General features: G+C 42.6%; 2 protein-coding genes and 3 pseudogenes across 3 annotated transcripts; 4 read left to right on the forward strand and 1 right to left on the reverse strand.

Moving 5' to 3' along the window:
* The first annotated feature begins 1,250 nt into the window (after window positions 1-1,250).
* Window positions 1,251-4,734, forward strand: LOC144687993 (immunoglobulin lambda-1 light chain pseudogene; annotated as a pseudogene).
* A 9,050-nt stretch (window positions 4,735-13,784) lies between these two features.
* Window positions 13,785-15,894, reverse strand: LOC144687994 (ubiquitin carboxyl-terminal hydrolase 32-like; annotated as a pseudogene).
* A 20,192-nt stretch (window positions 15,895-36,086) lies between these two features.
* LOC144687095 (immunoglobulin lambda-1 light chain-like) lies at window positions 36,087-39,570 on the forward strand. The gene is made up of 3 exons (XM_078552853.1): window positions 36,087-36,179; window positions 36,324-36,671; window positions 38,916-39,570. The coding sequence occupies exons 1-3, from the start codon at window positions 36,131-36,133 to the stop codon at window positions 39,236-39,238; spliced, it is 720 nt and encodes a 239-aa protein (XP_078408979.1). The 5' UTR covers window positions 36,087-36,130; the 3' UTR covers window positions 39,239-39,570.
* Window positions 39,571-52,961: 13,391 nt separating this feature from the next.
* Window positions 52,962-99,959, forward strand: LOC144687995 (Ig heavy chain C region-like; annotated as a pseudogene). The gene is made up of 6 exons (XR_013578253.1): window positions 52,962-53,010; window positions 53,155-53,468; window positions 55,821-56,089; window positions 75,892-76,015; window positions 95,863-96,297; window positions 99,312-99,959. The product of XR_013578253.1 is annotated as an Ig heavy chain C region-like (transcript).
* A 40,132-nt stretch (window positions 99,960-140,091) lies between these two features.
* Window positions 140,092-142,837, forward strand: LOC144687096 (immunoglobulin lambda-1 light chain-like). Its single transcript, XM_078552854.1, has 3 exons — window positions 140,092-140,185; window positions 140,299-140,655; window positions 142,491-142,837. Exons 1-3 carry the CDS (start codon window positions 140,137-140,139, stop codon window positions 142,817-142,819), a joined length of 735 nt encoding a protein of 244 aa, XP_078408980.1. The 5' UTR covers window positions 140,092-140,136; the 3' UTR covers window positions 142,820-142,837.
* Window positions 142,838-144,179: the final 1,342 nt, after the last annotated feature.

A 144,179-nucleotide genomic window follows, 5' to 3' on the forward strand; every position in this document is an offset into this window, starting at 1 on the left:
TAGGTTCAACTAATTGAAATTTTAAACGTTTCAAGTCGATCACCTTTCACCAGAAACTTTAGAAATGCTTTACAGTTTTAGTCAATTTTAAAAACTGAAATTAAATAAACGTTTAACTCTGACACAAGAAGTTTCGCTTGTCAGGAATAACAGATTCTAAACCAACAAACGAGAAATAACAGTAATCGTCGCATGTTTTGGGAAGGAAGTTAAAGAGGAGTTAGGAGTGACTGGAATTCAATTCCCTGTTCCTTCAAGGGGTCCACCTTAGGCCCAAAGCCTTGGCGAGCCCAACAGTCTGCTCTTCGCTGACCCACCGCCCATGAATTCACCATTCCAAGGCCTCCTTCTTGCTGGTCTCACAACCTCCACTTTCCCAGGGAGTGTTCCCAACATTCTGACTGGAAGAACTCATTCACTCCGGTGGAATTTGTCTACCGGCTTGACGTGATCTGGGTGGCTCTACCTCTGATTTGAGGTGGACTGAAGGTGCACGGAGGGCGCAGGGTGGTGGGTGATGGTGTCGGGGTTAGTGTGCGCCAGGTGGCTACATTCCCAGCCAAGAGCGGACGTGAATGTCCCTGGATTCCATCGATCTTTCATCTAGTAGAAGAGGCAAAGCCAGTGTCTGATCCTTCCAACACTCTCGGGAATTGCTGTCCCTCCATCTCCCACATTTTACTCCATTTCCGTCTCCTAATTTCCCGATTGCACCTTAAAGACCGCCTTCTGGTGTCATGGCTGACCTGTGGTGGAAATAGTAGTTTAGAATAACACTCAAGGTCTGAAATGCCCCTTTGTTGGTGTCGGGGGCGAGTGTGGGGAAGCCTGGTCCCCTAGCCCTCAACCCGGAACATTGAGAAATGTGGGTGCAGGGCGAATTGGGTAGTTCATCCAACGATCAGGCAAAGAACGAGGAGCTAAATTGCATCATTTTGTGCTGTATGTTTCTATGATTCAAATCGCATTTACCAGGAAAATAAAGTCTAAACATTTACAGACTATGTCCGGGTACAGTATTAACGTTTGAGGCAAATGCTTGTATCGAAAGGTCATGATCTGAAGCGTTAACTCTGTTTATCTCTCGAGAGATAATGCCTGAACTGCTGAATGTTTCCAGCATTTTCTGGTTTTCTTTCAGTATTCTAACATCCGCAGTATTTTGATTATGTATGAGCTTCCTTGTATTTTCTGCTAGCCGAAGAGAATTTGTGATGGTCTTTGTATTTCAGAGAATCTGATTGGTTGAGATGAGAAGGCTCATTTGCATCCCAACACAAGGCAACACCTTCTTGAAGACAGGTGTTATTAAAAGACAGAGAGAGATTCAGACCGTTAACCCATCTTGTCATAGAACTGTCAGTACTTCGGTGGCTGACTGGGTCCATGCTTTCACTGTGTTCATTTTTTGCCTGGCAGGTGAGTATTTTAAAAAGTAGATTTACTGTAAAGACGCCTTTAGGAAGTCTTTTTGGATGATATTTCACGGGAGTTAAAACTCAATAGTTTGAACAATTAATTGGAGTGCATTTACACTCATTTAATGCCATTTTCTTTCAGTTTCAAACGCGGACATTACAGTAAATCAACCGCCTTCGAAATCGACTTCTCTCGGAGGAACCGTCCAAATAAGTTGCACCTTGTCCGGTGCCACCTTAGGAAGCAGCAACATATATTGGTACCAGCAGAAATCTGGAAATGCTCCTCGGTATCTGCTTTATCATTATGCTGGAAGCAGCACGAACAGAGCCTCCGGTGTTCCCGACCGGTTTTCTGGCTCGGTATTCGGCAACACAGGAACGTTAACTATCAGTAACGTTAAATCGGAGGACGGCGCGGACTATTACTGTGCTATATGGAAAAACAACATATTCAACTTCGGTGAAGGAACCAAACTGGGTGTTGGCAGTGAGTAAAATCATTTCCGTTATATTGTTCAAAGCGTGCTTCAGGTAAAGAAGTAAATAAAATAGGTGACTAGTTATTTTATTTCGCAGCAATTTTAATGCCCTTTTAACAATAGCACCATTAATTAAATTTAAATAATGCAAGACTACCCTGCTAAGTAGTTAAGATCTGAGCTTTCCAGTCCTATAATATTTTCTATGACTTCAGAATGGAGTTTTGGTCTATATTGAGCTGTTTTGCCCCAGTCACAATAACCAACCGCCTCAGAATCTCTCCGCCATAGAACGGGGTAATCAGTCAGAATCTTTAATCCTAATCCAAGATCGAGTGACCTTGCAGGGAAATAGAAAATGTCCAGTAACCACACGATTGATATCAATGGTTATGTATCGCGTCCCTTAAATACCTTTCCAAAACGCCGTGCCTGTTGGCACAAATAGATAATGATCACTTGCGCCAGGTACTTGAAATAATGGACATAGCCAAACATCAGCCCATATCAATTCTCCCTTCAGAACCGGAAGAGCAAAGAAAGGTCAAAAATGGATGTTAAATTTAACCTTCAATGTTCTGCGTTCTCAGCTCCTTATTAGTTTTTTTAGTTGAAACTGTTCTTGCACTGAATATAGCGGCTTTGAGTAACAACTGAAATTCAGTCCGAATATTGAGTTAAACTGGGCACACATGATGAATGGTCGCGCAGTGGGGAAACACTTCATTTATTGTGCGTTGGTTAATTGTGGTGCACCCTATGTAAGGCTTCGAATTCACAAAGCTGCCCATGAATATGACATATATAGTTCTCTGATGAAGCGCTTGCGGATTTTCAATTAAACAGTGAGTTGCGACCTGGTCCCTTCTGTAATGAAGGAAACATTGCCAAGTTTCACGTCAGTGCAGAGTCTTTTGAAAACTAACATATGTGCGAACATGAGATCAGTGGAATTACTAAATTCTTTCATTGTACTCGTACTGTTCACATTGTCAGATTGCCCTGTGTACTGGGCATGCGCCTTCGGGCAGAAACTTCGTGTTATTTCTGCTGTTGAAATCGGACCTGAGTTGTTGGTAATTTCGATGCACAGACCAGTAATCAGAGAAATCAGAATGTGACTCAAAGTAACAATTCCGTTGCATTAATAGTGTTGAACCTATTCAATTGTTACGCTTTCGACTTTAATGATGGAAGCAAATTCGCCCAAATTCTTTTAGCGCTATCCTTTGCTCTAGACCTATATAAATATATATCTTTCATACAAGTAATGTGCGTGCGCAGTTTAACTTGGCCGATCATGTGAAACGGCTGATGTAGCGTTGGTAACCGATTTTACATTTCTCCCGATTTTTATTTCTCTTTACTTCCGATGTAAAACGCTCTGTCCATTTATAACCAGTTTTACACTGTTGCACAAAGTTAAGATTTCCCCCATCATCTCCTCTTACAGACGAAGCAACACTGAAGCACAAAGCTCATACAAATAATTGAGTTGCCTTTATTTCACGGATTCTATCCGAAACATGCCAGAGCGTTAGCGGAAAGATTTTGTGTTAATGAGATCCTCATTATTTCCCACATGCAGCAGTGCGAGGAATCACTGGTTAATCTGCTTTCACACAATGAGGACAGCCTGTCGCGACTTCCTCCAATACTGCAATAGAGTAATTTAGGTCAATCAGGCGAGGATCTCGGTTTAATTCTTATACAAAGGCTGTCAGAACGGCCCGAGCCACATTCCCGTGGCTGGAATTTCAGTCTAGATTGCGGGGTCAGTTTCCGGTGTGGAGCTGAAAGCGTCTGACCCATCGGAGAAGAATATCACAGGGTGCAGTTACCTGAGCAAGTTCACCTACACTGTTCAGGGTCCTAGCATAAAAGTTCATCAGTGAAAACTTTGCAAAACTGATCAGCATTTCATCAAATTTATTGTGCTTCTAAATCTATTTATATTTGTTCCTGGCAGCAACGTCTCAATGTGGAGACACAGCAGCTACATAATGACCCTCTTATTGTCAGCAAAATATTAACAGCAAAGATATGTGTTATATCGTTCAGGAGTGACAATGCCAAATAAAATGTACATGTATTGTTTTGCTTCCTGTAAAGTTGAACAGACCCAGCTCCAGTCAGCCATTAAAACTTAAGTTCGCTTTTTCAGTTCCAAAAGTCCCACCGATCTCCCTCCTTCAGCCTTCTTCGGAAGACCGCGCAAAGCAAAGCAAAGCAAAAAACATCATCTATTTAATGAATGACAGAATTCGAATTGTAGTGTTTTGAAAAAATCTTATGCGTTCAGTCAAAGCAATTCCCCCCAAACCACTAAACTTAGTTTTGTTTAAACAGATCCGCAGGAACCATCTGTCTCTCTCCTTCCGCCTTCATCGGATCAAATCACAGCGAAAATCACGGCGACCCTGGTGTGTTTGGTGAGCGGTTTAAGCCAGGAGCTGTGGAGATTGAATGGACTGTCGATGGCAGTGTCAGAGGCAATGGGGTTGAGACTAGTCGGGTCCGGCAGGAGACGGACAACACGTTCAGTGTGAGCAGTTATCTGACTCTGTCAGCCTCAGACTGGAACTCACACGAGCTTTACTCCTGTCAGGTTAAACACGAGACTCAGGCAAACCCATTCCGATCAAGCATCTCAAGATCCAGCTGTATGTGATTTCGGTCACTGTACTTGACCCAGCTGAGAATATTTGTTCATTCCTATTAATTTCTTTCATGTAACGAAAAGGGTAGTAATTGATTGTATTTCTGAGATTTAAGCAATTAACCATTGCGGTTGGAGCTTCGCATTGTAAGAATTTCTATTTTTAAAGACTCTTCCATCGAGAGATTGCCAGTGTTAATTGAATCGTCGATGTTTATTAATTTACCTTTATGCACCCGATAACGATTATTAAAATGCAACAATATGGTTCTTGCACCTTTATCATTTAATCTCTATTAGACTTTTCCAGTACAGGCGTTGAATAAAATAACGTTCCGAACATCAAATGCAAAGCAGTTTTCGTTCCCGTTATTTCTGATGCAATATAAATCAGATCTCTTTTTTCCGATATTATTAAGACTAAAGTTACGAAGAGTGCGCGTAGATTTCTCGAGACAAATTGCGCCACTGCTTTGGTGTTCGACGAAGCAATTCTGTTCATCGTGTTCACACTGCAAATGTTTGTGTATGTGGCTGGATATATATCTCTAAACGAGTAGTATGCCCGAGGATTGGGACGATTTTAGAATTCAGCAAAGGAGGCCCAAGAGATTGATCTGTAAAGGGGAAAGAGGATTAGAGAGTAGAATAGCAAGAGTCACAACAAGATTATTAATGTTTCTAAACGTATATAAATAGGACTAGATTAATGAATATAAATGTCGTAAGATTAGCAGCATAAACAGGTGAAGTCATAATGCTGATTAAGGGAATGGAAGATGAACTAAATACAGACTGGATATCTGTTTTCAAGATAGAAGACGCAAAAACAACCCGGAAATAGCTAGGAACGAATGGTTTAGCGAGAATGAAGAAAATAAATTAACCAATACAAATTACTACGTGGCACAGGTGAAACTCATGTGAATAGCTTGTCGAAAATCCCCTGGATCTGGCGAACTGCATTTAGGCTTTTACACGAGGTAGCTGCAGAGATGCATTGATACCGTGCCTCCAGAATCCCTTAGATTCTAGAAACGTTCCCTAGGATTGGAAGGTTGCAAACATAACCCAGATAGTTAAGAAAGGAGGAATAAAGAAATGGGGAAATTTAAGCAGTTGGCCTAACATTAGTGATAGATGCTAGCATCTTCTTATTTGGGGCATGATGACAGGATAGTTAGAAAATCAGTGTTGGAGTATGTCACTAGTAAGGAGACTAAGGTGGAATCCATGGATGTGCATTTGTAGCATTTTCACAAATAAAACATTAAATCATGTGCCACACAAGCATTTATTACGCAAAATTAAGGCCCATGGGATTGGATGCAATATATATTAACATGAATTGAGATTGGTGAATGGACACAAACAGAAAATAGGAATAAATGGGTCATTTTTAGATTGGCAGGCTGGAGCTAGCGGTTTGATGCAAGGATCAGAGCTTGTGCCTCCGCAATCTACAAGGGAGAACCATCAAACCACAGAAAAGTTACTGCACAGAAAGAGGCCATTCAGCCCATTGTGTCTGCGCCGGCTGAAACAAGAACTAGCCGCCCATTCTAACCCCAGCTCCAGCACCCGGTCCGTAGTCTTACAGGTTACAGAACTTCAGGCGCAGACCCAGGTGCCTTTTGAAGGAATTCAGGGTTTCTGTCTGAACTAGTGAATTCCGGACACCTACCACTCTCTGGGGGAAAATAGTTTTACTAACATTCTTCTAATCTTTCTACCAATCACCTTCAATATATGCCCCCAGTAATTGACCTCGCTGCTAAGGGAAACAGTCTACTCTATCTAGGCCTTTCATAATTTTGTACACCTCAATCACCTTTAGCCCCGTCTGCTCTAAGGAAAACAACCCTAGCCCACCCAAGTTTCCTCATAGCTGCAATTTCTCAGCCCTGGCTCTGGTATTTTTGGAATCTTTGAAATTCTCTACAGCAGAGAGCTGTGGAAGCGTAATCGCTGTATATGTTCAAGACAGAGATTCACAGATTTTTAAAGTAAATTAACAAATTTTGGGATAGCTTCGGAAGGTGGAGTTGAGGTAGAATGTTGTTGAATGTCGCAGCAGACTCAAAGATCCAAATGGCATCTTCCTGTTCCTAATTTTTATGTTCTTATGTCCAGGTATTAAGTATTGATTATTGACGAAGGAAATAGGAAGGAATTTATTTTTTAATTGGCTTCATCATATAAATCATTCACGCTGAAGAAGTTGAAAATCTATTTGCTCAAGGTTTTAACAGAAAGGATGAAATCTGTCCTCTGCTTTGAGACGGATTGTCCGCGTGTTTAATGATGAGGGTTTCATCATAGACTAAACAATATCCATTTTAAATTGCACAGCGTATTAGCCGATGAGCAGATTGACCATGCTCTGTCCTGTAGCTGCACATGTGCGATATCTCACGTGCGAGCTGAGGAACGCCCTATGGTGCTGCCCACGATAGCAAAGCGGCGGCTACAGACATTTAGCAATTAAATTGATGAATAGCATAGGGTTTGGACAAAGAGAAGAAAAACAGATAAATAACCTATGGTTTTGTGGGTACAAACGAATTAACAGCGCTTCCACAGCATTGCTTTAATTTAATCGCAGCTGACACTGCAGATGATGCTATCTTTTGGATGAGATATCAAAACGAGTTCTTGCACGTGGGTGTAAAACAAAATCGATGACACTTTTGGACGATAAACAAGGCAAATTATTCTTGTGCCCTGGGCCAACACTTAAAGCTCCAGAAGCATCACTAGGAATGATGATGTTGTCCTGATGAAGTTTCTGCTTGCGGAAGTTTGCTGTGCATAAATTTGTTGCCTTGATGCCTACGTCACAACAGAGAGTACACTTCAAAAAGTATTTCATTGACTATGAAGGGCTCTAGGACAAGCCGCCATATAATTGCAAGGTGGAAAATTTACAGGAAAATGCGATAAGATGAGTAGAGTGGGATTCACTGGGCTGCTCTCCCAAAGAGCCAGTGCAGACTAGATGGCTACGTAATCTGTTTCTGTTCGGTACTGTAAATGATAGCCCCAAGGGGTAATATGCAAAGGTGAAAGACGAAAGGCTTCTAATGGGTTATTCGTGACTCGAGATATAACGCTGGCGTGGGAATCAATTGCTGCAGATGTTCCGTCTCTGATTCCACAGATGAAGACAGGAATTGACAGATTTCTAGATATTGGAAACTTTCAAGGGATATGGGAATAGAGCGGAAAAAGATGTTAAGGTAGAATGTCAGCCATGATCTACTTTAATAATGGACCGAGGGGCTGAACGGCCTACTCCTATTTCCTTTGTTCATTTAATACAAGAAATAAGGGAAGACAGCCTCACCTGCGTGGACAGAAGAGAGCCTTTGGTGGAAGCAGAGGTGGGTAACCATGTCAAGGGTAGCAGAGAGGTCGAGAAGAGAAAGGAAGAATTCTGAACCACAGTCACAATCATAGAGAGTGAAATTTGTTACTTCGCCATGGCGGGGCGGAAACTGGATTGTAAAGATTCAAACCTGGAATCGCGCGAACGATGAGCGTGGGTTTCAGCATCAACATCATGTTCAAGGAATTTGGAGATGGCTGGTAAATTACAAAGGCAGACGAGTTGAAGGCATTATTTTGAGGCCAGTAGTGATGACAGCAGCTTTGAATGGTAGGAGCCAGGTAGTGCTTGAGGACTGATGATCATTTATGATATTAGCTAGCCAAGGGCAAAGAAGGGATCTGGGCTGGTCAGTCGGATCTTACGGATGTACTTGATGGGAGTCAGGGAAAATAAATCCATAAGATCTTCCTACTTATCAAAGGCAAATAAATAAAGGAATGTGTTTTTTCAACTAAACTTCAGAAACAATTACGTCAAAATTGTTAGAGAATAGAGTCCACGCCGAACAGTGCACTGAACTCTACCCATCTTTATTCCACTGTATGGATTTACACAACATGTGATCGTTCCTTCGCCTGGGTCAGGATTTTCATTAAAGGAAGAGTCTCTCAAATGAGAACAAATTATGGTCAAAAACCCATGAAAACATAATAGGAACGTACACAGTGGCTTGCGAAATTGCATCCAAAAACTCTTCAGCGAATAAAGGACGGAATTGCAGGACCACCGGCATAAATCTTCCAGAAATTGTTGCATACCGGGGAGGTCTGAGGGACCGGGGAAGAAACAGATATTTTTTAAAGCTAGCAAAAGTGATCCATGGAAATACAGGCCGTGAATTTGTCATCTATCGTGTGGAAAATTATGGAAACTGTTATTCATGATAATATCATCGAACATCTGGAGAGAAATAAGGTCATAAAAGATAGGGAATTAAGGTCATGAATGTAAGGTCATCAGCCTAACTTATTAGGTTTTTTTGGCAAAGGACCTTGATAGCTTCAATGTCTTGACTTGGATTTCAGTGAGGCGTTTGAAAAGGGTCGGCACTGGAAATGAAGAATTCAGTAATGATTAAAAATGCTTTATAATGGATAGTGTTACACCCACGTGAGGTGAGGAAAACATGACTCCCCTGTGCTACCACTCCAAGCCTGATGGTAACAGGATTTTTTGTGAATTCAGAGAGGATGAAGGTCACTGACTGTGCTTACAAATTTATATACTGATTTGAAATAAACTAGTCTAGCAAGGTTTCATGAGGTTGGAACAAGAAAAGGGGATAGTTTTCTGAGTTAAAAACCCACCCAGGTAACGATATAAATATATTTAAAAATAGAAATCCCTGTCTGAACTTCGCAAGGCACTCACCCACATACAGAAGGACACAGAATTGCAAGTTATACAGTAACTAGTTGCTTCCTTAACCAAATTAATATTCAATGCTAAACGGTAAAATATAATGAGAGTTGACTGTTATGAGTCCTTTGCTGGTGTCTGTGGCAGCAGAAGAATTTTCCCCACAGTGGTCTTGAGATTCCAGGAGGTGAAGCCCATGCAAAACTGCAATTGCCAGAAAAAATTTCATTTCAAAATGTAATTGGGCTTTTCCAATAGTTGATGAATTTTGATGTCCTTTTAAATGGATATTCACTATCTCTGTGCTGGGTTTTTAAACTGTAGCAGAGATAGGGTCGTAACTTGGGAGAGAAGGGGAGATGGACAGTGTTACTGTCCAACAACCAGATTCTTCCCAGGCTACTGTTTCAGCAACATGTGCTGATTAAAATAAATTTGAATATTGATTATTCCAGTCACATTACCTCATTCACCTTAATAGTTTTGGAAGGTATTTGCTTAGCTCATATCCGAACAGACTGTGGCTATTATACCATGGCCTATAATGTCCCCGCCATTAGCTTCTGAATGATTCATTATCAATCTTGATGAGGCAAGAAAAACATCTTCCTATATCGCTATTGCCCTGATAAACATTCTGTGAGAGGTAGCCTTATAAAATGCAAGTGTGAGTTCCAGTGAATCTTTTGAAGTAAAAAGCAGACCTGGCGACTGTTTTCAGCATTTTCTGTTTTTATTTCAGATTTCCAGTATCCACAGTATTTTGCTTTTACCTTAGTGTTTAATTCACTACCACCTCTCTTCCAAGAATGCCTACCTTGAAGAAGTGCTGCTCTTCTCTCTGACAGGATTTCCATTTGTCTCCTTCGGTCTGTTGCAGTAAAATTTCATCACATTTCTACTTCTCTTTAGCTCTGAAGAAGAGTCATACGCACATGAAACGTTAACTCTATTTCTCTCTCCACAGATGCTGTCTGACCTGCCATGTTTTTCCAGCATTTTCTGTTTTCATAATCTTTTCTAGTAGTTCTCGACAACAGCAGGCGTGAAATTTCATGAGGGTGACTGGGCATGTCTTAATTGTATTCCATATTGGAACCTTGCGGGAAACTAGTCAACTGGTAATACCAGACATCAGGTAACCTTTGGCAGTCATCTTAAGTCAGAGTTTTTGCTTGGTTTTTAAAAGTCCTTCTTAAACAATTCAATATGTGTTTGATCAGCCAATGAAATGAAAGATCAATACCACCCATGGACAAATCACATCATTGTGACAATATGTAATTGGTAAGTCGATAGAAACTAGAGGTTTGTGTCCCAGAGATTATCATAGTTCTCAGAGAATGTTAGCAAGATGCCCAATAGTGATTGGTTGAGGGCATATTTTGTTTAACATCATTATATATGACCTGGAGCGAGGAGTCGAGCGTACCATGGCAAAATCTATAATTGACAGAAAACTGAGGAAGGTGGGAGACTCCAAAGCTGAACAGAGTAACCAAAGGAAGAACTTCAATGTACCTTAGAATTGTGCAGAAACCTAATAGATGAGATAGAATATTGAGAAATTAAAAGTGGGGAAAACAATCCTGGAAGGGACTATTATTTAAAAAAAGCAAGAAAATAATGCACATAGAAAATGAAAGAAAGCTGGGCCTCTGATTGATACATTGAAACTATCTCAATAACGTTTGGTGACAGTGACTAATGCAAATGAGTATTTGGGAGCTTTTTAAAGACCAACATTCAGGTGAAATAGTGCGATAATCTTGCCACTTTACAAGTCATCGGTAATACTGCACTTAAAATGCTGTGTACAATTGTTCTTGCCATGGGAAAAATGTTACAGCTATTGAGAAAATACACAATGGAGTCAACAGAATTATTGAGGTGATAGAGAGATTGGATAATGAGCAGCAACTTTGTACATTGTATCTATTCTGGCTGGAAATCAGAAAACCGAGACGTGACGGGATTTCTGTTGTTTGGGACTCTAACTGGAACTAGATAATGGCTCGGAGATTTGCGGCTCTAATGGCGGCGAAACAGTCCGCGTTTGCTGTCATTACTCCCCTGAAATTGACAGCAGCTCCCGAAGCCCGCACATCCGGATTTGAATGCGGGAAGTCAGATGTTGCTGTGAATTTTTTAACCAGTCAGGACCTTGTGCTATTGAGGTTCCCACAGGGTGCAATCAGTTCGAAGTTGTCAAACTGAAAATAACTTACACCGTTCATTGGCTTTTCCTTGTCAATTTACCGTCTGTGGGGATACTGCAATGTAATTGGCTCCTTACGTTATTGGAAGCCGTCACCGCCGTGCGAACCTGAAGATTATTAAAATTTGGCCCAGAGCGTCCGGTCAGCGGCGAGGCTGCTGCTGCCTCACCTTTATCTGCCGGAGGTTTAGGGTGTTCCTCTTCCCGCTGCTGGATTAGCCGTCCACCAAGGTGTCACCAGGGGTAATGGCGAGGCGCAGAAGCAGAGCGAGGCTACGCTCCGTTAAATTTATAATTATACTGAACTGCAGACTGAGTTCAATTCAGCTCCCTTGTTCCCGTTCTGGAGTAGCTGTAGTCATTGTTATCTGTTCAAAATGATATTATTAACATGAGATTAATGAATAAAGTTGCAAATGGTTCAATATCTTAAAATATCGCGAATTAACAGAATTTTGTTGTATAAGTTTTTCACTAACAGCCTTAATTCTTTCACTGAGCCTTTGGTGATACAATACATTCAGAAGTACAAACACTTTAATGCTTGATTTGTGCTGGAGGAAGGGGGACATCGCCCTTTCAATGTCAACCATGTCAAGCCCCTTTCGAATCTTCTCCGTTTCAATGAGATCAGCTTTCATTTTTTAAATTCCTGAGAGCAGAAACCCAATTCACTCAGCTGCTCATCGTGGGAGAACCCTGTGATCACAGCAACTAGGGTAAGTACATCCATCCTTACGCATGCAGGCAACCAGTGTACTGTAATTCAGGCATGGTCTTGCCCCAACGCACCCAAGCCTTGTACAATTGAAACAAGAATTTCGTATCCTTGTATTGCAATCTCCTTGCAAGAAAAGTCCAACAAGCCATTTTCTTTCCTAACTGCTTGCTGTATCTGCATGATAACATTGTGTTCCTTGTACTAGTACACTCAGGTCCCTCTGAACGTCAATATTTAGATGTTTCATGCCTTTTAAGAATATTCTGCGTTCCTATTCTTAACACCGAAGTGAATAAGCGCACGTTTGCCCACATTCATCTACCATTTGCTGTCCACTCACTTTACAACTCTTTGAGCCTCGGTGTACCCTCCTTCTCATAGCTTACATTCCCATCTGGCTTTGTATCATCAGCAAACTTGAGCACGGTACTCTCTGTCTCTTCGTTTAAGCCATTAATATAGGATATTAATCGCCGAGGCCCAGCACTGAACTTTGCCGCCCATCATTAGTTACAATATGTGCATGCTTAGGGATGGGCAGCCAGTGGAAGTGTGGGGGGGTTTGTGTGAAGCTTCCTTTTTACAAGCCACAGACGGAAGGAGAAGGACGGTTGTAGTGAGTCTATGAATCCCTCAGGCGGTTGTTGCGAAGGCCAGTAGCATGCGGAAAAGCCGCTTCAGATGTTTGGACAGATTTGAGTGTCCTCCAATACGCCCTGGAGCCTGTAGCCAAGGCAGTTTAGTGTGCTGCAGGATCCACAACTCTGCGATGGTTGAGCCTGAATTTTGGTAAGCAAAGGAGGGGCCATTAGAGGGAGAAATTTCGTCTGCTGCGAGCGCTGATGCGAAGGTTAAGTGGCAGCTCTGCAGAATGCAAGATCAGAGCTCAACCTGTGGCGGACCACTTTACCCAATGAACATCCCATAGCAATCATACCCAGAAGAGACAGGCGCCGTTTTATCACACAAAGGTTTCATAACTTTAAGTGAAAATTCAAACAAATAAATGCAAACGTCTGCAAATATTAAATTAGACCAGAAATTTCAGGCAAATTTGAGGAACGAGGCCACAAGAAATATATTTTAATTATAACATTGTTTTATTGAAATAGGAAACCTCGTTAGAAATTTGAACAGCCATTTACAGGAATATATTTCGAAACACTAATAATAAAGGCAAATGTTGCAAAATATTGGAATATTACGTTCAACTAATTAAAATTTTAGAATAGAAACGAAAATGTCAGAATAGCAACAGACAGCAGCTCTGGAGAAAAAACAGAATTAACGTTTCAGGTCGATCACCTTTCACCAGAAACTTTAGAAACGCTTTACAATTTTAGCCAACTTTAAAAACTGAAATTAAATGAAGGTGTTACTCTGACACAAGGAGCCTTTAATTTTCAGCAATAACACATTTTAACCGACAACAGGGGGATAACAGTAATTGTTACACGTTTTACGGAGGAAGCGAAATAGAAGTTAGCAGTGACCGGAATTCAATTCCCTGCTCATTGAACGGGCACATCTTGGAGATCAGAGATCAAGCTTCTTTGTTGCCAGGCGATGGGTCTTACATTTTGAACAATAATAGAGCTCGTCTTTCCCCAACTCCTCCTCACTAGTGAATGCCCGGAGACAGCTGTCCAAATTAATGGACTCTGCTTGAGCTCGTCGGCTCTGTTCGACACTTTCGTGCTCCTCACAGATCCTCTCTTGTGATGTTTCATAACGAAGATGTAGAGCAGTTGGATCCCAGTCAATGGCTATGTAAGCATTCCCAACAGAAGCTCGTTCATCAGAACAGTCAATCTTGCATCCTCTACAAAATCTATACATGAACACCATGAACATGTATTTGCATCTTTGTGAACAACTCAAAGAGTGAATGGATACTGATAGCCCATACTGTCATCACAGTCTTGAGCATGGTTGCTTGCTTCCTGGGGTGGCAGAGGGCTGGCAAGTCGTGAAACCTGTATCCATACAGAATCGTAGAGGTCCTGCTTGTGAGTATGTACAGTGCAGGGCACAATGAGTGGCATGCCAAATAAGCTGGGGCGAATTTTCTGCGAGGACAGAAAATACAATTCTGTCCGCATAATTTTTCTGTGAACTTCAATAATATATCCTGTGAAAGGGCTGTCAGTAACTGCTGGCAAATGTCCATTAGGCAGTCCATTAGAGAGATTCTTATCAATCCCAGCCAGCACCACAGTAGTCGAAATTCCATTGGGAATGAGGCTTGGTTTCATTGATTTGCATTTGAGGACTGCTTATGCCTTCCGTTACATAATGGTACCTGGGACGAATCTGTTTGTACAGGAAAACTGGCAGAGGTTGGTGACCCTGGAACAGGGATTTCAAAAGCACACAGAAAACCACTCACTGACAGTCGCACTTTCTGGTTATCTTGAGGGAATTTTTTAATATTAGAACCATGAACCTCTCCCAGCAAGATCTGTTCTGACTTCAGTCCACACAATTCACTTAAATGTTTTTTCAGACCTGTATATTTCTCATCCATGTTCAATCGTAAACCATATCGCACTGGTGTGGAACCATCTAATTTGATAACTGTGATTTACAAGTGCACATAGCTATCCATTGGCAGAGGCAAAGACAAGAAGTTGAATGGATCAAATCGAACACTGATGTGTCCTCAGGTTTTACATTTGACTTGCGATTTTAGCTGTCTGTGAAACAGGTCAACCACAATTGATTTATTTCTCCTTAAGTGATTTTCCCATGCCTCTGCTGCAACCTCAAAATCTGGACGACCATCGCTATCCTTCGGTTCTACATATGGCTTGTCATGAACTCTGTTGAGGTCTTCGTGAAGACCATCCAACAAGAATGCTAGGAGCTCTTGGGAGTCCTGCTGCTGAAAGCCATTAAATCTTGTAGCGTATTTTTCTATTGTCTACCTGAGTTTAAGCGCTGCTATGTTCTTTTGAGTTCCACTCTACAATTCTTGGATAAGATCCCCATAGCACTTGGCCATACGACCTTTCATTCCTAATGGATTAGCCCCGTTGAGTTCATAAAGGTTTCTCCCTGAGATGAAGTAGCGCGTGAGTGGCTGTGTGTTACTGACACACTGGATACTAGAATTCATAAAACATGTGTTTCCCAGGTTACTTAATCCTGTAGCACCCTTTTCAGTTGAAACCTTGTGCCTGTCCATTTTGCTACTGTTTGCAATGGATGACATCTCCTCCGGCCAACACATATCTTTGTTGCGAACTTCAATCACCAAATGCTGCTCATCTAGAATTTTCAAATCTTCTAATGTGTGGTCCTCATCATCTAGTAGTGCAAGGTAGTTCTCACTGTTGTACAGCCAAAGCCGCATGTCTTCCTCCTTTATTCGAAGCCGCTGAGATAAGTGTTCGTGCATATCCTTTATTGTTTGCATACGGCTGAAGCAGCCAGTGTAAGCTAACACTCGTTTCATTGGAGAAGATGGTGAAGGTACATTTCCCATATTCACCCAGATGTTGGATTGTTGCGTGCGTGTGGCTGGTTGCTGACGTAAGAAAAGTAGGTAGCGAGGAAACAATTCGAGCTCTGCTTCATTATTTGTTGTGTTTTTAATGGACCCAAAGTTTATGCGAACCCTTCGGAGTGCTCTGCACTGACTCATCGCCCATTAACTCACCATTCCAATGCCTCCTGCTTGCTGGTCTCAGCAGTAAGGTGTCTGCAACCTCCACATCCTCAGTGTCTCAGTGTTCCCCAACATTCTGACTGGAGGAACTCACAAATTCCGGTGGAATGTTTCTACCGGCTTGCCGTGATCAGGGTGATTCTACCTCTGATTTGAGGCAGGCTGAAGGCGCACGGAGGGTGCAGTGTGGTGGGTGATGGTGTCGGGGTTAGTGTGCACCAGGTGGCTGCATTTCGAGCCAAGAGCGGACGCGCATGTCCCTGGATTTCATCGATCTTCCATCGAGCAGGAGCAGAAAAGCCAGTGTCTCATTTTTCCAACTCTCTCGGCAGTTGGTGCCCGTGCATCACCCACATTTTACTGCTTTTCCGTCTCCTAATTTCCCGATTGCCCCTTAAATACTGCCTTCTGGTGTCAAGGACGACCTGTGGGGGAAGTAGCAGTTTAAGGATAACACCCTTCCAAGTTCTGTAATGTCCCTTTGATGGTGTCGGGGGCAAGTGTGGGGAAGGCTGGTTCCTTAGCTCTGTCTCAGTTTAACTTGTTGGATTGTTTAAAACGGCGGATGTGGGGTCGGCAGCCGATTTTTATTGCTTCCGACTTCTCTTTCCGTTGACTTCAATGTAAAAATGTCTGTCGTCTATCACCCGTTTTACACAGAGATAAAAACAAAAAGCTAAAAGCTACTGCGGATGCTGGAAATCCAAAACAAAAACAGAATTACCTGGAAAAACTCAGCAGGTCTGGCAGCATCGGTGGAGAAGAAAACAGTTGACGTTTCGAGTCCTCACGACCCTTCGGCAGAACTGAAGTATAGTTAGGAGAGAGGTGAAAGATAAGCTGGTCTAAGGTGGGGGGCGGGGGGAGAGAGAAGTTGAGGGTGGGGTCGTTGTAGGGATAAGCAAGCAGTGATAGGAGCAGATAATCAAAAGATGTCACAGACAAAAGGATCAAAGAGGTGTTGAAGGTGGTGATATTATCTAAGAAAAGTGCTAATTAAGAATGGATGGCAGGACACTCAAGGTACAGCTCTACTGGGGGTGGGGTGGACAGACTAACAAAGTATTAGTTGTAGATTTAAAAATAATGGAAAAAGGTGGGAAAAGAAAAATCTATATAAATTATTGAAAAAAAAGGGGGAGGGGGAAGAAACGGGGTGGGGATGGGGGGAGGGGGAGTTTAAGATCTAAAGTTGTTGAATTCAATATTCAGCCCGGAAGGCTGTAAAGTGCCTAGTCGGAAGATGAGGTGCTGTTCCTCCAGTTTGCATTGGGTTTCACTGGAACAATGCAGCAAGCCAAGGACAGACATGTGGGCAAGAGAACAGGGTGGAGTGTTAAAATGGCAAGCGACAGGGAGGTTTGGGTCTTTCTTGTGGACAGACCGCAGGTGTTCTGCAAAGCGGTCGCCCAGTTTGCATTTGGTCTCTCCAATGTAGAGGAGACCGCATTGGGAGCAACGAATGCAGTAGACTAAGTTAGGGGAAATGCAAGTGAAATGCTGCTTCACTTGAAAGGAGTGTTTGGGCCTTTGGATGGTGAGGAGAGAGGAAGTGAAGGGGCAGGTGTTGCATCTTCTGCGTGGGCATGGGGAGGTGTCATAGGTGGGAGTTGAGGAGTAGGGGGTGATGGAGGAGTGGACCAGGGTGTCCCGGAGGGAACGATCCCTACGGAATGCCACAAGGGGGGGTGAAGGGAAGATATGTTTGGTGGTGGCATCATGCTGGAGTTGGCGGAAATGGCGGAGGATGATCCTTTGAATGCGGAGGCTGGTGGGGTGATAAGTGAGGACAAGGGGGACCCTATCATGTTTCTGGGAAGGAGGAGAAGGCGTGAGGGCGGATGCGTGGGATATGGGCCGGACACGGTTGAGGGCCCTGTCAACGACCGTGGATGGAAAACCTCGGTTAAGGAAGAAGGAGGACATGTCAGAGGAGCTGTTTTTGAAGGTAGCGTCATCAGAACAGATGCGATGGAGGCGAAGGAACTGAGAGAATGGGATGGAGTCCTTACAGGAAGCGGGGTGTGAGGAGCTGCAGTCGAGGTAGCTGTGGGAGTCGGTAGGCTTGTAATGGATATTGGTGGACAGTCTATCATCAGAAATTGAGACAGAGAGGTCAAGGAAGGGAAGAGAAGTGTCAGAGATAGACCATGTGAAAATGATGGAGGGGTGGAGATTGGAAGCAAAATTAATAAATTTTTCCAGGTCCCGACAAGAGCATGAAGCAGCACCAAAGTAATTATCGATGTACCGGAGAAAGAGTTGTGGGAGGGGGCCGGAGTAGGACTGGAACAAGGAATGTTCCACATACTCCATAAAGAGACAGGCATAGCTGGGGCCCATGCGGGTACCCATAGCCACACCTTTTATTTGAAGGAAGTGAGAGGAGTTAAAGGAGAAATTGTTCAGTGTGAGAACAAGTTCAGCCAGACGGAGGAGAGTAGTGGTGGATGGGGATTGTTCGGGCCTCTGTTCAAGGAAGAAGCTAAGGGTCCTCAGACCATCCTGGTGGGGGATGGAGGTGTAGAGGGATTGGACATCCATGGTGAAGAGGAAGCAGTTGGGTCCGGTACATTGATGATTACTTTGGTGCTGCTTCATGCTCTCGTCGGGACCTGGAAAAATTTATTAATTTTGCTTCCAATCTCCACCCCTCCATCATTTTCACATGGTCCATCTCTGACACTTCTCTTCCCTTCCTTGACCTCTCTGTCTCAATTTCTGATGATAGACTGTCCACCAATATCCATTACAAGCCTACCGACTCCCACAGCTACCTCGACTACAGCTCCTCACACCCCGCTTCCTGTAAGGACTCCATCCCATTCTCTCAGTTCCTTCGCCTCCATCGCATCTGTTCTGATGATGCTACCTTCAAAAACAGCTCCTCTGACATGTCCTCCTTCTTCCTTAACCGAGGTTTTCCACTCACGGTCGTTGACAGGGCCCTCAACCGTGTCCGGCCCATATCCCACGCATCCGCCCTCACGCCTTCTCCTCCTTCCCAGAAACATGATAGGGTCCCCCTTGTCCTCACTTATCACCCCACCAGCCTCCGCATTCAAAGGATCATCCTCCGCCATTTCCGCCAACTCCAGCATGATGCCACCACCAAACATATCTTCCCTTCACCCCCCCTAGTGGCATTCCGTAGGGATTGTTCCCTCCGGGACACCCTGGTCCACTCCTCCATCACCCCCTACTCCTCAACTCCCACCTATGGCACCTCCCCATGCCCACGCAGAAGATGCAACACCTGCCCCTTCACTTCCTCTCTCCTCACCGTCCAAGGGCCCAAACACTCCTTTCAAGTGAAGCAGCATTTCACTTGCATTTCCCCTAACTTAGTCTACTGCATTCATTGCTCCCAATGCGGTCTCCTCTACATTGGAGAGACCAAATGCAAACTGGGCGACCGCTTTGCAGAACACCTGCGGTCTGTCCACAAGAAAGACCCAAACCTCCCTGTCGCTTGCCATTTTAACACTCCACCCTGTTCTCTTGCCCACATGTCTGTCCTTGGCTTGCTGCATTGTTCCAGTGAAACCCAATGCAAACTGGAGGAACAGCACCTCATCTTCCGACTAGGCACTTTACAGCCTTCCGGGCTGAATATTGAATTCAACAACTTTAGATCTTAAACTCCCCCTCCCCCCATCCCCACCCCGTTTCTTCCCCCTCCCCCTTTTTTTTCAATAATTTATATAGATTTTTCTTTTCCCACCTATTTCCATTATTTTTAAATCTACAACTAATACTTTGTTAGTCTGTCCACCCCACCCCCAGTAGAGCTGTACCTTGAGTGTCCTGCCATCCATTCTTAATTAGCACTTTTCTTAGATAATATCACCACCTTCAACACCTCTTTGCTCCTTTTGTCTGTGACATCTTTTGATTAACTGCTCCTATCACTGCTTGCTTATCCCTACAACGACCCCACCCTCAACTTCTCTCTCCCCCCGCCCCCCCACCTTAGACCAGCTTATCTTTCACCTCTCTCCTAACTATACTTCAGTTCTGCCGAAGGGTCGTGAGGACTCGAAACGTCAACTGTTTTCTTCTCCACCGATGCTGCCAGACCTGCTGAGTTTTTCCAGGTAATTCTGTTTTTGTTACCCGTTTTACACTGTTGCACAAAGTCAAGATTTCCTCCATCACCTCCTCCTACAGGCCATGCAATATTTAAAGACAACAATCATACGAAGAATTGGTTGTTTTTATTTCGCAGATTCTATCCGAAACATGCCAGAGCGTTTGCGGAAATATTTTTTGGTAATGAGACCCCTATAATGATCCCCGCAGCCATCGCGCCACCAATTTCCCACAGACAGTATTGTGATCAATCACTGGTTGATCAGCTTTCACACAATGAGTACAGTCTGTGGCGACTTCCTCCAATGCTGAAATGGAATATTTTTTTCCCATCTGAAGAGGATCTCGGTTTAATTCTTATCCAAAGGCTGTCACAACGGCCCGAGCCGCATTCCCTTCGCTGGAATTTCAGCCTAGGTTGCGAGGTCAATTTCCGGTGTGGGGTTGAAACTGCCTGGCCCAAGAGGGGGGAATCTCACAGGGTGAAACTACCTGAGCAAGTGCACCTACACTGTTCAGAATTATAACATAAAAGTTCATCAGTAAAACCTGCTCACACGACTTGTATTAAAACTGATGAGCTTTCCATCACATGGTAATCCATTTGAACAGATTGAATGTATGTTCAGTGTTTCTAATTCGTTTTCTAATTGTTACTGGTAGAGCAGCAACTCAATGTGGAGACGAGACAGCCTGTTATTCACCCTGTTATTGTCAACAATATATCAACAACAAATATATAGTTTGCATTATACAGAGGTGACGTAGCGAAATATAATGTACATTTATTGTTTTGCTTTGTGCAAACCTGCTCAGACCCAAAGTTTCATCTCCAGTCAGCCATTAAAACTGAATTTCTCTTCTACTTCAGCGTTCCTGGGAGGAACGCGCAGAGCGAAGGGATCTATTTATTATTCTCGCTGAATGACAGAATTCGAATTATGTTGTTTGGAAAAACTGTTATGCAAAACCAAAGGAATTCCCTAACACTGCTAAACCTAGTTTTCCTTTCAAACAGATCCGCAGGAAGAATCGGTCTCCGTCCTTCCGCCTTCATCGGATCAAATCACAGCGAAGAACACGGCGGCCCTGGTGTGTTTGGTGAGCGGTTTTATCCCGGGAGCTGTGGAGATTGAATGGACTGTAGTTGGCAGTGTCCGAGGGAATGGGGTTGAGACCAGTCGGATCCAGCAGGAGACTGACAACATGTTCAGTGTGAGCAGTTACCTGGCCCTCTCAGCTTCAAGAGTGGAACTCACACGAGCTTTACTCCTGTCTGGTTAAACACGAAACTCAGGCAAACCCATTCCGAGCAAACATCTCAAGATCCAGCTGTATGTGATTTCGGAAACTGTACTTGACCCAGCTAAGAATGTTTGTTCATTCCTATTCATTTCTTTCATGTAACGAAAAGGGTAGAAACTGATTGTGTTTCGGATATGTAAGCAAATGGCCATTGCGGCTGGATCTTCGCTTTGTAAGACTTGTTATTTTTACAGGTTCTTCCACCGAAAAATTGCCGGTGAAGTGAAACGTCAAAGGGCAGAATTTTCAGTTGGACGCGCGGTGATGTCGAGCGGGATAAGATGGGTCAGTGGGGTCGTTAAATATGCTTTGTGGAGTATTTATTGGAGAAAGTGTTTTAAACTTGCCTCTCTGATCAGCAGCAGCTCAGAACGAATTCCAGCAGCTTTCTGTGTAATTTGAAGCTTCAGGTCAGCACTCTGCAGTCAGTAATCTTGAGCGGGCCTGCAGTTTTCCGGAGGGCTCCCCTTAGCCTGAGTATGGGTTCTGACATGTCCACTGGAGGCAGCTCCTCTGAGGTGGAAGGGAGGGCTAGAAGGAAAGGAGGCCAGGAGTGCACAGTCAGCCTCCAGGGGAGCTACCTTTGGGAGTACAGGCGCAGGTAGGAGGGGCGATGGACCAAGAAGTAGTCGAAGGTGGAAGGGGCCACTGAAGACGCCGCTATCTTGCTGCCAGAGTATACAGGCGGCGAAGCAGCTACTTCAATATGTCTGAGGTGCAGTGCTGAAAGAGGCTTCGGCTGTTAAAGGAGACAGCAAACTACATCTGTCAGATAATTGGAGCTGAGCTCTCCCCTAACTGTATGGGTGGACACCCCATGCCAGTGGCTCTGAAGGTCACAGCTGCCCTCAACATCTATGCCTCTGGCTCCTTCCAGGGCTCGGTGGTTGATCTTTGTGTTGTCCCCCAATCAGCTGTCCACACTTATGGCAAGCAGGTCACAGGCGCTCTGATCAGGCATGCATTAACCTTCATCCACTTCCACTGGAACCAGACAAACCAGAGGCTTTGCGGCCATTGCTGGCTCCCCCCGCGTCCAGGGTGCAATAGGCTGCACGCATGTGACAATCAAGGCACCAGCAGGTGAGCCCAGTGTCTTCATCAACAGGAAGGGATTCCACTCCATGAACGTGCAGATAGTGTGTGATCAGAGGATGCTGATGCTACAAGTCAGTGCAAGGTACCCAGGCAGCTCCCACAACGCCTACATCCTCAGACACTCCCAGGTGCCGGGGCTCTTCAGTGCTCCAGCTCGGTTTGATGGATGGCTGCTGGGTAACAAGGGCTATCCCCTCAGAAGGTGGTTCATGATGCCTTTCCGCCATCCAATATCAGAAGTTGAGCAGCAGTAAAATAGGAGCCATGCCTCCACAAGTGCTGTAGCGGAGAGAACCATCAGTCTTTCAAGATGCGCTTCTGATGCCTGCACCGCTCAGGCAGTGCACTCCATACCCTCCAGATCGTGTGTCGGTGATAGTGGTTGCATGCTGCACTCTCCACAATCTTGCGCTGGAAAGGGGGCACGCAGTGGATGATGAAGACTTTGCCGCAGTTTCTGCGGCTACACACGATGAGTCCAGCACTGGTCCTGGGGATGAGCAAGCACAGGGGAATGCTGAGGGGCTAGATGCTGATCCGGGACTACACTAAGGAGGCAGGGACACCCGGGAGGCTTTAATCCAACGAATCTTCAGTTAGCTCAACACAAATGGATCAGCAGGACCAGCCTTGCCTGGCGCTTCCATACTCGGCACTTAAGTGCTAAATCTGGCAGGTCATCAGCAGGAATTAGGGGCTTTAGATATAAACTTGAATGTCCAAACAAACACTCATGACTTTTCTCTTAAACAAACACATGCAGAATAAAGGAGCCAGCCTCAGCCATGGTAACACATCTGAATTTTATTTTAAACATCAGATGTCTTCACAATTCCAAAACAAAACGTTAAGCAAGCAAAAATAAATTATGAGGACCTAATCTCGGGCCAACAAAAAAGCACCAGTGAGCAACCCGTGGTGTGCCTAAGGTGCCTTATGCTTTTGTTTACGGGTGCTACGTCTTGGTGCTGCCCCATCGCTCGGAGTGGCATCTGAGACAGCCTACAGTCCTGTTGGCCTCGATTACCTTGACGGTCGTCCTTTGACCTGTGGAGCCTGTGCTGGGCCTGCCTGGGAGGGATCTGCCAGGTGCACAGCTGGTATTTCGCCAGTTGTCGCAGCCTCACCTGATGAACCAGTCACTGGGAGAGGGGAAGAGGAGCTGGTGCCCTCATCTGGAGCGCTGTGAGAGGAGCCTGCAGACATGTGGTCGCCTCGGACCTCCCTGCTCACCGTGGATGGATGGGTAACGAGCTGGGAAGCTTCAAGCCAACACCATCTCCCACATTGGCACTGACCAGCTGTGGCCACTGGCGCTGGAAAGGCTTGCAGGTTCGAGCGTAACCCCAGGAGGACCTAATTGTTCTCCTGGAGGCGCCTCTCCAAGAGATTCACCACTCTCTCCATGGAGGAAGCATGGCGCTCTGCCATGAGGCTCATTGCATCAGTGATGCTCTGCGTGGACTCCTCCACCACAGACTTAAAGTGAAGCATAGCCTGATGTATCACTCCCAGATGCTCGCGCACACCCGGCCACATTTCCTGCAGCTGCTGCATCGCAGACAACTCCAGAGGCACATCAGCACACCGCGACGCAGCATGTGCCTGGTTCCCTGCAGTCCTCCGACTGCTGGTGCCATCAGCACTCTCCATCTCTGCCAGCTCCTCCAACGAAGGTGAAGTGCCCTCTCCACTGTGCCTGGGACACTAGCCGATGATCCATGCCCACCGAGGTGTCAGCATCTGCGCAGGTGCCTACCTCACAGAAATGGTGTGGCGCAGGTGACACATGAGGGTCCTCAGGTGCGAGAGGGGGCATCTGCAGCTCCTCCTGCGGGACATGCTGTGATGATGCTGAAATGAACAACATGGACAGTGGGTCAGTTAGCGTGCACACAGTGACACACTTCATCCCTTTCCCCCTGGCTCATTATGCGCTCAACATTCCAGAAACAATGGACACTAGCATTGGTGGCAGATAGTAAGGAGGATAGACTCGCATTACACGCTGATATAGGCGGGCTGGTCAGATGGGCTGATGAATGCCGAATGGAATGCAATGTGGGTAAGTGTGAGGTGATGCCCTTGGGCAGACAAACAATGCACAGAAATACATGATGAATCGTAGGACCAGAGCGTGTGTCACTGATAGTGGCTGCATGCTGCGTTCACCACATTTTGGGATTGGCAAGGGGTGATGCAGTGGAGGAAGAAGATCTTGACGTAGCTGCACAGACAACAGCTGACGAGCCCAGTAGTGAGTCCGAGGACGAGCACACTCAGGAGAATGCTGAGAGCATAGACGCTGAACTGCGTAACCTCCAGGGAGGCAGACACTTTGATCCAATGCTCCTTCAGTTAGCTGACCAAATAAGAGCCACCACCACATGCCAGGACTGCAGGCTCCATACTTGTTCCCTGACAGGAACATTTCCTTGGTCAACAACATGCACTAGTGCTATTTCAATAAATCTTAATGAGAAACAAAGCAATCATAATGTCATGGCTTACCCTGCACCTACAGAGCAAATGAAGCACCCAGAGGCTTGTTGTACAAAAACACATTTAATGAAATGGTGTCTGGCATACATTCTACCAATTAACATTGACAGATGTTATCCATCACACCAATAAACAATGAACATATAAGTGGGGGAAGCAAATATCTTCCATGATCAGGCCATGTTGTGATTAAGGTGCTTTAAGTTGGTGCTTTAAGTTTGTGCTTGCAGGTGCTATGACTAGGTGCTCACCTCCCACCTCCCACCCTTACTGGCACTGGCATTGAGGCAGCCTGCTCACTCTGCTGTCTTGTTGGCCTTGATGACTTTGGTGGGCATCTTCTGGCCCTTGGAGCCTGTGCTGGCCCAGGCTGGGAGGGAGCGGCCAGTGGCTGGCATCTCCGACAGATGCCGCAGCCTCATTGGATGCCATGGTCACTGGCAGAGGGCCGGAGGTGCTGTTGCCCTCATCTGGACTGCCCTGAGAGGAGCCCGCAGAGACGACAGGCAGCTGATGTGCCAAGATGAGGTCGCTCTGGACCTCCCTGCTCACCATTGATGGACGGGCGCCTAGCTGGCAATTCGGTGCCCAATCCATCTCCCAGACTGAGTGACCACTTAAGGTCATTGCCAGTGTGAGAGCTTGCAGGTCTGAGCTCATCCGCAGGAACGCCTGATTCAGCTCCAGGTGGAGCCTCCCTATGAGAGTAGCCACGCTCTCCATGGGGGAGACATTGTGCTCAGCCATGTTGGTCAATGCCTTACTCATGCTCCACAAGGAGTCCTCCTCAATGGAGACCATGGCACACATTCTCTCATGTATCTCCACCAGATCCTCCCACATACCCTACTGGATCTCCAGCATCTGCTGCTGCATGGATGACTCCAGAGGCACATCATTAGCCACCGGCTGAGCATTGCCCTGTCCCCAGCAACCCTCCAACTGCCGGTGCCCTGGGCAATCCCTGCTCCCCCCTGTACCTCAAGTGAGTGTGAAGTGCCCTCACCAATGTGCACCGAGATAGTAGCTGGCGATCTAATGCCCACTGAGGTGCTGGGATCTGTACTAGTACCTGCTTAGTTGAGAGGGTGTGATGCATGTGTGTTGTGATGGGTGTTGTTCTCAGGGGTCAGGGGTGGGCCTTCCAGCCCCTCATCCTGATGGGCTGCTGGTGAGCCTGAAATTAAGGATTAGGACATGACGTTAGTTGAAGTCATTACACTGTTACTGTGCATGCCTGGCACCTGGATGAGACAGGGATATGCATCAGAGTGCTCTTGTCTTTACATTATCAATGGGGTTCCAGGTTCAAGTCTCACATCAATATAGAGACGACATTCGAATGGTTGCAATTACAGACATTTTGACCTCAGTGCATTGCACTCTTACCTCCCTTTGGCACCCCAACCTCACTGCGGCCGGCTGACCTAGGCGCATGTTAGCTCTGCAGCTCCAGCTCGGGACCTCCTGCTCATACAGGGTGAGGATGAATAGGTGGGGCAGACCCCCCCCCCGCAGTCCACGACCTCTCTGCATTGTTATGGGATGTTTTCTCCTGAAAGGATAGAGCAGCATTGATCAGTCTACCTGCATTAATATTGCAGGCTGGCCAACCCCACCTGAGGAGTGTCTTGAAGGGTTCAGCTGATTCATGACCCTGGAGCCCCAAGACACTCAGTCCAAGCAGTCAGGGCTCAGCCCCTTGCCCACATGCTGCCTCATTGACATTTGCCACTCACACTCGAAGACCTCTGAGGTCTAAGGGGGTGCCACGGGTTGGGGTTGGGCAGCTCTTATCTGCTCTGGAATGTGGCCCATGCCAACATGGTACTTGTCCTTCCCGATCACAGGAAATTATTGAAGTGCTTCTGGCACTGCACCCATGTGTGCCTCACCACATTGTGGCTGCTGACACTGGATGCCACCTCCTCCCAGACCTTATTGATGAGGTGAGGGGGCCTCCTCCTCCCGTCCCTGGGGCAAGGGTATCTCACCTCACTGCCATGTCCTCCAGGTGGGCAGCGAGGCACTCATCAAGAAAAGCGGGGCCGAATGCCCCGCCGAACTGCCCTCTTGCCTGCCGTGTCTACCCGCTATGCTGTTCATCCCGAGATCAACATCTTCCACTGGCAGCCTTCCAAGGGCTACTGCGGCCCCTTCTGAATTGGCTGCCGGGTCTCCGTTAGACCCGGTGGACATTGAGCGCCCACCCTGGTCTGCCCATCGCGCATGTTCTGCACTCATGTCATACACTAGGCAGGCCTTAATTGGCCTGACCGCATAAAATCACAGTGCGGAGCCAATCGCGGGCAGAGACGAGGTTTCCAACCATCCCCACCGAGCACCCCACCAAGGGCAAAATCCTGCCCCAGTTTGACACAACTGTGGATAGCTTAATGGGACGCTCCACAAAGATTCCTCAATGACCTCTGGAACAAGCCAGAGGCATAGCAGTTGAGGATCACTGTGACCTTCAGAGCCACTGGCACGGGGTATCCACCCACACAGTTGGAGCTGATCTCATGCCCAATCACTTGACAAATGGAGGTCACAGTCTCCCTGGAGAGGTGGAGCCTTTTTCGCCATTGCATCTCCGACATATTGAGGTAGTTGCATCACTGTCTGTAAACCCTGGCAGTAGGATAGTGGCAATTCTGTGGCCCTTTCCACCTTGTACTGGCAGCTGGCAATGCAGACCTTGTGTCTGCGCCTCTCCTCCAACAGGAAGTTCACCTGGAAGCTGCGCTGGGACACCTGACCTCCTCTCCCTTCTGCCACTCTCTTCCTCCTCATAGGAGATGCCACCAGAGGAGACCACAATCCCCATTACCAGAGTTACAGTAGTCTATCTGGTGCCTGGAAGGGTCGACATGGCCAAAATCCTCTGGGGGGCTGTGGAGACGCTAATGAGTCCTGAAATTAAGCCTAGAAGTGCTAAGAATGAAACTCAGAACAGAGATGGAGCTGTCAAGTCCAAATAAGCAATGAATGGCAAGCCATTGCCTAGGGGGAGAGATTTTAGCCAGGCGGGTGGGTGCGTGCCCGACCAGGCAAAGCGTAAATGATGCGCGATGAAGTTGGGCGAGCGACACGATGTCATTGTGCACTCGCACAATATTTCAGTTGGCGAGCGCTCTGCTGACTTTGGCGCACGCCTGCTGACAATTAAAAGGCCAATTAAGGCCATGAAGATGGTAATTTAAAGATATTGTTTGCTGCCCGTCCATCCTTCCGGTGGACGGGGAGGCGAACAGGCCAAACTTCTTTTAGGAAACCACATCCACGGATGGGATGAGGTTTCCAACAGCAAATAAGAATAAAATAAAAATTTTAAAATTTCATTAGTAACATATCCGTGCTCATGTGACAGACTCACACAAGGGGACACGTTTTATAACATTTCATAACTCTTTATTTTTTATTTTTAAAAATGTTTATCTCCCTGAGGCAGCTCTGTGCCTCAGGGAGCTTTTCCAGCGCGCACCGGTGCGCTCGCCCTCCTCCACTCCCCGACACAGACAGTGCTGAGTACTGCCAAGTGCGTTTCGTGATGGGCGATCCTTAATTGGCCCGCCAGCGTGAAATTGCGCTTGGGTCCAGGCTGCCCGACTACTCCCGCAAAATCCTGCCAAGCCCGTCCGACAAAGGAAAAATCCTCCCGCTTAACTCCTCACTACTCCCAATGGCAATATTGCTGATCCTTTTTATCCTGCCCTTGGATGAGATTTCATTAAAAGTGGGCAGCCCGCCTGCCCGTTTTACCCATGCGATGAGCATGAAATCACCTAGCACTGGATAATCAGAATGAAATCCCATTTTAATGGCCTTAAGTGGCCCTTTAACTGTTGGGGTGTGGCCCACCGACCTGAAGATTGCTTGCGTGAGAGATGACGTCAGGACGCTCGCCCGATGTCATCTCGCTCTGTTTCATGTCCATTTGGGTCGGGCGCGCGCCTGCCTCGAGACATCAAATTCTGGCCAAGTGTTCATTTCAACTCAATTGCAGAAAAAAAACTACTTGGAAATTACCATTTCAATGTTAGGCAATAGACACCACTCCGAGAAGATTCCTAAACTGTATCCAGATTTATTCCACTGTAATGGATATGCACATCATTTCTTCTCTTAAGCCTAGATACCAAAGCGCATTTGGTATTCCATTTTCTTTAAAGGAAAAACCCCACAAACAAGTGCAAATGGTGACCGAACAGCTGTGAAACCAAAGTAGGAATGCCAGCCCACGTACAGATAATTCAATGTAATGGGTGAATAGAATAGTTAAGTTAATGAGTGATGTGGTCCATGATGTAACAGTGACAACAGCAGTCATGTGTTTGACATTCGGGAGAGAGGATGGAATAGTTTGTACTCATAAGGGACACACTGACTCTGTAACCTATCTCACATATGGTGTTAATAAACCAGTTTGATTTTACTGCCAGTGTAAGACTGCAATCTCTCTAGATAAGGTAGGCCACGCAAACCAGAACCCTGCAACACGCCACCAGAAGGTGAAAAATGGTAGCAATGGTTGCGATACCAATCTAAAGAAGGATTGATGCCTTCGGCAGGACCACAACGAGAAAGTTCAAGAAAACCTATGGAAGGCAGAATCAATGAACGGAAGGAGGCAAACTGCAAAAAGGCAATGATGTCAATACCCAGCAAATTATCACTATCTCTACGCCACCCGATCGAACATCTCGATGTCCGAACAAAGGCCAAAAGTGTGAGTTGTTGAAGAAACCCTTCCTCTGATATCGAGCAGCATTTAGCCTTCACGATAAAGAGCAGAAGCACCAGGTTAGTTCATTCCATTACACCATAGGACCAGTCACCAATGATGCCCTCGAGACAGGGGGTGGAAGAGATCTCGGCAGATTCAAGACCGCCCTTAAAACCTTCGACATGTATTTTAACCTGAAACAAAACCTTGTGATTGAGCAAGAGCACTTGAATCAAAAATCCCAAGGATCCGGGGAATCCACTGAATTATTTCACACTGACCTACATCACCTACACTCATCTGCACTCTTGCAGATATGGTGCATTGAAAGATTAATTTATCCGTGACCACGTTGACGTTGGAGTCCATGATGAAAGGGATTTGGATTTCTTACAGAGCAATGACGACCCCCATTCTGGATTAAACAGTTCAATACGATGAAGTCTGAGAGATAAATGCATGGCAACACAGCGGCTCTAGATGACTCTGCTAACTGCGTAAGCCCAAGGGTGGCGGGCATACCAATCAGAAGTTCGCCGAAACGGGCGTCAGGGCAGGAAACCCGACAGCAGTCATTTGGAGATGTTTGCGCTGCGGTTCCAACAAAAAGCACAGGCACCAAGGTTGTCCAGCAGGGGGCGCAGAGTGTTTCCAGTGCAGGAAGATTAGGCGTTTCAAGTGCTTCTGTAAGTCCAACAATTTTCATAGAGGAAGAAGACAGGAGAATACTTACGAGATGCACACAACCCAAGGAAGCGAAAGATTCGGCTTCGATGTTATTACTCTGAAATTGATAGTAACTGCTGGAGTGCACACATCCATGTGGCAAGTCAGAAATTGCTACTGTTATTTTAGCTTGTCTGCAGCCTGTGCTGATGAGATCCCCACAGAGCGCAATCAATTCGAAATTATTGAACTGACAAGAACTTCCACTGTTGCACCATAGGTCTCACTGCAAAAACCCTTGGTTACTGCTTCTTGAATGCTGCGTTACTGTATTTTTAACGGCGGACAAATCCATCATTACTATTAAAAGCGTTCACTGCCCTGAAGTAGTAATATTTTTGAATGTGAACTTTCCCCATGAAAACATCCACGTCATTTCGAAAAATTTTTTATGTTTGTTTGATATTTTATCTTTTACCGTAACCCCATGTATATAACGTAATCATTTATTTCGCTAACTGTAAAATGTGACTTTAAAAGTGAAGTTCATTGGTTTGTGCTTCTTAATTTACTGTCTGTGAGAATACTGTAATGTAGCTGGCTCTTTACGCTGCTTGATGATGTAACTGCACTGTACATCTGGAGATTATTTTATATTGTCCCAGAGCGTCCGGTCAGCGGCGAAGCTCTCAAGCCGCTGACCATGATTAAAGTCGCTGCCTTAGCTTTCTCCACTACAGCTTTAGATTCTTCCTCTCCCTGCAGCAGCATTCAGTTTTCCATGGAAGCAGGCGAGGCGCAGAATCGCCAGGGCCACGCTCCGTTTTAAGTTATCAGTGAAGGAACGCTTCTTGAGATCCAGGAACATTTCAGTCTTCTGCTGAGTATTTTCTAAAATTCTTAATAATTTTTCAAAACAATTGTCAATTTTTAAAGAAACCTTTGATTTACTTTCACGAGTTTGTTTAATTTAATGTTAGATGACGCCGGGAAATGTTGAATTGAATGAGAGAAGTATTTACATTGTAATAAATGGGAAGGTGCAATTTACAGTATTGTTATCGTAACCTAGTAGAACGGAGCCACTTATTTGATTGTAGAATGTGACAGTGCAGGATGTGACTAAGGCGAAAAGGTGTCATAATTTCATGGATGCAGACCTCAAAATTCTTCCCAGTGAAATTGAAACGAGACATTCCCGCATCATCGGTAATGCATATTTGAAATCAGCCAAGGAAAATCAGAACCTTAGCCTGGAAGTAAGTAGCACAGGCAGTGACTGCAAATAGTGTCATGCACAGGAGAACATTGCCGTAAAAAAACTCCATGACATGGCATTCTGCCAGGAAATGTATATGAATGCATGCTATTCATTTTTAAATTTATATCTTGATTTAAAAGTTGAGAGTTTAAAAGATTATGAGATGAGGATGGTTCCTCATTTAATAAAATGTCATAAAATTCAATTGCTTGGAGATAGTGCTGGCCTTGCCATCAACGATTATGCTTAGTCTTCACCCTCACAGAGTGCACTCTTCAGTTTGTTGTTAGTATTATTAAAACTGTCTCCAGTAATTGTAAAGTGTGCCACAGGACGAAATAGCGAGAAACCAAGATCTTCATTTTGCATTTCTCACCCGAGAGAAGCGCTGCTTCTCCTGGGGGTGATGGCACCTTCCTAAATGATCTCACTGAACACTGAGGATTTGAGCAGGTAACTGCTGGGGATCACTAATCCTAGAGTAATTAGGGCTCATTCTAATGTTGGAATGCACAAACGAGATGTCATTACCTGAATGTTTAAACCATGTATGAGCAGGGAAGTTTATTTCATGCGACAAATAATAGCAAATATTTTCCTCTGACAGATTCATAGGTGTCCTTGGACACATTAGTTAGTGTTGGCTGTGAGTCAATGGCAGCAGCTGAATGTACTGAAAGCGGTGCTGCTGAAGGAACAGAACTCAGGGTTTCTGAGGAAGGCGATATTGAAACTATGCTGGAGGAGGAAGGTCCGTATCATCCAATGGAGGAGCAGGGTGCGCAATCGGCGTCTGTGGCAGATGTGACGATGACGTGACTCCTTTGTTCACCTTCAGGCTGTTGAAGAAAGGGAAATCTGTATGCTCAGCTCACGACCTCTGAGAGAGACTGCGTGAAGCTGATGCTGTGGGTACAGTGGAAGAAAGTGTGACACAGGAGTCCAAAGCGACAAGTGATGAGGGATCTGCCAAAATGGAAGCACAAGTTCCAGGGAATCCTCTAACACATGAGACACGTCAGGTCCAATTTAGTAATTTAGACAGTTTAGGGAGCAGGAAAGAATGTTTTTTGAACGAGCGAATGACCCCATATGTGCAGAAAATGACAAACATTTGCGCATTTTTAATTTGATCCAACAGTAGTTGAATATTTTGAGATTATATTTGAGGAATCCAATCCCGGGTCTTTTCCAGCAGCTGATCCTATCCACTGAAATCCTTCATTCAGAATTTGCATGCTTTCATAAATATTCTGCTTTCCTATTTTTACTACCAAGGTGAATAACCTGTATTTGCCCACATTATATTCCATCTGCCATTTTGTTGTCCACTCTCTAAACCTCTCTTTATGTCTTTGCAGCATCTTTGTGTTCTCCTCCTCATTGCTTACATTCCAATCTAGCGTTGCATCATCGGCAAACTTACTTTACCCTCGGTCTATTCGTTTAAGCCACAAATATAGAATATATATAGCCTAGGCCCAGTTCTGAGCATTGCAGCACTCTAGTAGTTACAAGATGTACATGCTTAGGATTAGGGGAATAATATGCATATTAGTTTAAGGTTTGTCGCTTGCTGCTTTATTTTTGCAACACACACACACAGACGGAAACGGAAGGATTGCAATATCAGGTCAAGGTATCTAATAGGCAGGTTTTGACACCTTTGACCGCAAGTCCATCAGGCAGTGGTTGGCATGTAACGCCCTAGAGGTTTTGGCGGAAAGGAGATGGTGGATCCTGTCGGATGGTTCCCTGAGCAGGCAGCCTAAGTCACTTGGCAGAATACCTCGTCGCCACAACTTTCCATCAAGCACCAACTTGGAGCTTGGCTGGTGGTGAGGCAGGCCCTCCCCGTCAGACCCTTTCTACACGCCTGGAGTCTCACCCCCTCTGCACGTTGCCCTCGAGGTGGCTGTGGTGGGGAAGAGACCGTTGTTCCCCTCCTTGTGGTATGTGCCTTTGCACAAAAGGTTTGGAGAGAGATGCAGTGGTTTCTGTCGAGGTTGATCCCCAGCAGCGCAGTGACACAGGACTATGTGCTCTACGGGCTGTTCCCGGGGGGACACACCGAGACAAACATCAACTGCAGCTGGAAGATCATCAACTCGGTGACGCTCTTTGGCTTGCCCGAAACTTGTTGCTCTTCCAGTGCAAAGAATGGTCTCTGACCGAGTGTTGCAGACTGGCACATTCCAAGATCCAGGGCTACCTGCTGAGGGACGCACTAAAGCTTGAGGCAGCTGCCGCAAAGTTGCAATGGGGAAAGGTCGCTGTTTAAGACTTTTCAGCTATAGCGCACCTAGGGGTTGGGAATTGTATACGGACCTTTGGCTGTCCGACTCACAATGAGTGTAGGCAGTGAATACTAAATGTATTATAATTGTACCTCAGAGTGCAACAGGATGTATGTCGATAACTCCAAAAGCATTGCACTGTCTGACTGCCTGGAATACCATATTGAAATTACTGTAAAATTCATTGATTGTATTGAAGCACCTCGTGATCCATGTGTAAAAGATGAGCCTGATTGCAACTTTGTGACGACCATTTAAAAATGTTTTGCAACGTTCTTTCAGATATTTGATGAATAACGTATATTTTTCCAAAAAAAATCAGGCAGGTTGTTGCGAGAACCAGTAGCGTGCTGAGAAGTCACTTCTCGTGCATGAACAAGTTTGACGGTGTCCTCCAATACGGCCGAGAGCCTGTAGTGTGCTGCAGCCCACACAGCTCTGTCACTGTTGAAAGCGTGGATTTTGATAAGCAGAGGACTAGCCATTAGAGGCAAAAAATCCTTCTGCTGCAAGCGCTGGATCAAAGGTTAAGTGGCGGCATTGCGGAATGCACGGTCAGAGGTCAGCCTGTGGCTCAGCATTTTACCCAAAAACATCCCATAGTAATCACACCGGGAAGAGAAAGGCACTGTTTTATCACAAAAATATTTCATTACTTTAAGTGAAAAATTTTATAAATAACTACACACGCCTGAAAAAACTAAACTATGTCCAGAAATTTCAGACAAATTTGACAAAAGAGACCTTAAGAAGCACATTCTAATTACAATATTGTTTTATTACAATAGGAAGCCTCCTTAGAAATTTCAACAGCTATTTACACGAATATATTTCAAAACGATAATAATAAAGATGAGCTTTGCAGTATATTAGAATATTAGGTTAAACTAATTTAAAATTTAAACGTTTCAGGTCGATAACCTTTCACCAGAAACTTTAGAAATGCTTTACAGTTTTAGTCAACTTTACAAACTGAAGTTAAATAAAAGTTTAACTCTGACACAAGAAGTTTCACTTGTCAGGAATAACAGATTTTAAACCAACAAACGAGAAATAACAGTAATTGTCACATGTTTTGGGAAGGAAGTTAAAGAGGAGTTAGGAGTGACTGGAATTCAATTCCCTGCTGCTTCGAGGTGCCCATCGTAGGCCCATAGTCTAGACGAACCCTCCAGTCTGCTCTTCGCTGATCCACCACCCATGAATTCACCATTCCAAGGCCTCCTTCTTGCTGGTCTCACATCCTCCACCTTCCCAGGGAGTGTTCCCAACATTCTGACTGGAAGAACTCATTCACTCCGGTGGAATGTGTCTACCGGCTTGACGTGATCTGGGTGACTCTACCTCTGATTTGAGGTGGACTGGAGGTGCACGGAGGGCGCAGGGTGGTGGGTGACGGTGTCGGGGGTTAGTGTGCGCCAGGTGGCTGCATTCCCAGCCAAGGGCGGACGTGAATGTCCCTGGATTCCATCGATCTTTCATCTAGTAGAAGAAGAAAAGCCAGTGCCTGATTTTTCCAACTCTCTCGGCAGTTGGTGCCCTTCTTCACCCACATTTTACTCTTTTTCCGTCTCCTAATTTCCCGATTGCTCCTTAAAGGCTGCCTTCTGGTGTCATGGCCGAGCTGTGGTGGAAATAGTTTAGAATAACACCCAAGTTCTGAAATGCCTCTTTGATGGGGTCGGGGCGAGTGTAGGGAGGCCTGGTCCCCTAGCCCTCAACTCGAAACATTGAGAAATGTAGGTGCAGGGCGAATTGGGTCGTTCATTCAAAGATCAGGCAAAGAACGGGGATCTAAATTGCATCATTTTGTGCTGTATGTTTCTATGATTCAAATCGCATTTACCAGGAAAATGAAGTCAAAACATTTACACAATGTGCCCTGGTGCAGTACTAACATTTGTGCCAAATGCTTTTATTGAAAGGTCACGATCTGAAGCGTTAACTCTGTTTATCTCTCGAGCGATACTGCCTGACCTGCTAAACTTTTCCAGCATTATCTGGTTTTCTTTCAGTATTCTAACATCCGCAGTATTTTGCTTTTGTATGACTTTCCTTGTATTTCGTCGAGCCGAAGAGAATTTGAGATGGCATTTGAATTTCAGAGAATCTGATTGGTTGAGATGAGAAGGCTCATTTGCATCCCAGCACAAGGCAACACCTTCTTGAAGACAGGTGTTATTAAAAGACAGAGAGAGATTCAGACCGTTAGCTCATCTTGTCATAGAACTGTCAGTACTTCGGTGGCTCGTTAAACTTTCCACAATGACTGACTGGGTCCATGCTATCACTGTGTTCATTTTTTGCCTGGCAGGTGAGTATTTTAAAAAGTAGATTTACTGTAAAGGCGCCTTTAGGAAGTCTTTTTGGATGATATTTCACGGGAGTTAAAATTCAATAGTTTGAACAATTAATTGGAGTGCATTTACACTCACATTTTTATGCCATTTTCTTTCAGTTTCAAACGCGGACATTACAGTAAATCAACCGCCTTCGAAATCGACTTCTCTCGGAGGAACCGTCCAAATAAGTTGCACCTTGTCCGGTGCCACCTTAGGAAGCAGCAACATATATTGGTACCAGCAGAAATCTGGAAATGCTCCTCGGTATCTGCTTTATCATTATGCTGGAAGCAGCACGAACAGAGCCTCCGGTGTTCCCGACCGGTTTTCTGGCTCGGTATCCGGCAACACAGGAACGTTAACTATCAGTAACGTTAAATCGGAGGACGGCGCGGACTATTACTGTGCTATATGGAAAAACAACATATTCAACTTCGGTGAAGGAACCAAACTGGGTGTTGGCAGTGAGTAAAATCATTTCCGTTATATTGTTCAAAGCGTGCTTCAGGTTAAGAAGTAAATAAAATAGATGACTAGTTATTTTATTTCGCAGCAATTTTAATGCCCTTTTAACAATAGCACCATTAATTAAATTTAAATAATGCAAGACTACCCTGCTAAGTAGTTAAGATCTGAGCTTTCCAGTCCTATAATATTTTCTATGAGTTCAGAATGGAGTTTTGGTCTGTATTGAGCTGTTTTGCCCCAGTCACAATAACCAACCGCCTCAGAATCTCTCCGCCATAGAACGGGGTAATCAGTCAGAATCTTTAATCCTAATCCAAGATCGAGTGACCTTGCAGGGAAATAGAAAATGTCCAGTAACCACACGATTGATATCAATGGTTATGTATCGCGTCCCTTAAATACCTTTCCAAAACGCCGTGCCTGTTGGCACAAATAGATAATGATCACTTGCACCAGGTGCTAGAAATAATGGACATAGCCAAACATCAGCCCATATTAATTCGCCCTTCAGAACCAGAAGAGCAAAGAAAGGTCAAAAATGGATGTTAAATTGAACCTTCAATGTTCTGCGCTCTGAGCTCCTTATTAGGTTTTTAGCTGAAACTATTCTTGCACTGAATATAGCGGCTTTGAGTAACAACTGAAATTCAGTCCGAATATTGAGTTAAACTGAGCACACATGATGAATGGCCGCGCAGTGGGGAAACACTTCATTTATTGTGCGTTGGTTAATTGTGGTGCACCCTATGTAAGGGGTCGAATTCACAAAGCTGCCCATAAATAAGGCATTTGTACATCTCTGATGAAGCGCTTGCGGGTTTGCAATTATACAGCGAGTCAACTCCTGGTCCCTTTTGTAATGCCAAGTTTCACGTCAGCGCAGAGTCTTTTTAAAACTAACATGAACATGTGTGAACATGAGATCAGTGGCATTACTAAATTCTTTCATTGTGCTCGAACTATTCACATTGTCAGTTTCCCTGTGTATTGAGCATGCGCCCTTGGACAGAAACTTCGTGTTATTTCTGCTGTTGAAATCGGACCTGAGTTGTTGGTAATTTCGATGCACAGACCAGTAATCAGAGAAATCAGAATGTGCCTCAAAGTAACAATTCCGTTGTATTAATAGTGTTGATCATATTCAATTGTTACGCTTTCGACTTTAATGATGGAAGCAAATTCGCCCAAATTCTTTTGGCGCTAACCCTTGCTCTAGATCTAAACAAATATACATCTTTCATACAAGTAATGTGCGTGCGCAGGTTAACTTGGTCGATCAGTTTTACACTGTTGCACAAAGTCAAGATTTCCCCCATCGTCTCCTTTTACAGACCACGCAACACTGAAGGACAAAACTCATACAGATAATTAAGTTGCCTTTATTTCACGGACTCTATCCGAAACATGCCAGAGCGTTGGCGGAAAGATTTTGTGTTAATGAGATCCTCATAATGACCTCCGCAATCTATTTCCCACATGCAGCACTGCGAGGAATCACTGGTTAATCTGCTTTCACACAATGAGGACAGCCTGGCGCAACTTCCTCCAATACTGCAATAGAGTAATTTAGGTCAATCAGACGAGGATCTCGGTTTAATTCTTATCTAAAAGCTGTCAGAACGGCCCGAGCCACATTCACGTGGCTGGAATTTCAGCCTAGGTTGCGGGGTCAGTTTCCGGCGTGGTGTTAAAACCGTCTGATTCAAGAGGGGAGAATACCACAGGGTGAAGCTACCGGAGCAAGTGCACCTACACTGTTCAGGGTTATAACAAAAAGGTTAATCAGTAAACGCTTTGCAAAGCTAAACAACATTTCATCAAATTTATTGTGCTTCTAAATCTATTTATAATTGTTCGTGGCAGCAGCGTCTCAATGTGGAGACACAGCAGCTATATAATGACCCTCTTATTGTCAGCAATATATTAACAGCAAAGATATATGTTATATCGTTCAGGAGTGACAATGCCAAATAAAATGTACGCGTATTTTTTTGCTGACTGTAAAATTGAACGGACCCAACTCCGGTCAGTCATTGAAACCTAAGTTTGCTTTTTCAGTTCCAAACGTCCCACCGATGTCTCTCCTTCAGCCTTCCTCGGAAGACCGCGCAAAGCAAAGGGATCTATTTAATCTATTTAATGAATGACAGAATTCGAATTGTAGTGTTTTGAAAAAAATGTCATGCGTTCAATCAAAGCAATTCCCCAAACACCTCTAAACTTAGTTTTGTTTTAAACAGACCCACAGGAACCATCTGTCTCTCTCCTTCCGCCTTCATCGGATCAAATCACAGTGAAAAACACGGCGACCCTGGTGTGTTTGGTGAGCGGTTTTAAGCCGGGATCTGTGGAGATTGAATGGACTGTCGATGGCAGTGTCAGAGGCAATGGGGTTGAGACCAGTCGGATCCAGCAGGAGACAGACAACACGTTCAGTGTGAGCAGTTATCTGAACCTGTCATCCTCAGACTGGAACTCACACGAGCTTTACTCCTGTCTGGTTAAACACGAGACTCAGGCAAAACCATTCCGATCAAGCATCTCAAGATCCAGCTGTATGTGATTTCGGAAACCATAGTTGACCCAGCTGAGAATGTTTGTTCATTCCTATTAATTTCTTTCATGTAACGAAAAGGGCAGTAATTGATTGTATTTCGAAGATTTAAGCAATTAGCCATTACGGTTGGAGCTTCGCTTTGTAAGAATTTCTGTTTTTAAAGGCTCTTCCATCGAGAGATTGCCAGTGTTAATTGAAACGTCGATGTTTATTAATTTACCTTTATGTACCCGATAACGATAATTAAAATGCAACAATATGGTTATTGCACCTTAATCATTTAATCTCTATTAGACTTTTCCAGTACAGGCGTTGAATAAAGTAACGTTCCGAACATCAAATGCAAAATAGTTTTTGTGTATTTTATTTCTGGTGCAATATAAATCAAATCTCTTGATTTGCAAATGATTAAGGCTAAAGTTATAAAGAGTGCACACAGGTTTCTCGAAACATATTCCACCACTGCTATTAGTGTTCGATGAAGCAATTCTGTTCATTGTGTCCACACTACCAACGTTTGTGTATGTGGCTGGATATATATTTCCAAACGAGTAGTATGCCCGAGGATTGGGAGGATGTTAGAATTCAGCAAAAGAGGCCCAAGAGATTGATCTGTAAAGGGGAAAGAGGATTAGAGATTAGAATAGCGAGAGTCACAACAACAGGTTATTAATGTTTCTAAACGTATAGAAATAGTACTAGATTAATTAATATAAACGTGGCAAGATTCGCAGCATGAACAGGCGAAGTCATAATGCAGATTAAGGAAATGGAAGAGGAACTAAACATATACTGGATATCTGTTTTCAAGATAGAAGACGTAAAAATAATCCGGAAATAATTAAGAACGAATGGTTTAGCGAGAATGAGGAATATGCATAAACCAATATAAATTACCAAGTGGTACAGGGGAAACTCATGAGAATAACTTGTCGAAATTCCCCTGGACCTGGCGAACTACATCTTAGGGTTTTGCACGAGGTCGCTGCAGAGATGCATTGATATCGATCTTCCAGAATCCCTTAGAGGGGTTTCCAAGGGTTGGAAGGTAGCAAACGTAACCCAGCTATTTCAGAAAGGAGGAATAAAGAAATGGGGAAATTTAAGCCAATTGGCCTAACATCAGTAGTGGTCAAAATGCTAGAATTTTCTTATCTGGGGCATGATAACAGGACAGTTAGAACATCAGTGTTGGAGTATGTCACTAGTAAGGAGGATAAGGTGGAATCCGTGGATGTAGTTCTACAGCATTTTCAAAAAATAAAACATTAAATCGTGTGCCACACAACCTTTCATTACGCAAAATTAGGGACCATAGGAATGGACGTAATGTATATTAACATGAATTGAGATTGGTGAATAGACACAAGCAGGAAATAGGAATAAATGGGTCATTTTTAGATTGGCAGGCTGTAACTACCAGTGTGACGCAAGGATCAGTGCTTGTGCCTCCGCAATCGACAAGGTAGAACCATCAAACCACAGAAAAGTTACGGCACAGAAAGAGGCCATTCAGCCCATTGTGTCTGCGCCAGTTGAAACAAGAACTAGCCGCTCATTCTAAACCCACCTCCAGCACCCGGTTCGTAGCTTTGCAGGTTGAAGCACTTCAGGCGCAGACCCAGGTACCTTTTAAAGGAGTTGAGGGTTTCTGTCTGAACCACCAATCCGGGCAGAGAATTCCAGACACCTACCATTGACCTCTCTGCTAAGGGAAACAGTCTACTCTATCTAGGCCCTTCATAATTTTGTACACCTCAATCAAGTCAACCTTTAGCCCCGTCTGCTCTAAGGAAACAACCCTAGCTCATTCAATTTTCCTCATTGCTGCAATTTCCCAGCCCTGGCACTGGTATATGTGGAATCTTTGAAATTCTCTACAGAACGAAGCTGTGGAAGCGTAGCTGTTGTGTATGTTCAAGGCAGAAATTCACAGATTTTGGGTTTTTAAGTGAATTAACGAATTTGGGGATAGCGTAGGAAGGTGAAGTTGAGGTAGAATGTTGAATGGCGTAGCAGACTCAAAGGTCCAAATGGCCTCTTCCTGCTCCTAATACTTTTGTTCTTATGTCCAGTCATTAAGTGCTTTGTGGTATTGATTATTGACGAAGGAAATAGGAATGAATTTATTTTTAATTGGCTTCATCATGTAAATCACTCATGCTGAAGAAGTTTGCGAAAGCAGGATGAAAAACTATTTGCGCCAGATTTTAACAGAAAGGATGAAATCTGTCCTCTGCTTTGTGACGGATTGTGCATGTGTTTAATGATGAGGGTTTCATCACAGACTAAACAATATCCATTTTAAATTGCACAGCGTATTAGCCGATGAGCAGATTGACCATGCTCTGTCCTGTAGCTGCACATGTGCGATATCTCACGTGCGAGCTGAGGAACGCTCTATGGTACTGCCCACGATAGCAAAGCGGCGGCTACAGACATTTAGCAATTAAATTGATGAATAGCATAGGGTTTGGACAAAGAGAAGAAAAACTGATACATAATCCATCGTTTTGTGGACACAAACGAATTAATATCATTTCCACGGCATTGCTTTTATTTAATCGCAGCTGACACTGCAGATGGTGCTATCTTTTGGATGAGACAACAAAACAAGTCGCCATCTGCTCTCGCAGGTGGATGTAAAGAAAGTCGATGACACTATTGGACGATAAACAAGGGAAGTTATTCTTGTGTCCTGGGCTAACACTTAAAGCTCAAGAAGCATCAGCGGGAATGATGATGTTGTCCTGATGAAGTTTCTGCTTGCGAAAGTTTGCTGTGCACAAATTTGTTGCCTTGATGCCTGCGTCGCAACAGAGACTACGCTTCAAAAAGTATTTCATTGACTGTGAAGGGCTCCAGGACAAGCCGCTGTATAATTGCAAGGTGGGAAATTTACAGGAAAATGCGATAAGATGAGTAGAATGGGATTCACGGGGCTGCTCTCCCAAAGAGCCAGTGCAGACTAGATGGCTAAGTAGGCTGTTTCTGCTCGGTACTGTAAATGATAGCCCCAAGGGGCAATATGGAAAGGTGAAAGGGGAATGGTTTGTAACAGGTTATTCATAACATAGACATAACACTATCGTGAGAATCAATTTCTGGAGATGTTCTGTCTCTGATTCCATAGATTAAGACAGGGGTTGACAGGTTTCTAAATATTATAAACTATCAAGGGATATGGGGATAGAGCAGAAATGGTGTTAAGGTAGAATGTCAGCTATGATCTACTTGAATAATGGACCAGGATCGAGGGGCTGAACGGCCTACTCCTGCTCCTATTTCTTTTGTTCGCTTAATACAAGAAATAAGAGAAGACAGCCTCACCTGTATGGACAGAAGATAGTCTTTGGAGGAAGCAGGGGTGGCTAACCATGTCAACGGCAGCAGAGAGGTCGAGAAGGGAAAGAAGAATTCTGAACCACAGTCACAATCACAGAGAATGTAATTTGTTACTTCGCCAAGGCGGGGTGGAAACTGAGTTATAAAGATTCAAACCTGGAATCGCGCAAACGATGAGCGTGGGTTTCAGCATCAACATCATGTTCAAGGATTTTGGAGATGGCTGGTAAGTTACAAAGGCAGAAGGGTTGAAGGCATTATTTTGAGGCCAGTAGTGATGACAGCAGCTTTGAATGGTAGGAGCCAGGTAGTGCTTGAGGACTGATAACCATTTATGATATTAGCCAGCCAAGGGCCAAGAAGGGATCTGGGGTGGTCAGTCGAGGTTTACGAAGGGGCTTGATGGGGAGTCAGGGGAAATAGACCCATAAGATCTTCTTACTTGTCAAAGGCAGGTAAATAAAAGAATGTGTTTATTTCAACTAAATTATAGAAATAATTACGTCAAAATTGTCAGTGCACTGTTAGGGAATAGACTCCACGCCGAACAGTGCCATGAACTCTACCCATCTTTATTCCACTGTGTGGATATACACAACATGTGACCGTTCCTTCACCTGGGTCAGGATCCTCATTAAAGGAAGAGCCTCTCAAATGAGAACAAATTATGGCCAAATGCCCATGAAAATATAATCGAAACGCACGCAGCGAAATTGCATCCAAAAATTCTTCAGGGAATAAAGGACGAAATCGCAGGGCCAACGGCATAAATCTTCCAGGAATTGCTGCATGCCGGGGAGGTGCCAGTGGTCGGGAAATAAACAGATACTTTTTAAAGCAAGCAAAAGTGATCCATCGAAGGAAAGACAGGTTGCAAAATTGTCATCTACTGTGTGGAAAATTATGGAAACCTTTATTCATGATAATATCATTAAACATCTGTAGAGAATTAAGGTCATAAAAGATAGAGAATTAAGATCATGAATGTAAGGTCATCAACCTAACTTATTAGGTTTCTTTGGCAAAGGACCTTGATCGCTTCAATATCTTGCACTTGGATTTCAGTGAGGCGTTTGAAAACGGTCAGCACTGGAAATGAAGAATGCAATAATGATTGAAAATATTTTATAATGGATAGTGTTACGCCCACGTGAGGTGAGTAAAACATGACTTCCCTGTCCTACCACTCCAAGCTTGATGGTAACAGGGTTTTTTGTGAAGTCAGAGAGGAGGAATGTCACTGTCTGTACTTACAAATTCTATGCTGATTTGAAAGAAACTAGCCTGGCAAGGTTTCATGAGGTTGGAACAAGAAAAGGGGCTCGTTTTCTGAGTTAAAAATCCACCCAAGTAACGATATAAATATATGTAAAAATGGAAATCCCTGTCCGAACTTCGCAATGCACTCACCCACACACATGAGCACACAGAATTGCAAGTTTATGCATTAAGTAGTTACTTTCTTAACCAAATTAAAATTCAATGCTAAACAGTAAAATATAAAGAGAGTTGACTGTTATGAGTCCTTTGCTGGTGTCTGTGGCAGCAACAGATTTTCCCCATAGTGGTCTTGAGATTCCAGGAGGTGAAGCCCATGCAAAACTACAATTGCCAGAGACAATTTCATTTCAAAATGTAATTCGACTTTTCCAAAAGTTAATGAATTTTGCACCTGAGGTCCTTTTAAATGGAAATTCACTATCTCTGTGCTGGGTTTTTAAACTGCAACAGAGGTAGCGTCTTAACTTGGGAGAGAGGGGGAGAGGGAGAGTGTTACTTTCCGATAACCAGGTTCTTCCCAGACCATTGTTTCAGCAGCATGTGTTGATTAAAATAAGTTTGAATATTCATTATTCCAGTCACATTACCTCATTCACCATAACAGTTTCGGAAGGTATTTGCTTAGCTCATATCCGAAAAGACTGGCTATTTTCCCATGGCCTATAATGTCTCCGCCATTAGCTTCTGAATGATTCATTATTTAAACTTGACGAGGCAAGAAAACATCTTTCTATATCGCTATTGCCCTGATAGGCATTCTGTGAGCGGTAGCCTTATAAAATGCAAATGTGAGTTCCAGTGAATCTTTTGAAGTAAAAAGCAGACCTGCCGACTGTTTCCAGGATTTTCTGTTTTTATTTCAGATTTCCAGTATCCACAGTATTTTGCTTTTACTTTGGTGTTTAATTCACTGCCACTCCTCTTCCAAGAATGCCTACCTTGAAGAAGTGCTGCTCTTCTCTCTGACAGGATTTCCATTCTCCTTCGGTCTGTTGCAGTAAAATTTCATCACAGTTCTACTTCTCTTTAGCTTTGAAGAAGAGTCATACGCACACGAAACATTAACTCTGCTTCTCTCTCCACAGATGCTGTCTGACCTGCCGAGTTTTTCCAGCATTTTCTGTTTTCATAATCTTTTCTAGTAGTTCTCGACAACAGCGGCGTGAAATTTCATGAGGGTGACTGGGCATGTCTTAATTGTATTCTGTATTGGAACCTTGCAGAAAACTAGTCAACTGTTAATAATAGACATCAGGTGACGTTTAGCAGTCATCTTCAGTCAGTGTTTTTCCTTGGTTTTTAAAAGTCCTTCTTAAACAATTCAAGATGTGTTTGATCAGCCAATGAAATGAGAGATCAATACCACCCATGGACAAATTACATCATTGCGACAATAAGTAATTGGTAAGTCGATAGAACCCAGAGGTCTGTGCCCCAGAGATTGCCATAATTCTCGGAGAATGTTAGCAAGGTGCCCAACTGGTTGACGACATATTTTGTTTAACATCATTATATATGACCTGGAGCGAGGAGTCAAGAGTACCATGGCAAAATCTATAATTGACAGAAAACTGAGGAAGGTGGGAGACTCCAAAGCTGAACAGAGTAACCAAGGGAAGAACTTCAATATACCTTGGAATTGTGCACAAATCTAATAGATAAGATTTAATATCGAGAAATTAAAAGTGGGGAAAATAATCCAAGAAGGGACTATTATTTTAAAAAGCAAGAAAATAGTATGCGTAGTAAATGAAAGGGAGCTGGGCCTCTGATTGATACATTGAAACTATCTCAATAACGTTTGGTGACAGTGACTAATGCAAATGAGTATTTGGGAGCTTTTTAAAGACCAACATTCAGGTGAAATAGTGCGATAATCTTGCCACTTTACAAGTCATCGGTAATACCGCACTTAAAATGCTGTGTACAATTGTTCTTGCCATGGGAAAAATGTTACAGCTATTGAGAAAATACACAATGGAGTCAACAGAATTATTGAGGTGATAGAGAGATTGGATAATGAGCAGCAATTTTGTAAATTGTATCTATTCTGGCTGGAAATGAGAAAACCGAGACGTGACGGGATTTCTGTTTTTTGGGACTCTAAATAGAACTAGATAATGGCTCGGAGATTTGCGGCTCTAATGGCGGCGAAACAGTCCGCGTTTGCTGTCATTACTCCCCTGAAATTGACAGCAGCTCCCGAAGCCCGCACATCCGGATTTGAATGCGGGAAGTCAGATGTTGCTGTGAATTTTTTAGTCTGTCAGGACCTTGTGCTTTTGAGGTCCCCACAGGGTGCAATCACTTCGAAGTTGTCAAACTGGCAATACCTTCCACTGTTCATTGGCTTTTACTTCTCAATTTACTGTCTGTGGGAATGCTATAATGTAATTGGCTCCTTACGTTGCTGGAAGACGTTTTAAAGATTCACCACCTTCTGTCTGGAGAAATTCTTCCTCATCTCGATCTTAAATTGCCTACCTCTTATTCTGGCACTCTGTCCCCGGGTTCTAGACTCCCCCAATCAGGGGAAACATCTGTCCTGCATCTACCCTGTCGAGCCCTGGAAGAGTTTTGTACACTTCAACGAGATCACCTCTCATTCTTTTAAACTCTGGAGAATGCAAGTCCAGACTTCGCAATCTTTCCTCATAATGCAATGAAGAGTGTTGGAGGGCATGCCAGGGTTAGGGTTAGCACCAGGCATGCCTAAAAATGAGGTTTCAACCTAATCAACAGAGGACTACTTTCCTGCCAAACAGCATAAACAACAAGTGATAGACAGAGCTAAGCGATTCCACAACCAACGAATCAGATCTAAGCTCTGCAGTCCTGCCACATCCAGTCATGAATGGTGTTGGGCAATGAAACAACTCACTGGAGGAAGAGGCTCCACAAATACCGCCATCCTCAATGATGGAGGAGCCCAGCACATCAGTGCAAAAGATAAGGCTGAAGCATTCGCATCAATCTTCAGCCAGAAGTGCCTAGTGGAAATAGATAATGGCTTGGATATTTGCGGCACTGTTGACTGTCAAACAGACGGCTTTGATGTCTTTACTCCTCTGAAATTGACAGAAAAACCTGGAGCCCACACATCCGGAGTTGAATGCGGCAAGTCAGAAGTTGTTGTCAGTTATTTTAGCTTGTCCGGAGCGTGTGCTGTTGATGTTCCCACAAAGTGCAATCAGTTCGAAATTATTGTACTGACAAGAATTTCCACTTTTACGACATTCGCCTCACTGCAAAAGCCCTTGATTACTCTTTGTTGAAAACGGTGTAACTGGGCTTTAAACGGCGGACGAATTCATAATTATTATTATAACTATCACTAACCCTGAAATAGTAATATATGTTAAATGTCAAATTTCCCCATCAGGAAAAAAAATCCATGTCATTTTAATATGCTATTTTATGCAAACCTTGTTAATGATATTTTAGCGTCTTCCTTAATCTCTTGTATGTGATTCAATAACGTATTTCGCTATCTATAAACTGCACGTTAAAAGTGAATTCGTTCATTGGCTTTGACTTCTTAATTTACTGTCTGTGAGAATACTGTAATGTAATTGGCTTCTAGCGCTACTTGATGTCATCACTGCACTACACATCTGGGTTTTTTTTTAAAATATTGGTCTAGAGCGTCCGGTCAGTGGCGAGACCCTCTTGCCACTGACCATGACTAAAGCCGTTGCCTTAGCTTTTCCCCCTGGTGGTTTAGGGTCTTCCTCTGCCTGCTGCAAGATTCAGCCACGGAGGCAGCCACCTGGAGTATTGGCGAGGTGCAGAAGCACCAGGGGCACGTTTTAAATCATCAATTGAAAAAACGGCCCTCGAGATCCAGCAGCTTTTCAGTCTTCTGCTGAGTGTTATATCTATGGTTCTGAAACATTTTTAAGCCAAGTTTTTAATGCGTTAAAACTTTTGATTTGCTTTTATGAGTTTGTATAACCTTTAAGTTAATTTAAGAAAACGTGAAAATCCTTGCATTGACTGAGGAAACAATTTACAGTAAAATGAATGGGAAAGTGCAATTTCCAGCATTGTTATCGTAGCCTAGTAAGAAGCGAGTCAATGAATTGATTATAGAAGCTGGCAGCGCAGAATCTGAATAAGAAGAAAAGGTGTCATAATTTCATGGAAACAGCCCTCAAAATTCTCCTTAGTGAACTAGAAACGAAACATCACCGCAACGTCGGTAACGCAAGGTTGAAATCGCCCAAGGAAAATCAGCACCGTAGCCTGGAAGGAAGTAGCACAGGCATGCCTGCAAATAGCAGCGTGTCATGTACGGTAAAACAGTAGCGTGAAAATATTCAAAGACTAGAGCGTTCTCTCATGGCATGTAAATGGCTCTATGGTACTATCTTCAAATTTAGACCTTGGCTTGAGAGTTGAGCGTTAAAAAGGTTACGAGCTGTGGATTGTTCGTCATTTAAAAACATGTCGTAAAATTCAGTTGCTTGTAGAGAGTGCAGACCTTGGGCAGGTTGGGGATCACTAACCCTGGAGTAACTAGTGCTCATTCTAATGTTGGAATGCACAAACGAGATGTCACTAACTGAATATTTAAACCATGTATGAGCAGGGAGGTTTCTTTCATGTGATAACTAATTGCAAATATTTTCCTGACAGATTCGTAGGTGCCCTTGGGCACATTAGTTAGCGATGGTTGTGAGCCAGTGGCAGCTGAATGTACTGAAAGCGGTGCTGCTGAAGGAACAGAACTGAGTGTTTCTGAGGAAGGCGATATTGAAACTGTGCTGGAGGAGGAAGGTCAGTATCATCCAATGGAGAAGCAGGGTGTGCAATCTGTGTCTGAGGCAGATGTAGCGGTACCTTGACTCCTGTGTTCACCTTAAACCTTCAGGCTGTTGAAGAAGAGGAAATCTGTGATGGTCAGATCACGACCTCTGAGAGAGGCTGTGTGAAGCTGATGCTGTGGGTACAATGGAAGAAAGCGCGACACAGGAGTCCAAAGCGACAGGTGGTGAGGGACCTGCGAATTTGGAAGTACAAGTTCCAGGGAATCCTCTAACACATGAGACATGTAAGGCCCAGATTAATAATTTAGATAGTTATGAGGAACAGGAAAAGGGTATTTTTCGATTGAGTGGATGATGCCATGTGTACAGAAAATGATAAACATTTGGGCATTTTTAATTTGATCCAACAATAGTTGAATATTTTGAGATAAGATGTGAGGAATCCAATCCCGGGTCTTTTCCAGCAGCTGGCCCTATCCATTGAAACCCTTCACTGGGATTTCACTGTTACGATGCAGAGCCTCTTGAATCAGTATGTTTAATTTACTCTGGACAGACATCAGTGCCTGTGCCTGTGTGGCAGCAATGAATACAATAGAACAAACCATGCAGGTACATGTACCAGTAAATTAACCTGTAGCGGCTGCATCTTCAGCCCAGCGCCGATTTATCTGCTGCTGGATAAGCCTCTGGCAAAGACAGGTCAGGCCATAGATGGCAGGAAGATGCAGAAGGAATTCGGGCCTTACCTCCCTTGGATCCACAGCTCGTGCCCTCTTTGTGACAACCGTCCACAGGCACACGCGACAGAATGATGTTTTTGTTCGCTCTAGTTTTGTGTTGTATCATTTATTTCTAGTTAATCTTTTGTTACATTTAACCGTTTAGTGTCTGAATTCAATTCAGCTGTGTTTATTCTTATTACTTACTGATAGTTTGATTTATAATTATATTGAACTGTTTACTGTTTGAGTTCAATTCAATTCTATTGCTCTGTTCTACAGTAGCTGTAGTCATTGTAAACTGCTAATTTTATTAACATTACGTTAATGAATAAATTTGAAAAATGTTTATTATTTTTAAGTATCGCGAATTAACACATTTTTGTTGTAAAGGTTTTGCACGAACAGCTTCAATTTTTTAAAACGCGTTTTGATGTTAAAATAAAGCCCGAAAAAATAACACTTTCTTTCCTGATTTGTGGCAGGAGGGAGAGAGGCATCACCGTTTCAGTGTCGACCTAGTGAAACCCCTTCAAGATCTTCTATTTTTTTCAATGAGATCGCCTTTCATTCTTGAAACCCCCAGAAATTTACTCAGCTTCTCATCATGGGAGAACCCTATGATCCCAGCTTTGCTTGCTGCACCGACATGCTAATATTGTGTTCCTTGTGCTACTACACTCAAGTCTCTCTCACCGTCAATATGTCGAATTTTCATGCCTTTTAAAAGATATTCTGCTTTCCTATTCTTACCACCAAAGTGAATAACGTCAGATTGGCCCTGTCATATTGCATCTGACATTTCCTTGTCCACTTATCTAACCTCTCCATATGTCTTTGCAGCCTAATTTTGTCACCCTCCTCGTAGTTTGCGTTCCCATCTAGGCTTGTATCATCAGCAAACTTGAATACGTTGCTCTCCGTTTTCTCGTTCAAACCCTTAATATAGAATGTAAATCGCCGAGGCCCCAGCACTGAGCCTTGCGGCACTCCAATAGTTACAATATGTGCATGCTTATGGATGGTCGCCCAGTAGAAGGATGGTTAATTGGTGTCAAAGTTTATTGCCGTTTGACAACCCGCAGAAAGAAGCAGAAGAACGCTAATATAAAGCCATTGTATCCATGAAGCAGATTTCTGCTCGAACCAGTGGGGTGCTGAACAGTTGGTTCAGGGTGCTTGGAAAGGTTTGAGGATGTCCTCCAGTGCTCCCTAGAGCCTGTAGCCAAGATCTTTACAGTGTGCTGCAGCCTACACAGTTCTGCAATGGTTGAAAGTCTGGATTTTGACAAGCAGAGGAGGGCCCATTAGAGGTAGAAAACCCTTCAGCTGCGAGCGCTGCGGCAAAGGTTGTGGCGGCTCTGCAGAATGCAAGGAGATCAGAGCTCAGCCTGTGGCGGACCACTTTACCCAATGAACATCCCATAGTAATCACACCGGGAAGAGGCAGGCACTGTTTTACAGAGAAATATTTCTTAACTTTAATGAAAACACTTGCAAATAAATTACTGAAAAAATTAAACCATGTCCCGAAATTTCAGACAAATTTGACAAAAGAGAACACAAGAAACACATTCTAATTACAAAACAAAAATAGAATTACCTGGAAAAACTCAGCAGGTCTGGCAGCATCGGCGGAGAAGAAATCAGTTAAAATTGTTTTATTGCAATAGGCAGCCTCCTTAGGAATTTGAACAGCTTTTTACAAGGATATATCTCTGAGCAATAATAGTAAAGATTAGCGATGCAAAATATTAGACTATTAGGTTCAACTAATTTAAACTTTAGAAATACTCGCCAGACAGCAGCCGTGGAGAAAGAAACAGAATTAACGTTTCAGGTCGATGACCTTTCACCAGAAACTTTGGAACTGCTTTACAAATTTTAGTCAAATTTAAAAACTGAAATTATATAAATGTTTAACTCTGACAGGAGAAACTTAGTTGTCAGCAATAACAAATTTTAACTCACAACCGGAAGATTATAGCAATCGTCGCACGTTTTAGGAAGGAAGGGAAAAGGAGTTAGCAGTCAGCGGAATTCAATTCCCTGCTCCTTCAAGGGACCCATCCTGGACCCAAAGTTTAGGCGAAACCTTCAGTTTGCTCTCCACTGAACCAGTGCCCATTAACTCACCATTCGGTCGCGTCGGGGCTCGGCGGATCTCCTCTGCTTGGGACCGCCTCCCGCGCGGGCACGGCAGGCGCGGGGCGCATTCCCTCCGCCGGTGGTGCGCCGCAACCGTCTCTGGGTCGGCTGGGAAAGCCGGTGGAGAAGGCGGCTCGTCGCTCCGGTGGCGAATGTTACAGCCCCCCACCGCACCCCCCCCCCCCACCCCCCAAACCCCCCGCAGCAGCCTTCGCCGTTTCCTGGGGTCGAGGGAAGTGCCTGAGGGCGGTGTGAGGCCGGTAGTGGCCCCTGGCTCGTAGTGGTCGGCTCTTCTCGGAGTCGGGTTGCTTGTGAATGCAGCCCAAAGCCGGTGGTAAACTCCATCTAAGGCTAAATACTGGCACGTGACCGATAGTCAACAAGTACCGTAAGGGAAAGTTGAAAAGAACTTTGAGTTCGAAGGTCTCCCTCTTGGTGATCTCAGCAGTGAGGTGTCTGCACCCTCTACCTTCCCAGGGTCTGAGTGCTCACCAACATTCCGACTGGAGAAACTCACTCACTCCAGTGGAATGTGTCTACCGGGTTGACGTGATCTGGGTGACTCTACCTCTGTTTTCAGGTGAGCCGAAATTGCACGGAGGGTGCAGAGTGGTAGATGATGGTGCTGGGGATAGTGTGCGCCAGGTGGCTACATCCCCAGCCAGGATCATGTCCCTGGATTCCATTGATCTCACATCTAGCAGAAGAAGAAAAGCCAGTGTATTGTTCCTCCAGTTCCCTCGGAGGTTGGTGCCCTCCATCACCCCCACGTTACTCGTTTTCCGTCTCCTAATTTGCCGATTGCTCCTTAAAGACTGCCATCTGGTGTCATGGTTTAGAATAATACCCTTCCAAGTTCTGAAATGTCCCATTGATGGGGTCGGTGCGAGTGTGGGGAAGCCTGGTTCCCTAGCACTCTGCCCGGAACAGCGAGAAGTGTGGGCACAGGATTAATTGGGTATTTCGTTGAAAGGGCAAACAGGGGCACGAGGAGCGAAATTGTATCAACTTGTGTTGTATGATTCCATGATTCAAATCGCATTCACCAAGAAAATGACTACTGTCATTTGTGGAATATGACCTGGCGGAGCACTAACACTTGTGCCAACAGCTTCAATTGAAAGGTCACAAACTGAAAGGTTAACTCTGTTGATCTCTCCAGAGATACTGCCCGACTTGCTAAATATTTGCAGCATTTTCTATTGTCTTTTTTTCAGTATTCTAACATCTGCAATATTTAGCTTTTGAATAACTTTCCTTGTATTTTCTGTTAGCCGAAGAAAATTTGAGGCATTCTTTGAATTTCAGGGAATCTGAGATGAAACCACTAATTTGCATCCCAACACAAGGCAACACCTTCTTGGTGACAGGTGTTATTAAAAGACAGAGAGAGAGGGATTCAGACAGTTAACCCATCTCGTCATATAACTGTCAGTACTTCGGTGCCTCGTTAAACTTTTCACAATGACTGACTGGGTCCATGCTATCATTGTGTTCATTTTTTGCCTGGCAGGTGAGTATTTTAAAATGTAGATTTACTATAAAGGCGCCGTTATGAAGGATTTTTGGGTGATATTTCACGGTATTTAAAATTCAATACTTTCAATATTTGATTAAAGTACCTTTACAGTAATATTTTAATACCATTATCTTTCAGTTTCAAACGCGGACATCACAGTAAATCAACCATCTTTGAAATCGACTTCTCTCAGAGGCACCTTCAATCTTCGGAAGGGCAACATATACTGGTACCAGCCTGGAAATGCTCCTCAATCTGCTTTATCAATGGGCTAAAAGCAGCACGAACAGAGCCTCTGGTGTTCCCGACCGGTTTTCTGATTCGGTATCCGGCAACCCGGGAACTTTAACTATCAGTAAAGTTAAATCGGAGGGCACCGCGGGCTATTATTGTGCTATATGGAGAAAACAGCATGTGGAACTTCGGTAAAGGAACCAAGTTGTGTTATGGCAGTGAGTAAAACCATTTCCGTTACATTGTTCAAAACGTGCTTCAGATTAAAGACAAAATACTATAACTGTGTAGTTATTTTGTTTTAAACAATGTTAACGTCCTTTTAACAAAGAACCATAAATTAGACTGAAATGTTACAAGGCTGCCTTACTAAATGGTTAAGATCTGAGCCTTCCAGTTCTATAATATTTTCTAGCCTATGAGTTGAGAATGGAGTTTTGGCCTGCATTGAGCTGCCTTACCTCAGTCACAATAGCAACTCGCCTCAGAATCTCTGCGCCATAGAACGGGGAAATCAGTGAGAACCTTTAATCCGAATCCGAGATCGAGTGACCTTGCAGGAAATGCAAAGTGTGACCTCCAGTAACGACAAGGACGAGCTCAATGGTTACTTACCGCGTCCCTTAACTACCTTTCCAAAACGCCGTGCCTATTGGCACAAATAAATAATGATCATTTGCGCCAGACACTTGAAATAATGGACATGGGGAAAAAATAGCCCCATATAAATAGCCCTTCAGAATAGCAAGAGCAATAAAAGATCATAAATGGATGGTGAAACTAACCTTCAACGTTCTGCGTTTTCAACTCCCGATTAAGTTTTTAGCTGGAGCTATTGTTGCATTGAATATCGCGGCTTTTAATTACAACTGAAATTCAATCCAAGTACTGATTTAAACTGAGTGCACATGATGAACGGACGCTCAGTGAGGAAACACTTCATTTATTGCGCGTTGGTTAATTGTGGCGCACCGAATGCAAAGCTTTGAATTCATAAAGCTACCCATAAAGAAGACATGTATACTTGCCTAATGAAATGCACGCGAATTTGAAATTAGAATAGCGAATCACTCCCTGGCCTTTTCTGTAATGAACATTGCCATGTTTCACGTCTTATTAAAACTAACACACGTGTGAACATGAGATCAGTGACATTATTAAATTATTTTAATTCATTGGTCTATTCGCATTGCCAGAATATCCTGTGCATTGAGCATGCGTCATACAGTCAGAAAGCTCGTGTCATTTCTGCTGTTGAAATCGGACCTGAGTTGTTGGTAATTTCGATGCACAGACCAGTAATCAGAGAAATCAGAATGCGACTCAAAGTAACAATTCCGTTGTATCAATAGTGTTGATCATATTTAATCGTTACGTCTTCAACTTTAATAATGGAACCAAACTCACCCATATATCTTCTGGCGCTAACACCCGCTCGAGAAGATCCAGAAATATAAATCTTCATTACAATGTGCATTGGGTAGATTTGGTGTTGGTTGATAGTGTAAAACCACTGAAATGTGTCGACCTACGTTTGCACATTTCTCCTAATTTGTATTTCCGTTGACTTCAATGATAAATGCTCTAGCTCTTTATCCCTTGTTTTACATTATTGTAGAAAGTTGAGATTTCTTCTATTACCTCCAGGTAGAAGCGGCAGAGCATTAAAGTTCAAAAGTCATATATAATTAATTCGCAGTAATAATCCCCGCAGCCACCCGCGTCACCTATTTCCCACAGACTGCAATGCGACCGTTAATCTGGTTAATCTGCTTTCAGACAATGCGGACAGTCAGTCGCGATTTCCTCCAATACTGTAATGGGGTATTTTAGCTCCATTTGACGAGGATCTCTGTTTAAATCTAATCCAAAAATTGCCACATTAGCCAGAGCGACATTGCTTCGCTGGAATGTCAGCCTAGATTGCGTGGTCTGCTTCCACAATGGGGTTGAAACCATCTGGCCCAAGGGCGGAGAATCTCACTTGGTTAACCTACCTGAGCAAGTGTGTCTTAGCTGTTCTCGATTATAAAATAGAAGTTCATTAGCAAAACCTGAAGACACGGCTTGTAATAAAGCTGATGAGCATTTCATCATACCATAAGACAACTAGGACAAATTTGACATATGTTTAGTATTTTAATCCTATTTCTAATAGTTCCCAGCGCCCCGGCGTCTCAAAGTGGAGATACGGCAGCTATATAATGACCGTGTTATAGTTGGCAATATATTTACAGCAAAGATAAATTCTATATCATTCAGCGATGACATCACGAAATGTAATGTACATGAATTGTTTTGTTTTCTGTAAACTTGAACAGAACGAAAATATCAACTCCAGTCAGCCATTAAAACTGAACTTCGCTTCTTCAGATGTGAAAGATTCATCGGGTCTCCCACCTTTAAACTTCCTCAGATGAAGTAACATTTTGAAATACTTGTAAATGAAATAGACCTATTCGTTGTATTAAACTGAATAAGCAAATTCGAATTATATTGCTTAGAAAAAAAATCTCTTGTTTCAAACAAAACATTCCCCAACACTGCTAAACCTAGTTTTTTAAAAATAGATCCGCAGGAACCATCGGTCTCTCTCCTTCCGCCTTCATCGGATCAAATCACAGCGAAGAACACGGTGACCCTGGTGTGTTTGGTGAGCGGTTTTAAGCCAGGAGCTGTGGAGATTGAATGGACTGATGGCAGTGTCAGAGGCAATGGGGCTGAGACCAGTCGGATCCAGCAGGATGCGGACAACACGTTCAGTGTGAACAGTTATCTGACTCTGTCAGCCTCAGGCTGGGACTCACACGAGCTTTACTCCTGCCTGATTAAACATCAAGCAACTCAAGGCCCAGCTGAATGTGATTTCAGAAAGTGTATTGACCCAGTTGAGAATGTTTGTTCATTCCTATTCATGTGACAGAACGGTAAAAATTGATTGTATTTTGGAGATTTAAGCAAATGACCATTGCGGTTGGAGCTTCGCTTTGTAAGACTTGCTATTTTTAAAGGCTCTTCCATCTTCTATTGCCGGTATTCACGATGAAAAGTCAATGTTCATTAATTCATGGTTATGCATCCGAGAACATTAATTAAAGGCAAAAATATGGTGATTGCATCTTAATTATTTAATCACTATTAGACCTTCCCTATAAAGCTGTTCAATAAAATAATTGGCCAAATATCAAATGCAGCACCGTTTTCTTGTCTTTCATTTCTGATGTAATGTAAGTCAAACCTATTATTTTTTTCGGTATCGTTAAGGCTCATGTAATAAAGAGTGCGCGAAGTTTCCTCTAAACAAATCTCGCCACTACTATGGGATTAGCTGAAGCACTTCTGCTCACCTTGGCTCCACTCCAAGTTTGTGTGTGTCTATACGTTTGTGTGTGTGTGTGTGTCTGTGTGCCTATACGTGTGTGTATAGATACGTATAGATACAAATACCCGGGCAGCTGGAAGGCGTATCAGTAGGGGAGCATTTTGGAGACAGTGACCATGCTCAATTATATTTTCGGATAGTTAAGGAAAAGGATAAGATTGGGGCGGGAATTAAAGTTCTAAACTGAGGAAAGGCTAATTTTACTAAAATGAGATACGATCTGGGCCAAGGGGACTGGGGGCAGCTACTTGCAGATAAAAATGTGTCAGAGCAGTGGAAGGCATTCAAGGAGGGAATAGCGAGAGTACAGGGCAAATATGTTCCCGAAAAGATATATGGGGGTGGGTGGGAATCAAGTCCGGAGAACCCTGGGTGTCAAGGGACACAAGGGTTAGGATTAAGAAAAAAAGGGAAGCGTATGTCGGATGCCGAGGGTTCAATTCGGCAAAGTCCCTAGAGGAGTATAAAAAGTGCAGGGGAGAATTTAAAAAGGAAATTAGGAAAGCTAAGAGAGTGCACGAGAAAGCAATGGTGGGGAGAGTAAAGGAAAATTCAAAGGGTTTTAAAAAATATATACAAAGAGCAAGGCAATATCTAGGGAAAGAGTAGGACCAATTAGGGGTCATAGAGGTAATCTGCGTGTAGACTCGGAAGACGTGGGTGCAGTCCTCAATTAATACTTTGCTCTGGTCTTCACAATGGAAAAGGACGACGCAGGTATAGACATCAGGGCGGAGGACTGTGAAATATTAGAAGAAATTAACATAAAGGGAGAGGAGGCATTAGCGGGTTTAGCGGCCTTAAAAGTGGATAAATCTGCAGGCCTGGATGAGATGTATCCCAGGCTGTTGAGAGAGGCAAGGGAAGAGATATCAAGGAGTAATTTTCAAATCCTCTCTGGCCACAGCTGAGGTGCCAAAGGACTGGAGGACTGCTAATGTTGTCCCATTATTAGAAAAGGGAGGAAGAGATAGACCAGGAATTACAGGCCAGTCAGTCTAACCTCGGTGGTGGGGAAGTTGCTAGAAAGAATTCTGAGGGACAGAATATATCTGCACTTGGAGAGACACAGATTAATCAGGCATAGTCAGCATGGATTTGTTAAGGGAAGTTCGTGTTTGACAAATTTGATCAATTTTTTTGAGGTAACCAGGAGTGTTGATGAGAGTAATACATTTAATGTAGTCTACGTGGACTTTAGGAAGGCTTCTGATAAGGTCCCTCATGGCAGACTGGTCAATAAAGTAAGAGCCCATGGGATCCAAGGCAAAATGGCACGTTGGATCCAAAATTAGCTGAGAGGCAGGAAGCAGAGGGTGATGGTAGAGGAATGTTCCTGTGACTGGAGGTCTGTTTCCAGTGAGGTTCCGAGCCAAGGCCTCGGTGCTGGGGCCCTTGCTGTTTGTGGTGTACCGAAATGATTTGGACTTAAATGTATGGGGTATGATCAAGAAGTTCGTGAGTGACATGGAAATTGGTAGGGTGGTAAATAGTGAGGAGGATAGCCACAAACTGCAGGAGGATATCAATTGACTGGTCAGGTGGGCAGAGTAGTCGCAAATGGAATTCAACCTGGAAAAGTATGAGGTGCACTTGGGGTGTGCTAACAAGGCAAGAGATTACACTATGAATGGTAGCTCCCCAAGAAGTACTGAAGATCAGAGGGACCTTGTTGTGCATATTTACAGATCCCTGAAGGTAGCAGAGCAGATAGATAAGGTGGTTAAGAAGGCACATGGGGTATTTGCCTTTATTAGGCGAGACATAAAATACAAGAACAGGGAGGAACTGTATAAAAAGCTGGTTAGCCCACAACTGGATTTCTGCTGCAGTTCTGGTCACCACATTTTAGGAAGAATGTGATTGCACTGGAGAGGGTGCATAGGTGATTTACAAGGATGCTGCCTGGGCTGGAGGGTCTGAGCTATGAGGAAAGATTAGATGGGCTCAGGTTGCTTTCCTTGGAGCAGGGAAGGTTGAGGGGGATCTCATAGAGGTACATAAGTTTATGAGGGACATCGATAGGGTGGATAGGAAGGCACTTTTTCCAGTAGTAGAGGGGTCAATAACCAGGGGGAATAGATTCAAGAGGGAGGTTTTAACAGGAAGAGGAGAGCCAAGGAGAATTATTTTCACCCAGAGGGTGGTGGGGGTCTGGAACTTACTGCCTGAAAGGGTGGTTGAGTCAGAAACCCTCGTAACATTTAAGATGTATTTAGATATTCTCTTGCGCTGCCATGGTCCCCAGGGCCATGGGCCAAGCGCTGGAAAATGGGATTAGTAGATTCAGATCTTAGTTGACCGGCGCGGTCACGATGGGCCGAGTGGCCTCCTTCTGTGCTGCAATTGTCTATGAGTCTATCAAAAGAAGAGGCTTATGTTTCCAAAAGAATAGCATACCTGAAGACCAAGCAATTGATGAGGAAAGATAATTACAGAGTAGACTAGCAAGAAACATTAAAACAGGTTGTAAACGTTTCTAAATGTATATCAATGGGAAGAGATTAATGAATATAACCGTGGGCAGGTTAACAACAAAAACAGGTGAAAACACGGAGATTAGGGAAATATCAGACATTAAAGAAATATTAGGAACCAGTTTTCAAGCTGGAAGGCACAAAAAATCCGACTATTGTGAGGGTAACCATATTTAGAAGAATATGGGCGGTCTCGAAATGTAACTTTTTGTAGTGGAGCATGCCAGTAGGAACAACAAGAGTCCATTCGTGGGCCGGGGGCTTAAACTGGGACATCCTATTTTTACCCGCCGGTTGGCATTAAACTTTGGCTGAGAGGATAGGGGCCGAAGAACTAGCTTTATAACCCTTATTCCCACAGTTTAACCACATATTGGACACTTCCAGCGTGTGCAGCTGCCCAGAGTGTTGCTGAGTGAACAGCGCTGATATTCAACGCCACCATCCACAACCCACCAACCCCTGCCACCCCCCTCCCCCCCCCCACCCCCACCGGAGTCTCTTCTGTATACATAACAAGGAGATGACTCATTGTACATCCCGTATATGACTCATATGTCCCCCAAAGGGCAGGATATTTCCTTGGGATTCCCATGGTTTAGACTCAGGTGTAATATGCCTCCTTATACCTCGAAGGGTGCGGCCAGTATATCGCCCTTGTTCCTCCCAATACTGACAGCTCTTTGTTTGGGTAAATGACTGTTTAACACACATCATTAGCAGTTTGCCTGTCCCTATTCTGTTCTCCAAAGAAACATTGCCCTCTGAGGCGCCCCAGTATCTCTTTTTCACATGGACACACAGCCCGGTAACCTCCCAGATCTGGTTAAGTTGTTGCTACTGCCTGGCTAACATTGCGTAGTGCGATGAAGAAACTCCCCCACTCCTCACTGGTACTAAATACGTGATCAGTCGGAAGTTGTTTCATTGAATCTAGTAATTCCATCTCCCACCACCTGGGGTTTCCAACCCCACCCCTCTCCCCAACACACCGCCCACCGCTCCCCCCCACTCCCCGGGCCACCCTATTTTCATTGCTCACTGTAACTGAGAGTCCCAGGATTCACACTGAAAACACCACAACATTTCCACGATGAGTTCGTACTGGTTTCTCTCACACTCTAACTCACAAGATACCATTTTTAAAGCTACCATTACGTTTTTAATCTAAAATTCTGAGTCGCACATTAACTGACTATCTTATTCAGGGCACTGGACACTTCCAGTGTATTAATTTTTCACTATCTTTAACTGATTGATGCGATGCAATTTTCCCAGTTTCTTTCCTTTTTTATCAGTTATTTGGATCAGATGCACAGTCAAGCTGGCCCCGGTCTATAAGCAGCAAAGGATCCGCCTTTAGGCTCAAAACGAATTTTCTTCTGTCGTATCCCATGACCTCTGCACCAATCTGATATTCTGATATCGTACCTTTTTGTCTAAGCAACTTTTCACTGCCGTTTTGTTTTGCCCAGGTTCTTTGCTACAAACTCGTTAGTTGCGGAAATGTAATCCACCAATTATTGGAACCAGCCGTTAGCTGCTATCCCTGTTAGCACTGGCACTGAATTAGGTATTAACGGATGCCTAGGGTTCGCAATATTCTACAGGTCATGGCCTGGTAAGAGGATATTTCCTTGCTGAAGAGAGATGTTGATCAGATCGCCAGCAGGCACGTGGCATAATTTTAACCCACTATGTAGGGTGTTCTGCACAAAACGCTTTCAACAGTTCCACTGCCCCACGAGAATTGTGAGTCGTAACTCACATATAGCTTTTTAGTGATTCCCACCAATTTCAATAGTTCAGTAAAAATTTATCCAGCAGACGGAAACTGTGGCATAATGGAAATGCGCCTAGACCAGTAAACCAAGATAATGCCCTAAGGACATGGGTCCAAATCCCAAGACGGCAGCTGGTAGCTGGCCCTAGTCATAGTGCCATGAAGCTATCATCGATTGTCACAAAAACCTATCTGCTTCACTAATGCCCTTTAGGGAAGGAAATCGGCCATCCTTACCTGGTCTGGCCTACATGTGACTCCAGATCGACAGCAATGTGATTGACTCTTAACTGTCCACTGAAATGGCCAATCAAGGGGAGCTAAGGATTATCACAAATGCTGGCCTTGCTAATGACACCTACATCCAATGCAAAAGTAAAATGCGATTCCTGGTTGCTATCCATTTGAACAGGTATTGCCAACCTACAGAACAATTCACACAATAAGACTCGGGCTGCTGCCATAGCTGCGTTGGTAATGTTTGGTTAAGTTGGTTTTACAGGGGAACACCCCATATCCATTTGGTAAACATGCCTATAATAACCAGACAATACTGGTATCCTAGGTAGAGGCCCGATGAAATCGATTTGCAGTGGCCCATCAAAGGCACTCTGAAGGTAGCAGTTGCTAGGTTATGCTGACTCAAAGCAGATAACTAGCTTCTCGACTGGAACTACTGTCCCTCAGCCCAGGCCATCATGCTACCTTAAGGATTTTATCAACAATTGTCTCATTGGAATAGTGGCCATCTACAGGTTGACAGTGAAAAGTCTAAAAAAATTGCTCCTCTGACATGGTGCATGGGAGGTGGTGGTACAGAGACAGCAGGAAGATGACTAAAACGTTTATTTAATGTTCCTTCTCTTCTTGCAGCTTTTCCTGTCTCAGATGTCTGTACAAATGGGCTGGATACTCCAATAGACGCTTCAATTGTATTAAATTTAAAATTGCTCAGATTAGTATGTTCCTAGGCCCAATCAATTCTCTCTTGTTCATTTCCGCCTCCGGACTCGCAATAAGTGAGATCAAATCACTGGCAGGAAGATTCTCGAATTCCCTGCCCTTCGCACATAAACCACAGTTACCCACATGCCCCAAGCTGACGGGCCACACACTCTAGGATGCCACTTAGAGTGATTAACATTTTAAAATCGGAAAAGTAGAGCAATGTCTCATCACTCCTGGCTGGCTTGCTAGTTGTTACAATTTGGGGCATCTGCGTCAATTAGCCCTTTGTCCGCTTTCCCCAAATTCTGAAATGATTCGAAGTGATAACCCATATTGGTGACAGTGATTACATTTTATTCAGTATAAGTAACACTTTGACACATGCTAACATCTGAGCGGTAATGTCAAAATGCAGCAGCAATACTATTATGCCTTGATCTCCACGTAATCGCTCCCCAGCCACGCCAGACAATACCTGTGTGGTCCCTCTGCAAGCCCTGCTCATCTGCAAGGGTCCATCAGTGGGATGGTCTGAATGTCATCTGGCTGAATACCACTTTCTACCTGCTCAAGGGATCCTTACTTTCGCAGAGAAGCCTATGAAGATTGGTTTAACCCAACCATTACCTTTGTACTATTTGAAAGCCTCATTACAACAAATGCTATTGAACCATCTGTCTACTAAAGCCAAACCAAACTCTCAAGAACTATGGCTTCCCACCCTCCAAAAGTCATCAGTTCATGAACATTTCAATTCAAATGCCTGTCCAAAACAAGGAAAGCTTAGTGCCCTGGGGACCCAGCTAGTTTGCCCTGTCTTTATGCACATCTGGGCCTCTGAGAACATGCTAAGTTGTTTATCTTCTAATTCACACACAGCAAGCTGGCTGTTTTCACACTTGCTAGATTTCTGCTGCAGTTTACTTTTAGATCATTTTGTTCCTTTTCCATCTATCCGAATGGTTCCTGAAAGTTCAAAACACAGTTATCCATTGTTTCACATTTCAACCGCTGTTACCCAGAGTGCATCATAAGCAAGATTAAACATTTAGTTCAGTGCAAGCATTATCATATAACAACTGATAAAATCTCTAATTTACAACCAATTAGTTATAGCACTTAAGTTAGTTTTTGTTAATTAACCAGAAATCCGATGTAGAGACTTCCCAGGGTTCTTGCACTCTGGGGAGTCAGGGAGTGAGTTATCCGCCACAGAATTCCCAGCCTCTGACCTGATCTTGTTGCCACAGTATTTACCTGGCTGTCCCAGTTAAATTTCTTGTCAATGGTACCCCCAGGATGTTGGTGGTGTGGGATTTAAAAATGGTGATGCCATTGAATGTAAAGAGAACATGGTTAAATTCTCTCTTAATGGGGATGACTATGATTTGGCACTTGTGTGGCATGAATGTTTCTTGCTACTTATCAGCCAGAGCCCCAATGATATCCAGGTCTTGCTGTCATTATTACTTCATTTACTGCTGACCCCCCCCATGGAACTCAACATTGTCCAATCATCAGTGAACATCCCCAATTCTGATCTTGAGGAACTCCTATGGCAATGTCCTTGAGGCTCAGATTGGCCTGCAGCAACCACAAACATCTTCCTTTGTGCTAGCCTTTGGAAAGTTTCCCCTGAATCTCATTAACTTGAATTTTAGTATGTTTCTTTGGTGTGAGTCAGTCAAATTTTGTCTTTATGTAATGGACATTCACTCTCATCTCCGTTTTAGTAACAGTACGCAAGGTGATATATCACTATAACAGCACGCTAATGATAGGTACTACCAGCTGAATTTCAGCTCTGGTCAGCTAAATCTGTAAAACTAAGAAATCTTGGGGGAATGGAGCAAGAAATTAAGTAAGTGGTGACTGGGTGCAAAGCTGCCTGGTGGGCACATGATAAGCGTCAGGAATGAGTAAAGGTTTGTACATAAAAAATGTCTTAAGATATAAGATAGTACTTATATTAGAGGCTAGCCTCAATGTTCAAGTCTGCAAAATATATAGAGGACAGCAACCAGATGAAACCTAGGCATCGGAAATGTCAATGGCATACCCAACCCTGTGGACCATACAAAGTCCTCCTTACTAACATCTGGGGCCTTGTGCCAAAATTGAGAGAGCAATCCCACAGACGAGTCAAGCAAAAGCCTAATGTAGTCATACTCACCGAATCACACTTTACAAAGTCTTAGACACCACTATCATCATCCCTGGGTATGTCCTAGCCCCCCAGAGTCGGAAGCACAATGGTATATAGTCAGGAGGGAGTTGTACTGGCAGTCCTCAACATTGACTCTGGACCTCGTGAAGCCTCATAGCATCAGATCAAATATGGGCAAGGAAACCGCCTGCTGATTGGCACCTACAGAATCACAGAACCAGAGGAGGCAATTCAGCCTGTTGTTCTGGCTCTCCCAATGAACAATGCATCGAGTGCCATTCCCCCCGCCTTCTTCCCATAACTCTGCACATTCCTTCTTTTCATATAACAATCCAATTCCCTCTTGATTGCCTCGGTTGAACCTGCCTCCACCACACTCTCAGGCAGTGCATTCCAGATCTTAATCACTCACTGGGTGAAAATGTTTTTCATTATGTCTCCATTTCTTCTTTTGCCAATAATTTAAATCTGTACTGCCTCGTTCTCGATCTTCCCACGAGTGGGAACAGTTTCTCTCTATCTACACTGCCCCGGCCCCTCATGATTTTGGATACCTCCATTAAATCTTCTCACAACCTTCTCTTCTCTATGGAAAAGAGTCTCAACCCCTCCAACCTATGTACCTGAAGTTCTTCATCCCTGGAACCATTCTCGTGAATCATTCTGCACTCTCTTTAATGCCTTCACATCTTTCCTAAAACCTAACATCCCGAACGGGAGACAATAATCGAGCTGAGGCCGAACCAGTGTTTTATGCAAGTTTAACATAATCTCCTTACTCTTGCAGTATATGTCCATATTAATAAAGCATATGATACTGTATACTTAACCTTTAATGATGGCTACCCAGGTCCCTCTGCTCCTGCACCCCCTTTAGAATTGTATCCTTCATTTTATATTATCGCTCTGTGTTCTTCCTTCGCCATCATCACCACACCCCAGCCCCACTGATAAATCAGTGCTCCTCCATGTTGAACACCAATTGGAAGAAGCACTGAGGGTGGCAAGGGCACAGGATGCACTCTGTATGGGGGACTTCAATGTCTATCACCGAGAGGCGCTCCCTAGTACCACTACTGACCCAACAGACCAGGTTCTGAAGGATGTAGCTTCTAGGCTGGGTATGTGACAGGGGGTGAAGGAACCAACAAGAGGGAAAATCCTACTTGACCTTGCCCTCACCAATCTACCTGCCGTAGATGCATCTGTCCATAATAGTATTGGTAGGACTGATTGTCGCACAGTCTTTGTAGAAACGAAATATTATCTTCACGTTGATGATGCCCGCCATTGTGTTGTGCAGCTACCGTACTAAATGGGATGGATTTAGAACATATCTAGTAGATGGAACCTGGGCTTCCATGAGGCACTCTGGGCCATCGGCAGCAGCAGAATTTTATTCATCCACAGTCTGTAACATTATAGCCCAGCATATCACTCACTGTACCATTACCATCAAGCCAAAGGTTCAACCCATGAAGAGTGGCAGGGGGTAATACAGCAGCAGCACCAAGCATACCTGGTGAAGCTACATCACATGCCTATTTGCCGACAGCAGCATGTGATAGTGTTAGGAAATAGAGACAGTTTAAGTATGTTTTATTTGTATTTGTGAGTGTTCGGAATGAGTTTTAGCTTCAAAATTTAAGTTTGATTTCTATTTCTGTATCTCTGTGTTACGAAAAGGTCAAGTTCAGGTTTAGTTTCACTTTATAAGGTGCCTGCATTTCTAATGAGTTTTACGACCATTGAAGCTAAGTTAAACTAACAAGAGTAGAAAAATTGGGCTGTTACTTAGCAACAGGAGTCCAGAGAGGCAGGCCCCTTCCTCCCATAGACAAAAGCACAGAAGAAACGAGAAACAATAGTTTGATTTGGAAACTGTTCAATTTCAGTTGGTTTTGAAGGCAGTTGCCAGGCAGAAGCAACCTAGGAGAGGCAGATAGCCAGTTTCAAGATAAAGTTGGTTGAAAGCAGCTACGAGGAAGAGACTGGAGCAAAAGGGACAGATATCAAGTCCCAAACTAAAGAAGAAAGTTCCCAAAATCCAGGGGAGTGGAACAGGAGAAAGTCCCAAGAAGATCTTCTAGTCAAAGGAAGGGCAGAACCTGGAAAAGACCCTGTTCTGTAGAAGTGAGAGTGAGGAGCAGGGAAAGACTCCAAGCTTCAAGCTTAGAAAGACAAAGGCCAGAACGTATAAAGGGGCAACTGAAGTTTGTAACTCTTTCCTATGGGAATGTGAAGCAGCGGTGTGCTGTTGCAGATCAGTGGTGAGAGAGAAAGTTCGTGGAAGACAGCTTGAATGCCTTGGGAAGAGAACATCAGGAGGAGAGTTCGAAACCCTGTAGATAAACCATTGCACAAGGTGTTTGAGAGGAAGCGTCAGTTTGGGAGAAGATTCAAAGGAGAGTTGAGGAGAGATCCATAGCATCTGCCCAGGTCTATCACTTGTTTCAGAGTGTGCTGTGTCTGACCACAGGTGGCCAATTAGTTTACATGGGCTGTACTTACTGTGAACAGTAGAGTATAAGGTAAATGCAAAATACTGTGGATGCTGGAAATCTGAAACAAAAACAAAAATTGCTGGAAAAACTCAGCAGGTGACAACATTTGTGGAGAGAAAGACAGAGTTAACGTTTCGAGTCCATATGACTCTTCTTCAGAACTGAAAAGAAATAGAAATGTGGTGAAATATATACTGTTTAAGGGAGCTGGGAAAGGCGAGACTGGATAGAAGGCCAGTGATAGGTGGAGGCAAAGGAGAGATTGCAAAAGATGTCATAAACAAAAGGTCGAAGTGGTGTTCCTTGTGGTGATACTGGCTAAAAGAGGTGCTAATGGTGACGTTAAGAGTAGAAAGCAGGATGAGCAAGTGACAGATGGCCCTAGTGGGGGTGGAGTGGGGGGAAGGGATAGTGTGCAAGAAAAGGTCGAATTGGCTAAAAGGTAGGGATAAAACAATGAATGGAAATAAAATTTAAAAATAATAATATAAATATTTGGGAAAAAATATATATATAAAATTTTTTAAAAAATACTTGAAAAAAGGGGATCAAAAAGGGGTGAGGATGGAGGAGACAGTTCATGATTTGAAGTTGTTGAACTCAATGTTAAGTCTGGAAGGCTGTAAAGTGCCTAACCGGAAGATGAGGTGCTATTCCTCTAGTTTGCATTGAGCTTCACTGGAGCTTTACAGCAGTGAATGCAGTAGACCAAATTAGGGGAAGAGTAAGTGAAGTGCAGCTTCACTTGAAAGGAGTGTTTGGGCGCTTGGGCGGTGAGGGGTGGGGTGGGGGGTGCAGTAAAGGGGCAGGTGTTGCACCTTCTGCGATTGCGTGGGAAGGTGCCGTGGGAAGGGGTTGAGGTGTAGAGGATTATGGAGGAGTGGACCAGGGTGTCCGGGAGGGAATGGTCCCTATGGAGTGTGGACAGGGGGATGAAGGAAAGATATGTTTTGTGGTGGCATCATGCTGGAGTTGGCAGAAATGGCAGAGGATGATCCTTTGAATGAAGAGGCTGGTGAGGTGAAAAGTGAGGACAAGGGGGAGCCTAGCATGGTTCTGGGAGGAAGAGGAAGGTGCGAGGGCAGAGGCATGGGACATGGGTCAGACATGGTTGAGGGCCTGTCATCCACCGTGGGTGGGAAACATAAGTAAAGGAAGACATGTCAGAAGCACTGTTTTGGAAAGTGGCATCATCAGAACAGATGCGACGGAGGAGAAGGAACAGAGAGAATGGGATGGAGTCCTTACAGGAAACTGGGTGTGAGTTGTTGTAGTCGAGGTAGCTGTGGGAGTTGGTGGGCTTGTAATGAATATTGGTGGACAGTCTATCACCAGAAATTGAGACAGAGAGGACAAAGAAGGGAAGGGAAGTGTCAGTGATGGACCATGTGAAAGTGATGGAGGGGTGGAAATTGGAAGCAAAATTCATAAATTTTCCCAGGTCAAGACGAGAGCATGAAGCAGTACTGAAACTGTCATCGATGTACCGGAGAAAGAGTTGTGGGAGGGGGCCTGAGTAGGACTGGAACAAGGAATGTTCCACATACACCAGAAAGAGACAGGCCTAACTGGGGCCTATGCGGGTACCAATTGCCACATCTTTTATTTTGAGGAAGTGAGACGAGTTTAAGGAGAAATTGTTCAGTGAGAGAACAAGTTCAGCCAGACGGAGGGGAGTGCTGGTGGATGGGGATGGGGATGGGGATTCGAGCCTCTGTTCAAGGAAGAAGCGGAGACCCCTCAGACCATCCTCTGGGGGATCGAGGTGAAGAGGAGTTGGATGTCCATGGTGAAGAGGAGGCGATTAGGGCCAGGGAACTGAAAATTGTTGATATGATGTAGGTGTATTGGAGGGATCATGGATGTAGGTGAGACGAGACTGGGCAAGGGGAGAGAAAACGGGGTCAAGATAGGAAGAAATTAGTTCCGTGGGGCAGGAACAGGCTGACATGATCAGCCTACTGGCACAGTCCTGTTTGTGGATTTTGGGGAGCAGGTAGAAGCAAGCTGTCTGAAATTTGGAGGCTAAGGCTGGAAGCTGCGGGGGGAAGACCTCCAGAGGAGATGAGGTCAGTGATAGTTCTGGAAACAATGGCTTGAGGTTCGGTGGTGGGGTCATGGTCCAGGGGGAGGTAGGAGGAAATGTCTGCAAGTTGGCGCTCAGCCTCTGCGAGGTAGAGGTCAGTTAGCCAGGCAACAACAGCACCACCCTTGTCAGCAAGTTTGATAACAAAGTCAGGGTTGGACCTGAGAGTAGACAGGTTAGAGTGGGTGAGAGAAGCAGAGGAATTGAGACTGCCAATGTCACGCTGACAGTTCTCAATGAAAAGATCAAGAGCAGGCAAGAGGCCAGAGGGAAGGGTCCAGGTGGAGGGAGAGTACTGGAGGCGGGTGAAAGGATTTGTTGAACGGGGGGAGGACTCCTGCCCAAAGAAGTGAGTACAGAGATGAAGGCGGCAGAAGAAGTGTTCAGCATGGTGCCGAGCCCGGAATTCATTGAGGTGAGGGTGTAAGGGTATAAAACTGAATCTTTTACTGAGTACTGAACGTTCAACATCAGAGAAGGGAAGGTCAGGGAGTATGGTGAATACACAGCCAGGGCTGGGATTAGAAGACGCGATGGCATCAGAAGGACGGGAAGGGGTGGATGCTCCTAGATGGGTGCTGGTATCAATGAGTTGTTGGAGCTTGCGTTCCATAGGAACTGAAAGAAAGAGACAAAATTTCTTGTTAAGGCACCGGATGAGACGAAGAATAACATTAAACTGGGGGCAAGGACAGCTTAGAGATAGGGTGAGTCGGCGCTGCTGGAGGGAGAGGTCGAGTGTGTTCACATAGTGGCGCATGGCACTGAGTGTGGTTCTCAGGATGTGGCGAGAACAGCAGTCCGAGGAGCATTGTATGTCCAGGAGATACCTGTAATCCTGGGTGGGAACGTGAGGGATGGAGCTTCAGTTGGAATCCACGTGAGTTAAGTCAGAGACGGGGACAGTCACTGAGGAAGGAAATATGGCTGTGAAAGCGAGTTTTGGTAAACACCTTGTCAAACACCAGGAGGGAAATGGAACGCAATGAAGGTGTACAGGGCAAAAGACACAAGCGGAAATCCTGTTGGAGAGAAGAGCAGTGCTTCTTCAAGGTAGGCAATCCTGGAAGAGATGTGTCAGTGAATTAAACACTAAGATAAAAGAAAAATATTGCGGATGCTGGAAATCTGAAACAAAAACAAAAATTGCTGGAAAAACTCAGCAGGTCTGACAGCATCTGTGGAGAGGAAGACAGAGTTAATGTTTCGAGTCCATCTGAATCTTCTTCAGAACTAAAGAGAAATAGAAATGTGATGAAATATATACTGTGTAAGGGGGTTGGGACAAGTGAAGCTGGATAGAAGGCCAGTGATAGGTGGAGGCAAGGAGAGATTGCAAAAGATGTCATAAAAAAAAGGCCAAAGCGGTGTTGATTGTGGTGATGCTGGCTAAAGGGGGTGCTACTGGTGACATTAAGAGTAGAAAGCAGGATGAGCAAGTGACAGATGGCCCTAGTGGGGGTGTGGTGGGGGGAGGGGACGTGTGGGAGAAAAGATTGAAAAAGGCTAAAAGGTGGAGATAAAACAATGAATGGAAATAAATTTTTTAAATAATAATATAATTAAGTGGGAAAATATATATATATAAAAATTTAAAAACAAATATTTGAGAAAAGGAGATCAAAAAGGGGTGAGGGTGGAAGAGAGAGCTCATGATCTGAAGTTGTTGAGCTCAATGTTAAGTCCAGAAGGCTGTAAAGTGCCCCATCAGAAGATGAGGTGCTATTCCTCCAGTTTGCATTGAGCTTCACTGGAACATTGCAGAAGGCCAAGGGCGGACATTTGAGCATGAGAGCAGGGTGGTGTTTTGAAATGGCAAGTAACAGGAAGGTCTGGGTCATGCTTGCGGACAGACCCAAGTCTGCATTTGGTCTCTCCAATGTAGAGGAAAGCGCATTGGGAGCAGTGAATGCAGTAGACTAAATTGAGGGAAGTGCGAATGAAATGCTGCTTCACTTGAAAGGAGTGTTTGGGCCCTTGGACGGTGAGGAGAGGAGAAGTAAAGGGGCAGGTGTTGCACCTTCTGCGGTTGCAAGGGAAGGTGCCGTGGGAGGGGGTTGAGGTGTAGGAGGTGATGGAGGAGTGGACCAGCGTGTCCTGGAGGGAACTATCCCTGTGGAACGCCGCCATGGGGGGTGAAGGGAAGATGTGTTTGGTGGTGGCATAATGCTGGAGTTGGCGGAAATGACGGAGAATGATCCTTTGAATGCGATGGCTGGTGGGGTGAAAGGTGAGGACAAGGGGGACCCTATCATGGTTCTAGGAGGGAGAGGAAGGTGTGAGGGCAGAGGCACGGTAAATGGGTAGGACACGGTTGAGGACCCTGTCAACCACTGTGGGTGGGAAACCTCAGTTAAGGAACAGAAGCATTGTTTTGGAAAGTGGCATCATTGGAACAGATGTGACAGAGGCGGAGGAACTGAGAGAATGGGATGGATTCCTTAAAGGAAGCAGGGTGTGAGGAGTTGTAGTCGAGGTAGCTGTGGGAGTCGGTGGACAGTCTATCACCAGAAATTGAGACAGAGAGTTCAAGGAAAGGAAGGGAAGTGTCAGTGATGGACCATGTGAAAGTGATGTAGGGGTGGAAATTGGAAGCAAAATTAAGAAAATTTTCCAGGTCCAGATGAGAGCATGAAGTGGCACCGAAACAGTCATCGATGTACCAGAGAAAGAGTTGTGGGAGGGAGCCTGAGTAATACTGGAACAAGGAATGTCCCACATACACCATAAAGAGACAGGCATAACTGATGACCATGCGGGTACCCATAGCCACACCCTGTATTTAGAGGAAGTGAGACGAGTTTAAGGAGAAATTGTTCAGTGAGAGTTTCTCTGCTCCTCTCACCCATTCTAACCTGTCTCCCCTGAACTTGCCGCACTCCATTTTCTCAGGTCCAACCCTGACTTTGTTATCAAACCTGCTAACAAGGGTGGTGCTGTTGTTGTCTGGCGAACTGACCTCTACCTCGCAGAGGCTGAGTGCCAACCCTCAGACACTTTCTCCTACCTCCCCCCGGACCATGACACCATCAACAAACATCAAGCCATGGTTTCCAGGGCTGTCACTGACCTCATCTCCACTGGAGATCTTCCCTCCACAGCTTCCAACCCCATAGTCTCGCAACCTTGGACAGCCCCCTTCCACCTCCCCCTCAAAATCCACAAACAGACTGTCCCAGTCAACCAATCGTGACAGCCTATTCCTGCCCCACGGAACTCATTTCTTCCTATCTTGACTCCATTCTCTCTCCCCTGATCCAGCCTCTTCCCACCTACATCCACGATTTCTCTGATGCCCTACATCATATCAACAATTTCCAGTTCCCTGGCACTAACAACCTTCTCTTCACCATGGATGTCCAATCCCTCTACATCTCCATCCCCCACCAGGCTCTCCGCTTCTTCCTCGAACAGAGGTCCGAAAAATCCCCACCCACCACCACTCTCTGTCTGGCTGAACTTGTTCTCTCACTGAACAGTGGTTGACAGGGCCCTCAACCGTGTCCGACCCATCTACTGCGCCTCATCCCTCACACCTTTCTTTTCCTCCCAGAACCATAATAGGCTCCCCCTTCCCCTCACCAGCCTCCGCATTCAAAGGACAATCCTTCGCCATTTCCACCAACTCCAGCATGATGCCACCACCAAACACATCTTCCCTTCACCCCCCTGTCGGCATTCCGTAGGGACCGTTTCCCCAGGACACCCTGGTCCACTCCTCTATCATCCCCTACACCTCAACCCCCTCCCACAGCATCTTCAGCAATCGCTGAAGGTGCAACACCTGTGCCTTTACTCCCCCCCTCCTCACCGTCCAAGGACCCAAACACTCCTTTCAAGTGAAACAGCATTTCACTTGCACTTCGCTCAATTTGGTCTGCTGCATTTGCTGCTCCCACTGCGGTTTCCTCTACATTGGAGAGACCAAACGCAGACTGGGTGACCACCTTGCAGAACACCTTGGGTCTGTCCGCAAGCATGACCCAGACCTTCCCGTCACTTGCCATTTCAACACACCACCCTGCTCTCATGCCCACATGTCCGTCCTTGGCCTGCTGCAATGTTCCAGTGAAGCTCAACGCAAACTGGAGGAACAGCACCTCATCTTCCGATGAGGCACTTTAGAGCCTTCTGGACTTAACATTGAAGTCAACAACGTCAGATCATGAACTCTCTCCTCCATCCTGATCCCTTTTTGATCCCCTATTTTCAAATGTTTACTTCCTAATTTTTATGTGTATAGATATATATATATATTTATATATATTTCCCACCTACTTCTATTATTATTTTAAAAATATATTTCCATTAATTGTTTTCTCCCCACTTTTAGCCTATTTCGATCTTTTCTCCCACACGTTCCCTCCCCCCACCCCACCCCCACTAGGGCCATCAGTCACTTGCTCATCCTGCTTTCTACTCTTATTATCATCATTAGTACATCCTTTCACTAGTATCCCCACAATCAACACCCCAGAGTATAAGATAGATTTTGAAACTTGTGTTATCCTTACAAATCTGCATATATCTATAAAGGCATAGTTGTGGGTGAAGGAGTATTGTAATATCGTTCATCTATTCTTGTTCAATAAATGTTTTATGCGTTTGTTAAGAGTTCATTAGCTGACTCCAGCAACTCTATTCAGTAGCCCCTCTCCACATATCTAAACAAATAAATACAAGTAAGGATCTATCAAGCTGGGTTCCACCCTAGAATCAGGCTTGTCCAGTGGTAACCTCAGGGGAGGATCATAACAATAAACAGAGCGAAGTAATCCCACAACTAACGGATCAAATTTAAGCTCTGCAGCCCTGTTGCAACCAGTTGTGAATAGTGATGGACAATCAAAAAACTAACCAGAGGAGGGACTTCACAAATATCCCAAACTTCAATGATGGGAGAGCCCAGCACATCATTGCAAAAGACAAGGCTGAAGCATTTGCAACCAACTTCAGCCAGAAGTGCCGAGTGGATTATTCATCGAGGCCTCCTCCTGATTTCCCCAGCATCACAGGTGCCAGTTTTCTGCTACTCCACGTGATATCAAGAAACGGCTGAAGGCACTGGATACTGTAAAGTCTGTGGGCACTGATAACATTCCAGCAGTGGCACTGATGACATGTGCTCCTGAACTTGCCACGTCCCTAGCCAAGCCTTTCCAGTACAGCTACAACACTGGCGTATACCAGGCAATGTGGAAAATTGCCCAGGTATGTCCTTTATACAAAAAGGACAAATCCAACCCAGCCAATAACCGTTCCATCACTCTTGATCATCAGTAAAGTGATGGAAGGGGACATCAATAGTTTACCGTTTAATATCTTTGCTAAAATACTGAAGAATTTCAAAGCATTTTTAAACCGCATTGATATATTAATATCTCAGAGTCAAATTTTGATTTGAGTGTCGTGTTAAACCAAATCTGCGTAGTGAATAAAATGTCGTGCTGTTCGGACAGTAAATTCTCCCATGATCTTGAAACGGGATCCTTTAACTTACATTTTCATTTATTTGCTTGCATATTTCTCCTCGCACTTTCCGAACACCATTTGGAGGTTGTAGTGTATCCGAATAATGTGACCGATCTCTTCCTGTCCTTCATGTCAATCCGAATGGATTGATGATCGCTCTCTCTTTAACGCGCAATTAAAATAGTTTCGTTTTATTTTTAAATTGCGTTCCATGGATGGATTCTTTGTTTTTAAATACATTGTTTAAAATATGCCGTGAAAGCAGGGACTATAAATGTTTTAATCAGCACAAAAGTGGTTCCCCCCAATTTCCATATAACAATCACATCGCAAACGTTGCAGAGAACTTTACTGTGTTGAGAACTTCAGGGGAAATGTGAAAGCAATCGAAATTACTGCCTTAGAACGTGGTTGATAAATTGCGAGAGGATATCTCGATCCTGATTGAAATTCGTCTATGCCGTTGCTGTTGACACCAAACACCAATTCAGGAATATAAAATCAAATCTCGTAAATTATTATTGGAATCCAATCTTATTAGAATGAGGTACGCTGCGAGTTAATGAAATGCGCGCTCACACTCTGAGTATGGAATGTGAATGTGCATTGAAGTAAAATGTGGAATGGATCACGCGACCGGTGCAACAGAAAAATGCAAAGATGTGAAAACCTACAAGTAAAACTAAAGCGCTCGTTTAATAAATTCAGCATAGGAACAAGGGAACAGGAGCAACCCAGTTAGCCCTTCGAGCCTATTTCGCCATTCAATGAGATCATGGCCGGCATGGAATTTAATTCCATAAACTGAATCAACCGGTATTAAGGTAGATATAAATCTGCTTGAATTATTATAATAGGAAGACTGGATTTTATTCCCCAAATAACGAAAAGAACAAGACTCGCAAAAACGCTCAGTTAATTGTTTCAGTGCATAAAGTAGCATTTCAAAGAAAAGTAAAATGTATTACACTGCCAGCTTAATGTTGGTACCATGCGATTTTCGTTGGCCAGTTTTTAAGCGGTTAGATTTCAAAGCGCCAAAATGTTTTATCTGTATTACATTGTCTATATATCTGTAAGCTATGGACATTGAGGCTTCTATTCATAAAGATCATGTGTCTGTCTCCCCTCTTGATGACTTAACAACCGAATCAGAATAAGATATAGGAAATTCTTTGAAGTAGATTTTGCCGATGCGTATGATTCCTAAGTTGCATTTAAATTGAAGTCGGGAAATAAAAATCCCGAAATTGTTTCGGCTACTGCCAATTTGCTGCCCTCCATTGTAAACTACAGTAAACTACAGTATCGCGCGCAGTCAAGATTTTTCCATGTAATGTACCTTTAATGCAAATTGTAGACGGGAGCACTTCAGTTGGCAAATGAATAAAGTGTCCATAACATTTATGTAATATTTTGAAGCATATATAATCCAAAGAGATTTATTTATTATGTTGAATGTATTGATGAAATGCTAATTATATTACTTTGAACAAATATTGTGCTGCAATAGAAGCAATTTCCGAACACCATCAACACGTGATTTTTTTTTTAACAGATCCTCAGGAACCATCGGTCTCCCTCCTTCCGCCTTCATCGGATCAAATCACAGCGAACAACACAGCGAACCTGGTGTGTTTGGTGAAAGTTTTTAACCCGGGAGCTGAGGAGATTGAATGGACTGTAGATGGCAGTGTCAGAGGCAATGGGGTTGAGACCAGTCGGGTCTAGCAGGGGACGACACAACACTTTCAGTGTGAACAGTTATTTGACTCTGTCAGCCTCAGAGTAGAACTTTCACTCCTGCCTGGTTAAACATGAGACTCAGGCAAATCCGCTTCAAACAAGCATCTCGAGATCGAGCTATATTTGTTTATGGAAACGGCACTTGGCCCAGTTGAGAAAGTTTGTTTATCGACGCTCGTTTCTTACATGTGACAAAAATGGTAGAAAGTTATTGCTTTTCGGAGATTTAAGAAAAATCATAATGCACTTGGAACTAAATCTTGTTGATTTTAAAAGGATTTGAGCGAAGGATTGTTGGTGTTAACTGAAATCTCAATATTAATTTGGCAGTTTATATGCATCCAATCATGTAATTAAAAGGCAATGTTAAGATTCTTATTTTCTGCGTATTTTCTTACTGCTCATCTATTCTAATACAGCTGTTCAATAAAACGATTGAACGAATTTCAATTCCAATACGCTTTTTATTTCTGATGTAAAAGATGTCCAATCGATAATGCAAGGGTTTTCAGGTTTTTTTGGTTGCAGTGTTTTCAATGCTCATGAAGGAGTTTGCTAAGCTACTTTAAAAGAAAGAAATATGTAGTGTGTGATGTGTAGATGCTGCTGCGCTGTTGAATCTGTTCATCGATATTTCCCAACTCGTAGTGGGTGAGTTGGTCTTGAGCAAAGGGACAAAATTGGCGATAGCGAACCGGAAGTCCGTTTTACTCTGCTGGAGAGTATCCTTTTACTCTGTTTGCAACGCCAATAACTCCGTGTGCATTTTAACAGCTCCCTCAAGCTGTCCTCTCACCTTCAAGACATACATACGTAACGACCGAGATTTCTGTTCCTGTAACCCCTTTAAAATTATACCGCTGAGTTGACCTTGCCCCCTGAAGTCTGTTGCTCCGCGCCATTAACAAACTTTGAAATTATGCTCTGTGCATTCAAGCCCAGGCTTTCGAAATATATACAAAAAGAGACGTCGGCCCAGCAGCGAGCCCTGTAAGACACCAGCGTACATTTCCCTCCTCTCTGAATAAAATCATCTGTTTACCATTCCAGACTGCTTTTTGTCCCTCAGCCAATCTCACTTTCATGCAACAACTACATCTTTCATTCCATGGGCTATAATTTTGCCAACAAATCTATTATGTGGCATTTTTTAAAATTTCATTTGAATGTCCATTCATACAAAATTAAAAAAGCTGTGCCGGCTCTAATTTATTAATCCATAGTTTTTTTCAAGTAATGATCTTTCAGGGTCATTATCTGGAAGATTGTCACCGCCACCGATGTTAGGCTGGCTGCTCTGCAGTTGCAGGGTTTATCCCTTTCTCCTTTTTGGACAAGAATTTAATATTTTTAAAACCAATGGCCCCTTGACTCCACTCCCATATCTAAGGAGAATCAGAAGATGGTTGGTAGAACCTCGCAATTTCCAATCATACTTCCCTCAGCAACCTAGGCTGCATCCCATCCTAACCGATTGGCTTTTGCTACTTGAGGTGCTGCCAAACTTATATATACCGAACTCTCTTCAATTATGTTTTACCCTATTTAACTCCCATGCTACCTCCACTTTTAACCGTGATACTGGCAACGCAGATACTCTATTCTTGAGGTTGAACAAAATGGCTTTGGTTTTCCCAATGGTTAATTGGTTGAAATTGTGGCCCATTGTGACTGGGTTAAACAAACAGTCTGGCAATGCATTGCCACTGCAGTAGTCAGAGAGGTGCTGGAGGAGCAGTGCTACGTGGCACCAGCGTACATGTGAAAATGAAGACACGTTTTCAGACAATGGTACCAGGCATGAGTGAAGGGCCAGGGTCCAAAGACAAATCTTTGCAGGAATCCAGAAGTAGCAATATGAGTGGAAAGAGAATCCGTCGCTTAAGGTTATCTGGCTATGCTTATCTTGGTCAACTATGTCAAAGGCTTTGGAGCAGTCGAGAACAAGAGGAATTTTCAACAACATGCACAGTCACAGAGTGTGACATTTGTGGCTTTGTTGTGATGTGTCAGGCGTGGAAATCTAATTTTGGATTTTCAAACACGGATTTGCGGAAAAGATGGGCAAGAATTTGGGAGGACATTGAAGTGAAAAGGGAACTTTGAGATGACACTGTAGCCTGCAAGGACAGACGGGGCATGTGTGGGTTTTCTGAGGACAAGCATGATGGTAGCAGTTTTCAGAGGGAGAGGCAAGTGCTTGGGAAGAATATACTAACATGTTGGCTGGCCTGCAAGTGAAGAAGGGAAGCAGGATGGTCAGGACATTACTAAGAATGTGCCAATTGAACAAAACGTTGTTCACGTGGACAATATGAGATTAGAGAATGTGTGAGGGAAAATGATAAGCAAAACTGGAGCAAGTTAAAGATTCGAGAATATGAGAGAGGTGAAGGGAGAAGCAAAAGGTAACTGAGCAGATGGTCTAACCCCCATTGTGAAAGAAGTCGATGAGCTCTTCACACTAACCCAAGGCGAGTAAGTGAAGGAATATGTTTATGTGCAGTATACAATTGCGGATAGGTCCAACAAGAATAATCGTGGACGGACCAGCCGACTTCAACCGAGGCACGGGATATATCGAAGGTACACCCAGCACGGTCAACTCTGCAAAGTCCTCTTCACTAACATGCAGATACTTGTATCAACATTGAGAGTTGTCTCACAGGCTAGTGAAGCAACCGTCTGATAAATTCGTTCTCATCCACATCATATCACCTTTCCTTTACTATTGCTGGGTTGAAGACGTGTAAGTCCCTCCCTTAAAACACTGTGGGTGTGCAAACTCCACATGGGCTGCAGTGGTTTGGGAAGGCAGCACATCAACAACCCCGCAAGAGCAATTAGGGATGTGCAGTAAATGACGGCCTAATTAGTGAAGCCACATCCATTAACGATTGGCAACAAACTAACTTGCAGTCATTTTCTAAATCATCAATGCATTATCAAGGAATAGGCCAAGGTCCAATCAATATCACGATTTCAACCCAAGCGTTTCATACAGTTCCGATTGTTAAGACCCAACCCGAGGTGAGGTTCCCCAAAGTTGTTGATCCAGGCGAGGTCCTTCAATTTATCACGTCTGGCTGGGACACCCCCAAATTGATATGCCCCGGGTGAGGAGGGATGAGCTGCCTTTATTCAGCCCCCCTCCTCTTCTCTTAGTCGCTGCAAGATTTAATCTAAAAAGGGCCCCTTTCAGGGATAACTTTTTCCCAGTCCCAGCCGTTCTGGTTTTGAAGGAGCCTATTTGATCAGGCTTTCTTGAGTTAAAAGTAAGAGTCAGTTTGTTAACTATTAAAGGCAAGAAAGGATAAAATACATGCATATGTTCATACAGGTTAAAAGTAAGAATTTAGGTAGGCGAATGATCGGTTTTGAGGTTCCAGTAGAGCTGACTCCGGTAAAGAGGAAGAGGGGTCGGGACACTGCAAAATGGCGATTTGCAGGGGTACTGTGTGGCTGTTACTTCTGAGTCAAACTTCCAGCTCTTGCTCTCTCAGTACGCCCACCAACAGACAGTCTTCAGGGCAGCTTTTCAACTCACTTTAACCTCTCCTTTGTGTTTTCCAAATGGGAAGCGAATTCACAAATCTGTCTTGGCATTGCTCACATGATTTCTTGATAAGATGATACTCATCTCCCATTATGTCCTATTGTCACTATCAGAGGGAGCAAAACGTTTCTGGATGTCTTTAGAAGTACCTTGCCTGGCAACAGGATAGGGGCCCATTACCTCTTAGGGAGTCGCCCTGCAGCATTCCAGCCAGTGGCGTGTGTACATTTTTAAAAACCCGGGTCTTACTTTCAAAGTCAAATATTTCCAGACGCAATTCAATGATATTTCTTTCATTATCATGATATTATGGAAAGATGATGCTGGAAATGGATAGTGCAAGAATCAGTTGAAATATTTTACAATGTAAACGTAAGATGTAGAGAGATCGAACCCAACAGGCAATGATATAGGAATTGTCATCGGCTCAGGAGAATGGCACCATTGGCGTCTCATAGTGATTTGCCTTCGTACTTCTCCTCTTTATATGATCTGGGGTGAGGAATCACGAGCACATTTGTAGACTGTAGAAAACTAAATAAGTGGTGGACTCCAAAGTTGAAGAAGATAACCTAAAGGAGGATTTGAGTTTGGAGAATTTAGCAAAGAGCTGACAGATGAAACTGAATGTACAGAAATTCAAAGTGCTTCGTTTGGAAATAAATTATCTTGGAAGGCTCTATATTCTAAGGCTCTTTGGCTCTTAGTTCCGTATGGAACTCTTTTGCCGTGGAAATCTATCCTTGGCCATCTATTGCCAGCCTTTGACCATTCTCTCGCAATCTTACATCATTCACTGCTCCACTCCTTCTTTGATGCCGGTATATCTTCTGATAACGATTCTCTTGGCATCCTGCAGAGGGCCCATCATTGTGCTTGTCGCTGCCTGCTAACTTGTAGAAGCTTCACCTACTCCATGCTACTCTACCTGCTATCTTCCCATGGCGATAATCTGTTGGGCTAATCTCCTAGCTATCATACTTACTGCTGCCACAGCTGAGACTGTGGGCTTCGCCATAGATTCATCAATCACCTTCGGCGTCTCCTTGCACTTTTGAGCAAGGCTCTTGTTATCCAGGAGTCAATTCTGGATGATTTTATCGACTATCTGGCATTTAGGGTAACCTGATTGAGAGGTCATAACACTTTAGCCCTTAACGAAGTCTTTCCACCTGTCTATACGTTGCTGCACTGGCTCCGTTCACACTGTCACAGTGGTGGCGAAATTCACTGACCAAATATACTTTGGCCTGTGCCTCTATCCTTCTGGAATACTCTCTTTCTTTGAGACTAGCTCGTTCTAACCCTCTAGTGTGCCCTTTAAATTAATTGTTCTCGACCGCCCAACCAGTTACAATGCAAGTTTCTCACAAAGACAACTTCACTACTTTCTTCTCTCACCCTCTACACTGAGTGATTTCTCATCCTCGCTGATTTCAATCTGTATCTCAGCTCTTCGCGCTCTTTCTCCTCCGAGATCGCCACCATCCTATCTTCACTTAAACTCTCCCTCCTTGTAAAGGGCCATATTCATATTAATGTCCACGCTCTCGACCTTGTCTTGTCCTATTGCATCTCTACTCCCATTGCGTCAATCACAAATAAGGCCATCCCTGATCACGTCCTTTCTCCCTCTCTACTGACTTATTCCCTTTCCATTTCCTCTCCAAATTCCACTTCCCTTGGTGTCTATCCCTGGAAATACCTCTCCCCGAAGTAATCTACACCAGCACTTTTCAATTCTCAAATTCCACCATTCATCATGAGTTTTCGGCAACTGCCAATCTGCTCAACCACACCCGAATTTCCAACTTTGATGCCCTTAGCTCCACTGAAGCCACCATTATTTCTCACTCAGGTGGTTTCCCTCGGTGCAGCCCTCATCTCCGCCCTCTTAAATTCAAGAGATACGGATTGAAGCAATTGGTTTAGCTATTCATTGCCCTATCTGGGTGAACTATTTATACCCTTATTGGGGCCTGCTTTCCTCTGCCAAAACTACTCAAAGGCAAAATGACCGCCGTTTCTCTTTTCCATCGTAATCCATCTCCTTAAATCCCTGTCTCCTACCTCCTTCTCCATCACCTCTAGCAAGTGCGAGGGGCTCATGGACTGCTTACTAAATGAGACATCATCTATTCAGCCACCTCTGCTACTTCCCTATCATCTCCTGGCCAAAAAAGTCAGAAGCATTACTATTTCCACAGCCACGCACTGTGGTACCTATGTCTGCATAAAAAGGTTGCTTCTGAATTCCCAATTTGATTTATGGGTGACTATCTTTAAATTAGGAGTTCTAGTTTAGCTCCACGTCACTAGTGTGTACCCTATTAAATCCTTCCACAGTGTTAAATATCTGTTAGGTCACAGTCAAACTTCCCTTTTCAAGAAAAAAGAGACCCAATCTGTTCCTCCTTTCCTGATGGGTATGCCTCGCATTTGTAGTATCATCATTGCAACCACTCTCCAGTGCCTCTATATAAGCCATTTTATTACATGGTGACCACAATTGTTTCCCCATTGCTCTACCCCTGAAGTCACAACTTACTTTATTTTCTCGCCTATTTCAACTAATTTCTGTCTGAATTCAGCTTTTCCGGGCGACTCATATTCAGCTCCCAATTCCCACCAAACCACTCACCCCACCAAGTTCCCTTCCATTCCTTCATGTTAGCTGATATTACTAACGGGTCCTCTCCTCCGGCATTGCCACCTTCCCTAAAAGCTCTCGCCCTAAACACTCTTAAAAATATAAACTTGTCTACTCTGTATTTGCATCAATTGTTCCATCTCCAATCTCCCTTTCCTTTTCAAAGTTCTTGAATGCGTTTTTACCTTCCAAGTCCGTGCCCATCGTTCTTGCAACTCCATAGCTGTACCTGCTACCCATGCCCCATAGGAGTCAAATCATATCTTCTGACATTAAATTATTCCTCCTCATCTTTTTCAGCCTGTCTGCAGCCTTTGCATTGCTATCATCCTCCAACGGGTCTTCTCCATTGTGACGACTAAACGTCTGTCTCAGATCATATGCTGCTGAAACTCTGACCCATGCCTTTGTTACAAATGGGCTTGACTCCGATAATACTTTCTTTGCTAACCTCTTACCTTCCGCCCCTCAAAGTTGAACTCAGCCAAAACGCTCTTTCCTTATTCTCACATTACACATTACAACTCACACCAAGTGCCGTTCACCCCACCAATATTATGCCTGCGTTGACACCCCGTCCAACAAAGCCTCGATTTTAAAATATACATCCTTGTTTCCAACTTCCTCATGCCTTCGTCGCCTCCTGTCTCCAACCTCTTCCAGCCGTATAAAAGTCCAAGATCTCTGTATTTCTCCAATTCTGGTGTCTTGTGCATTCTCCATATTAATTGCTCTGGAATCCCCTCCCTCAGCTTCTGTGCCTTTGCATCTCACTTTCTTTATTACGCTTTTATAAAACTACCTCTTTCCGTTCCACAGAAGAGTCATATTAGACTCGAAACGTTAACTCTGTTTCTCTCTCCACAGATGCTGCCAGACCTATTGAGTTTTTCCAGTAATATCTGTTTTTATTTTCGATCTCTAGCATCCGCAGTATTTTGCTTTTGTTTCATTGTTAAAGTGGCTCCACAAATCATGTGACTTTTAACATTTGGACTACAGACAGTAACATATCTCAAGCGAATGCCTAATTAAATATGGACATAGGTGAGGGTCTCAGAGCCATCTCTGACATTCATACATCTCCTTATTTAAGGATGGGCGGACACCTAATGCTTATGGAGTTTCCTAACTGCTTCTGTTCATGTTTCATACTATGCAAAAGAAAAGATCAAAACTCAATGGCCACTATCAACTTTCCATTGTATCACAAAGGTCTCCCCCTCCAAACTAGACTGGGTGGGCCTCAGAAGTGTTAGCTCAGATGTCATGTGATCACAGTTGGTTTCAGGGACTGCGTCCTTATTACCCTAGGTCCCAGCAGATCCATTGGAACCTTCAGTCGGCAGCCAGCCTGAGAACCAGGCCTTGAAACTAGCTGCAAGCAGTCAAGCAGCCAAAGTACATAACCCCAGATGTGTGCATGAGGAGGATATGATTTACCATGGAGGGCGTCAGTGGTCTCTTACCTCGTGAAACGAGCACACAGGTGGCAGGGCACAGCATTACCTGTGGCTGTTAACGTAACAGCAGCATTCACTTTTTATTCTACTAGAACCTTCCAAATTACACCTGATTTAAGTCACATCTCACAGGCCCTTGTGCACTCTGCGTAAAGGAGATCTCTGTGGCTTTGTACCTCTGAAGAATGACAATATATCACTCCCTATTTCCAGAAAATATATAGGCAAAGAACTTTATGATCTGACGGATTTGCAGGATTCCACATGGTTCAGGGAAACATTTACGCAGATGGTCGTGCAATACCTTCATTGAAAGGTGGAGGTGTTCAGGCTGTAAAAGATATCATGGATTGGTTCAATTAAAACAAATCCTTTTATTCATTTACTAGAGTTTGTCTTATTTTATAGAATATTGACTTTGATAATGTAGTAATCGGAGTTAATTTGAAGTTTGCAGTAACCAGGCAATTTAGAAATGTGACGGTGTGAGTAATTATTAAGTGCAAACTGCATGTCTGGATAAGGGGATATTGAGCCCCAAAGTTAAGGCAGACTGGTATTTTTAGGGAAGTGCTGATGCTTAGTAACTAGCTTAAATTTTCAGGCTGTAATGGGCGTCACTATTGATTATGACATATTGTTACATGATGCTGATTATCTGCATCCTAGGGTCTTAAAACAAGGGGCTACAGAAATAGTAGATGTATTGGTTGCAATCTTCCAAAATCTCTCAGATGCTGGAAAGGTCCCAGCTGATTGGAAGGTCACAAATGTAACACATCTATTCAAGAAAGGAGGGAGACAGACAACAGGAAACTATAGGCCAGTTAGCCTAACATCGGTCATGGGGAAAATGCTAAAATCCATTATTAAGGAGGTATTGACAGGACATTTAGAAAATAACAATATAATCAGGCAGAGTAAACATGGGTTTGTGAAAGGGAAATCGTGTTTGACAAATTTCTTGAAGTTCTTTGAGAAAACAACTATCAAGGTTATATAGGAAACATCTAGGTGTAGTCTACCTTAATTTCCAAAGCGCATTCGATAAAGTGCCACATGAAAGGTCACAACACAAAATAAGAGCTTTTAGTGAAGGGTTAACATAGAACGGAAAGAGCATTGGTGAGATAACAGGAAGCAGAGGGTAATGATAAATGGATGATTTTCAAGTTGGTAAACTGCTGGTAAATTGATAACTAGTGGAATGTCACTGGGATTAGTGTTGGGCCCTCAAGGAGCTAGTGATGATGGGGAGGCGATGGCATAGTGGTATTGTCGTTGTACTGGTAATCTGGAGACCCAGGGTAATGTTCTGGTGCCCTGGGTTCGAATCCCAACTATGCTTGATGGTGGAATTTGAATTCAATAAAAACCTGGTTTTATTGTAATTAAAAGTCTAATGATGACGATGAAACCACTGCCGATTGTCATAAAAGCCCATCTCGATTTCACTAATGTTCTTTCAGGAAGGTATTGAACTGGCCTCCATGTGATTTTCAAATGAACCTTCTGAACAAGGGATGGGCAATAAACGCTAGCCAGTGACGCCCAACGAATTTCAACAAAACTATTTACAATCTATATCAATGACTTGGATGATGCGACTAAATGTATGGTAGCTAAATTTGATAATGTCACAAAGGTAGGTAGGAAATTCAGTTGTAAACAGGGCATAAAGAGTGTACGAAGGGATTTAGATAATTTGAAAGCCGTTATAAAATACTCTGCTTTCCAGTTCTTACAACCAAGGTGAATAATCTCACAATTTCCCACATTATACTCCATGCACCACCTTGTTGCCCACTCGATCCGTCTATATCTCTTTGCAGCCTCTTTGTGTCCTCCTCACAGCTTGCATTCCCAACTAGTTTTGTACCACCAGCAAATTTAGATACTTTACTCACTCTTTCGTCTAAGGCATCAACACAGATTGTAAATGGCTGAGGCTCCAGCAAAAATCCTTGTTGCACTCCACGAATCACAGTCTGCCAACTTGAAGAATGTTCCATTTATACCGATTCTCTGCTTCACGTCCGTTAACCAATCCTCTGTCTAAGCTGATATCGCCTCCAACTTCATAAGCCCGTATCTTGTGCATTAATCATTTGTGTGGGACATTATTGATTGCCATTTGCAAATGTAAGGATACTGGGTTTACTGGTTCTCCTTAACCGCCCTACTAGCTACATCCTTAAAAATTCTAATAAACAGGATTTACCTTTCTTAAAATCATGTTGAATTGCTCTAATCATGCGGCACTTTTTAAACTGCATTGTTAAGACTTCCTTAATAATAGATTCTAGCACTGTCTCATGACTGATGTCAGACTAAATGGCCTGTTTCTGTTTTCTGTTTACCTCCTTTCTTAAATAACCATGGTAAGATTTTTGGAGTCTTTGCACTCCTTTAAGGCAGGAACAGACTTGGCAGAAACGCTTTGTTGTGAACAGATCTTATTGGGGCAATGTCAGGACAAGTTTATTAAGCTCTCAGATAAACAATGTCAACAACTTGGGCGGTGATTTATAGTTTAATGCCGAATATTCTTTCGTGTCAAGGTTTGAACGGCAGAGCGCACAACATAGTTTCCCCCACAGTTTTGGTCTTTTGGTCCTCGAGCCTCTTTTACTCGCTTTCTTTTTTGTCCCTTGCTTGTTTTGTTCTTGTCTCTGGATGGTCTTACTCTCCGCCAAGAAGAAGGCAAGCTCAGGATATCCTTTATTCTGCCTGTTATCCAATTAACCCCTCGCTCAGCCCCGTGATATTCTGCCCCTTGTGTGAGGACATTTTCCTTGACCAAGCAAGAATATTTCATGTGACTGTTGCTAACCTTACATACTTTTGTAAGGAATGACTTTTGCATCTCAATGCTTTTCAATGCCATGGTATCGAATCTGACAGAGAGAAAGAAGCAATTTTTCACAGACAGCCTTCAATGTCTTTCGTGATTTTCGCTGTGAGCAAGCTCTTTATAACTTGCCATTAATTCCGCTAAACCATCCACCTTGGCATCTTTTCTATACCATACCTCCTAAGTTTTACAACAATACTATTCTACAACGGAGAGTATCTAATAAAATGTTAGTAAAGTACAAGCTTAGGTGTTAGTCTCTTATAATAAAGTTAGATTTTAACGATTAGTATTCTTGTTAGTAACCTAATAATCTTACACATTTGTTAAATTCCAATCTGTTGGGCCTGGGGAATTTTGTAAAATCATATATTGCACATCAACTATAGTTGCAACTATCTATTTTCGAACGCAAAAATGTAAACCATTAGGCCCCGATGATTTTTCAGATTGTAGTCCCTTGAATTTCTCCAGTAATTTTTCTGCTTAGATTAAATACAGTGATTTTCTCACTCTTATTAGCCTGCTGGGTTACTCTCTATTTCTGTTATGTAACATGTGTCTTCTACTGTGAAGACAGACACAAAACATTATGTCAATGCCTCTGCCATTTCTTCATTCCCCATGATGATGTCTCTTCATTCTTCTTTTATGGGACTAATGTTCATTTCAGCTACTCGCTTCCTGTTCATGTACTTGCGAAGCTCTTACAATCTGTTTTTATATACCTGGCTAGTTTACTCTCAAAACCCATTTTTCTCCTTTCTATTAACTTTTTGGTTTCCCTTTGCTGGAACACTCCCAATGCTCAGATTTACTGCCCACTCTTTGCAAAATTATAAGACTCTTCTTTTAATCTAATATTATTCTTAACCTCCTTAGTGAGCCACGGATTGGTCTTCCGTGCTGGCTTTATGTCTTTCAATGGAATGTGTTTTGCTGAACATTTTAAAATGTTTCTTTAAAGTTTCCCAATGTTTGTTTACCAGCATACATTTTAGTCTATTTACCCAATCAACCTCCACCCACATCTACATAATCGGCTTTGTTTAAATTTAAGCTTCTTGTTTATGATTGGAGTGTGTCATTTACAAATTTGATATCGAATTCAACTGTGTTGTGAGCACAGTTTCCCAGTAGATCATCTACTATGACATTACTAATTAAACCTGCCTTGTTGCGCAATACTAGATCTGAAAGAGCTTAATCCCTAGTTGATCCCACAATATATTGCTTAAGAAAACTCATGAAACAATCTACAAACTCATTTTCCAGCCCACCTTTGTGAGTTTCGTTGGTCCAGTCTATATGAAAATTAAAGCTATCATGTCTGTTGCCTTTGTTACAATCTCCAATAACTTAATGTTTAATGCTCTGTTCAACGGTATAACTAATGTTTGGGGCCCATAAACAGTGTTTTCTGACACTTGCTATTCCTAATTTCCATCTGTACAGATTCTATTTCCTGCTTTTGTGAGCCAAGTTTCTTTCACACGAATGTCCTTCTGTCATATTTCATTATCACAGCTACTACTCCTCCTTTTTCCATTCTGTGTGTCTTTTCGAAATGTTGTGAACGCTGGAGCATTTATTTCCCAGCTTTGGTCACCTTGTTACTATGTCCTGGGAATGGCAATTACCTTTCAACCATTTATCTCTATCTGTGACATTAGTTCATGTATTGTGTTGTGTATGCTCCAATCATTCATATAAAGTGACTTAAATTTTATTTTTTTACTGCTATTCCATGTATCTACCTTACACTCTGACACAAAATTACTGTTGAACACTTTACCCCTTCCTGTCCCATGTTTCCAGGTGATGGCCATCCCAATGGTAAACTCTTCCTTTCCCCAATACTGGTGCCAGTGCCCCATGAATCGAAATCCGGTTCTCCTACTTCAATCTCTGAGTCACGCATTGAACTCTCTGATCTTATTTACCCTATGCCAATTGCTCATGGTACAGGTAGTAATTCAAAGATTATTCTCTTTGCGGTGCTGCTTTTTAGTTAAACACCCAGCTGTTCATACTCCCTTAGCAATACTCCTTTCTAAGTCCTACAGATGTTGCTACCTGTGCCGACCACAGCAGCTCGATCCTTGCCTTCCCTGACCAAGTTCCTCGCTAGCACAATATTCCTCATTTGCACACAAGACCCTAATCAAGCATGACTCTCCTTATTTAGTTTAATTGTATTTTGTGGATTCACCGTTTCTATACCTTTGGAAATCTTACAAGCCACTGCAACATTGCTTTTCAGTTGCCCTTTTTCAGGTTGATAAGTGCAGTGTTGAGTAACTATATAATGTACCCTCGCACTTAAATTAATCCATAATGCTGATCTGTTTGTGTTTCGAGTTCCACATTCCCATCTACACCCAATAACCTTTGATTCCCTTGCCTAACAAGAATCGATCTACCTCTGCCTTTAAAATGTTCAATGACCCCGCTTCCACTGCCTACTGAGGCAGACAGTCCCAAAGTCGCACAACACTCTGAGAGAGAAAAACTCTACTCAACTCTATCCTCTAAAGGCGACCCCTAATTTTAAAACAGTGGCCCCTCGTTCTGGACTCACCCACACGAGAAAATATTCTTTCCATTTCCACCTTGTAACGACCATTTAGGATCTTATATACTTGAATCAAGTCACCCCTCACTCTTCTAAACTCCAGTGGAAACAAGCCCAGCCTGTCTAACATTTCCTCTTAAGACAAATCCACGCATTCCAGGAATCAAGATAGTAAACCTCCTCTGAACTGCCTCCAATGCATTTATAATCTGTCCTTAAATAAGGAGACCAAAACTGCACACAATATTCGAGGTGCGGTCTCACCAATGCCCTATATACTGAAGTATAACATCCCTTTATGTTCAATTCCCCTCATAATGAAGGATAGCATTCAATTCGCCTTCTGGTTATTTGCTGTGCCTACATGCTAACCTTTTGTGACTCATGCACTGGAACACCTAGATCCCTCTGCAGCTCGGCATTCTGCAGTCGTTCTCCATTTAAGTAAAACTCTGCTTTTTTATTCCTCCTGCCAAAGTGAACAACATCATATTTTCCCACATTATGCTGTATCTGCCAGGTTTTTCCCACTCAATGAACCTATCTATATCCATCTGCAAATTCTTTACGTCTACTGCACATCATCCTTTCCTACCTATCTTTGTGTCCTCTGCAAATTTAGCTACCATGCCTTTGCTACCCTCATCTAAGTCATTGATGTAAATTGTAAAAAGTTGAGGCTCCAGTACAGACCCCTGCGGGACTCCTTTCATCACATCCTGCCAATCAGACAAAGATGCATTTATGTATACTCTCTGTTTTCTGCCAGCCAGCCAATCTTCTGCCCCTGCCAATATGTTACCCCCTACATCATGAGCTTTTATTTTCTGCAATAACCTTTAATGCAGCACCTTATCAAATGTCTTCTGGAAATCCAAGTATAGCACGTCTACAGGCTCCCCTTTATCCACAGCACATGTTACTCCTTCAAATAACGCTAGCAAAACCATGCTGACTGTTCCCATTTGCCTTGAGGTTTTATAAGTGCCAAGCTACCACCTCTTTAATTATCATTTCTAAAACATTCCCCACGACAGACGTCAAGCTAACTGGCCTGTAGTTTCCTGTTTTGTCTCTCCCTATCTTTTTGATTGGTGGGGTTACATTTGCTACTTTCCATTCTAAAAGAACCTTTCAAATCGAGGGAATTTTGGAAAATTGATACCAACGGATCTGCTACCCCATTAGCTACCTATTTTAAGACCCTAGGGTGAAGTCCATCTCGACCCAGAGAATTGTTCAGCCGGCAGCTCCATCAGTTTGCTCAGTACCACTTGCCTAGTGATTGTAATTTCACCAAGTTCCTCTCATCCTTCCACCTCCTCATTTACAACTATTACTGAAAGGTTTTACACCCTCGACAGTGACGATAGAAGCAAAATATTTGTTCATTTCATCTGCCATTTCCTTATTATCTACTATTAGCTCCCCATTCTCACTCTCTGAAGGACCAACATTCAATTTACTTACTCGTTTCCTTTTTAAATACCCGTAGGAACCGTTGTTACCCTTTTTACATTTCTAACTAGCTTCCTCTCATACTCTAATTTCTTTCCCATGATTAGTCTTTTAGTCATTCTCTGCCGTTATTTATATTCTGACCAATCATCTGACCTGCCACTCATCTTTGCGCAGTTATCAGCTTTGTCCTTAAGTTTGATGCTTTCCTTAACTTCTTGTGTTAACCACGGAGGTGGGTCCTTGTCTTAGAATTTTCCTTTATAGTAGGAATATACTTATTTCATGTATTCCAAAATATCAATTTAAGTGTCTGCCATTGCTTCTTTGTTGATCTATCCTCTAGCCTGGTATCCCACTTCACTTCAGCTAGTTCAGCTTTCATGGCCGCATAGTTGCCCTTATTTACATTTAAAATGCTAGTCCTAGACCCATTCTTGTCACTTGCAAACTGGATGTAAAATTCAATCATATTGTGGTCCCTGCTACCTAGGGGTGCCTTTACTCTGAGGTCATTAATTAATCCTGTCACATTACACAACGCCAACCAAGTCTAATATGACCTGCTCTCTGGTTGCTTCCAGAATGTGCTGCTCTAAGAAACTATCTCGAAAGCATACTATGAATTCTTCATCCAGGCTACTACTACCAACCTGATTTTTCCAGTGTATATGTGGATTAATGTTACCCATGGTTATTGCCGTCCCTTTATCACAAACACCCAGTATTTCTTCTTGTATACCTTGTCCTACATTGTGATTACGGCGAGAGGGCCTGTAGACCACTGCCAGGAGTGACTCCTTTCCCCTACTATTCTGCATCTCCACTCAAACCGATGCTACACCCTGATCTCCTAAACCGTCATCTCTAACTATTGCACTAATGCCACATTTGATTGATAGCGTTACCCCTCAATATTCAGGATCCCATTCTTGTCATCCTGCAGGCACGTTTCCATAATGGCTATCAGATCATATTTATTTACCTCTATGTGCACTATCAGTTTCTTTACTTTATTATGAATCCTCTGCACGTTCAGATAAAGAGCCTTTAGATTTGTCTTTTTGTTATCTTTGTAACATCTAGTCTTGATTGTTGGTGCATTGTTAGGTTATTTCTCTCTGTCCATTCCTGTCATTCTCTGGCCTTCATTTCCCATGTTACTATTTCCCTCTTTTACTTTGTCTCCACTCGTTGATATACCACATCTTTCCACATTTGACCCCTTGCCCCCACTATTTAGTTTAAAACCGTTTCTCCTTCCCTAGTTATAAGGTTCACATGATTCAGGTATAGACTGTCCCAATGGTTCAGTCCTCACTTTCCCCAGTACGGGTGCCAGTGCTCCACGAACTGGACCCAATTCTTCCACACCAGTCTTTGAGCCACGTATTCATCTCTCTAATGTTATGGCAATATGCACGCAGATCAGGTAATAATGCAAGGATTATAACCTTTGAGATTCTGCTTTTTAGCTTAGCGCCTAGCACCTCATGGTCTCCATTCAGAAACTCTTTGCTAGTACTACCTGTGTCTTTTGTACCTACATGGGCCATGACAACTGGATCATCCCCGTCCCACTGCAAGCTCCTCTCCAATGGTGAGCAGATGTCCTGTACCCCGGCACTAGGCAGGCAACGCAGCCATCTGGACTCGCGTTCTTTAATGCAGAGAATATTGTCAATCCCCCTCACCATGCTGTCCCCTCCTGTAACTATATTCCTTTTTCCTCCACCCACTTGAATGGCTCGCTGTACCACGGTGCCATGGTCACTTTGCTTATCCACCCTGCAGTCCCCATTTTCATCTTAACAAGCTGCTAGAACCTCAAACCTGTTGGAAAATTGCAGAGTCTGGTATTCCTGCACTTCTTCCCTCTGGGTCCCCTCACCTCCCTCACCCACAGTTACACCCTCCTGTCGGTGATCACTGACCAAATCAAATGACTCTATCCTGAGTAGGAGATGAGTGCGTCAGGCCTGCCCTATGTCTGGCCTGCTATATTCTATTTGCACAGAGCCTTTCCTGCGCATCTTGCAGAGGTAACTTTACCACCAATTTTTATATTATTTTACACCATAGGAATAAAATGACCTTAACCACTTACCAGATACTCACCAAACAGCTAACTCATTTCCCACTAGTAGATTAAGAGCCAATTCCTACAGGGTGAGTAAGATAGATGAAGCAAAGGAAGCGAACACCACCCCCTCCCCCCGGACCACCCCCCCTCCCCCCCCCCACCCCCCCCACCTCCCCACCGTTTCACCGAACACCCCCATTCTTGAATCTCTCAGGTTTTCATTCAGTTTCCTTGACTGCACTCATTTGCCAAGGCTGCACCAAAGAACTCTGAATTTATAGCCAACTGAATTGGGGCTAGGGAATCCAGATTGAATCAGTTAGCTAGTTAGTTGCTCAGCTTACACAGCAGAGTGTGTTCACCCTGTCTAAGATGCAAGAAAGAAAAGAAAGAAGGCATTTTGTCTACTTACTCAGTACTTTCCAGTTACTGTTAGTAACAGTCATGATTAGATTTTAAGAACAAAATTAATATTTTAGGCTCTCCGCTCACCAAACTCTCAGGTTTACACTGAATGAGTACATTCTAAACTTAATGATATGACCACAAGGGCAATGCATCTTTTGGGTACAAAGTTCTGGAATGCCATTGTCCATTTCCAGTAATCTTAACTCTTGTTTGTAACAGAAGTGGCACTATCCCGCTTTTAAGTGCTGACTTTCAGCATTATCTCAGGGTGGTAGTAGCGCCACAAAAACATGAGTAAATTGTACCAAGCGAAAAGAACTACAACACACAGGAAGCCTTAATTTAAAAAGAAATCGCGAGTAGAACTTCTCTGACATGTCTAATATTTCGTCAGATATTTTCGTTCTAACAAGTTGAATATATCTGTTTACGTGTAGCAGCTTCTCTGTCTACAGGACGGAAAGTTGAAAAGTCAAAAAAAAAGAAATAAAAATAGGAACAGAATGTATGTCTGCAAAATAGCGAAGCCATTGCATGATTGCGTTCTCGTCCATTTATCCGCAACCACCAACCCCCACTTAAGCCATAGATTTTATTGGGCTCTTCCGATTGAAGGCAGAAACTTTAGGGATATACAGCAGAAATTCCTTCTGTACCGTTTTCCACAACTCCAACTGAAGCTGTGGCACCCAGTCAGGGGAACCCGAATGAAAATAACCAACCTACATTTGATCTTGACTTTCTATGCCCAATGCCACTGGAGATTAACAGCCGCTTTAAACAAACAGTTATATCTGCATGCACAAAGGTCTTCTTCCTGTTTTCATGATACAGTCGTATTATCGTGCCAACTTATTCCCCTTGGAAATCCTATCTCCCTATCTATAATGGAAGCTGCCTATGTAAAGTGCTATTTTATAATTAATGTTGCTGGCAATGGTGGCATTGTAGTGTCCCCCGTTGCAGTACTCAACCCCTCGGCCTAAACTGTGCTCAGACCAGTTCCACTCGCCTGCTTCTCAAATTAGTGGGCATTTGCTACTTAAGTCTAAACGATGGTATAAACTAAACATATTAAATAAAAATAAGGACAAATGGTGTCTTAAAAACTGAGCTAGAATATGCTTGCGTACCGTGATTCAATTATCTCCCGTCTTCAGATCATGAGGGGAAATCTCGGCTAAAATAAAAACAGAAAATAATGGAAACACCCACTGGGCAGGCAACATCGGTGGAGAGAGAAACAAACTCGATGTTTCAGGCCGAGAACTTGGTCTTTCCTGCCCACGCACATTGCCAGGCAGGTCGCCTACTGCTGCATTTTCTTAGTTATAAAGGAAATAATGTATAGCCATAATATGTCAAGAGTGTAATGCTATAATCAAGCAATTATAAGAATATATGTTCATTTAAATTAGGCAGAATTTGCAACAACAGACACCAGGCCCCACTAAAATGCTCCTGGGGGTAATTTTGACTTTTGGCAATAGTGGAAAAGGCAGGGTATTCACTCCGCCGTGTGATAAACACCTCATACGACTTTCCTCTCCATTGAAATCAAATGCAATAGCAAACTGACTGTCATCATTCCAAATTTATATACCATTAGCGTCCTTCTGCCACAAGATTTCTGGGCAATACAAAAGCGCAGGAATATCAGGCTCAGCTGTCAAGCAATAGGCACACAGGATGGTCGGAATTGTCTCCCAAAGTTACATGCTCAGAAATAATTTGCAGTGAACTATTGCGTCCGCCTCGTACTTTAAATCAGAGATCGACAATACACCATCCAAAATAATAGCCAGTGTAACCTCTGAATTTTCAGATTCAAAATAATACCATAAATATTTGAACAAATTATGCAAGGAACGGCGTCAACCTGAGGTCATAGGAACATAGGGTCAGGAGAAGGCCGTTCAACCCTTCTCACTCTCTCATGATCATGGCTGATTGAACACTTCAGTGCCTTTTACCCTCACTATCCCCATAACCCTTTACATTATTGTTAATCAAAAATCTATCAATCTCTACCTCAAACTTACTCAATGACTGAGCTTTCACGGCCCTTTGGGGTTGAAAATTCCGAAGGTTCACAACCCTCTGAGTAAAGAAATTTCTCCTCATCTCGGTCCTAAGTAGCTTCCCCCTTATTTTGAAATTGTGTCCCCTGGTTACAGACTCCCCAACCAAGGAAACATCTTACCTGCATCTACCCAGTCTATTCCTTTAAGTATTTTGTAGGTTTCAATGAGATCACCTCTCATTCTTCGGAACGCTGGAAAATACAGGCCCAGTTTACCCAATCTCTCTTCATAAGACAATCCCCCAATTCCTGGAACAAGGCTGGTGAACCTTTGTTGCACTCCCTCTATGGAAGTGATAATAATATAATATGATATTATATAAAAATATAATAATAATAAAATAACAATGGAAGTCGTTATCTCAGGATGATTTTTTTGGATGCAGGTTTTATGTGGAATATTTATCTTAGTTCACCCTTGGCGAGTAAATGTTCCCGAATATTATGACATAAACATCAAGTGTATAAGCATAAATACTGTCACGCTGCACAGAAAAACGTGCAATGAAATGAAAATGAACTAAAAGACGTATTACAAACTCACTCGTTCATTTATTTTACCTCTTTTTGTTTATGACTTTCTGAAAATATGCAGAAACAGAAACACAAAAGCAATTCCTTATCATTCTGCTAGTTTGAGAGAAATCTGGCACACAGTAAGAAGCTGGAAGTCTCTGATTGGCCTTGAGTTGCAGGCTGATTTGCATAAAGAAGGAGCACGCGGTGACACCTCCATTAAGATGTTCATAAGCGGCGTTCGGGATAAAGTTTAGAATCCGTTTCACCTGGAAACTGTAGTCGTGTCTCTGCTCCATTTAATCACTTACCATGTCTTATTGGATACGTGTTGTTGGTTTGCTGGTGTCTTGCGCAGTTTGTGAGTATCATACTCCCATCGTCTGGTTATTAATCTCGAGACTATTTTCTGGAAAATTTCTCCCCCACTTTCATTACAAATTATTACTGTCATTGTCCTGCCGCTTTACTGATTTGCTCTTTATTTTCAGGTTTAAGTGCGCAAGTTACAGTAAACCAGCCGCTTTCGATGTCAACTTCTGTTGGGAGGAACGTCCAAATAAGTTGTACCCTGTCTGGTGCCACTTTGGGAAGCAATAATGTCTATTGGTACCAGCAGATTCCTGGAAACACTCCCCGGCTTTTAGTGTACTATTGGTCGGGAAGCAGCGTTTACAGAGGTCCGGGTGTTTCAGATAGATTCTCCGGCTCCGCATCGGGAAACACAGGAACTTTTACAATGTCAAATACACAATCGGAGGACGCTGCGGACTATTACTGCGCTATATGGTCTGGCGGCTTAATTTTCGGTAAAGGAACCAGGCTGAGCGTTGGCAGTAAGTAAAAATCATTCCTTGTAGAGTTGTGTGAATTTTTGTTACTTTAGAGGGAAATAGAATTGCATGGTGTTTAGTTATTGAGTCAAATAAATTTATTTTAAAAGTAACAATTTCGAATCATGAGGTTTTTTTACCGGGCTTCTCCTAGTATCTCAGTTGAAAGTAACGCTGTCCAAGTGGAAATTGAAGCCTCCAGTGGTTGAAGGTTTTACCTGTTATTCCTTCCCGTTGCATCCTCGGCTAGTGTTGAATTAACTTATTGTACACCAGAATAAGAGTTGAGCTGAATAGGCATCGGGGAAAGATCAATCAAGTTTCTTGCTCTTGATATCCCTGTGGCTGTTTCGACAGTTGCGTTGTGTGCAACCCCCACTTCCCCCCTCACCCACTTCCCTTCCGCCACTCACCCACCTCCCCCCCACCACCCCCCCGCCCCCCCACACCCCAGCCCCCGCCGATGACACAGTCGATCCGGGATCTGGTGCCCAACTGTTAGTCACTACCTGGAGTCGCCTGAGAAGTACGGGAAACTGACTGAAGCCCGTGCAACAAAAGTTCAGTAGAAGCCAGCATTTTAGGGAGCAAAGTGTAAAATGCAAAGAGAAAAATTCTCAGCCTATTCCAAAATGAGGCTCCACAGTAATATCTAGCAACCTCTCTAACTGTAATGAACTGGAGCCAATTACTATAGTTTTGAATTATTTTGTATCTGTCCCTGATACTAGTCGTAAATGTAGGACAACGCTTTCTACAGTACTTTTTTGGCATTTATTTATATTCCTAAAATTGCATTTTTCCTCAGCATCAAATGTATTTTTGACCCCCGTGAACGGAAACGATTGGCTAACATTGAGGAGATTTAGCATCATTGGACTTATTCACTCCCAAATCTTTTAGATTTTCCCTAAAGTAGTTTGGAACCTGTATTAGTGACCAGAACAATGGGAACTGATGATTTAAAAAATATTAATACACTTGTAGTAGCCGTTTTGCCAAATGCTATGCTAAATCAATTGGAATGGGGAATTATGTTGGTATCTGGTTTTAGCGGCAACATGCGATATTACAAACAATTTCTCAAACAAAAACCTGTCACTCTGGGTAAATCAATGTATTACAGCACGAATGAATAACCGTATGATCCATATAGACTGCAGCTATGCTGGAACAAAACCCATCCCGCATTCAGTGAGCATAGTGCGATACGTTAATAGGGAGTACTCGCATGTTTATCATTGCTTCTTCATGTGTTTAAAATAAGGGAGTGACCATTTTATTTTGGCAAGTTAATGCCTTCGCCAAAATAAAAAAGAATTTCTCATCATTATTCCAGCGCGCCCACATTTTAATCTGATGGTGATTTGAACCGAATGGAAATGGTGAACCAGAGATCGTTGAATTAGAGAACCATAGAATGGTTACAGCACAGAAAGACAGAACCGTTCAAACCGTAAAACGCAGACGATTGCCTCCTGTCCTAAAATGGCAAACCCAGTGAATTAACTTGACGTAGGGATAATTGAGATACCAGAACATTATGGTTCTGCATTTTTTCTATTGATTTATTCTAATTACTTACCTCTTACTTCCCAAGCCTCCTTGACATACTTGGTAATCTGTAACGGCGTCGATCTCATCCAATATTTAATCTAAAACCACATAGCCTAATGATACCTCTTTTCCCGATGTGGATTTTGAAATTACTTTGCATTTTATGAATCGTGATGTTTATGGGCTGCGATGTGAGATAACAGAGCGCGCGCAGGCTCTCAGTGCAATGAATGCGGATTCTCCGTGGTCTTTAAATTGTGAAAAGTATCACGGAGTCCCCAAGAAACATGGTCGAGTTTCAACTTCAATCAAGAAAACAACCTGCAAAAACGTAAAGACCTGTAAACAAAGCTGAAATGCGAGAGCCTGCTTTAAATTTTGCCTGAAGTATTGCAATATGACTGATTTTTCTGGTCCAATGAATACCGGGTATGGTGGATCAATATTTCTTCTTAGGCTGTCACAGGCGCAGTGCAGAAATCTGATGTAAGCTCCAAATTGTTTCAATACACAGTGTAGCATTTCGAGAAAGCAGATGAAAAATTTACAATGTCATTAAAGATGCTAACCTGCCAGGTTAGCATTGGCGTGGAGCGATTTGTACTGGCCAGAGCCGAAAGCGGCCGAGTTTTAAAATGGCTAAGACATTTTACCTTTATTACGTTGTCTGTGCAGCTCTACGCTACACAAGCAGACGCTGTCCCTACGTTCCTACAATACATGAATCATAACTGGTTTCTGCTCTTGGTGACTTAGCAGCCGAACGATGTGAACCACATCAAAATAAGATTTAAGATAAAAACAAATTACCGCGGATGCTGGAAATCGTGAACAAAAACAGAAAATGCTGAAAAAACTCAGCAGACCTGACAGCATCTGTGGAGAGAGAAAAACAAAGTTAACTTTTCGAGTCCCTTCTTCAGATGACCCTTCTTCAGAGCAATAAGACTCTGTTATCTCACATCGCAGAGGCAATATGATTTAAATTGGGTCAGTTGAGGTCGGAATTACGATTGTGCGACAGTGTGAAACGGGCGATTGCGAATCCGCAGCCTGTCTTACATCTCTCCCTATTCATGTTTAAATTTAAGTCAGTGATAATAAAAATAGGAAAAGCAGCAAAATTAGCGGCAGACTTACTATCGCCTACTTTAAACTGCCGCGGAAATTTCAAGGTCCTTGCAAGTATTATTGAGCAGAACATTTGAGCTAGTTAATGTTTAAAGTTTCCGCTGCATGACCGTAATATTTTGAAACACGTAGATACACACACACACACACATACACACACACACATATATATATATATATGTACATCATGACAATAAAGCATAAAGCAAAGGGATCTAATTGTTATATTCAAAGGGCCGATGTGATACGAATACAATATTTTGAGAAGATCTTGTGTTTTGAACAAAGCAGTTCCCTAAAGCTACTAAACATATTTTTTTAAAATCAAGATCCTCAGAAACCATCGGTCTCTCTCCTTCCACCTTCATCGGATCAAATCACAGCGAAGAACACGGCAACCTTGGTGTGTTTGGTGAGCGGTTTTAAGCCGGGAGCTGTGGAGATTGAATGGACTGTAGATGGCAGTGTCAGAGGCAATGGGGTTGAGACCAGTCGGATCCAGCAGGAGACCGACAACACGTTCAGCGTGAGCAGTTATCTGACTCTGTCAGCCTCAGACTGGAACTCACACGAGCTTTACTCCTGTCTGGTTAAACACGAGACTCAGGTAAACCCGTTCCGAGCAAGCATCTCTAGATCCAGCTGTATGTGATTTCCGAAACTATACTTGACCCAGCTGAGAATGTTTGTTCATTCCTATTCATTTCTTTCATGTGACAAAAAGCGTAATGTATTTCGGGGGTTGAAGAAAAAAATAGCCATTGTGGTTGAAACTCTGTCATTTTGGACTTGCTAATTTTAAATAACCATCGATCAAATGATTTTCCGTGTTAATTGAAACTTCTATGTTAATTAATTTCTGTTCAATGTATCCATAAACTAATTAAATGCAGCAATATGGTTATTGCGCCCGAAGTATTTGCTTGCTGTTAATCTATACTAATACAGCTGTTGAATAAAATTATTGAAACAAGCTTTAAAGCAATACCGTTGCTCGTGTTTTCTTTTAATCTCTGACGCAAATAAAAAGTTTCATGCGGAATGTTTTCCACTGTTGTTGAAGCTCCAGCTCTAGTCACCATTTTTGAGACCGACTTTCAGTTTGAATTAAGCGAAGTCAAATTCCTCTAGCTGCCGGGATGGCACTCCACTCACCCCTGGCAAGGGCAAATAAAATGTTAACGGTCTATTTTTTTTCGGTCAATAATCACATCAAACATTTGATTATGCTGTTGTACAAACAACACATAAATTACCTAATGATTTACCGGATCAATAATCACAGTAACTGTCTAAGAATGATTCGGTTCAAAAACACAGAAAATAATTAATTATCGTTCATTCCATGAATCTCAGTATGTGATTATTGCTCCAGAGTGAAAAACATTCTAGCAATTGCCAACCTGACTATCGCATGAAATGTCAATTATTGTTCATCCAATAATTACAGTGAATTTCTAATTATGGTTCACTCCAGTAAACATAATAACTATCTAATTATCAATAATTACAGTGATTATCTTACTATTCTTCAGTCAATAATCACAGAAAATATCTAATTACTGTTGGCCCAATTCTCAAAAGAAATGCTTTCTGTCCTCGAAACACAAACAGTGCCAGCATCCGCAGTAGTTTTTTGTTTTTATCTCAGTGTCTAATCGTTTTTCAGTCGAATAACCTCAGAATATCCAACTGTTGTTCAGCTCAAAACGTATGGTGGATATCTAATGATTGTTTTCATTCCAAAGATGAAAAGAAATGGCAAATTATTATTGAGTCCACTAATCATAGTAAACATCCTATTGTTTAGTTCAATATTCACAACATGGGTTGTTTTTGGCCCAATATGCACAGTAAATGTGCAATTATTATTCCCTTCAACACCTACAATAAATATAAAATCAATCCAAAAATCACATCAAATGTCTAATTATTGTTCTCTCCATGAATGGGGGCGAGGTGCCGTGGATGCCTTGGTCGCCGGAGGAAGATTAGGAGACGGGGGGCGAGGAGCAGGGGAGAGCCAGGGTTGCAGGGGCGAGGGTGGGTGAGCTGGAAATAAATTAGAAAAAAAAGTGTGAAAATCATTATGAAAATTTAACCTGTCATTGAGCTGAAGGCATACCTCAAGGTGCAAGTCTTCCGCTGGTGACGTTACAACGGCGTGGCTTCTGCGGGTGTCCTCCATGTGACTAGGCCTCTCCAGTTCACTCTCCGATGGACGCATGCTAAAAACCAGAAAGCAAGTTCCCCCGCAGCCTAAGGAGAAGGTGGGCTTCTCGTTTTAAACCGGGAAGCAGCAGAGTACGCCTGCGCGACGCCATTGACCGCAGGATCCAGGCTAATAAACTCATAGTTTACTATAGGGGCTTCCATTGGGAAACAGGGATGGTGGGAGAAGTTGCACGGACTGCGTGCATTAACTCGCCCTTTACTCGCCCTTATGCTCGTTCCACAGAAAGTTTGCTCCTCAGCCCTAGTTGCATGTTGCAGGGTGGAAAAGTCCTCAACGCAGCACGCTTAACATCTCTCCCGTTTATCTGCAACAAATTTGTAGAGGCATCCTTGAACAATGGTCAAGCGCTCCATTAACATATCTACCGGGCCTAATGCCTGTTTACGATGGTGTCAAAAATTGCGTTTGGACCTTAGGCCTGAACAACTTGGACAGAGAAAGTCAGTGCAAAATTTGTACTTTTGTGCCAATACTATGCACAGAAAACAATTCCTACCCTGTTAGGAAGGATGAACAGAAACGTAGTGAGATTTGTGTTTTAAGGAGGGTCTTTAAAAATGTAGTGATGCTTGGGAAGTGGATTGCAGCTGCCGGGCGCTGGTCACTGAAGGCTCAGCCCCCATTGCTGGTGAAAAAGGAATGGAGCGTATATAAGAAAGCAGGTTGGTTTCCAAGAGTTTCAGGAGCGTACAGAGGTAGAGTGAATCAAGGCCTGGTAGGGGTTTTAGCATGCGGATAAAAATGTTCAAATTGAGGCATTCCGTGGCCAGACATTAATTAATCGTTTTTAATCCTCCATGGGATGTGAGCGTCGCTGGCTAGGCCAGCAGTTATTGCCCGTCCCTAATTGCCCTCGAGAAGGTGGTGGTGATCCACCTTTGAACTGCTACCTTCCATGTGACAGGCCTGTAAGTAATATAATAATGCGTGATCGGAAATTAATGCAGAACTTTGAATCAGCTGATGTTTCTGGAGGGCGGAGGATGTGAAAGTACTGAAATAGTCAAACGAGGTAAGAGCAACGTATATGAGGGTTTCATTAAGGGATGACCGGTGGGGGAAGGAGCAATTACTCTTAAACAGTGATAAGCGGCGCCGTTTATGATTGATAAGGTATCTAGGTGGAAGTTCAGCTCCAGTTCACCCAGGGTGCTGGTTGAACACAGACTGGTACAACCTGAGATCAGGGGGAGATGGAATTACTTGGCAGAATGCATGTTTTATGATGGAAGCCCGTGTTGTGTGGCTCTACCACCGTTCAGGACAAATCTAGTAGTTCAAACTTGGGTATCTATGAGGCGCTGTGTGCCATCAGCCAAAGCAGAATTCAATTCAACTACGGACTGTAACCTCATAATCTGGCTTATTCCTCATGCTACCTTTACCATCAAGCTGGGTGATCAACCCTAGTTCAATAAAATTGCAGAAGAGCATGCCAACAGTAGCACCAGCGCCGCACCTAAATATGAGGTGCCAACCCGTTGTATAACACGGGCAATAGCCGTGTAAAGCAGTGCAAGCAGCTAACGCTAGAAAGATCTAAGCAACACCACAACCAATGGACCAGGTCAAACCCTGAAACCCTGCCACACCCAGACATGAATGATGGTGGATATTAAGCAACTATCCAGAGAAGGAAGCACCAGAAACAACCTCATCACCCGTGATTAGGGAGACCAAATACCAGTGCAAAGTAACGCCTTTGCAAATTCTTTCCGGAGGAATGCGGAGTGAATGATCTATCTCGATTCCCCCCGCATTACAGCCTTCAGCCAATTCGATGCACTCCAAGTGATATTGAGCAACGGTGGAAGGCACTGGATATAGCATACGCTATGGCCCCTGACAATTTTACATCAGTAGGATTGACGACTTGTGCCCGGAACCAGCTGCACCCGTAACCAAGCTGTTGCAGTGCAGTTGCATCACTGAAATCCATCTGTCCTTATGGAAACTTGGCCAGGTATGTCCTGTCAACGATAACAGACCTAATCTGATCTGGTTAATTATCAGCTTCAGCCTCCCCTCGATCCCAGCAAAGCCTTGGAAGGTATTCTCGATAATGCAATCTAGTGACAATTATACAGCAATACACAGCTCACCGATGCTCGGTGTGGGTTTAACCTGAGACACGCAGCTTCTGACCTCATTAGAGCCTTGGTGCAAACATGAAAAATAGAATTGAACTCAGGAGATATGGGGCGAATGATTGCCCTTGACTACTAGGCAGAATTTGATTGAGTGTGGTATCGAGGAGCCGCAGCAAAATTGAAGCCAATGGGAATTGAAGAATTCTTCACTGGTTGGAGTCATGCCTAGCACAAAGGAAGATGGTTGTGGTTGTTGGGTGTCAGTCATCTCATCTCCTGGACATCACTGCAGGAGTTCTTCAAGGTAGTAACTTATGCCCAACCCATCTTCAGCTGCTTCATCAATGACCTTCCCTTCAACATATGGTCAGAAGTTTAAATATTTGCTGATGATTGAATAGTGTTCAATACCGTATGCAATCCTTCAGGCAACGAGCCACGCCCTGTCCATATGCAGCAGCACATAGACAAAATTTAGGTTTGAGCCAATATGTGGCAATTAACATTCGAGTCACATAAGTGTCAGACAATGACCACCAACAGGAAGAGAAAATCTAACCATTGCCTCTTGACATTCAATAGCATTACCATCACTGAGCCCCTACCATCAACATCTTCGGGTTTACGATTGACTAGAGCTTAACTGAACCAGCCAGATAAAAAAACTTTGAGCCTCGGAACACTTGGCGATTAAGTCACCTCCTGATTCCCCAGAACCTATCAACAGGGCAAAAGTCAAGACTATGATGGAATACTCCCCAGTTGCCCGGATGAGTGTGGCTCCAACAACGCTCAAGAAGCTAGATGCCATCCACAACAAAACAATCCGTTTGATTGACATCTCATATGCCACCTTAAACATTCACACCCTCCACCACGATGCAGAATGGCAGCCATGTGCATCATATACATGATATACTGCAGGAACTCGCCAACTCTCCTTCCTGAGCATCTTGCAAACCCGTGTCCTCTACCAAATAGAGGGGCAAGGGCAGAGCAGATGCATGGGTGCACTACGACCTTCAAGTTCCATTTGAAGCCTCACACCATCCTTCTTGGAACTATATAGCCATTTCTTCACCGTCTCTGAGTCAACAATTTGGAGCTCCCATCTTCACAGTAATGTGGGTGCACCTGCACCACATGGACTGCTGCGGTTCAAGAAGTTGCTCCAATTGATATCAAGAATCGTACTGGATACTGCAACGGCTATGGGCCCTGACAATATTCCGACAATAGTATTGAAGGCTTGTGCTCCAGAACATGCTGCACTGCCTAGCCAAGCTGTCCCAGTCCAGCTACAACACTGGTGTTTACCCACTTGGCTGGATGAGTGCAGCTCTAACAACACTGAAGAAGCTTGACACCATCCAGGACAAAGCAGCCCGCTTGATTGGCACCCCATCCACAAACATTCACTCCACTGACGCACAGTGGCAGCAATGTGTACCATTTACAAGGTGCACTGCAGAAACTCACCAAGGCTCCTTAGGCAGCACCTTCCAAACACACGACTGCTACCATCTAGAAGGACAACGGCAGCAGATACATGTGAACACCACCACCTGGAAGTTCTCTTCCAAGTCACTCACCATCCTGATTTGGAAATATATTGCCGTTCCTTCACGGTCGCTCGGCCAAAATCCTGGAACTCCCTCCCTAACAGCACTGTGGGTGTACCTACAGCAGATGGGCTGCAGCGGTTCAAGAAGGCAGCTCACCACCACTTTCCCAAGGGCAATTAGGGCAATTAGGGATAAGCACTAAATATTGGCCCAGCCAGCGATGCCCACATCCCGTGAATAAATTTTAAAAATTTAGGGATGGGTAACAAATAGTAACCTTGCCAGCTATGTTCACGCGCCATGAAAGAATTTTTTTAAAGCTGCAGGCAGTGAAGATATTTTCAGTAGTTAACACGGGGAAATTGTGATTCATCCACTGTTGAATTATAACAGACAGTCGAGGCTGAAAGGGCAGCAAAACAAGAATACTTTTTCGTGATCTTGTGATAGGGATAAGGGAAGTGAGAAAAATGTATATGCATAGTGGCACGACAGAGCGAAGGGCCTAAGGTGGAAGAGCATGTTTAGATATATTAGGTCAAATGGCCAAGGGAACACTCCATAAAGGAGAGGGAATTTTGGAAGGACGGTAAGGAGTTACAGGAAAGTGGAAAGGGAGCGATCGTATTGAATAAACACACTAATCCTGCTAACAAATCAAATAGATTTTAAAAAACAAGTGACAAGAAGGGAATAGTGCGCGTTTCTCTGTGCATTGACTGGACGACTAATGCTTTCATTGCAACTGGAATTGCTGACCGGACACTGTAATGTCTTTATTCTTCCTGTGGGGGAATAAAATGTTCTCACAACCAATTGGCATCAGGACCTTGCGAAGATTTAACAAGACGCAGGAAGGACTTCATTCCCTCTGCGTACAGCTTATCTACGACCACTGACAGTACATCATGAAAGTGAGCGTTTGATATCCAGAGAGCTGCCACGATGTGTTTACAATGAGACCGTCCCCTGTCCCCCGCATTTCTGAGCCGCAAAGCAATATGCATGGCTACCTATAGGTGACAAGGGACACTCTCCAATGTCATGGCTCAGGTCAAGACACCAGATTAACTCAAATAATGAGAGACACTCAAGCACCAAAAAAATTATTGAGCAGAATACCCGGGTCTTGGACTAGAGGTTTAGATCCCTTGGCTAGTCAGGTGCCCTGGAGTACTCGGCCTAGAAGGTGTCCAGATTCATTATTATTTGCTGCATTGTCCACAATCTGGTGATTACTACAAACAATTGTGCTGGTGTGTCAAGCTCAGGAGCCCAAGAAGAGGAGGGTGACCGGGAAAGTGCCAGAGACTTCCATGTAGATGATCAGCATCTAAGGCTATCGTTCGTGACCATTTAATTGAAGAGCACTTTTGAGGTAATGCTGCACCATTAGACTCCTGAGCACGGTTATTACATGGCTTACCTTCCACTGCTTAGCATCTAACAGTCTGCCCCTCATCGGCACTCAATGCTTTCAAGCCCTTCTCCTTGAAGATCACAATGAAAATGACCATCAATTCCGACACTATTCAATTACGGTTATAAATCTATATCACTGAGCAGCAACAAATCTACATCGTGCATTCAGCATTCCAATTACCTTACGCACATCGTACCATATCTGCAGAGATATCCCTGCCTTGAGAACTTCTTCCTTATTTAGTTTAAAGCAGTTTTCCTGACTTGTCTTTTCCATATCATTCACAGTCTGTTTGTAAAATTGCCCCTCAGTTGCCTTTTTTCCAGGATATAAACTGCATAGTTGAGTAACTACATAATGCCCCCAATACAAGGTCAATAGTTCATTCACAAGAATGAGTGCCATTCTAAAGTTAACGATTAACTATAATGTTGATGCCACTGGTAGATACCAGGTTCTGTAATGTTATTGTCCCTTGCCAGCAATCGTACTAGAACTTCATACACGTGGCGGAAATAGTCCTATCCCACTTTTCAGCATTATCTTTCGGTATCACCTGTGGAGCATATTAATGCCACAAAACATTAGTGAATCATGCCAAGGAAAAGGACATATAACACATAAGAAGTCTTGGCATTGTAAAAAATATCACTGTTAGATATATTTTGAATTTTAATATTTGTTCAGATGAAATGGAAGGTCTTTCAGTCATTTTACTTCTAACAAGGTGAACATCTCAGTTATACATCAACAGCTCGTTCGTTCGTGTTGCTTCATATAAAAGATACAATAGCAGAAACATAAATAGGCGCAGAATGAATGGCGGTTAAATGGCAAAGGCATTGTACATTTGTGTGCTCGTCCAGTTACCCTCAAACCCAAAGCCCACTTCAGATAAAGGCCGCCAACAGAATTGTTATTGGCGCCCTTCCGATTGGAGACCGTGACTTCAGGGAAAGATCGGCAGAAACTAATTCTGTGCAGTTCTCAGCATTTCCTAGTAAAGCTATGGATAATCATAAACTACATTTGGTCTTGACTCTCCCTGCATACTGCCACGGGAGATTAACAATCACAATAAACAGACATTTTATATCTGCATGCACTTGCGCCCTGCAAACCTTTTCTTATTGTTACCATAATGCAGTCATGCTTTTGCGCCAACTTATTCCCCTTAGAAATCCTATGTCCATATCTGTAATGGAAACTCGCCAGGTACAATTTCACTTTATAATTAATGCTGCTGCCAATGGGGACATTGTCGTGTCTCCGTTTGTATTGCTCAGCCTCTCGGCCTACACTGCAGCGAACATCCTATGCTCAAACCAGTTCTACTTTTCAGCTTCTCAGATTGTCCGAATGTTTCTTACCTAATCATAAATGATATTGTAAAATCAATGTATTATGTAAAAATAAGGACAAATGGATGATTTAAATACTAGGCTAGAATGAACCTGCGTGCCGTGATGCAATTATCTCCTGTCTTCTGATCACGAGGGTAGCTCTCGACGAACGTTTAAAAAAATATACAAATACTCAGCAGGTTATGCAGCACCTATGGGTGAGAAATAGTCAACGTTTCAGACTGATGACTTCCATCAGAATTGCTGGTGCTATATTCACTTTGTGTGATAGGGTGAAAAGAACGATTGCGAGCCGCAGCTATTTTACGTATTTTCTGGTTGTGTTTCCATTGGCTTCCATCCCATTAAAAAGGCGAGGAAAGTAAAATGGTTTGTCGACTAGCTGCCACTCGTTTTATACTATCACGCAAAGTCGAGAACTATTGTTATGTTGCACTTATGCTATAGTTGTCCTTTACTGCCCACATACATTGCCAGGCAGATAGGCGAAGTATTGTATCTTTTTAATGAATGAAATTATGTATAGACACATAATATGTCAATAATCTAAGACTGGGTGCCTGTCGTTTTAATACCATATACAGAATTAAATTGTGCAGAATTTGTGACATCAGGCACAACCCCCTCTAACATGCTCCTGGGGCTAATTCTGACTTTAGACGATGGTGTAATAGGTAAGTTACTCATTCTGCAGCAGGTTAAACACGACTGAAGGCTTTCGTTTGCGTTGAAATCAAATGCAATATCAAACGGAGTGTCAACCATGAGGAGACATTTCTTCACCCAGAGAGTGGCGAGCCTGTGGAATTCGCTGCCACAGAAAGTAGTTGAGGCCAAAAGTTTGTATGTTTTCAAGATGGAGTTAGATATAGCTCCTGGGGCGAAAGGGATCAAAGGATATGGGGAGAAAGCGGGAGCAGGCTATAGAGTTGGATGATCAGCCATGATCATAATGAATGGGGGAGCAGGTTCGAAGGGCCGAGAGGCCTACTCCTGCTCCTATTTTCTATGTTTCTATACTTCTATCCCTATCCTCAATGATGGGGGAGCCCAGCACATCAGTGCAAAAGACAAGGCTGAAGCATTTGCAACCAACTTCAGCCAGAAATGCCGAGTGGATTATTCATCGAGGCCTCCTCCTGATGTCCCCAGCATCACAGGTGCTAGTCTTTTGCTACTCCACGTGATATCAAGAAACGACTGAAGGCACTGGATACTGTAAAGTCTGTGGGCACTGATAACATTCCAGCAGTCGTACTGATGACATGTGCTCCTGAACTTGCCACGGCCCTAGCCAAGCCCCTCCAGTACAGCTACAACACTGGCGTATACCAGGCAATATGGAAAATTGCCCAGGTATGTCCTTTACACAAAAAGAAGGACAAATCCAACCCAGCCAATTAACGTTCCACCACTCTTGATCATCAGCAAAGTGATGTAAGGGGCCATCAATAGTTTACCCTTTAATATCTTTGCTAAAATACTGCAGAATTTCAAAGCATTGTTAAACCGCATTGATATATATTAATATCTCAGAGTCAAATTTTGATTTGAACGTCCTGTTAAAACAAACCTGGGCAGTGAATAAAATGCAGTGCTGTTCGGACAGTAAATTCTCCCATGATCTTGATTCTGGATCCTTTAATTTACATTTTCATATATTTGTTTCCATATTTCTCCTCGCACTTTCCGAACACCATTTGGAGGTTGCAGTGTATCCGAATAATGTGACCGATCTCTTCCTGTCCTTCATGTCAATCCGCATGGATTGATGATCGCGCTCTCTTTAACGTGCACTTAAAATCGTTTCTTTTTTTTAAAATCGCGTTCTCTGGAGGGATTCTCTGTTTTTAAATACATTGTTTAAAATATGCCGTGAAAACAGGGACTATAAATGTTTTGTAAATGTTTTATAAATCAGTTCAGTTCTGCCGAAGGGCCATGAAGGCTCGAAACGTTAACTGATTTCTTCTCCGCCGATGCTGCCAGACCTGCTGAGTTTTTCCAGGTAATTCTGTTTTTGTTTTGGATTTCCAGCATCCGCAGTAGCTTTTAGCTTTTTGTTTTTAATTATAAATGTTTTAATCAGCACAAAAGGGATTCCCCCCAATCTCCATATAACAATCACATCGCAGACGTTGCAGAGAGCATTACTGTGTTGAGAACTTCAGGGAAAATGTGAAAGCAATCGAAATTACTGCCTTAGAACGTGGTTGATAATTTGCGAGAGGATATCTCGATCCTGATTGAAATTCGTCTATGCCGTTGCAGTTGACACCAAACACCAATTCAGGAATATAAAATCAAATCTCGTAAATTTTTATTGGAACCCAATCTTATGAGAATGAGGTACGATTCGAGTTCATGAAATGCGCGCTCACACTCTGAGTGTATGGAATGTGAATATGCGTTGAAGTAAATTGTGGAATGGATCACACCACTGGTGCAACAGAAAAATGCAAAGATGAAAAAACCTACAAGTAAAACTAAAGCGCTCGTTTAATAAGTTCAGCATAGGAACAAGGGAACAGGAGCAGCCCATTTAGCCTTTCGAGCCTATTTCGTTATTCAATGAAATCATGGTCGACATGCAATTTATTTCCATAAACTGAATCAACCGGTATTAAGGTAGTTATAAATCTGCTTGAATTATTACAATAGGAAGACTGGATTTTATTCCTCAAATGACGAAAGGAACAAGACTCGCAGAAGCGCTGAGTTAGTTGTTTCAGTGCATGAAGTAGCATTTCAAAGAAAAATAAAATGTGCTAAACTGCAAGTTTAGTGTTGGTACCGTGCCATTTTCGTTGGCCAGTTGTTAAGCGGTTAGATTTCAAAGCGCCAAAATGTTTTACCTGTATCACATTGTCTATATATCTGTAAGATACGGACATTGAGGCTCCTATGTATAGAGATCATGTGTCGGTTTCCCCTCTTGATGACTTAACAACTGAATCAGAATAAGATATAGGAAATACAGTGAAGTATGATTCCGAAGTTGCATTTAAATTGAAGTCGATAGAAATAAAAATCCCGATATTGTTTCGGCTACTGCCTATTCGCTGCCCTCCATTGTAAACTACAGTATCGCGTCTGTCAAGATTTATCCATGTAATGTACCTTTAATGCAAATTGGCAAATGGTTAAAGTGTCCATAACATGTATGTAATATTTTGACACATATATAATCCAAAGAGATTTATTTATTATGTTGAATGTATTGATGAAATGCTAATTATATTACTTTGAACAAATATTGTGCTGCAATAGAAGCAATTTCCGAACACCATCAACACGTGATTATTTTTTGCAACAGATCCTCAGGAACCATCGGTCTCCCTCCTTCCGCCTCAATCGGATGAAATCACGGAAAAGAACACGGCGACCATGGTGTGTTTGGCGAGCGGTTTTAACCCAGGATCTGAGGGGATTGAGTGGACTGTGGATGGCAGTGTCAGAGACAATGGGGGCTGAGACCAGTCGGGTCTAGCAGGGGAAGACATAACACTTTCAGTGTGAACAGTTACCTGACTGTCAACCTCAGAGTGGAACTCACACGAGCTTTACTCCTGCCTGGTTAAACACGAGACTCAGGCAAACCCGCTTCAAACAAGTATCTCGAGATCCAGCTGTATTTGACTATGGAAACGATACTTGGCCCAGCTGAGAAAGTTTGTTTATCTTGCATGTGACAAAATGGTTGAAAATTATTGCATTTCGGAGATTTAAGAAAAATCATAATGCACTCGGAACTAAATCTTATTGATTTTAAAAGGATTTGAGCGAAGGATTGTTGGTGTTAACTGAAGTCTCAATATTCATTTGGCAGCTCATATGCATCCAATCGTGTTATTAAAAGGCAATATTAAGATTCTTATTTTCTACATATTTTCTTACTGCTAATCTATTCTAATACAGCTGTTCGATAAAACGATTGAGCCAATTTCAATTTCAATACGCTTTTTGTTTCTGACGTAAAAGAAGTCCAAACGATAATGCAAGTGTTTTCAGGTTTTTTTTGATTGCAGTGTTTTCAATGCTCATAAAGGAGTGTGCTTGGTTACTTTGCCTTCGGACCTCTCTTCTTTATATGATCTGGATTGAGGAATCACGAGAACATTTGTAGGCTGTACAAAAATAAATAAGTGGTAGACTCCAAAGTTGAAGAGGATAACGTAAAGGAGGGTTTGAGATTGGGGAATTTGGTAAAGAGCTGACAGTTTAAACTGAATGTACAGAAATTCAAAGAGATTGGTTTGGAAACAAATTATCCAGGAAGGCATTATAATCTATGGATCCTTGACACTCAGTTCCGTATAGAACTCTTTTGTCGTGGAACTCTATCCTTGGCCATCTTTTGCCAACCTTTGACCTTTCTCTCACAATCTTACATCATTCACTGCTCGACTCCTTCTTTGATACCGGCATATCTTCCGATTATGATTCTCTTGGCATCCTGCAGAGTGCCCATCATTGTGCTTGTCGCTGCCTGCTAACTTGCAGCAGCCTCACCTACCCCATGCTACTCTTCCTGCTATCTTCCCACGGCGATATTCTGAAGGGCTAATCTCCTACCTATCATACTTACTGCTGTCAGAGCCGACACTGTGGACTCCGCCACAGAATCAACAATCAACTGCCGCATCTCCTTGCACTTTTGAGCAAGGCTCTTGTTATCCAGAAGTTAATTCTGGATGATTTCATCGACAACATGGCATTTATGGTAACCTGACTGAGAGGTTATAACACTTTTCCCACCTGTCTATACGTTGCTGCACTGGCTCCGTTCACACTGTCACAGTGCTGGCGAAACTCACTGAACAAACATACTTTGATCTGTGCCTCTATCCTTCGGGAACACTGCTCTTTCTTTCAGGCTAGCTCGTTATAACCCTCCAGTGTGTCCTTTAAATTCATTGTTCCCGACCACCCAGCCAACTACCATGCAATATTCTCACAAAGACAACTTCACTACTTTCTTCTCTCACCCTGTCTTCTGAGTAACTTCTCATCCTCGCTGATTTCAACCTGTATCTCAGCTCTTCGCGCTCTTTCTCCTCCGAGTTCACCACTCTCCTATCTTCACTTGAACTCTCCCTCCTTGTAAAGGGCCATACTCATATTATTGTCCACGCTCTCGACCTTCTCTTGTCATATTGTTTTTCTCCCCCCATTGCGTCAATCACAAATAAGGCCATCCCTGATCACGTCCTTTCTCCCTCTCTACTGACTTCTTCCCTTACCATTTCCTCTCCAAATTCCACATCCCTTGGTGTCTATCCCTGGAAATACCTCTTCCCCAAGTAATCTACACCAGCACTTTTCAATTCTCAAATTACACCGTTCATCATGAGTTTTCTGCAACTGTCAATCTGCTCAACCACACCCGAATCTCCACCTTTGATGCCCTTAACTCCACTGAAACCACCATTACTTCTCACTCAGGTGGTTTCCCTCGGTACTGCACTCATCTCTGCCCTCTTAAATTCAAGAGATACAGATTAAAACAATTGGTTTAGCTATTCATTGCCCTATCTGGGTGGACTATATATACCCTTATTGGGGCCTGCTTTCCTCTGCTAAAACTGCTCAATGGCAAAATAACAGCAGTTTCTCTTCTCCACTATAACCCATTCCTTAAATCCCTCTCTCCTACCTCCTCCATGACCTCCAGCAAGTGCTAGGCGCTCATGGACTGCTTATTAAATGAGACTTCATCTATTCAGCCATCTCTGTTGCTTCCCTACCATCCCCTGGCCAAAAAAGTCAGAAGCATTACTATTTCCACAACCACTCACTGTGGTACCTCTTTCTGGATAAAGAGGTTTCTTCTGAATTTCCTATTTGATTCATGGGTGACTATCTTTAAATTAGGGATTCTAGGTTAGCTCTACGTCACTAGTGCGTACTCTGTTAAATCCTTCCACAGTGTTAAATAACTATTAGGCCAGACTCAAACTTCTCTTTTCCAGAAAAAGAGAAACCTAATCTGTTCCTCCTTTCCTGATGGGCATGCCTCGCACTTGCAGTATCATCATTGCAACCACTCTCCAGTGCCTCTATATAAGTCATTTTATTACATGGCGACCATGAGTGTTTCCCCATTGCTCTACCCTGAAGTCGCAACTTACTTTAGTTTCTCGCCTATTTCAAACCATTTCTGTCTGAATTCAGGTTCCCCATGAGACTCAAATTCAGCTCCCAATTCCCACCAAACTACTGACTCCACCAAGTTCCCTTCCATGCCTCCATGTTAACTGATATTACTAACTCCTCTGGTATTGCCATCTTCCCTAAAAACTGTCGCTGTAAACACTGTCAAAAATATATACTTGACCACTCTGTATTTGCATCTATCATTCCCTTTCCTTTTCAAATTTCTTGAATGCGTTTTTACCTCCCAATTCCGTGCCTAACGTTCCTGCAACTCCATGATATCTTCTAACATTGTGACCGTTTTAAACTATTCCTCCTCATCTTTTTCAGCCTGTCTGAAGCCTTTACATTGCTATCATCCTCCAACGGGTCTTCTCCGTGGTCCAGCTTGTTACGACTCAACGTCTGTCTCAGCTCATCTGCTGCTGAAACTCTGACCCATGCCTTTGTTACATATAAGCTTGACTATTATAATATTTTTTTGCTAATCTCTTACCTTCCGCCCCACATAAAATTGAACTCAGCCAAAACTCTCTGTCCTTATTGTAACTCACAGCAAGTGCCGTTCACCCTATCAATATTATGCCTGCGTTGACTCCCCGTCCAACAAAGCCTCGATTTTAAAATATACATCCTTGTTTCCAAATTCCTCATGGCTTCGTCGCTTCTTGTCTCTAACCTCTTCCAGCCATATAAAAGTCCAAAATCTCTATGCCGTGCATTATGTCACAGGACACCGCCCCCCCCCCCCCCCCACCTCTTGTAAGGTATACCTATTCCCTAGACGGAAACGGGACGGAATCTCCCTTGAAAGTTTAGAATGAATCAATGCTCACCTTACAAACAGGACCACTGATGTACCTTAGACGCTCAGGAAGTATATAGGTGGATTATTTGTTTAGGAACAGCATGAGCTGTTCATTGCGAATGATGACGGCCCCGTGGAATAACGCATCTGTCTGTCGTATACTTCAAGATCACAGACATATTTGAGTCGCAGAGTGCTCCTTGCTGAGGGAGGTCGATAGCCAGGTGTGTAGCAAGGATACATAGTGAAAATAGCAGAATTTAAATAGTCCACCGGAACTACAACGGCGCATGCCGAATAAAAGTTAGACGGAATATAATCAGCGGGAGCCGTTAACACCGCGGAAAACAGCATAGATAAAAATAAGACGATGGACTTAAATGCCACAAACATGAGGATCACTTCAAAGTTTAGTGATAGCAAAAGCAACACCATGTCCTCCGATGGGATCTTGGCAAGCGAGGCGAGTTCACCAACAAAAATGAGGTTTAAATCGGTGACGGGAAACATGATGCTTAGCTTTCATAACTAAATCAGGAGTGTGAAAGAAATGTTTGCAAGTGTCTAGCTAAAGCTCAGGATTGAATGCTCCTATTTGGCCTCGCCTTGAGAATCACACGATCATAGGTAAAGGTGTTCACCTAAATCGATGTGACATTACGAAGTTGCTAACTTCACTGAATAGAGCTAAAACCATAGGCCCTGATAAATATCACAGCTATAGCACTGGATACCAAAACAAGCACATACCAGAAGGAAAGATTCTCTAGTTTGCATAATGACATTTTGAAAGATCGACGCGGCGTGCCCTAATTAGAAAATAATAAATTGCTGCCCTATCAACTGCCACCCACATCAGTAATGTATTGGAAAAAAACAATTAATATTCTATTAAACAACAAATATGGAGCAAGATCTGGTTCACCACGCTCAGTTTAGGTTTTACCTGAATCAGTCAAGTCCAGGATCTATCATAGCCATTTTGCAGAAACAGTTGAATGCGAAAGGAGGTGTATAAAAAAACACAAAGAGGCCCAAGCAAAACCTAAGTCAAGGGCGTCAAAGGGAAAAACCAACCGAACGAAGGGTCTTGCACGATGCGAAGGACGGTGTTTGTAATTGTTGGAGACCAGTTATCACAGCTCCAGAACATACTGAAGGAAGCATTTTCAGTCCATTCGTTTTCAATTACTTTATCAATGACCTATCCACTTTCAAAAGTCAGGAATGTAACTGTTCACTAATGATTCCACAGTGGGTTGCCCCATCAGAATTCCAAAAAAGAAGCCCTTTTCAGCCTCGATCAGGATCTGGCTAACATCCAAACTTGGGCTGACGGGCTGTTGACATTTACACCATACGAGCTCCAGGTAAAGATCATTTGGAACAAGAGAAATTCCGGGCATGTTCCCTTGACTCAATGCCCAGCGACCTCGAATAGAGTTAAGTGTTGCTAGGAGAAGCCAGCACTAGGCAGCTAGGCCCCGGTGCTCGGGGGCGGAGGGTACTGGGTATGGTCCTGTGCTAGCGGCGGAGACTTAGGCGCGGGGATTGACATTGACACGGGGGCGGGAGGGGGGCAATGAGGGCCAGGTTGTCCATAAAAGGATGGCCGAACTCTCGGAGCCCGCTGAGAGGTTACCATGTTTCACTGGGTGATCGCCACACGCACCTATGGGTCCACCTGACGCATACAGAATGGACCCAGAGCCGAAAAGTGAGCTTTAATTGGTCAATTACGTGGCTCAATTGGCCACCTGTCAGCTTTCCTGCTACCGGCAATATGCATGGCAGCTGGAAGACATCCGGCACATCTTCGCAACGTCATCCCCCACAATTTTGCCAACCTTCCCTCCTACCCGCCAATTGTCGATGGCCAGATAATCCAGCCCATAGGGTTGATGCGGGTAATGTGGTTGATGTGGCGTATATGGGCTTCCAAAAGACGTTTGGCAAAGTCTCATATAACAGGCTTATCAGTAAAGTTAAAGTTATAAAAGGAAAAGTGTTAAGGTGGATATGAAGTTGACTGAGTGACTGAAAACGGAGAATAGTGGTGAACGCTTGTTCTTTAGACTGGGGAAAGGTTTACATTTGTGTCTCCCAGCGGTCAGTAATGGAACCGCTGCTGTTCTTGATCTATATTAATGACCTAGACTTAGATGTGCAGGACATGATGGCAATTTTTTTAAGAGGACACAAACCTTGGAAGTGCTGTGAACTGTGAGGAGGATAGTAATCGACTTCAAGAGGAGAGAGACAGACTGGTAGGACGGAGAGACACGTGGCAGATTAAATGTAATGCATATAACTGTGCAATGATACATTTTGGTAGATGGGACGAGTAGAGGTAATATAAAAGATACAGTTCTAAAAGGGGTGCAGGAGCAGTGGGACCTGTAGGTGTTGTCCACAAATCACTAACGTTGAAGGTCTGGTTGAGAAAATGGTTAACAAGGCATTTGGCATCCCGGACTTTATAAATAAAGGCATAAAAAACAAGGGATTTATGGCGAATCTTTATAAAACACAGATTCGGCTTCAGCTGGAGTATTTTATCAAACTTTGGGCACTGTACTTTAGGAAAGTTCTGAAGGCTTTAAGAAAGATGCGGAAAATATTAATGAAAATGGTTCCAGCGATGAACAACTTCAGTTGTGTGGTTAGATTGGAGACACTGGGCTGTTCTCCTTAAAGCAGAGAACGATGAGATGAGATTTGATAGAGGTGTTAAAAGTCATGAGGGGTCTGGATGGAATAAATAGAGAGACTGTTCTCATTGATGGTCGGGTCGAGAAACAGAGAACACCAATTCGAGGTGACTGGCAAAAAACCAAAGGGAAGAGAAAGGAAACTTTTTTAGGGGCTGTGTGGTTAGGAGCTGGAATGCACTGCCTGAGAGTATAATGGAGGTAATGGCATTCGTGTATTTCAAAAGGAAATTGGAAAATTATCTGTGGATAAATAAATTGCACAGCTAGGGGAATAGGGCAGGGAAGTGTGGCTGGCTGAGTTACCTTTTCAGAGAAGCAGAGAACTACCTCAGACATGATGGGGTGAATGGCCTTTTGTGCTGTAAGCATTCTATGATTCTATGGAATGCCATTGCATCCATTTTCTGGAATAATATTTCAGTGAATCCACTAAGGAACAGGCTACTTTAGATCCAGTCTACATCTTTTATACATGTTGTCTCAACTGCTATTTCCAACATTAAGCGTTTTTATTTTGGAACTAATTTTGTGTAATGAGGATAGGGTTAGTTAGTAATCTTATAATAAGGGATCCTCTGATTAAGAATGATCATAGTATGACAAAATTCCATAATGAGTTTGCGAATGATGTGCTTAAGTCCAAAGCTATAGTTTTACGTTTAAACAAAGCCATGTATATAGGGATGGGGGACGAATTAGTTAAAGTAGATTGAGAAGTTGGCTTAAAAGATCATGTTATGACCACAGCCTGAGCAAGCTGAACCCAAGAGGGAAACTTGTCCTACTGATCATAACATTTTTTTTGTATTTTGAAAACGAGGGAAAGAACTGCTGATCACAGAAGCATAGAATCCCAGTCACACTTCTAGGATTTTAAAATGAAAATATTTTATTAACAATGAGAGAAAAAACTTAAGCACACAAGATTGAAGTTTTGCAACATACCCGTTCCTCACCGCCACCCCCACCCACCGCAACCCCCCCCCCCCACCCCCACCCTGCCCCGGCCCAAAAAATCCACTTGGTCAGAACACACAAGTAAACTGCTTGGCAACAGCTCCCTTATAGATTTTTAACCATAAAAATCCAGTAATATTACCCCAAGACAAAACTGCTGTAACTATAATAAAGGTGTACCACACGACTTCTTACTCTCTTCCACTCTGCTGCGGAAATCCAAAAGAAAGATTCAGAAACAGGCTGTTTCTGAAAACAAAGACTTTTCTGGCTTGAAACTAGATTTCACACCTTTTCTCAGCACAGAGCTGGTCTTAGGATACAGCTACCATAGCTCAACTAATCATCTTTCCTTAAACATCTTTTTTTCCCTATCATCCTAGATTCCAACACTGTTCTCAAACACTTCAATGTTTCTAAATATAAAAATCTTTCATGTTTTCCTATTGCCTCTACTTTCGGGTCTAATAAAATGTAATAACCTTCCCTCGTTTACTTATGAAACCTTTGCAAGTTGTGAAAGTCCCTTGCCACTTCTAAACTCTCCTGTGAAATTTAATAGGTGAAAAGTCAAGTCGCTACGAATCATCTAATGCAAATTTAAAAAACCCAACTTTGACTTGTAAATCGAACCTCAGCAACCTCTCATTACAAATGCAGAACCTAACACCTTTACCTTTCATCTCTCAGTTCCCACAGACAAGTTGTCTTTACTTACCTTCATCCAGTGCAATTAATATTACACACACACGCACGCACACACGCATACATGCACACCATATTCCCAAAAATGTTTTTTTTTAAATCCATCTTCACGCCTCCCTCAATGAAAAAAAGTCAACGTCACATTTCAGCCAGATGTTTTTATTTTCTCAACCCACTTCGTATTACTTATTATACTTATCTATTTGTAAAAAAAAATACACTCTGGTTTACATGCATCAACCATGAATATATATGTACAATTCTTTTGTAAGAATAAAGTTTCTTCCAGTCCATTCCCAATTTCCCAACACCAAAGTCCTTTTGAATTTAAACTCTTGACAATACATATACAATTAAATTCTCTTGTCCAGCCGCATGTATAATTTTTAAATTGAACGGTTGTACTAACAAACTCCACCAAAAGAGTCTGGCGTTTTCACCTGGAAATTTTTCCAGAAACTTCAAAGGATTGTGGTCAGTATATACAACCATCTCTGAAATGTTACTGGTGTCTTCTTCATATCAAAAGGAATTACTTTGCGTTGATAAAAACCATCTTTCATCACACAAGCTAATATTTCTTTGGCTTTTTCTGATAAGGGTACTTGCCAGTATCCTCATGTTAAGTCAATTTTTACGATAAACGCTAACTGGCCCACTCTCTCGATATAATCCTCCAATTGTGGAATAGAATATGAACCTACCTTTGTTACTGCATTTACTTTGCTGTAATCAATACATAGTCTTTGTGATGCATCCAGTTTTGGCACCATCACAATAGGTGAACTCCAATTACTGTGACTGGGCTCTGTGATGCAATTTTGAAGCATAAATTCAATTTCTTTCCACACTTGAGCCTATTTTACTGGATATAATCTATATGGGTGTTGCCCTATTGAAACTGAATCCCTCACATCAACATCATACAAATCCAAATTTGTCTTTCCTGGTCTAATTCCACAAATTGCTTTGTGTGGCTGCAACAGCTTTTGTAAATCACTTTGGCATTTTTCTGGAAGGTAACTTTGTATCACATTTAGATTCTTAACTACTTCCCCATTGTCCAATTTAATCAGAAGAAGGTCAATTTCAGAATCTTTAATTTCTGTTTCCCCCTCTTTACCTACCACTACCTGTAACTCCTCCTGTTTATCCTCTCTGTCAAAGTATAACTGTTTTAATTCTGGCTCCTTCGGCTGTAATTCTGCTGACTTCAAGGAAATAAACACCTCAGTTTCATTTTCTCTAATCTCCTCTTCCTGACTAATCTTTGTGAGGATTGATCCAGCCAACTGATGTTCAGCATCCTCTCCCTGAATTTTAGATTTTTCATCTTCGTGTTTAAGTTTCTGTCTCTGTGACCTCTTCACTAGACAGCCTGGAAGCAATCCAGGAAGCTCTTTCTGTAATGTCATGAAGAGATATTAATGTCTATAATGTCACTGGAAATTATTTTTTATATTGGACTTGTAGTAAGGTGTGTGTCTGTGTGTGGCTCAATTAAATTAAAGCCATGTGGCCTGGGTGCTTTGGTGTATAGTAGTTTGAGATGTTAATTAGATAAACGTAAGGCTAAAAGGTAAAGAGTACATTTTCATTTGTTGAATAAGCCATTCAAAAGAAGGGAGTAAAATCTTGCACCTATCTAGGAGACACCAAGCACTGTGTTTATATTACTAATAAAATTGGTGCTATGAAAGGGGTTTTATTGTTAGAAGAGGTGGGGTTCAAAGACCTAGTGATTCAATGAGAATTTATATTCAAAGGGAAGGCTAGGTATGAACAGAAAGGGGTTTTGTATGTGCAGGCCAGAGGCATGTAAGACTTAAGCAGCCTGTAAGCCCTACAACCCTGCCTGCAAAGGAACCAAATTTCAAGGGACCTCACTTTGAATTTGTATGGTCAACTGAGGTTTGCCTGGTGTCTGTTTAAAGTCTATGGGCTATTGTTGCCTTGGTGAAGATTTGCCTGGAAATGATTAATTTGGGGGTTTGTTTAAAACTTATTATGGTAGTAATTTGTAGACATCTGTATGTATTTAATTTCTTGTTAAATTAATAAATGTTTAATTTAGTTTTATATTAAAAAAAAAACCTCTTGAGGCTTGGTGGTTTCATTTCTGAATTCAGAGCTGCATCTCAAATATACCAATTGAAAATATAGGTTATAACAGTTGTTCAAGTTTCCCTCTGGGATTTAAACAAGTCAGCCTTTACCAACTGCTGTGTCATAACAATAAAACGTCTGTTGATTCAATCTCTCCTTTCCTCTTTTATTCTAAGTTTCACTTCAGGCAGTCCATACTGTCTGCCTTTTCTCTCTCTCTCTCTCTGAAGCTCTCTATCTCTTTATTCTCTCTTTCCTCAATTGCTAACTTCTCTTTCTGCAGTTGAAATTCAAGTTTTCACACTTCTATCTCGTGCAATATTTTCCTTTTCTTGCTCCTTTTTTCCCCATGCAAGCTTTTTATTTCTATTTCTTTTAATTTGTCCTTTTTCTTTTGCAAAGCTTTTTCATTTCTCTTTCTTTTTCTTTTTCTTCGAATTCAAGTCTTTTTAGTTCCATTTCTTGTTCAAATTCAAGCTTCTCCATCTGTGACTGAAGTCTTATGACCTCTAGTTGTGACACGTTAGTTTCAGGTGCTTCCTGAGTCCAACACCCAAGTGTGTTATGACCACAGACAATTTTATTTGCTGAGCAAGTCTGAGGAAAACTTGCCTTACCTTTCTTTCTGTATTTTGAAAATGAGAGAAAGAGCTGCTAATCACAGAAGCATAGAATCCCAGTCACATTTTTAGGATTTTAAAATGAAAAGATTTATTAACAAGAAGGGGAGAAACTTAAGCACACAAGATTAAAGTTACACAGTTAAAATAATTTTGCAAAAACTCCCAAAACAGTCACTCGGTCAGAGCACACAAGTAAGCTACTTGGCAACAGTTCTATTATAGATTTTAATCATAAAAATCCAGTAGTATTACCCCTAGACAAAACTGCTATAACTTTAATAAAGGTAAACCACATGACTTCTCATTCTCTTCCACTCCGCTGCGGAAATCCAAAACAGATTCAGAAAGAGGCTGCTTTCAGAAAACAAAGGCTTTTCTGACTTGAAACTAGATGCCTGCTTCAGATTTCACACCTTTTCTCAGCACAGAGCTGGTCTCAGGACATCTCCCCGACACAGCCACCACAACTCAACTAAACATCTTTCCTTAAATATATTTTTTCTCTTTCATTTTAGATTCCATTGTTCTCAAGCACCTCTTTTAGCTCAACCTTTCCAAATATAAAAATCTTTCATGTTTTCCTATTCCCTGTACTTTCGGATCTAATAAAATTTGATAACCTTCCCTTGTTTATTTATGAAGCTTTGTAAGTCGTATAAGTCCCTTGTCACTTCTAAACTCCCCTTTGAAAGTTAACAGCAGAAAAGCCAAGTCCCTACCTATCAATGCAACATTTAAAACCCAACTTATGTATTTGTAAATCCAACCTCTCCAAACTCTTAGTACAAATCCATAATCCTAACACCTTTACTTTTCATCTCTCAGTTCCCACAGACAAACTGTCTTTACTAACTTTCCCCTAGAGTAATTAATTATGGGCACACACACGCGCATGCACATGGCCTTGTTTACAGAATGCCACCATATTCCCAAAAAGTTGGTAGATAAGTAATGGGAAACATTTTAAATTAGTAATTTACAATTAATTTACAATTTAGATTAGTTATTTTGTAATTAAGATTTAGATCACAATTAGTATGTTTTTAAAGTAATTTACATGTCATTTAGAATTCCCAACCAGTATGTATTCCCTTGAATAATTAAAAGAGCACAAGAAAAGTGGTCCAGACGTGGCTAATGAGGGAAGTTAAGGTTAGTACTTGATCAGAAGAAGAGCGATAAGGTATTGCCAAAATGAGTCTTAACTACAAGGATTGGAGAGTGTTTACTCTTAGGAATGGATGACCAAGGAATTGATAAAGAGGGACTGTATAAAATGACACTAAACTAGCAAGAAGTACAAAAACAAGCTATAGGAGCATCTATATGTAAATAGGAAGAGGTTAGTGAAAGTAAACATGGGTACCTTAGAGGCAGAGACAGTAAAAATAATTATAATGGGGGATTGCACATTTCTTTATCCTTCTTCAAAGTAGGAGGCACAAAACATGTCGAAAATAGTGGAGAACCAAGGGTCTAATGAGAGTGAGGAACTTAATGTAATTAATATTAGTGAAGAAAAAGTTCTGGAGAATTAATGGGATTTAAAGGCAATAAATCTTCTGCACCTGATATTCTATTTTGTACGGCTTTAAAAGTGGTAGCTGCAGAGATGGTGGATCCATTGACTTTAGTTTTCCAGGTTGCCTTAGATTCTAGAGCAATGGCCGTGCATTGGAAAATAGAAAATGCAACTCCGTTGTTCAAAAACCAATATAGAGAGAACATGGGAAATATAGATCTGTTAGCCTGATATCGGCATTATTACGGATGTGGCAACAGGACACTTAGAAAATGATAAAATGACTATACTAGTAAGAATGATTTCATGAAAAGGATATCATATTTGCATTGATTGGAATTTTTGGGTGCAATTGAGGGTGTAGTTGACAAGGTGGATAAGCAGGAATTAATGTATGCATTGAATTCTCAGAAAACGTTCGATGGGAAGCCACACAGAATGTTATTATACAGATTAAGGCTCGTGGGATTGGGATTAATATATTCTCATAGATTGTGGATTGGTGAATGGATAGAAAACAGAGAGTAGGAATAAACAGATCATTTTCAGGATAGCAGGATGAACCTAGTGGAGTGCTGCAAGGGTCAGTGCTTGGGCTTCCACTATTTATAATCTATACCAATTACATAAATGAAGGGATTCAGTGTAATATATTCAACTTCAATGATAATTCGAAACTAGGTGGGGAAGTGAACTGTGAGTTGAATTATTGCAAAGTGATTGGAGCATAAGAGTAAAGAAATCTTGCTGCAATAATATAGAGCTTTGATGAGAGTACCCCTGGAGTACTGTTACAGTTTGGTATCCCTACCTAAGGAATGATATACCTGCATTGGCAGGGGTCCAAAAAATTTTACACTAGTCTTATACTTGGGGGCGGATGGCTGTCCCATGAGGAGAGATTGAGTCAATGGGCCTACATACTCTGGAGTTTAGGAAAATGAGGGGTGATCTCTTTGAAATGTAAAACATTCTTAGAGGACTTGATAGTGTGGAGGCTGAAATGTTGTTTCTCCTGGTGGGAGTCTAAAAATAAGGATTTACAGCCTCAAGACAAGGAATCGACCACTTAGAGCTAAAATAAAGAAACATTTCTTCTTTCACAGAGTTTCGGCTGCTTGGAATTCTCCATCCCTTCAAGACGAGATCGCTAATTTTGGGGGGCAGTAAAGAAATCATAGGATATGGGGATAGAATGGAAAAGTACTGTTGACGTGGAAGATCATCCGAGATCTTATTGCTTGGCATAGAGGGCCGAATGGGCCGTATGGCCTGCATGTAACCCTATTTCTTATGTTCTTATGCTTTTATGCATACTAGATGATCTTATGAAGATGCTGGAGAACATGGAGCAGGGGATTAACGACTATTACATGAATTTATGTGTTCCTGCAAATCCGGCCTCTTGTGCATCGCCCTCTTACTTCACCCCATCATGTTTCCAACAGTATTCTAAGTTTATAGCTTTCACAGTATGGGTGGGCGTCAACGCATCCTCCCCATGTCGGTTATTACATGTACATCTGTATAGTTGTGCTCAAATCATATATAAATGTTTAACTGTAACATCTCAACAAACTTTTATATATCGAAACTTCAACTAGTAAAAGGCAAGTGCCGACGTCAGTTTAACGTAGAAAATAGCTCCGTGTGTAAATAAATCGCAAATCATCTTATATAAAAGATTTCGTTACACGCTACCTGCAGAAGAAACCTTTTTACTCAAGACGAACAGTGCCTGTTATCGCAAGCGTGTTTTGTGCTCTGTGCTATTTTTGGGACTTGACAGAAGCTCCTGGTGTTTATTACACTCCACATTTGAAATTAACATCCTTCAGTTTCACAGCGCACCGAGAATTAATACTTTCTATCGCTTTCTCTCCCTCTTATCTATTGCTCTTTCTTTCCCCTTGTCTTTCTGTCTCTCTCTATCTCTCCAGATGTATCTTTACTCTCCTTTTGTATACTCGCCATTAGTGGGCACTTTCAATTTAGGTTTTAAACAACGATAATTAAACCCAATGAATTATTTATATTGTTCACTATTTTGCTCGAAAATTCAAACCAATCATTGAATAAAACCTACTGTTCCTTTACAATTTGAACATGTGTTTGTTTTACAGCATATCCCTAATAAACCAGTATGTAAAAGTTGGTTACAATCTACAACACCAAGTTGCCTCGTCTGCTTCATATTATTACATTAATGATCCAAATGAGAATGTATTTGACTAGATGTCGCAGAAAGGAAAAACAATATCCAATGTTCAGAGTGAATCAAGTAAAAGTTACTTATTCAGAACAGTCAGCTTGGTCCTCCGCCGAAGTAAAGCCACTACCCGTCCACCAACTACAATCATATTCGGCGTCGTCCTCCAATTGAATGCCGGTGATGGTTAAATATGCGGCATTTGTTGATGATTGGCTCCTTCCGGAGAATCGATCAGGGACCCAGGAGCCTCTGCTATCAAGGTTAAAATCATGATAGAGGAGAAATCGAGGAGCACTCCCGGGTTTCTGCGGGTACCATCCTATGTCGTCGTTTCCCAAGTTCCCGCCAGACACGGTACGATTTATTTTAACCGTTCCGATGGATACCGATTGCGGCTGAGTTAATATAATCTGCGCGTCCGAACCCAGAAAACATGGAGCAATATTAGGACATTTATTCAAAAGAATACTATTGCCACATCAGCAAAGACATGCCGAACCAGATTTCCTTGATCAATTTACCACCAATCCATTTGGGATTTAGAAGGCCACTTTGGACTGTCGCTGAAGCGTTCAGAGAACTCCCTCCAGCCTTAATAACCGATGGCATAGTAAGTAGGAGAACAGCAACAAAGCAAATTAACCCCAATAGTACAACCTGAGAGATCAAACCTTCCCTCCCACACAAATGAACAACGATCAATCACTCATAATCGGTTGTTTTAGACGCTACCACCTTCACCATAGACGGGAGATTAAAGCAACCCCATCAAGTGACAGCAGACCTCTTAGCCAGGACCTGGAATACTTCATTGAATATTGCTCACAGAGGAAATTCACTGGCAGCCTACAAGATATCTGGAAGATATGGTCTGAATATCTGATTTAGTTGTTATTTGATTTGTTTGCTTTATGCTGCCATGCGAAAGAAACAGACATGACATTTGGCAAGGTTCCACATGAAATAGCTAATAGGTAGGCTCAAAGCTGTAGGCAATCAATGTAAACCAATGTATTGTTAGGAAAGAAGGATAGAAAACAACTGGGACTTGTTAGGGGAATTACACCAGGGTAAAGGAAGTACTGAATTGCCTGTCCAAGTGATTGCGCTTGGGGCTAATACTCTTCCTAATTTCGGAATTTGCTTCCAACGCGTCCAAGTGTGCATCCGTGGAGCACTCGCCGACGTCAGCGCTGACGTTACCAGAACGCGCCCTTTGCCAATGCAGGATCAAATTACGCGTGCGCATGGCGCTCTTACTGACGTCATCGCACATAAATGCCTTATGACGTTGTGTCGTCATCGTGACTAAAGATGTGACCAAAATTTTATTCAAAGGTGTAAGCTTTCAAGAGGGTGTTACAAAAGGAGAACGAGATGGAGAAATAGAAGGGGTTAGGAAGGGAATTCAAAAGTGTTGTTATGACCACGGCCAATGTTAATTAATGCGAAACCAAATCCCAGAGGGTGACATGGCTTACTGGCCATACCCCTCATTTTCCTATTCTAAAACCGAGAAGAAACTCTTTCGAGTTATCAACAGTCACAGATTGCAACTCTTTCGAGTACAATCACAGTTCTTGGTTTCCGGGAGTGGGACATGAACCCACAACCCTCTGATTCAAAGGCGAGGGTGCTATGAACTGAGCCACAGCTGACACCTCTAAAGCCGAGAAGAAGGCGTACTGATCTCAGCAGCAAGAAGTCCAGTAACACTTCCGTGATTTTAAAAATAAAAGTACAAGTTTTATTAGCAAGAATAAAATAAAATTTAAGCAGACAAGGTTACAGTTACACAGTAAAAAATTTGTTTTACAAAACATTGCCCCCGAAATATTCCCTACTTGGTCAGACCCACAAGTAAACACCTTACAGGCAACACTCCCTTATAGATGCTTAACTATAAAAATCCAGTAATATTAACCAAGGCAAACTGCTGTAGCTTTAATAAAGACTTACCACATGACCTCTAACTCTCTTCCACTCTGTTGTGGAAATCCAATACTTCAGAACTAGGCTGCTTGTTGCAGGCCAAGACTCCTCTGGCTTGACTGGATTGCCGATTCATATTGCATCTCCTCCCAGCCTAGAGCTACGGCTAACAGCTACATCTCACAGCTCAACACCTAATCTCTCCGCAGTAACTCTAAGATACCATTATCCCTCTTTAATCTTAGGTTCCATTGTTCTCACACCTCTTTGAAACTCAAATCCTTCCAAATATAAAATCTTTTATAGATCTATCTTTTCGTCTGCTTTCGGGTCACTACAATGTAATATACCCTCTTCTATTTACCTATGGAACTCCTGCAAGATGCAAACATGTTTCTTCCTACCTCTGACTTCCCTTTGATATTCAAACAAGCTCTCAGTTTACCTAAAAATGCAAATGTTAGATCCAACCTATTCACTTGTACCTCAAACCTAACCCCTCTATCCTTTCATGTTTTAAACTTCCCAGACAACCTCTCTCCTAGTAACCTTTGTCCAGCTTAATTAAATCATTCACACACACACACACACACACACACATGCATGGACACACAGTCCTCTTTACAGAATAATGCAATATTCTCCAAAAATATTTTTAAAAATAACACCCATTTCTCACAACCCCCTCCTTGTAAAAAATGACTCATCATAATTTCAAAAAATTGGTTTCATTTTTCAACCTATTTCATATTCCTCACTACATTTATATATACAAACAAACTATTACACGATAGTGTACATGCATCGACCATGAAAATATATACAAGTCTTTTGTGAAAATAGAGTTCATTCCGCCCCTTTCTCCATTTGCAAATATCCAAGTTCTCTTGAATTTTAATCTCTTGCCAATGCCTCTGCAATTAAATTTTCTCATCCAGCCACATGTATAATTTGTAAGTTGGATGGTTGCAGTAATTAACTCCACTGAAATAGCCTGGTGTTTTTATTTTGAAACCTTTCGAGAAACTTCCAAGGATTGTGGTCAGTATATGTTACTGTCTCTGAAGAATTGTTTGCAACATGCACTTCAAAATGCTGCAAAGTTAACACCAATCTTAAAATCTCTTTCTCTGTAGTTGAATATCTCTTCTGATGTACATTCAACTTCTGGCTTCTCAATTCCAAGTTCATTTTATTGTAGCAACACAGCACCAACACCCACATCACTGGCATCAATAGCCAACTTAATCTGCTTTGTATAATCAGGCGCTGATAGAACAGGTGTAAATAGTTAATACACATTTCAATCTGTCAAATGCATTCTGAAACTCCTGTATCAACTGGAATTTTCTGTTCTTTTTTAACAACCTAGTCAGCAGAAGGACTACACTGCTGAAATTTGGCACGAATTTCTGATAAAATCCACTCGTCTTGATATCTCAAAACTTCCCGTTTTGTTGTAGGCACTAGGAATTCCACAATGTAATTTTACATCTCATGGGGCCACTTGACCATATCCAACAGTGTGGCCTAAATATGTAACTTGCACTTTTTCAAATTCACTTTTAGCCAAATTTACAACCAATAGTTGTTTTAAATGTTGTAAATGGTTCTGTCACGTTTGACTGAATATTATTAAGTCATCAATATAAACATTTAAAGATATCTTTATTTGTTTGTTAGTCTCTAAAATGTTGCTGGCGCATGTTTCATACCAGAGGGCATTATTTTGCATTGATATAGACCATCCAGCTTCACAAAAGCTGATATTTCCTTTGCTCTTTCCAATAAGGGACTTGCCAATATCCTCGTGGCAAGTCATTTTTTGTGATAAACGTTGAGTGTCTCACTTTCTCAATGCAATCCTCCAATCGTGGAATAAGATATGAATCTGCTTTTGTTGTTGCATTTATTTTTTGGTAATCAATACATAGTCTTTGTGATCCATCTTTCAGCAACATTATATCGGGTGAATTCCAATTACTGTGACTGGGCGAAATGATGTCATTTTGAAGCATAAGTTCAATTTCTTTCCACACTTAAGATACTTTTACTGGATCTAATCTATATGGGTATTGCCTTATCGAAATTGAATTTGCCACATCAATATCATGTACTGCTAAATTTGTTTTCTCCAAATTATTTACACAAATTGCTTTGTGTGACTGGAATAGTTCTTTTAAATCACCCCAGCACCTGGAAGGTAATGTAACATCACATTTAGACTCTTAAGCTCTTCCTCATTGTCCTATATAATCAGAGGAAGATCAGTTTCAGAATCCTTAACGCCTACCCCCTTTTTCTTCTTTACAACTACCAGTACATCCTCCTGTTTATCCTCTCTGTCAAAGTATTTTTGAGCATATTTACATGGCACACTCACTGACTCTTTCTTCTATCTGAGGTATTTACAACGTAGTTTACCTCACACAGTCTCTTTTCACTCTGGTAAGGTCCACTAAACCTTGCCTTCAATGGCTCACATGACGCTGGCAACAATACTAACAATTTTTCCTCAGCCATTAAACCATGAGCCTTTGTCCTTTTGTCTGCCTTTGCTTTCATCACTTGTTGAGATATCTTTAAATGTTTCCTAGCTAGCTCGCATGCCTTACTTGATCTTTTTCTGAATTTCATCACATAATCCAGGAGAGTAGTTTCAGAACTTTGGCGCACTAATTTCTCCTGAATCAGTTTGAGTGGTCCCCTTACTTGATGACCATAAATTAACTCGAAAGAACTGAACACTGTTGACTTATTAGGGGCATCCCTAATAGCAAACAACACGAATGGAATCCCTCGATCCCAATCATGTGGATAGTCTTGACTATATGCTCGAATCATAGTTTTTAAAGCCTGATGCCACCTTTCCAAGGCACATTGTGATTCAGGGTGATAGGCTGACGATCTAAATTGCTTTATCCCTAGGCTGTTCATTACTTAATCTTTCTCTGAATTTCATCACATAATCTGGGAGCATAGATTCAGAACTTGATCCGACTGTATTTCTTTTGGTAATCTATATCTTGTAAAGAATTTGGTTACCTCCTCTACAATCACCTTTACTGTCGTTTTCCTTAAAGGTATTGCTTCTGGAAATCTTGTGGACACGTCCATGATTGTCAGTAAATACTGATGCCCACTTTTAGTCTTAGGGAGGGGTCCTACCCAATCAATTAGAACCCCATCAAAAGTTTCCTTAAATGCTGGAATTGGAATTACAAGTGTGGGATTAATTACTGCTTGAGGTTTTCCTATCTCCTGACATGTGTGACATGTTTGACTGAACTTGATTACATTTTTATGTAGCCCAGACCAATAAAAATGTTTTTGCATCTTAGCTTGTGTTTTCCTGATTCCCAAATGTCCAGCCATTGGAATTTCATGAGCCACTCTCAAAATATCATTCAGGTCCCCAGATGGTGTCACTACTTGGTGCACTATTGCCCACTTTTCATCAGCAGGAACACAAAGCAGTCGCTATTTCCTCATTAACACATTGTTCTTAATGTAATAACACTCTGGAATGGAATCTGCTTCTGCTTCAGAATAAGCTGTCTGGTATAACTACTTCAAGTCTGGATCCTGCTGATGTAACTCCACTAACTTCAATGAACTAAATACCTTAGCCTCATCATCTCTAATCCTCTCCTCCTGAGTAATCTTCCCAAAAATTAATTCAGCCAACTGAACTTCAGCATCCTCCCTCTGTCTTTTAGATTCTTCCTCTTCCTGTTTAAACCTGTGCATTTGTGATATTGTCACAATCTGGAAGTAATCCAGGATGCTCTTTCTGTAAAACCTCTGTTGATTGTGTTTCAACAGGCTGCTCTACTACAGTAGGCATTGTCAATATCTGTGATCCAGCTATATCATTCGCTAGAATAAACTGAACCCCTGAAATAGACAATTTCTCTGCTATCCCAACAATCACCTCTCCTGTTTTCAAATCACTTTTTAAATGTACCTTATACAATGAAATAGGTTTGACTTTTCCATGAATCCCCCGAATTAATACTTTCTCCCACAATAACACTTCTGGGCAACAGATGGCATTATTCCATAACATTAAGGATTGGCTATCCCTGTGTCCCTTAAATTTGACACATCTTTTCCTGCTCTTCCCTGTACACGTGGATTTATTTTCCCTTTGCATATAAAATCTTTAAACATCTCTGTAACTTGCCCTTCAGGTATCCCTTGCATAGGTTGTGAACACATTCCCAATTCTCCGTCTACCACTGATTATTCCTGCTCCACCTGAACAAAAAACACTGATTTATCTTGCCCCTGGCTCTCAGAGCCCACAGTACTCTTACTTACAGAACATTTCTGAGTTCCTACCACTGCATCCGGTTTCCCTTTTAATCTCCAACAATCTGATCTTGTATGCCCAGCCTTATTACAATGGTAACATATCAGTTCCCTTCCTTCCACTCTACTTTCTACTTTTCCACCTTCAATATATTGGTGTCCTTCAGCTTCATCCTTATTACTAACATTTTTACTATCACTAGGTTTTCTAACTCTCTGATTTCCTTGCTGCTTTCCATATGACCCTTTTCCGACTCTTAACTGTTTGTGTGAAATATACGTATCAGCTAAAACAGCAGCTGCCCTGATCTTTTTGTTTTGTCTTTCATCTAAATATGTCTTGATGCTCACTGGAATGTCATTTCTAAATTCATGCATAATTATAACCTCTCTTACATTTTTAGAAGTCTTATCAAATGTTAATACCCTGAACCATTGATCCCAGATTATTTCATTTCTCTTTCAAACTCTACAAATGCCTGATGAGGTATCATCCTTAAAGTCAAATGGGCAGAATTACCTGCCTTCCGGGCGGACGAGCCCGACCCAATCTCCGGCGGGCGGGGAGCCGATCCCTGCCGGAGAAGCGGGCCCCGCCCCCTGCTCGCCTATGGCAAAATTCAGCCCATAAACTTCAACTGATAAGCTTCAGGGACAAGCTCATAGGCATTTAATATTGCCTTATTTACTATCTTGTAATCTGCAGACTGTTCCCCTGATAAGATAGCATACACATTCACTGTTGTACCTGACAAAACACTCCGTAACATTATAGTCCAAGCGTCTCTTGGCCAATTCAATTTCATAGCTTTCTTTTCAAATTAGGTGAAATAACTTTTAACTCCACCCTCAGTAAATTTAGGCACTAACCAATGATTTTTAGTTAAATCAAATTCCTCAAAGGAATCAAAGTCACCATCTGAATCATTATTTCTCCTTTCTGCCTTTACTATAAGCTTCACTTTAGACAATTCATGCTGTCTGGCTTCTTTCTCCCTCTGAATCTCTCTATCTATTCCCTTCTATCTTTCTTCACTTGCTAACGTCTCTCCATGAAGTTGAAGTTCAACATTCACATTTCTATCTCTTGTAATCTTTTCTTTTCCTTTTTATGCTCTTCTTTTTCCCATTGACGCTTTTTTATTTCTATTTCTTTTAATCAGCCCTTTTCTTTTTCCTTCTTCTTTCTTTCTAACACGAATATTTTTTTTAATTTCGTTTTCTTTTTCTCTTTCTTCATATTCAAGCTTTTGCTTTTCCCTATGTCTTTCTATATCAAGCTGCTTCATTGGCAACTGAAGCCTTACTACCTCCAGTTGTGACACACTAGTTTCAGGTGTCCCTTCCTCCAACTTTAAATGTTGGATAAGTACTTTAACTATAAGAGCCTTACGAAATTCGGCTTTATTTCTACCTGCACTTCATCTGCTAACTCTCTCAACTCAATTTTAGCCAGTGATTTCAAATACTCCACAATTACACTCTCCACTCCCAGAAAAGTCATAGCAATTGCGAAAGCTATTTTGCAGTCCAGTCACTTTAAAGACCCTCAACACAAAACTCCTGAGTTCAGCGTTCTTCTCGTATTCATATCCCTTGGATTCACAAGCTCCAACCCAATCAAGAAATATTAATAATCCTGCAAAAAGCTCCCAAAGCTGTTATGACCATGGCCGATGTTAACTGCTGTGCAAATGAAATCCTAGAGGGAAACTTGGTTTATGGGATATACCCTTTCTTTTTTATATTCTGAAAACGAGAAAGGGACGTGCTGATCTCAGCAGCAAGAGGTCCAGTGACACTTTTGGGATTTTAAAAATTAAAAGTAGAAGTTTTATCAATAAGTAAGAAAAAACTTAAGCACAAAAGGTTACAGTTACACAGTTAAAATTAGTCTGACAAAATATTCCCTATGACTCCCTATTTGATCAGATCCACAAGTAAACACCGTCCAGGTAACACTCGCTTGTAAATGTTTAACCATAAAATTCCAGTAATATTACCCACGACAAACTGCTATAGCTTTAATAAAGACTAATCACATGACCTCTAACTCTCTTCCACTCTGCTGTGAAAATCCAAGACTTCAGGACAAGACTGTTTGTTGCAGCCCAAGGCTTTGCTGGCTTGACTGGATGGCTGATTCAAACTGCAGCTTCTCGCAGCCTAGTGCTACAGATAACAGCTGCATCTCACTGCTCAGCTCCTAATCTCTCCACAGTAACACTAAAATACCTTTTTTTCCCTTTAACTTCAAGTTCTATTGTTCTGACACCTCTTTGATACATGAAAGATTTCATATTTGGAAGGATTTAAGTTTCAATCTTTTCTTTTGCTTTCGGATCAATAAAGTGTAATATATCCTCTTTTGTTTACCGTTGGAACTCCTACAAGATGCAAACATGTTTCTTCTCACCTCTGGCTTCCCTTTGATATTCAAACAAACTCTTAACTCATCTAAAAATACAAATGTTAGATCCAACCTATTCACTTGCACCTCAAACCTGACGCCTCTCTCCTTTCATGTGTTAAACCCTGCAGACAACCTGTCTCCTAGTAACATCTGCCCAGCGTAAATGAAAACATTTACACACACACACACACACACACACACACAGATACCCAGCCTTCTTTACAAAATAATGCAATAGTGCCCAAAAATACTTTTTGAAGTAACATTAGTTTCTCACAGGGTGCTACTTCAGTGTCTGAAGCTTAGCAATGGTGGGACAAGGTAGGGAGAGACACATAGATAAAAACAAAAAACTGCGTTTGCTGGAAATCCAAAACAAAAACAGAATTACCTGGAAAAACTCAGCAGGTCTGGCAGCATCGGCGGAGAAGAATAAACTTGACGTTTCGAGTCCTCATGACCCTTCAACTGTTGAATGTAATTCTGTTTTTGTTTAGGGAGAGACACAACCTGTTGTATGATGTTGTATGTGCCTGCATACCATTGCAATGAAAAAGTGTTCGACAGAGCAAGGATTAACATGTCACTTAAGAATAGCATTGCCCACTGTATGATGTATATAATCACATGGTATTAGACTCAGAGACAACATTCTAGAAGCAGCTGATGACAGTTGGCAGCAGCACCATGCATGCCATTAAATGGGATCTGTAAATAGTTAAAGATTAAGAATGAATGGTTCATATTTCAACATTAAGTCTCAATATCTCATCATTGGGACATCGAACAACCCATAACACAACATGGTGATCAGCAGTGATAAGAAAGGTGGCATTTTAAATGACAAACCCAGAACAGGATCCCAAGATACAAAAAACTAAAAGCAGCTGAAGCCTATCTAGAGAGACTTGCACCTAAGAAGGAATATTGAAGAAAAAGTTGAAGAAGCTTCACTACAGGCTTAGAAGTTGATGAATCCCCCAGACTGAGTGGAAGTCCATTGTGAGACTCTGGAAAGGTTAAAAAAAATGCTTAGATCACAAAATGGATGAGCAACACTACAAAAAACTTGCAAGGCCATGAGTAACGCTGAGTTAAGCCATTTAGTTAGATCAGAAGACGATGTGCAAAAATACAAAAATTGCAAGTCCCTTATTGATGCAGTGTGAAGAATACTGGACAGTTCATGAGGCAGGTGAGCAGAAATAATAAAAAATAAATTATAATTACATTATAAAATAGGTGGCAGTCCCATGGCTCAGCATATCCATAGAGAAGCTGGAAGGCAGCTGCAATTTTTTTAAACTGCAGAGAAAAGGCAGGCAGAGCAAAAGAAGACCCTGCAGACTAAAAAAGGAGACCTGCAGAGTTTAAAAAAGAAGAATCGTCCTGAAATTTATTTTGCAGCTCAGAAGAGAGAGATGCTGCAGTTTTAATTTTTTTTTTTAAATCCCATGATTGTGAGTGAACACATTTCAGCTGGAAAAAGTACAGTTTTCCTGTTTAAAAAAAAAAACGAATTTATGCTGTTCTGAAGATTAAAAAAACAACACAGAGTAAACAAAAAAAAGCCCTGCCAGTTTTGGAAAAAGAAGCCTTTTCAGTTGGGTCCCCAGGCATATTCTTAAAGGAAAAGAACTTCTGCAGAGTTAACAGCCTTGAAAGTTTAAAAGTTAAAAAGGCCCCAAAAAGCACGGGAAAAATCACACAAAAAACCAGCTGAAGGGGCAGCCTGAGTAAAAAGAAGATTACTGAGTTAAAGAAATCGGTTACTGCACACATTGCCTTAAAGGGACAATAACATTTATAGCTGTAACTACAAGGGAAAAAACAGCCATGGGCAGCAAGTGAGGCGCATTTTGACTAGGGAAAGGGCTAATCCAGACCAAAGAGTGGGAGTCTTGGAGAAGACAATTTTTAGTTTACAGCAGATTTACAACATTAAATAGAAGTAGAAGTTGACAACTTTTTATTCATCTTTTGTTCATTTGCTGGTGAACGTCCAACGTATAGATCAATACTCAACTACATTGGTGAGATATTAAAAGACTTTAACAGATATTTTAAACTCCAAGTTGTAGAGACCGCAGACCCTAGGAGGAAGTCTAGCACACTCACAATAATGCAGAGGACAGCAAGACGTCCCAGAGAGAGGGAAACTCCCAAGAAAATGTTGAGGGCAACAGAAGACCCCAGAGTGAGGGCAGCAAAAGGCCCCAGAGCGAGGATGGCAAAAGGCCCCAAAGCATGGGAGAAAATATTCAAGTAAACCACAAGACAGTTGTCGACTACGTAGGTGCAATGAAATGCATGAGTCAAAGAGTTTAGTGCAGAAGAAAGAAATGGCTGAAAAGTTGCCAAAAAGCTTAAAAATAGAGTTTTTTTGAAAATGCTGACACAGTACCCAATCTGAAACAGCAGATTTTAAGTGTGGAGTGAGCAGGTGGCCATGAATGAAGGAAAGCTATCTCAGGTAAGTCAAAAGAAGCAAAACGTGCAAAATTTAAATAAAGCTGTTCTACAGGAAAATGTTTGCATCAGAGCTGAACTGGAAAATTTGAAGTGAAAGGATTCAAGCTGAGTATATACCTTTGAAAATGCACGACAACCTGAAGTCTTCATTGAACCAAACTGTATGAGATCGGAACAAACAAATTTCAGAGAAGATACAAAGGTATCAGGAAGAAATAATGACCCTCAAATTCACAGTTGGCAAATCAAACCAGGAGTTGGGAAAATTCAACAAAGCTAAACAGCCAGCAAAAAGGCATGAAGAGAAGCTGCAACCCTGAAAGACACCTTGCAGGGTCAATATGCAGCCATGGAAAAACACGAGGAACTAAAAAGGATGTTGAATATTATTTCAGAAAAAGCTGTGTTGGAACTATCAGTAGCTATGAAACAATGCACTGAAGCCCAGAGTAAGTTGGCACGAGGTCAACATGAAAATAAACAATTGAAAGAACAGTTGATTGTCCTTCAAGATAAAATGCAAAAGGAATGCGTAACCATTCAGAAACAAGTAGAAATGAAGACTGTCTTAAACAGCAGAATGGAAGAACAACTGAAGAAACTCGAGGAAACTCCATACTGAATTACAGGGAAGCTCAAAATGAAGCAAGCGAGCTTTGCAAAGTAAAGAAAAATCTGTTAAAAAAAACCTTCACCACAGGAATCCCTCAAGACAAAGTTTATTCACTGTAAAATATCAAAGAGAAGCAACATGAATTTATGAGCACTCTAAACAAACTGAAGAACCAGTTGGCAGAGAAGACACAGCAATGTTTCATGTTCCAGGAAGAAGCCAAATGCTACAAGAAACAGACGGAAGAGCTGACGAAGCAGTTGAATGAAAAAGAGGAAGCATGGAAAGGAAAAGCCGTAAAGCTTTCCAAGCTAGGATAATGAAGCCATCGGTAGAAAAATTACATAGCTGAAACAAGTTAAGACTTCACTGACTTCACTGAGGACAGACTTGACCAACATCGAAACCAAAATGAAAGGCAAGGAAAAAGCTCTGCTGCAGACAGAAAAAAGACAGAAATGAGGTCGGAAAATCTAAACCCAACACTGAAACACAAGGAAATAGGAGAAGAAAAAACATTGGATGTCTCAGACATATTAAGAACCAGTGGCCTGAATGAAAATATAGATAAGCTTGAAAACGACCTGAAAATAAAACAGCAAAAAAGTGTTTGGCTGAAATTGTGAAACAAGCGGGAATGAAGGTTACATTTATGAAATGTATACACCCAGTGAGAACATGGCAGACATCACAGAAAAAGAAAATTCGAATCCACTCTAGGAATGAATGGAATATACATTCCCCAAGGAAGGAGCAGGACAAGCCCAGGGTGTCCAGAAAAAGCAGATGGGTTGTTACAAAAGAGAAATGCAACTCGAAGGAGATTTTTTAAAAGTGAATCAAATGGAGATAACCAAGAAACACATAGTACAACTACCTTTCCTCAAACATGACAGACCAAGACGTGGAAGAACTGTTGAGCCTCAAGACAATCTGAAATTTATAACGTCAGAGAGCTGAGCAGAGGAGAAGGGATAGTAAGTAAAGATTGTCTCATAAATAGTTATATTCTGTTGGAAGAAGGAAAGTTTTCTTTTGAGAAGAAAGGGGGATGCTGTATGATGTTAACTGTGCCTGCGTGCCATTGTAATGTAAAGGTGCCCAGCAGAGCAAGGGTTAACATGTGACTGGAGAATAGCACTGCCCACTTATGATGTATGGAGTCACATGGTATTAGACTGCGAGAGAACATTTCAGAAGCAGCTGGTGACAGTTGGTAGCAGCAACATGCATTCCCTTAACTGGCATCTGTAATTGTTAAAGATTAGAAGGGTAAGGGCAGCAGATACTGGGAACTCCGCCACCTGGAAGTTCCCCTCCAAGCCACACACCATCCTGACTTGGAAATGTATCGCCGTTTATTCGCCGTCACTGGGTCAAAATCCTGGAACTCCCTTCCTAACAGCACTGTGGGTGTACCCACACCGCATGGACTGCAGTGGTTCAAGAAGCTCACCACCATCTTCTCAAGGACAATTAGGGATGCGCAATAAATGCTGGCCTAGCCAACAACACTCACATCCTGTTAATGAATGAAAAAGATAACGATGAACAGTTCATGTTTAAACAGATAAGTCTCAAGATCTCATCTTTGAGACATTGAACAAACTTGTTACACAACCACGAAGTAATTTTAAATACCCTGAGAAACTATCCTTACGGTTGCGATGCAACGTCTATACCAGTGGATCTTTGAACTATTCTATCGAACTATGCAGCATTTGCAAGATAATAGAATTCCTATATGATGTGGTAATCAATAGATGTGTGAACTAATTGCAGGCAATTTTGTCTCTGCGATAATGTAACAAGAGTTGTAGGGAATCGAGAATCCATTTTACATTTCACCTGATTTTATTTCCATCGACTTCACCCACTGCCTGTTTCACTCTCTACAGCACTCAAATGCTGTAGGAAGCGATTCAGTTCTTGCATCCGCACATGACTAAAACTGCTTTCAAAGACTTGTCTAATAATCTAATTGACTCCTGCTGATTCCACACCAGAAGATGCGTCTCCCTATGTAAACTTTATCACGCCATTTGAGAGAAGCGTTGTAGAGTTTTCAGTTCACAGCCTCAATCACGTCAAGTCATCAAAACAACTGGCATGGTAACCGACTGGGAGTTATGCCAAGTACAGTAAATTCATCATACATACCTAAAGCACCATGTAATTTCAAGTGAAAACTAAAATAATTTTCTAATTTATATTGGTTCTGTTTAGGCACATGCACCAGTGTAGAATGTAATTTGACTTTTAACTGGAGAATGGAACCCACAACTGCTCTGTAAGTGTGGATTCAATCCTCTCCCGCAACAAAAATTAAATGCGTTTTACTTGCTTTCATTATAATTGTCCTGGCTCTGCAGAATGGATCACAGAGTTTCAACTAGTACAGCACTATGGGCCACCGCCCTTCACCTTGTCCCGTTATATTCTTAATAGTAATCGAAACTGTAGATAACAAAATAGGGCGATCTTATTTATACATTTTAGTAAATAACAAAATTAGCGGTACTTAATTAGCTGGAATTATTACATTCGACTCTGTTTGATTACAAATGTATCTATGCATTAGTAGTGCGACAATTCATTTTACTAAAGGTAGATAAAAGCCAATTTATAATAATGGAAGCTATAATGTTGAATAATCTGTATCATCAATTTCGGAAAGCTCCATGCTGTTGATGATTCGATGCTCTTATCTCTGGAAGACAAGTAACCTTTCTGGCACAGCAGGCTGCATGTTACTTAGTTTAGATGGTCCAATTGAGTTTTGCCATTGCAGGAAGGATTTGCATACATACAGATCATACAGGTAACGCCTCGTTCACACTGTTGATAAATAGACATCTGGAGGCAGATTATTCATTCGTTTCATCTGGATACCTGAATCAGAATTTTTGCTCTCATTTCAGTCTACACGATGTCTGTGTGGTTCAATGTTGTCACCGTGCTGATATTTCTGTTGTCAGGTAAATCATTTGCCAACGTTTCGTCCCAGGATGTGTTTGCTGTGAGTAACGCTTTATTGCAGTTTTAGATAGTGACTAAAGTGTCTGAAGCTCACGCCTTTGTTCTTTTATAGGCTCATACGCGAAATTTACATTAACCCAACCACCGTTGCTTTCCATTGCCCTGGGAAGGAATGTCGAAATAAGCTGCACATTGTTCGGGGCCAACTTGGGAAACGCAGAAATAGACTGGTACCAGCAAAAATCTCAGAATGCTCCTCGATATATTCTGCACCATAATACTCAAACTGTGAGTAAGGGCTCTGATACTCCAGATCGTTTCTCTGGAAGGAGTAACTCGTCAAACAACGCTAGATATTTAACCATCAGCCAGGTACAATCGGAGGATGAGGCAAACTACTACTGCGGGGTTTATGTTGCCTCCTCCGAATTGTATATATTTGGAACCGGGACCAAGCTGACTGCTCAGGGTAAGTAACTTTACGTCGTGATATTATAGGAAGGATGCACATCTATAATTCCCTTTTCAAATCAATGGCGTGCAGAACATTGAAAATCAGGCGGCACAGATTTATGAAGTAGCGCATGTCCAATTGTACTTGCGCATGGACTTACAAGGCACTACATGCAGCGAAAACTTGTTGACATGATTGAGGGGCTGAATGTCTTCTACTCAGTATCTTAAGCCTTTATTAATCCAAATAAGCACAGTCAACATTTATACCGTTCCCCTCTACCGTCCATGCGACATTCATTCACCGAACCCAATTAATGATTTATTCTCTTCTTCTCGCTTTCTCCGTTGTATTGCAATGATGTAATTGTTGTTTGAGGTCTAAAGGGAAGGATTGTTCGTAGTTATTCACTATTTTATCCCTAAAGTCAGAGTTGCCCTTTTTAAAGAGGGACTAGATAGCTGAAGCCTGTGTTACAGCATGCACCAAAAGGAACATACGTTTATTTTAAGCCTTTCACGATCTCAAAGCTTTCATTAGGGCTTCATATACAGTTAATTACTTTTGAAGTGTAGTCACTGCTGAAATGTAGGGAAATGCGACAGCCAATTGGAGCACAGCAAGGACCAACAAACAGCAATGTGATAAATGAGCAGATCATCTCTTTTTGGTCCCGCATGTGAGTGGGGCCAACGTTTAACCACAATCAAAAGACGACACCTCAATGTCATTAATGCACTGATCTTTTATGTTCATTGAAGCCAGTTGCACAGATGTATAACTCAGTCAAAATCAACATTTACCCCTGGGTCTTTGGAGTTGCCAGATGCATTTAATCCCTAAAACATGAAATAATGAGATGACAGAGGAATGTGTGGGGGCAAAATCAGAAAGGGAGGTAAGATAAGGTAATGCGGTATTATTAAGAGGGTGGAAGACAGCTTGCATTAAGTGCCGTGCTTTGGGACGTCCGTGGTTGAATGTGGCATTGGGAATGAAAATTTGGCCGGGATTGTGGGAAGATCCGCATAAATGTCAAGAGAGTAGCGGAGTTCCAGAATCATGTAATGCTTCACCGACAATTCGCTTTTCCTTGCTTTGCCTTGAGATTATTTTGTCAGTTTACGGAACTACATTATAGGAACAAATCAAATCCTATGTGAACAGAGCGGGGATTTGTCCTGGGACATTTAATTTCCTTATAGCACCATTATGATTGTAAGCGAAATATCGGAAACGTAACAACTATCCCGGGCAATGAGGCGAACAAAAGATGACTTTTATAGAGACTAAATCATGAGATGTGAATGTGCAGCAAAACTGCAGCTTGATGTTTGATATAATTTTATCAGGGCGCATGCAACAGCCAATTAGAAAAAATACTCGAAGCAATTAGCGATATTAATTATTTCATTTATAGAAGTTACCAACTGCACAACACGAGGAAAAATTGCATCGGGTTTGTGCCGTGCTTCAGGGTTTCCGCCGGACAAGCCACATTCAAAAGACGACACCTCAGTGTCATTAGTGCACTGATATTTTATGTTCATTGAAGCCAATTGCACAGATGTATAACTCAATCAAAATCAAAATTTACCTCTGGGTTATTGGAGTTGCCAGATGCATTTAGTCCCTAAAACATGAAATAATGAGATGACAGAGGAATGTGTGGGAATCAGAAAGGGAGGTAAGGTAAGGTAATGCAGTATTATTAAGACAGCTTGCATTCCGTGATTACGACGGTCAAAAGTGAGAAACCCAGCGAAAATCGCCAACAACTGCTTTCGCCCAGAGTTGCAGCCACATCTGATTTATTTACTTTTCTGCTTTTAAACTATTTCCCTTTACAGCCACAGAGTCGTCCCGCCCTTCGGTATCCCTTCTCCCGCCGTCTCTCAATCAGATCTCCGCAGCAAAGACGGCGACTCTGGTGTGTTTGGTGAATAATTTCTTCCCTGGTTCGGTGGTAGTTTCGTGGAGCGTAGACGGCAAGGTCAGGGACAATGGTGTCCAGACGACTCAGGCCGTGCGGGACACCGAGCAGACGTATAGGATGAGCAGCTATCTGACCCTGACCGCCGCCGAGTGGAACTCACACGAAGTGTACACCTGCGGGGTTACACATGAGTCTCTCGGGTCTCAACTTCAGCAAATCATCAAGAGATCAGGCTGCGAGTGAAAGGGAAAAACAGCCTGATTCGGTGCTGAACACGAATTCTATATTCTTTTCTTTGTAATCTTACAACTGATTTCTTAAATTGATTCTGTATAATTGATTTAAAATGTTGAATACAGTCACATTTCATTAGCAGCTGTGGGGCATGTGTCAGTCTTTTTTCTTAACCAAAAAGAGGACAGTAATCTTTCTGAAGCCACCGCCATGAATATCTTAGCACTAAGCTTTTTGACGTCATTTGCAGAAGATGAGTCAAACATACGAAATAGGAGCAGAAGTAGGCCATTCGGCCCCTCGAGCCTGCTCTGCTATTCAATAAGAGCATGGCGCTAATAACTTTTGATTCCCTTGCCTAACAAGAATCTATCTACCTCTACCTTAAAAATATTCAGTACCCCGCCTCCACCACCTTCTGAGGCAGAGTTCCAAAGTCGCATAATCTTCAGTGAGAAAAAAATTCTCCTCATCTCTGTCCTATAAGGGTGACCCCTAATTTTAAAACTGTGCCCCCTAGTTCTGGACTCACCCACAAGAGGAAACATCCTTTCTACATCCACCTTGCCAAGACCATTCAGGATCTTATATATTTCAATCAATTCACCCCTCGCTCTTCTAAACTTCAGTGGAAACAAGCCCAGTCTGTCCAACCTATCCTCAGAAGACAACCCACTCATTCCAGGTATCAGTCTAGTAAACCTCCATTGAACTGCCTCCAATGTATTTACATCCTTCCTTAAATAAGGAGAACAAAACTGCACACAGCATTCGAGATGCAGTCTCACCAATGAACTGTATAACTGAAGCATAACATCCTAAATTTTATAAAAGCAAAATGCTGCAGATGCTGGAAATCTGAAACAAAAACAAAAATAGCTGGAAAAACTCAGCAGGTCTGACGGCATCTGCAGAGAGGAATACAGTTAACGTTCTGAATCTGTATGACTCTTCATCAGAACATATTAGCATGGGTAGAAGATCGTTCTGATGAAGAGCCATATGGATCCTTAATTTTATGTTCAATTTCTCTTGTAATAAAGGATAGCATTCCATTAGTCTTCCTGATTACATGCTGTACCTGCAAACTAACTTTCTGTGACACATGTACTAGAACACCTAGATCCCTCTGCAGCTCAGAATTCTGCAGCCGTACTCCATTTAAGTAATACTCTGCTTTTTTATTCTTCCTGCCAAAGTGAACAACTCCACATTTTCCCACATTATACTCCATCTGCCAGATTTTTGCCCAATCACTCAACTTTTCAATATCCATCCACAAACTCCTTCTTCACAACATACTCTCCCACCTATGTTTGTGTCACCTGGAAATTTAGCTACCATACCATCTATGTAATTGATGTAAATT

Source organism: Cetorhinus maximus, chromosome 12, assembly GCF_964194155.1.
Source record: "Cetorhinus maximus chromosome 12, sCetMax3.hap1.1, whole genome shotgun sequence".
NCBI classification, from domain to species: domain Eukaryota; kingdom Metazoa; phylum Chordata; class Chondrichthyes; order Lamniformes; family Cetorhinidae; genus Cetorhinus; species Cetorhinus maximus.

Coding starts and splice junctions, on each gene's coding strand:
- LOC144687095 (XM_078552853.1), top strand. CDS start 36,131: ATGACTGACTGGGTCCATGCTATCACTGTGTTCATTTTTTGCCTGGCA. Junction 36,180..36,323: donor GTTCATTTTTTGCCTGGCAG/GTGAGTATTTTA, acceptor ATTTTCTTTCAG/TTTCAAACGCGGACATTACA. Junction 36,672..38,915: donor AACCAAACTGGGTGTTGGCA/GTGAGTAAAATC, acceptor TGTTTTAAACAG/ACCCACAGGAACCATCTGTC.
- LOC144687096 (XM_078552854.1), top strand. CDS start 140,137: ATGTCTGTGTGGTTCAATGTTGTCACCGTGCTGATATTTCTGTTGTCA. Junction 140,186..140,298: donor GCTGATATTTCTGTTGTCAG/GTAAATCATTTG, acceptor GTTCTTTTATAG/GCTCATACGCGAAATTTACA. Junction 140,656..142,490: donor GACCAAGCTGACTGCTCAGG/GTAAGTAACTTT, acceptor TTCCCTTTACAG/CCACAGAGTCGTCCCGCCCT.